This window comes from Coregonus lavaretus (assembly GCF_964263955.1).
Source record: "Coregonus lavaretus genome assembly, contig: HAP1_SCAFFOLD_512, whole genome shotgun sequence".
NCBI classification, from domain to species: Eukaryota; Metazoa; Chordata; class Actinopteri; order Salmoniformes; family Salmonidae; genus Coregonus; species Coregonus lavaretus.
In genome coordinates this window covers 230,001-355,253 of record NW_028163869.1, presented here as the reverse complement: position 1 = coordinate 355,253, position 125,253 = coordinate 230,001, and the positions used below count along the sequence as shown (strand labels likewise).

General features: G+C 46.5%; 1 protein-coding gene across 1 annotated transcript; it reads left to right on the top strand.

Moving 5' to 3' along the window:
• Positions 1-13,011: 13,011 nt before the first annotated feature.
• LOC311117692 (atrial natriuretic peptide receptor 3-like) lies at positions 13,012-57,363 on the top strand. The gene is made up of 7 exons (XM_084192621.1): positions 13,012-13,130; positions 16,894-17,069; positions 41,051-41,186; positions 43,437-43,531; positions 48,750-48,870; positions 49,554-49,638; positions 56,805-57,363. The coding sequence occupies exons 1-7, from the start codon at positions 13,016-13,018 to the stop codon at positions 56,914-56,916; spliced, it is 840 nt and encodes a 279-aa protein (XP_084048747.1). The 5' UTR covers positions 13,012-13,015; the 3' UTR covers positions 56,917-57,363.
• Positions 57,364-125,253: the final 67,890 nt, after the last annotated feature.

Here is a 125,253-nt window from a genome sequence, read left to right as displayed (position 1 = left end):
CCTCTCTCCTCCTCTCCACTCCACTTTCTCCTCCTCTCCTCCGCTCCTCCTCTCCACTCCAATCTCTCCTCCTCTCATCCTCTCCTCCGCTCCTCCTCTCCACTCCACTCTCTCCTCCTCTCCTCCTCTCCTCCGCTCCTCCTCTCCACTCCACTCTCTCCTCCTCTCCTCCGCTCCTCATCTCCTCTCCACTCTCTCCTCCTCTCCACTCTCTCCTCCTCTCCACTCCACTCTCTCCTCCTCTCCTCCTCTCCTCCGCTCCGCTCCTCCTCTCCACTCCAATCTCTCCTCCTCTCATCCTCTCCTCCGCTCCTCCTCTCCACTCCACTCTCTCCTCCTCTCCTCCTCTCCTCCGCTCCTCCTCTCCACTCCACTCTCTCCTCCTCTCCTCCGCTCCTCATCTCCTCTCCACTCTCTCCTCCTCTCCACTCTCTCCTCCTCTCCACTCCACTCTCTCCTCCTCTCCTCCTCTCCTCTCCTCCGCTCCTCCTCTCCACTCCACTCTCTCCTCCTCTCCTCCGCTCCTCATCTCCTCTCCACTCTCTCCTCCTCTCCACTCTCTCCTCCTCTCCACTCCACTCTCTCCTCCTCTCCTCCCCTCCTCCGCTCCGCTCCTCCTCTCCACTCCACTCTCTCCTCCTCTCCTCCTCTTCACTCTCTCCTCCTCTCCACTCCACTCTCTCCTCCTCTCCTCCGCTCCTCCTCTCCACTCCACTCTCTCCTCCTCTCCTCCTCTCCTCCTCTCCTCCTCTCCTCCGCTCCTCATCTCCACTCCACTCTCTCCTCCTCTCCACTCTCTCCTCCTCTCCACTCCACTCTCTCCTCCGCTCCTCCTCTCCACTCCACTCTCTCCTCCTCTCCTCCTCTCCACTCTCTCCTCCTCTCCACTCCACTCTCTCCTCCTCTCCTCCACTCAACTCTCTCCTCCACTCCACTCTCTCCTCCTCTCCACTCCACTCTCTCCTCCTCTCCACTCCACTCCACTCTCTCCTCCTCTCCTCCTCTCCACTCTCTCCTCCTCTCCTCCTCTCCACTCCACTCTCTCCTCCTCTCCACTCCACTCTCTCCTCCTCTCCTCCTCTCCACTCCTCTCCACTCTCTCCTCCTCTCCTCCTCTCCACTCCACTCTCTCCTCCTCTCCTCCGCTCCTCCTCTCCACTCCACTCTCTCCTCCTCTCCTCCTCCACTCCACTCTCTCCTCCTCTCCACTCCACTCTCTCCTCCTCTCCACTCCACTCCACTCTCTCCTCCTCTCCACTCTCTCCTCCTCTCCACTCCACTCTCTCCTCCTCTCCTCCGCTCCTCCTCTCCACTCCACTCCTCTCCTCTCCTCCTCTCCTCCACTCCACTCTCTCCTCCTCTCCTCCTCCACTCCACTCTCTCCTCCTCTCCACTCTCTCCTCCTCTCCTCCACTCCACTCTCTCCTCCTCTCCTCCTCCACTCCACTCTCTCCTCCTCTCCACTCTCTCCTCCTCTCCTCCTCTCCACTCTCTCCTTCTCTCCTCCACTCCACTCTCTCCTCCTCTCCTCCTCTCCTCCGCTCCTCCTGTACTCCTCCTCTAGTTCTATCGCTCTGCCCCACAGCAGCAGAATATCCGAATAAAGATCCTGACCATGAGCATCTCAGCATCTCAGTAGTAACAGTCAGACAGACAGGCAGACAGGCAGGCAGGCAGGCAGGCAGGCAGGCAGTCAGGCAGGCAGTCAGGCAGACAGACAGACAGGCAGGCAGGCAGGCAGTCAGGCAGGCAGACAGACAGGCAGGCAGTCAGTCAGTCAGTCAGGCAGGCAGCGTTATAAGTTAGCACAACGTCGTTCTCCTATTTGCATAATGAACTCACACTACACCATGTTTATAATGAGCACATTAAACACCCTGTGAGCCACGATAAGTAGCCCCCTTCTCTGCATTCCTAAGCTCATTTGTAACTAGCGTCAGTGCGCTCTACCTAGAGGGGGGAGAACAGACAGACACAGAGAGACACACACACACACACACATACACAGAGACACATACACACACACACACACACACACACACATACACAGAGACACATACACAGAGACACACACACACAGGGAGACAGATACCGGGAGACAGACACCGGGAGACAGACACCGGGAGACAGATACCGGGTGACAGACACCGGGAGACAGACACCGGGAGACAGACACCGGGAGACAGACACCGGGAGACAGACACCGGGAGACAGACACAGGGAGACAGAGACAGGGCTGTACGTGTTGTCTCTGTCCCAGCATGGTGAATTAAATGGGGGCAGTAGTGCTGACAGTAGCAGGACTGAGGAAGTGTGTCCCCCTCTCTGAGGAGCAAGAGGATATTTCAGGAACCGCGTGGCGCTGGTCGCTACAGTGACAGAAGAGCTGTGGGGGATTTTTCAGAAGACTCTGTGTGCATCCCAAATGGCACCCTATTCCCTACATAGTGCACTACTTTAGACCAGAACCTTATGGGTAGTACACTATATAGGGAGTCCTATGGACCCTGGTCTAATGTAGTACACTATATAGGGAGTCCTATGGACCCTGGTCTAAAGTAGTGAACTAAATAGGGAATAGGGTGCCATTCTCTGGTCTAAAGTAGTGAACTAAACAGGGAATAGGGTGCCATTCTCTGGTCTAAAGTAGTGAACTAAATAGGGAATAGGGTGCCATTCTCTGGTCTAAAGTAGTGAACTAAATAGAGAATAGGGTGCCATTCTCTGGTCTAAAGTAGTGAACTAAATAGGGAATAGGGTGCCATTCTCTGGTCTAAAGTAGTGAACTAAATAGGGAATAGGGTGCCATTCTCTGGTCTAAAGTAGTGCACTATATAGGGAATAGGGTGCCATTCTCTGGTCTAAAGTAGTGAACTAAATAGGGAATAGGGTGCCATTCTCTGGTCTAAAGTAGTGAACTAAATAGGGAATAGGGTGCCATTCTCTGGTCTAAAGTAGTGCACTATATAGGGAATAGGGTGCCATTCTCTGGTCTAAAGTAGTGAACTAAATAGGGAATAGGGTGCCATTCTCTGGTCTAAAGTAGTGAACTATATAGGGAATAGGGTGCCATTCTCTGGTCTAAAGTAGTGCACTATATAGGGAATAGGGTGCCATTCTCTGGTCTAAAGTAGTGCACTATATAGGGAATAGGGTGCCATTTGGGATGCAGACTCTGAATCTGCCCTATTAACCACGGCTGGTCGACACTGGGACACTCTGAGTTATTTCCAAACCTTCTCCTCATTGTTTGTTTGTGAGTCTGTTAGGGGTTTTATTTTTAAACTCCATAGCAACCAGACACGTTTTGTGTTGATATTTGGGTAAGGACTGGGGCCGAGCGCTTGCTGACTGTCCTCTACTGTACGCTAGTTATGTACTGTAACTATTGGACAGGTTTTCTGATATTTGTGGAGCTGGGAATACCTTCTGTACTGTAGACTGCTCTGTGCTGTTGCCTAACATGGCTTATGTTTCAACAAGGTACCACGACGTTTCAAATCACTTCAGAGTCCGACGTTTTCACAGTGGAGATTAAATGTACTTAACTTCAGACATTGTTACCTCAACTCTGTCAAACTATAGCAGGGGCGATAAACCGAAAACGATCGACACTGACCAACCGTGCTGACCACTTATCACCGGCGTTTTGTTTATCGTTCATTATGATAAGTAGCCTATACTAGAGAAATGTGAAGTTTGAAATGTAATAAGTTTGCTAATATGGGTCATTTTATGGGACAATTGATGTCTCCAACCATCAAACTAGTAGTAGTAGTTTAAAGGGAAATAAAAAAAAGTATTATTCTATTTATCGTTATCACATCAATTCAGTCAATTTATCATATGGATTTCTGCCCATTTTCCTCTACGCCAAACACAAACAGATCTGGGACCAGGCTAAGGAAAGGTATCCCCTGGCTGTGCTGTGCAGTGTTGCCATTAACAGATCTGGGCCCAGGCTAAGGAAAGGTATCCCCTGGCTGTGCTGTGCAGTGTTGCCATTAACAGATCTGGGACCAGGCTAAGGAAAGGTATCCCCTGGCTGTGCTGTGCAGTGTTGCCATTAACAGATCTGGGCCCAGGCTAAGGAAAGGTATCCCCTGGCTGTGCTGTGCAGTGTTGCCATTAACAGATCTGGGACCAGGCTAAGGAAAGGTATCCCCTGGCTGTGCTGTGCAGTGTTGCCATTAACAGATCTGGGCCCAGGCTAAGGAAAGGTATCCCCTGGCTGTGCTGTGCAGTGTTGCCATTAACAGATCTGGGACCAGGCTAAGGAAAGGTATCCCCTGGCTGTGCTGTGCAGTGTTGCCATTAACAGATCTGGGACCAGGCTAAGGAAAGGTATCCCCTGGCTGTGCTGTGCAGTGTTGCCATTAACAGATCTGGGACCAGGCTAAGGAAAGGTATCCCCTGGCTGTGCTGTGCAGTGTTGCCATTAACAGATCTGGGCCCAGGCTAAGGAAAGGTATCCCCTGGCTGTGCTGTGCAGTGTTGCCATTAACAGATCTGGGCCCAGGCTAAGGAAAGGTATCCCCTGGCTGTGCTGTGCAGTGTTGCCATTAACAGATCTGGGCCCAGGCTAAGGAAAGATATCCCCTGGCTGTGCTGTGCAGTGTTGCCATTAACAGATCTGGGCCCAGGCTAAGGAAAGGTATCCCCTGGCTGTGCTGTGCAGTGTTGCCATTAACAGATCTGGGCCCAGGCTAAGGAAAGGTATCCCCTGGCTGTGCTGTGCAGTGTTGCCATTAACAGATCTGGGCCCAGGCTAAGGAAAGGTATCCCCTGGCTGTGCTGTGCAGTGTTGCCATTAACAGATCTGGGCCCAGGCTAAGGAAAGGTATCCCCTGGCTGTGCTGTGCAGTGTTGCCATTAACAGATCTGGGACCAGGCTAAGGAAAGGTATCCCCTGGCTGTGCTGTGCAGTGTTGCCATTAACAGATCTGGGACCAGGCTAAGGAAAGGTATCCCCTGGCTGTGCTGTGCAGTGTTGCCATTAACAGATCTGGGCCCAGGCTAAGGAAAGGTATCCCCTGGCTGTGCTGTGCAGTGTTGCCATTAACAGATCTGGGCCCAGGCTAAGGAAAGGTATCCCCTGGCTGTGCTGTGCAGTGTTGCCATTAACAGATCTGGGACCAGGCTAAGGAAAGGTATCCCCTGGCTGTGCTGTGCAGTGTTGCCATTAACAGATCTGGGCCCAGGCTAAGGAAAGGTATCCCCTGGCTGTGCTGTGCAGTGTTGCCATTAACAGATCTGGGCCCAGGCTAAGGAAAGGTATCCCCTGGCTGTGCAGTGTTGCCATTAACAGATCTGGGACCAGGCTAAGGAAAGGTATCCCCTGGCTGTGCTGTGCAGTGTTGCCATTAACAGATCTGGGACCAGGCTAAGGAAAGGTATCCCCTGGCTGTGCTGTGCAGTGTTGCCATTAACAGCTGGTGACACCTTAATTGAGGAGGACGGGCTCAAAGTAATGGCTGGAATGGAACCAATGGAACAGTATCAAACACATCGTTTCCATATGTTTGATACCATTCCAGGCAGTCCATTCCAGGCACTCCATTCCAGGCACTCCATTCCAGGCAGTCCATTCCAGGCAGTCCATTCCAGGCACTCCATTCCAGTCACTCCATTCCAGGCAGTCCATTCCAGGCACTCCATTCCAGGCACTCCATTCCAGTCACTCCATTCCAGGCAGTCCATTCCAGGCAGTCCATTCCAGGCAGTCCATTCCAGGCAGTCCATTCCAGGCACTCCATTCCAGGCACTCCATTCCAGGCACTCCATTCCAGTCACTCCATTCCAGGCACTCCATTCCAGGCACTCCATTCCAGTCACTCCATTCCAGGCAGTCCATTCCAGGCACTCCATTCCAGGCACTCCATTCCAGTCACTCCATTCCAGGCAGTCCATTCCAGGCAGTCCATTCCAGGCAGTCCATTCCAGGCAGTCCATTCCAGGCAGTCCATTCCAGGCACTCCATTCCAGGCAGTCCATTCCAGGCAGTCCATTCCAGGCACTCCATTCCAGGCACTCCATTCCAGGCAGTCCATTCCAGGCAGTCCATTCCAGGCACTCAATTCCAGGCAGTCCATTCCAGGTAGTCCATTCCAGGCAGTCCATTCCAGGCAGTCCATTCCAGGAAGTCCATTCCAGGCAGTCCATTCCAGGCAGTCCATTCCAGGCAGTCCATTCCAGGCAGTCCATTCCAGGCACTCCATTCCAGGTAGTCCATTCCAGGCACTCCATTCCAGGCAGTCCATTCCAGGCAGTCCATTCCAGGCAGTCCATTCCAGGCACTCCATTCCAGCTATTATTATGAGCCATCCTCCCCTCACCAGCCTCCTGTGACACATAGTACATACATGGAAATAAGTTAGAATTAGGTCCCTAAATTGCATAGTGCAAAAACATGACGTGGTCCTCTGTAGCTCAGCTGGTAGAGCATGGCGCTTGTAACGCCAGGGTAGTGGGTTCGATCCCCGGGACCACCCATATGTAAACATGTATGCGCACATGACTGTAAGTCGCTTTGGATAAAAGCGTCTGCTAAATGGCATATTATTATTATTATTATTATTATTATTATTATTAATTACAATACCTGGCATCATTCTTTTACTTTCAGTGGCAATCTTTTACAATGTTCCACCTGTTGAAATAAGGATGCATAATCAGAAAATAACCCCATACCTACTGCAAAATATAATGGTGGATCTTTGATATAATGGGGTCAAAGGCATCATGAACTTTACCCAGTACCAGGACATTTTAGCCAAAAACCTGGTTGCCTCTACTAGAGGCTGAAACTTGGCCGTAAAAGGGATATTCCACAGCAAGACCATAACCCCAAGCACACATCAAAATCCACAAAATCAACATTTTGCAATGGCCATCTCAGTCTCCTGACTTAAATCCCATTGAAAACCTGTGGTTTGAATTGAAGAGGGCAGTCCATAAGCGCAGAGGAAGGATATCAAGGATCTGGAAGGATTCTGTATGTAAGAATGGTCTCAGATCCCTCCCAACGAGTTCTATAATCTCATACAACATTTTAGGAAAGGGCTCAGGACTCTATTTAATGTGTTATCGGTGAAGCGTTACAGATTGGGCGATAAAAATGTAAAGGTAATTTCCGTTTGAGCCGACACATGCAGCATATACCGTGAATGCAGACTCTGCTAACACGGGAATCATTGCCTTTAAATTTTAATCATGCTGTAATGCTGAACTGCCGCGATACGGATTGAATAGAGTCCTCGGTGAATAGAGTCCTCGGTGAATAGAGTCCTCGGTGAATTTCTGTCTGTGTGTGTGTGTGTGTGTGTGTGTGTGTGTATAACCAAGGTGGTACAGGAGAAATCATAGTATTGAAGCTTATTACTCTGATATCAAAAGTAGTGGTTTTATTTCCCTCTACTTCTATAGTACCAACAACACGTGGTATTTCTATAGTACCAACAACTACAAACACGTGGTACTTCTATAGTACCAACAACTACAAACACATGGTACTTCTATAGTACCAACAACTGCAAACACGAGGTACTTCTATAGTACCAACAACTACAAATACGTGGTACTTCTATAGAACCAACAACACATGGTACTTCTATAGTACCAACAACTACAAACACGTGGTACTTCTATAGTACCAACAACTACAAACACGTGGTACTTCTATAGTACCAACAACTACAAACACATGGTACTTCTATAGTACCAACAACTGCAAACACGTGGTACTTCTATAGTACCAACAACTACAAATACGTGGTACTTCTATAGAACCAACAACACATGGTACTTCTATAGTACCAACAACTGCAAACACGTGGTACTTCTATAGTACCAACAACTACAAATACGTGGTACTTCTATAGAACCAACAACACATGGTACTTCTATAGTACCAACAACTACAAACACGTGGTACTTCTATAGAACCAACAACACATGGTACTTCTATAGAACCAACAACACGTGGTACTTCTATAGTACCAAGAACCAACAACACATGGTACTTCTATAGTACCAACAACTACAAACACGTGGTACGTCTATAGTACTAACAACTACAAACACGTGGTACTTCTATAGAACCAACAACTACAAACACGTGGTACTTCTATAGTACCAACAACTACAAACACATGGTACTTCTATAGTACCAACAACTACAAACACGTGGTACTTCTATAGAAGCAACAACTACAAACACGTGGTACTTCTATAGAACCAACAACTACAAACACGTGGTACTTCTATAGTACCAACAACTACAAACACGTGGTACTTCTATAGTACCAACAACTACAAACACGTGGTACTTCTATAGTACCAACAACTACAAACACGTGGTACTTCTATAGTACCAACAACTACAAACACGTGGTACTTCTATAGTACCAACAACTACAAACACGTGGTACTTCTATAGTACCAACAACTACAAACACGTGGTACTTCTATAGAACCAACAACACATGGTACTTCTATAGTACCAAGAACCAACAACACATGGTACATCTATAGTACCAACAACTACAAACACATGGTACTTCTATAGAACCAACAACTACAAACACGTGGTACTTCTATAGAACCAACAACTACAAACACGTGGTACTTCTATAGTACCAACAACTACAAACGCGTGGTACTTCTATAGTACCAACAACTACAAACACGTAGTACTTCTAGAGTACCAACAACTGCAAACACGTGGTACTTCTAGAGTACCAACAACTTCAAAGACGTGGTACTTCTATAGTACCAACAACTTCAAACACGTGGTACTTCTATAGTACCAACAACTACAAACACGTGGTACTTCTAAAGTACCAACAACTACAAACACGTGGTACTTCTATAGTACCAACAACTACAAACACGTGGTACTTCTATAGTACCAACAACTACAAACACGTGGTACTTCTATAGTACCAACAACTACAAACACGTGGTACTTCTATAGTACCAACAACTACAAACACGTGGTACTTCTATAGTACCAACAACTACAAACACATGGTACTTCTATAGTACCAACAACTACAAACACATGGTACTTCTATAGTACCAACAACTGCAAACACGTGGTACTTCTGTAGAACCAACAACTACAAACACGTGGTACTTCTATAGTACCAACAACTACAAACACGTGGTACTTCTATAGTACCAACAACTACAAACACGTGGTACTTCTATAGTACCAACAACTACAAACACGTGGTACTTCTATAGTACCAACAACTACAAACACGTGGTACTTCTATAGTACCAACAACTACAAACACGTGGTACTTCTATAGTACCAACAACTACAAACACATGGTACTTCTATAGTACCAACAACTACAAACACGTGGTACTTCTATAGTACCAACAACTACAAACACGTGGTACTTCTATAGAACCAACAACACATGGTACTTCTATAGTACCAACAACTACAAACACGTGGTACTTCTATAGAACCAACAACACATGGTACTTCTATAGTACCAACAACTACAAACACGTGGTACTTCTATAGAACCAACAACACATGGTACTTCTATAGTAACAACAACTACAAACACGTGGTACTTCTATAGAACCAACAACACATGGTACTTCTATAGTACCAAGAACCAACAACACATGGTACTTCTATAGTACCAACAACTACAAACACATGGTACTTCTATAGAACCAACAACTACAAACACGTGGTACTTCTATAGAACCAACAACTACAAACACATGGTACTTCTATAGTACCAACAACTACAAACACGTGGTACTTCTATAGTACCAACAACTACAAACACGTGGTACTTCTATAGTACCAACAACTACAAACACGTGGTACTTCTATAGTACCAACAACTACAAACACATGGTACTTCTATAGTACCAACAACTACAAACACATGGTACTTCTATAGTACCAACAACTGCAAACACGTGGTACTTCTGTAGAACCAACAACTACAAACACGTGGTACTTCTATAGTACCAACAACTACAAACACGTGGTACTTCTATAGTACCAACAACTACAAACACGTGGTACTTCTATAGTACCAACAACTACAAACACGTGGTACTTCTATAGAACCAACAACACATGGTACTTCTATAGTACCAACAACTACAAACACGTGGTACTTCTATAGAACCAACAACACATGGTACTTCTATAGTACCAACAACTACAAACACGTGGTACTTCTATAGAACCAACAACACATGGTACTTCTATAGTAACAACAACTACAAACACGTGGTACTTCTATAGAACCAACAACACATGGTACTTCTATAGTACCAAGAACCAACAACACATGGTACTTCTATAGTACCAACAACTACAAACACATGGTACTTCTATAGAACCAACAACTACAAACACGTGGTACTTCTATAGAACCAACAACTACAAACACATGGTACTTCTATAGTACCAACAACTACAAACACATGGTACTTCTATAGTACCAACAACTACAAACACGTGGTACTTCTATAGAACCAACAACTACAAACACGTGGTACTTCTATAGTACCTACAACTACAAACACGTGGTACTTCTATAGTACCAACAACTACAAACACGTGGTACTTCTATAGTACTAACATCTACAAACACGTGGTACTTCTATAGAACCAACAACTACAAACACGTGGTACTTCTATAGTACCAACAACTACAAACACGTGGTACTTCTATAGTACCAACAACTACAAACACGTGGTACTTCTATAGAACCAACAACTACAAACACGTGGTACTTCTATAGTACCAACAACTACAAACACGTGGTACTTCTATAGTACCAACAACTACAAACACGTAGTACTTCTAGAGTACCAACAACTACAAACACGTGGTACTTCTATAGTACCAACAACTACAAACACGTGGTACTTCTATAGTACCAACAACTACAAACACGTGGTACTTCTATAGTACCAACAACTACAAACACGTGGTACTTCTATAGTACCAACAACTACACATGTGGTACTTTTATAGTACCAGAAACTACAAACACGTGGTACTTCTATAGTACCAACAACTACAAACACGTGGTACTTCTATAGTACCAACAACTACAAACACGTGGTACTTCTATAGTACCAACAACTACAAACACGTGGTACTTCTATAGTACCAACAACTACAAACACGTGGTACTTCTATAGTACCAACAACTACAAACACGTGGTACTTTTATAGTACCAGAAACTACAAACACGTGGTACTTCTATAGTACCAACAACTACAAACACGTGGTACTTCTATAGTACCAACAACTACAAACACATGGTACTTCTATAGTACCAACAACTACAAACACGTGGTACTTCTATAGTACCAACAGCTACAAACACGTGGTACTTCTATAGTACCAACAACTACAAACACGTGGTACTTCTATAGAACCAACAACTACAAACACGTGGTACTTCTATAGTACCAACAACTACAAACACGTGGTACTTCTATAGTACCAACAACTACAAACACGTGGTACTTCTATAGTACCAACAACAAACACGTGGTACTTCTATAGTACCAACAACAACAAACACATGGTACTTCTATAGTACCAACAACTACAAACACGTGGTACTTCTATAGTACCAACAACTACAAACACGTGGTACTTCTATAGTACCCACAGCTACAAACACGTGGTACTTCTATAGTACCAACAACTACAAACACGTGGTACTTCTATAGTACCAACAACTACAAACACGTGGTACTTCTATAGTACCCACAACTATAAACACGTGGTACTTCTATAGTACCAACAACTACAAACACGTGGTACTTCTATAGTACCAACAACTACAAACACGTGGTACTTCTATAGTACCAACAACTACAAACACGTGGTACTTCTATAGTACCAACAACTACAAACACGTGGTACTTCTATAGTACCCACAACTACAAACACGTGGTACTTCTATAGTACCAACAACTACAAACACGTGGTACTTCTATAGAACCAACAACTACAAACACGTGGTACTTCTATAGTACCAACAACTACAAACACGTGGTACTTCTATAGAACCAACAACTACAAACACGTGGTACTTCATAGAACCAACAACTGTGATGTGTGCGTTTCATCATGCCTTCTAAAAGTTTAAAGCGTATTGCTGCTTTATTTCCCTCCTAACTGGAGACATGATCAGTTAAACATGTTCCAGACATTTATTCTCCAAAGAGGCTGGAATACATCAAGAGGAAAAGGTCCGCGTCCCACATGGCCCCCCTACTCCCTATATAGTGCACTACTTTAGGCCAGAGAATGGCACCCTATTCCCTATAAAGTGCACTACTTTAGACCAGAGAATGGCACCCTATTCCCTATATAGTGCACTACTTTAGACCAGAGAATGGCACCCTATTCCCTATATAGTGCACTACTTTAGACCAGAGAATGGCACCCTATTCCCTATATAGTGCACTACTTTAGACCAGAGAATGGCACCCTATTCCCTATATAGCGCACTACTTTAGACCAGAGAATGGCACCCTATTCCCTATATAGTGCACTACTTTAGACCAGAGAATGGCACACTATTCCCTATATAGTGCACTACTTTAGACCAGAGAATGGCACACTATTCCCTATATAGTGCACTACTTTAGACCAGAGTGCCATTTAGTACGTGCCCTAAGACTGCGTCAGACCAGACATGCAGGGCAGCAGGGTTCTACTCATCACGCCAGGATATTGTTTTTTGTGATTTGTGCTAAGATGCTTTGTTTTTTAAGAAACGACAATAGAGGATTTCAGTTCAGTGTCTAAGTGACGGGGTGTTGCACTGTGGGTATTAAACCTGTAGGGAGAATATATGCATCCTTTCCATTACAATTGTCCTGTGAACATTTTGTTTTCTGAAACAGCCTCCTACCGTAAATACTGTATGTACTTCTAGTCTGGTTGAAGCTGGGTTGAGGTGTAACTGTTTCCTCCATGTTGTTTCCTTGCAGTTGTTATCATGTGTGCGGGAGCGGACGTTGTCCGAGACATCATGCTAGCTGTTCACAGAAGGAGGCTCACCAATGGCAGCTATATCTTCTTCAACATCGAACTCTTCAACTCCACGTCCTACGGTAAAAATACACATCAGCACAACGTTCCCAGCCTTACATATATACTCTGTTGTTCCCAGCCCTACATATATACTCTGTTGTTCCCAACACTACATATATACTCTGTTGTTCCCAGCCCTACATATATACTCTGTTGTTCCCAGCCGTACATATATACTCTGTTGTTCCCAGCCCTACATATATACTCTGTTGTTCCCAGCCCTACATATATACTCTGTTGTTCCCAGCCGTACATATATACTCTGTTGTTCCCAGCCCTACATGTATACTCTGTTGTTCCCAGCCCTACATATATACTCTGTTGTTCCCAGCCGTACATATATACTCTGTTGTTCCCAGCCCTACATATATACTCTGTTGTTCCCAGCCGTACATATATACTCTGTTGTTCCCAGCCCTACATATATACTCTGTTGTTCCCAGCCCTACATATATACTCTGTTGTTCCCAGCCGTACATATATACTCTGTTGTTCCCAGCCCTACATATATACTCTGTTGTTCCCAGCCCTACATATATACTCTGTTGTTCCCAGCCCTACATATATACTCTGTTGTTCCCAGCCCTACATACAGTGCCTTGGGAAAGTATTCAGACCCCTTGACTTTTTCAATATTTTATTGAAATAGTTTATTCTAAAATGGATTACATTAAAAAAAATCCTCAGCAATCTACACACAATACCCCATAATGACAAAGCAAAAACAGGTTTGTAGACAGTTTTGCTAATTTATTACAAATAAAAAACAGAAATACCTTAATTGCATAAGTATTCAGCCCCTTTGCTATGAGACTCGAAATTGAGCTCAGGTGCATCCTGTTTCCATTGATCATCCTTGAGATGTTTCTACAACTTGATTAGAGTCAACCTGTGGTAAATTCAATTGATTGGACATGATTTGGAAAGGCACACACCTGTCTATATAAGGTCCCACAGTTGACAGTGCATGTCAGAGCAAAAACCAAGTTATGAGGTCAAAGGAATTGTCCGTAGAGCTCCGAGACAGGATTGTGTCGAGGCACAGATCTGGGGAAGGGTACCAAAACATTTCTGCAGCATTGATGGTCCCCAAGAACACAGTGGCCTCCATCATTCTTAAATGGAAGAAGTTTAGAACCACCAAGACTCTTCCTAGAGCTGGCCGGCCGGCCAAACAGAGCAATCAGGTGAGAAGGGCCTTGGTCAGGGAGGTGACCAAGAACCTGATGGTCACTCTGACAGAGCTCTAGAGTTCCTCTGTGGAGATGGGAGAACCTTCCAGAAGGACAACCATCTCTGCAGCACTCCACCAATCAGGCCTTTATGGTAGAGTGGCCAGACGGAAGCCACTCCTCAGTAAAAGGCACATGACAGCCCGCTTGGAGTTTGCCAAAAGGCACTTAAAGACTCTCAGACCATGAAAAATAAGATTCCCTGTTCTGATGAAACCAAGATTGAACTCTTTGACCTGAATGCCAAGCGTCACGTCTGGCGGAAACCTGGCACCATCCCTACGGTGAAGCATGGGGATGGCAGCATCATGCTGTGGGGATGTTTTTCAGCGGCAGGGACTGGGAGACTAGTCAGGATCGAGGGAAAGATGAACGGAGCAAAGTACAGAGAGAGCCTTGATGAAAACCTGCTCCAGAGCGCTCAGGACCTCAGACTGGGGCGAAGGTTCACCTTCCAACAGGACATACTGTAGGATAGGTCTTGTTAAATCAGACCCATACTACAGTCCTGCATCCTGAAGCATCTATCAACGTCTTGTTAAATCAGACCCATACTACAGTCCTGCATCCTGAAGCATCTTTTTTTAAATGCTTGGCTGTAGTAAAGGCATGCACACTGTAGGCTCTATGTTTGGCTGACATTAAGGTGTCAAAAGCTAGTTTGCAATTTCGTCAAGTAAAAACTGGAACTTTCCAGCCCAGGTCTTATATCAGCTCCGCTGCGAGCTGGGCAGGGTGGAAATATTTTAGTTGTGTCCTTTTAAAAACATGATCCAAAATGATAATTTCAGGCAGCGCTGATAGGGGTATTTAAGACCAACCTGGTTTTAGCGGTAACGCAGTTGGTTATGGCATGAATTTTGACAGCGGAAACACGGCCTATCCGTCCATGACGCACACTACCCATATGCACCTGGAACAAGAGTAGCCGAATGTGCTTTTAGTGCCTGTATACTTTGTATTTAGAAAAATTATGTTTTTTTTCCCCATTTCGTTTTATTTGATTAAGAACCAAGCATAGCCTCCCTTCCTCTCAATTAAGGCTTTTTTTTTTTTTGTCTGCCCATTGCAATCGCGAAGTAGTCAAGACTGTGGATAAAGGGTTTGGCTCCTGAGACCGCTTGGATATAAATCTTAAATCACCAAAGCTTTCTTAAAATATGAAGTTTGAGAGGAGTAAAACAGTGAGCTGACGTTCCCTTTTTATCTATTTATTGTAGACAGGCCCACGTTGTTTTAGCCATGCAGGTCCCGTTTTGGATGTGAGTAAAACCCTCCGTAGTCTTCATTGTTTAATAGTATACGGTTTAGGGTTTCTCCCACGGGGTTTAGGGTTTCTCCCACGGGGTTTAGGGTTTCTCCCACGGGGTTTAGGGTTTCTCCCACGGGGTTTAGGGTTTCTCCCACGGGGTTTAGGGTTTCTCCCACGGGGTTTAGGGTTTCTCCCACTGGGTTTAGGGTTTCTCCCACGGGGTTTAGGGTTTCTCCCACGGGGTTTAGGGTTTCTCCCACTGGGTTTAGGGTTTTTCCCATGGGGTTTAGGGTTTCTCCCACGGGGTTTAGGGTTTCTCCCACGGGGTTTAGGGTTTCTCCCACGGGGTTTAGGGTTTCTCCCACGGGGTTTAGGGTTTCTCCCACGGGGACCTGTAAGTGTGACATAGCCTATTTAAAACAAGTTGTTTTGAATTTGATTAGAACTATTAGTTATCTTTTTAAGCCTTATCAATAATGAATTTAATCTTGGTTATTGACAATGTTTGGCATGTCAATGTTCAGCCATATTGCAATTTACAGTAGCCCTAGCCCCTATACCAGTGCTATTGACGCCATGCAATTACTTAGAACATTGTGGACTGCAAATGGGTTCAAGTTAACATATTTAGCAAACACGGGATAGGTCTACATTTTGTTATTTCGTTTCTGTAAGCCATTTAACAAACTAACATTGGAATTGGAGTTGATTCCAAGGCGATAAATAAAAGACCGCAAATACACAACTTGAAACAACCGCATATTTCGCCATGGAGCACCTTCTGATTGGACAGTGTGGGGCTAAGCCTCGACACACCCACAACTTGTTTATTCATCAAAACCCAGCCCTTTCGCACCAGCGCCAGCAAGTGCGCCGATAATTGTGATTAGTGAAAATAGAAAAAATAAATCTGACACACCCCTGAACCTATAGCTTAGATTTACCCTTGCATGGTTTGTTAAAATAGAACCTCATGTTTTAATGCTTGGCTGGAGTAAAGGCCTGCACACCATGTTTTAATGCTTGGCTGGAGGAAAGGCCTGCACACCATGTTTTAATGCTTGGCTGGAGGAAAGGCCTGCACACCATGTTTTAATGCTTGGCTGGAGTAAAGGCCTGCACACCATGTTTTAATGCTTGGCTGGAGTAAAGGCCTGCACACCATGTTTTAATGCTTGGCTGGAGTAAAGACCTGCACATCTCCATGCCCAGGGCTGCACTACATTCTGACAGACAGAAACATTTCAACATGTCAACAATTTCACCTCTTTTTTCATCTCTCCTCGTTTGGTTTCCCAGGCAACGGCTCGTGGAAGCGAGGGGATAAGTACGACAGTGAGGCACGACAGGCATACTCTGCCCTCAACACGGTCACGCTGCTCCGGACGGTCAAACCAGAGTTTGAGAACTTCTCTCTGGAGGTAAAGAGATCCATCCAGAAGGCTGGCCTACCGGACTGTGACAACTGTGACAATGTACGTAAGTCTGGCACCCTACACCCTAAACCCTTAGTTAACCATACATCTGGCACCCTAAACCCTACACCCTAAACCCCTAAACTGTTAGTGTACGTACAGTAGGTCTGTTACCCTAGACCGTAGTCCCTTAGGCCCTATGTCCTAGAGACCCTTAGTTAACCGCTGCAAAGAAAAAGCCATATCTCAGACTGGCCAATAAAAAGAAAAGATTAAGGTGGGCAGTCTGAGATATGGCTTTTTCTTTGCAACTCTGCCTAGAAGGTCAGCATCCCAGAGTCGCCGCTTCGCTGTTGACGTTGAGACTGGTGTTTTGCGGGTACTATTTAATGAAGCTGCCAGTTGAGGACCTGTGAGGCATCTGTTTCTCAAACTAGACACTCAAATGTATTTGTCCTCTTGCTCAGTTGTGCACCGGGGCCTCCCACTCCTCTTTCTATTCTGGTTAGAGCCAGTTTGCGCTGTTCTGTGAAGGGAGTAGTACACAGCGTTGTACGAGATCTTCAGTTTCTTGGCAATTTCTCGCATAGAATAGCCTTCATTTCTCAGAACAAGAATAGACTGATGAGTTTCAGAAGAAAGTTATTTGTTTCTGGCCATTTTGAGCCTGTAATCGAACCCAGAATTGCTGATGCTCCAGATACTCAATTAGTCTCAAGAAGGCCAGTTTTATTGGTTCTTTAATCAGCACAACAGTTTTCAGCTGTGCTAACATAATTGCAAAAGGGGTTTCTAATGTTCAATTAGCCTTTTAAAATGATAAACTTGGATTAGCAAACACAACGTGCCATTGGAACACAGGACTGATGGTTGCTGATAATGGGCCTCTGTACGCCTATGTAGATATTCCATTAAAAATCAGCCGTTTCCAGCTACAATAGCCATTTACAACATTAACAATGTCTACACTGTATTTCTGATCAATTTTATGTTATTTGAATGGACAAAAAAATTAAAATTGCTTTTCTTTTGAAAACAAGGACATTTCTAAGTGACCCCAAACTTTTGAACGGTAGTGTACGTACATCTACATTTTAAATTTTAGTCATTTAGCAGACGCTCTTATGCAGAGCGACTTACAGTTAGTGAGTGCATACATTTTCATACTGCCCCTCCGTGGGAAACGAACCCACAACCCTGGCATTGCAAACGCCATGCTCTACCAACTGAACATCTGGCACCCTAAACCCTTAATTAACTGTGAAGACCTGTGACAATATATGTGATATTATATGTTCATCTGGCACCCTAAACTCTAGACCCTTAGAAAACTGTGAAGAACTGTGACAATGTACATACATCTGGAAAACGATATGCATTAGCCAGGGTTGGGGTCAATTCGAATTGAAGGCAGTAAATTCAGGAAGTTATTTCAATAAAACATGTAAAAATGGATATATAAAAAAAGAAATCAGTATCTTCTACTTTTCTGTTTGTTGAGAAGTAATTTTTTCCATTATTGAATTAGATTTTCAGTTTACTTCCTGAATTGACCGCCTTCGATTGTAATTGTTCCCAACCCTGGTCTTAGTCACTGACGGCAGGCAGTTATGTATAGCCACGGGTCTTGATCAACCAAATTGATTGATGGTTAAGCGTTTATGGGGTGAGAGACATGGCAAGTGGCAACTTCATCCCAGTGTTGTGAAAAAGCATATTACATTTACATTACATTTACGTCATTTAGCAGACGCTCTTATCCAGAGCGATATTTTGATTCCTATGCAGTTGGCTGACTCTATTGATGTTTGTTGCTGTTGAGAACAGTCCTAATGTGCAATGAGAGTTTAGAGTTTCATCTTGCCTCTAGAAATCTTGTTACCTCCTTCTCTGGAAAAGGACGTTCGGTCTGCAAATTTCACTTTCCTCATACACACATTTTTTTTATTTCCATTTTAGGTGTATATTTAAGTATGAAGTATGGGGCTGTGCTATGCTAGGCCCAGTGGCTGGGAAGCCTCTCCACTTAGCCTGTAAACACACAGTCAAGGTAAACAATTACATAAGACTGGGACATACACTCTTAGAAAAAAGGATTCCAAAAGGGTTATTCGGCTGTCCCAGGAAGAAGATAGGGGGGAGAGGGGTGGAGAGGAGAGGGGGTAGAGGGGAGAGGAGAGGGGGTAGATGGGAGAGGATAGGGGGTAGATGGGAGAGGATAGGGGGTAGAGGGGAGAGGATAGGGGGTAGAGGGGAGAGGATAGGGGGTAGAGGGGAGAGGATAGGGGTAGGGGGGAGAGGATAGGGGGGAGAGGGGAGAGGATAGGGGGTAGAGGGGAGAGGATAGGGGTAGATGGGAGAGGATAGGGGGTAGAGGGGAGAGGATAGGGGTAGATGGGAGAGGATAGGGGGGAGAGGGGAGAGGAGAGGGGGTAGAGGGGAGAGGAGAGGGGTAGAGGGGAGAGGATAGGGGGTAGAGGGGAGAGGATAGGGGGTAGAGGGGAGAGGATAGGGGGTAGAGGGGAGAGGATAGGGGGTAGAGGGGAGAGGGGAGAGGATAGGGGGTAGAGGGGAGAGGATAGGGGGTAGGGGGTAGAGGGGAGAGGATAGGGGGTAGAGGGGAGAGGATAGGGGTTAGAGGGGAGAGGAGAGGGGAGAGGATAGGGGGTAGAGGGGAGCAGTAGAGGGGAGAGGATAGGGGGGAGAGGGGAGAGGATAGGGGGTAGAGGGGAGAGGAGAGGGGAGAGGATAGGGGGGAGAGGGGAGAGGATAGGGGGAGAGGGGAGAGGAGAGGGGAGAGGATAGGGTGGAGAGGGGAGCAGTAGAGGGGAGAGGATAGGGGGGAGAGGGGAGAGGATAGGGGGTAGAGGGGAGAGGATAGGGGGTAGAGGGGAGAGGATAGGGGGTAGAGGGGAGAGGATAGGGGGTAGAGGGGAGAGGATAGGGGGTAGAGGGGAGAGGATAGGGGTAGAGGGGAGAGGATAGGGGGTAGAGGGGAGAGGGGAGAGGATAGGGGGTAGAGGGGAGAGGATAGGGGGTAGGGGGTAGAGGGGAGAGGATAGGGGGTAGAGGGGAGAGGATAGGGGGTAGAGAGGAGAGGATAGGGGGTAGAGGGGAGAGGATAGGGGGTAGAGGGGAGAGGATAGGGGGTAGAGGGGAGAGGAGAGGGGGTAGGGGGTAGAGGGGAGAGGATAGGGGGGAGAGGATAGGGGGTAGAGGGGAGAGGATAGGGGGGAGAGGGGAGAGGATAGGGGGAAGAGGAGAGGGGAGAGGATAGGGTGGAGAGGGGAGCAGTAGAGGGGAGAGGATAGGGGGGAGAGGGGAGAGGATAGGGGGTAGAGGGGAGAGGATAGGGGGTAGAGGGGAGAGGATAGGGGGTAGAGGGGAGAGGATAGGGGGTAGGGGGTAGAGGGGAGAGGATAGGGGGTAGATGGGAGAGGATAGGGGGTAGAGGGGAGAGGGGAGAGGATAGGGGGTAGATGGGAGAGGTTAGGGGGTAGAGGGGAGAGGATAGGGGGTAGATGGGAGAGGATAGGGGGTAGAGGGGAGAGGATAGGGGGTAGAGGGGAGAGGATAGGGGGTAGAGGGGAGAGGATGGGGGGGAGAGGATAGGGGATAGAGGGGGAGGATAGGGGGGAGAGGATAGGGGGTAGAGGGGAGAGGATAGGGGTAGAGGGGAGAGAAGAGGGGAGAGGATAGGGGGTAGAGGGGAGAGGTTAGGGGGAGATGGGAGAGGATACGGGGAGACGGGAGAGGATAGGGGGAGACGGGAGAGGATAGGGGGTAGAGGGGAGAGGTTAGGGGGAGACGGGAGAGGATAGGGGGAGACGGGAGAGGATAGGGGGAGACGGGAGAGGATAGGGGGAGACGGGAGAGGATAGGGGGAGACGGGAGAGGATAGGGGGAGACGGGAGAGGATAGGGTTAGATGATAGTGGGTAGAGGGGAGAGGATGGTTGGTTGGACCAGTTGTTAGCTAGTTAGCTGGTGGCCCACGCTGAGGTAATGTGAAGTTCTTTCACTTTGGCGGAGAGTATCAGGGGGATATCTGGGAGTGAGAAAGGAGGTGTTATTCAGCACCACAAATTCCCAGGCTGCTCGTCACATATGTAAATTAGACACGGCAGCCTCAACCAACCTCAACCAGACTCAACCATCACAAGAGACTTCATTGTCAACAAGCCGTTGAGGGAGCGAGGGAGGGAGGGAGGGAGAGAGGGAGGGAGGGAGAGAGGGAGGGAGGGAGGGAGAGATCCCCAATATTTCTATCCAATGACAACCAGTAGGTGGGTGTGTTGCGTTAGAGCGCTGTTATTACATTCACTAACATGACATACAGTACGTTATAAAAAGGAGCAGGACTGAATCATTTGATTTGTGTCAAGAATCAAAACAAGAACAGGCCTGAATGTCCAGAACAGACTGATGCTTTCCCGACACATTCAGCCTTAACCAACGGCTCCAAACACATTCTGCCCTAACCAACACATTCAGCCCTAACCAACGGCTACAAACACATTCAGCCCTAACCAACACATTCAGCCCTAACCAACGGCTCCAAACACATTCAGCCTTAACCAACGGCTCCAAACACATTCAGCCCTAACCAACACATTCATCCCTAACCAATGGCTCCAGACACATTCAGCCCTAACCAACGGCTCCAGACACATTCAGCCCTAACCAACGGCTCCAGACACATTCAGCCGTAACCAACACATTCAGCCCTAACCAACGGCTCCAAACACATTCAGCCCTAACCAACGGCTCCAAACACATTCAGCCCTAACCAACGGCTCCAAACACATTCAGCCCTAACTAATGGCTACAGACACATTCAGCCCTAACCAATGGCTCCAGACACATTCAGCCCTATCCAACACATTCAGCCCTAACCAACACATTCAGCCCTAACCAACGGCTCCAAACACATTCAGCCCTAACTAATGGCTACAGACACATTCAGCCCTAACCAATGGCTCCAGACACATTCAGCCCTATCCAACACATTCAGCCCTAACCAACACATTCAGCCCTAACCAACGGCTCCAGACACATTCAGCCCTATCCAACGGCTCCAAACACATTCAGCCCTAACCAACACATTCAGCCCTAACCAACACATTCAGCCCTAACCAACGTCTCCAAACACATTCAGCCCTAACTAATGGCTACAGACACATTCAGCCCTAACCAATGGCTCCAGACACATTCAGCCCTATCCAACACATTCAGCCCTAACCAACACATTCAGCCCTAACCAACGGCTCCAGACACATTCAGCCCTATCCAACGGCTCCAAACACATTCAGCCCTAACCAACACATTCAGCCCTAACCAACACATTCAGCCCTAACCAACGTCTCCAAACACATTCAGCCCTAACCAACGTCTCCAAACACATTCAGCCCTAACCAACACATTCAGCCCTAACCAACACATTCAGCCCTAACCAACGTCTCCAAACACATTCAGCCCTAACCAACGGCTCCAGACACATTCAGCCCTAACCAACGTCTCCAAACACATTCAGCCCTAACCAACACATTCAGCCCTAACCAACGGCTCCAAACACATTCAGCCCTAACCAACACATTCAGCCCTAACCAACGGCTCCAAACACATTCAGCCCTAACCGACGGCTCCAAACACATTCAGCCCTAACCAACAAGCTCTGAATGTTACTTCACTGTGTTGTGTTGAGTTGTTCTGAGAAGTAAAATATTACAAGAGCACGTTCTCACTGACCACTGTGTCGTGTGAGAAGCACTCAAAGCAAATCCAGTTTTATTGCCTGAATCCATCAACTAATATATTAGAAAGATCACCCCGTCTGCTGTGTAGTGTTGCAACGTTACCAGTCATTTACTAACGTTACCGGATTCTTCAGTAATGTTGGTAATTAACAGAAAATCTATGGCAATCTATCTTAACTTTGGTAATTTATACTTGAACTTTAGAAAAAGTATTCATGTATATTTTGGATTTTTTATATCTGTGTCCATATTGTCCATGAGTTTCTAGTTGATAGACCATTCTGTTCAAGAGAAAATAGCCTAATTAATGAAAAAAGCATCTAATGAACAATGACATCAATAACCTCTACAACTCTTCCAACTATTGCCTTTTTTAACAACTGCCACCAGTTTACATCTACATTTTTTACATTTAGCAGACGCTCTTATCCAGAGTGAGTGAATACATTATTATTTATTTTTTCATACTGGAATCGAACCCACATCCCTGCCGGCCATTCCCTCCCCTACCCTGGGCCAATTGTGCGCCGCCCCATGGGTCTCCCGGTCGCGGCCGGCTACGACAGAGCCTGGACTCTAACCAGGATCTCTAGTGGCACAGCTAGCACTGCCATGCAGTGCCTTAGACCACTGCGCCACTCGGGAGTTTGACGCCAAAACATTGACAACAAATACATATTGACATAAGTAAAATTAATACAAGTGTGTAAAAAACAAAAGATGTAAAGGCTACAGTGGGGAAAAATTATTTGATCCCATTTTTTACATTTACATTTTAGTCATTTAGCAGACGCTCTTATCCAGAGCGACTTACAGTTAGTGAGTGCATACATTATTATTATTTTTTGTAAAAAAAAATCATACTGGCCCCCCGTGGGAATCGAACCCACAACCCTGGCGTTGCAAACGCCATGCTGTACCAACTGAGCTACATCCCTGCCGGCCATTCCCTCCTCTACCCTGGACGACGCTGGGCCAATCGTGCGCCGCCCCATGGGTCTCCCGGTCGCGGCCGGCTACGACAGAGCCTGGATTCGAACCAGGAGCTCTAGTGGCACAGCTAGCACTGCGATGCAGTGCCTTAGACCACTGCGCCACTGCTGATTTTGTACATTTGCCCACTGACAAAGAAATGATCAGTCTATGATTTTAATGGTAGGTTTATTTGAACAGTGAGAGACAGAATAACAACAAAAAAATCCAGAAAAACGCATGTAAAAAATGTTATAAATTGATTTGCATTTTAATGAGGGAAATAAGTATTTGACCCCTCTGCCAAACATGACTTAGTACTTGGTGGCAAAACCGTTGTTGGCAATCACAGAGGTCAGACGTTTCTTGTAGTTGGCCACCAGGTTTGCACACATCTCAGGAGGGATTTTGTCCCACTCTTCTTTGCAGATCTTTTCCAAGTCATTAAGGTTTCTAGGCTGACGTTTGGCAACTCGAACCTTCAGCTCCCTCCACAGATTTTCTATGGGATTAAGGTCTGGAGGAGGCCCTGTATATGTGCTTTCTTGAGCAGGGGGACCTTGCGGGTGCTGCAGGATTTCAGTCCTTCACGGCGTAGTGTGTTACCAATTGTTTTCTTGGTGACTATGGTCCCAGCTGCCTTGAGATCATTGACAAGATCCTCCCGTGTAGTTCTGGGCTGATTCCTCACCGTTCTCATAATCATTGCAACTCCACGAGGTGAGATCTTGCATGGAGCCCCAGGCCGAGGGAGATTGACAGTTCTTTTGTGTTTCTTATCGCACCAACTGCTGTCACCTTCTCACCAAGCTGCTTAGCGATGGTCTTGTAGCCCATTTCAGCATTGTGTAGGTCTACAATCTTGTCCCTGACATCCTTGGAGAGCTCTTTGGTCTTGGCCATGGTGAAGAGTTTGGAATCTGATTGATTGATTGCTTCTGTGGACAGGTGTCTTTTATACAGGTAACAAACTGAGATTAGGAGCACTCCCTTTAAGAGTGTGCTCCTAATCTCAGCTCGTTACCTGTATAAAAGACACCTGGGAGCCAGAAATCTTTCTGATTGAGAGGGGGTCAAATACGTATTTCCCTCATTAAAATGCAAATCAATTTATAATTTTTGACATGTGTTTTTCTGGATTTTTTTGTTGTTACTCTGTCTCTCACTGTTCAAATAAACCTACCTTTAAAATTATAGACTGACCATTTCTTTGTCAAATCAAATCAAATCAAATCAAATCAAATGTTATTGGTCACATGCGCCGAATACAACAGGTGCAGACATTACAGTGAAATGCTTACTTACAGCCCTTAACCAACAGTGCATTTATTTTAAACAAAAAAAGTAAGAATAAAACAACAACAAAAAAAGTGTTGAGAAAAAAAGAGCAGAAGTAAAATAAAGTGACAGTAGGGAGGCTATATATACAGTAAAATAAAGTGACAGTAGGGAGGCTATATATACAGGGGGGTACCGTTGCAGAGTCAATGTGCGGGGGCACCGGCTAGTTGAGGTAGTTGAGGTAATATGTACATGTGGGTAGAGTTAAAGTGACTATGCATAAATACTTAACAGAGTAGCAGCAGTGTAAAAGGATGGGGTGGGGGGGCAGTGCAAATAGTCCGGGTAGCCATGATTAGCTGTTCAGGAGTCTTATGGCTTGGGGGTAGAAGCTGTTGAGAAGTCTTTTGGACCTAGACTTGGCACTCCGGTACCGCTTGCCGTGCGGTAGCAGAGAGAACAGTCTATGACTAGGGTGGCTGGAGTCTTTGACAATTTTGAGGGCCTTCCTCTGACACCGCCTGGTATAGAGGTCCTGGATGGCAGGGAGCTTTGCCCCAGTGATGTACTGGGCCGTACGCACTACCCTCTGTAGTGCCTTGCGGTCAGAGGCCAAGCAGTTGCCATACCAGGCGGTGATGCAACCAGTCAGGATGCTCTCGATGGTGCAGCTGTAGAATATTTTGAGGATCTGAGGACCCATGCCAAATCTTTTTAGTCTCCTGAGGGGGAATAGGCTTTGTCGTGCCCTCTTCACGACTGTCTTGGTGTGTTTGGACCATGATAGTTCGTTGGTGATGTGGACACCAAGGAACTTGAAGCTCTCAACCTGTTCCACTACAGCCCCGTCGATGAGAATGGGGGCGTGCTCAGTCCTCTTTTTTTTCCTGTAGTCCACAATCATCTCCTTTGTCTTGGTCACGTTGAGGGAGAGGTTGTTGTCCTGGCACCACACGGCCAGATCTCAGTGGGCAAACGTACAAAATCAGCAGGGGATCAAATACTTTTTTCCCTCACTGTATGTCATGCTGAAACCCTAATGTTTTACAGCTTTGTCACTCTATTTTTTATTTTAAAATCCTCTTATTTATAATGAACAAAAATATAAATGCAACATGCAACAATTTCAACGATTTTACTCAGTTACAGTTCATATATGGAAATCAGTCAATTTCAATAAATTCATTAGGCCCTAATCTATGGAGTTCACGAATGGGAATACAGATATGCATCTGTTGGTCACAGATACCTTAAAAAATAAAAGGTAGGGGCGTGGATCAGAGAACCAGTCAGTATCTGGTGTGACCACCATTTGCCTCATGCAGACCGACACATGTTCTTCACATAGAGTTGATCAGGCTGTTGATTGTGGCCTGTGGAATGTTGTCCCAGTCCTCTGTGCAAAGTTGCTGGATATTGGCGGGAACTGGAACACGCTGTCGTACATGTCGATCCAGAGCATCCCAAACATGCTCAATGGGTGACATGTCTGGTGAGTATGCAGGCCATGGAAGAACTGGGACATTTTCAGCTTCCAGGAATTGTGTACAGATCCTTGCGACATGGGGTCGTGCATTATGCTGAAACATGAGGTAATGGTGGCAGATGAATGGCACAACCATGGGCCTCAAGGTCTTACATTTACATTTACATTTACGTCATTTAGCAGACGCTATTATCCAGAGCGACTTACAAATAGGTGCATTCACCTTATAGCCAGTGGGATAACCACTTTACAATGTTTTTTTTTTTTTTTTTTTTAATTTTTTTTTGGGTGGGGGGGGGGGTTGGTGTAAGGGGGGGGGGGGGGGTACAAGGATTACTTTATCCTATCCCAGGTATTCCTTAAAGAGGTGGGGTTTCAAATGTCTCCGGAAGGTGGTGAGTGACTCCGCTGTCCTTGCGTTGTGAGGGAGCTTGTTCCACCATTGGGGTGCCAGAGCAGCGAACAGTTTTGACTGGGCTGAGCGGGAACTATGCTTCCGCAGAGGTAGGTGAGCCAGCAGGCCAGAGGTGAATGAATGCAGTGCCCTCGTTTGGGTGTAGGGACTGATCAGAGCCTGAAGGTACGGAGGTGCCCTTCCCCTCACAGCTCCGTAGGCAAGCACCATGGTCTTGTAGCAGATGCGAGCTTCAACTGGAAGCCAGTGGAGTGTGCGGAGGAGCGGGGTGACGTGAGAGAACTTGGGAAGGTTGAACACCAGACGGGCTGCGGCATTCTGGATGAGTTGTAGGGGTTTAATGGCACAGGCAGGGAGCCCAGCCAACAGCGAGTTGCAGTAATCCAGACAGGAGATGACAAGTGCCTGGATTAGGACCTGTGCCGCTTCCTGTGTAAGGCAGGGTCGTACTCTCCGAATGTTGTAGAGCATGAACCTACAGGATCGGGTCACCGCCTTGATGTTAGCGGAGAACGACAGGGTGTTGTCCAGGGTCACGCCAAGGCTCTTCGCACTCTAGGAGGAGGACACAACGGAGTTGTCAACCGTGATGGCGAGATCATGGAACAGACAGTCCTTCCCCAGGAGGAAGAGCAGCTCCGTCTTGCCAAGGTTCAGCTTGAGGTGGTGATCCGTCATCCATACTGATATGTCTGCCAGACATGCAGAGATGCGATTCGCCACCTGGTTATCAGAAGGGGGAAAGGAGAAGATTAGTTGTGTGTCGTCAGCGTAGCAATGATAGGAGAGGCCATGTGAGGATATGACAGAGCCAAGTGACTTGGTGTATAGCGAGAATAGGAGAGGGCCTAGAACTGAGCCCTGGGGGACACCAGTGGTGAGAGCACGTGGTGCGGAGACAGCTTCTCGCCACGCCACTTGGTAGGAGCGACCGGTCAGGTAGGACGCAATCCAAGAGTGAGCCACGCCGGAGATGCCCAGCTCGGAGAGGGTGGAGAGGAGGATCTGATGGTTCACAGTATCAAAGGCAGCAGACAGGTCTAGAAGGACAAGAGCAGAGGAGAGAGAGTTAGCTTTAGCAGTGCGGAGAGCCTCCGTGACACAGAGAAGAGCAGTCTCAGTTGAATGACCAGTCTTGTCACGGTATCTCTGTGCATTCAAATTGCCATCGATAAAATGTAATTGTGTTCGTGGTTCGTAGTTTATGCCTGCCCATACCATAACCCCACCGCCACCATGGGGCACTCTGTTCACAACATTGACATCAGCAAAACGCTCGCCCACACGACACCATGCACGTGGTCTAAGGTTGTGAGGCCAGTTATACGTACTGCCAAATTCTCTAAAACAATGTTTTATGGTAGATAAATGAATCATACTGTTCTCTGGCAACAGCTCTGGTGGACATTCCTTGCGTTCAGCATGCCAATTGCATGCTCCCTCAAAACATGAGACATCTGTGGCATTGTGTTGTGTGACAAAACTGCACATTTTAGAGTGGCCTTTTATTGTCCCCAGCACAAGGTGCACCTATGTAATGATTATGCTTTTTAATCAGCTTCTTGATATGCCACACCTGTCAGGTGGATGGATGATCTTGGCAAAGGAGAAATGCTCACTAACAGGGATGTAAACAAATGTGTGCACAACATTTTAGAGAAATAAGATTTTTGTGCGTATGGAACATTTCTGGGATTTTTCTTTTCAGCTCATGGAACATGGGACCAACACTTTTTACATGTTGCATTTATGTTTTTGTTTATTATTTCATATATTGTTCATGTGATAAGGCCAGAGAGAGGGCCAGAGATAATTACACACCTGTGATCATCTGAAGTACTCAAAAGGGCCACTAAATGTCTTGTGCTAGATTACATCAAATACTTGCAAGATACCAAAATTCTGGTTGGTTACTGGTAAACTTAGAAAGTAAGTCTCTCTGGATAAGAGCGTCTGCTAAATGACTCACTACTGTAAGTCTCTCTGGATAAGAGCGTCTGCTAAATGACTCACTACTGTAAGTCTCTCTGGATAAGAGCGTCTGCTAAATGACTCACTAACTGTAAGTCTCTCTGGATAAGAGCGTCTGCTAAATGACTCACTAACTGTAAGTCTCTCTGGATAAGAGCGTCTGCTAAATGACTCACTAACTGTAAGTCTCTCTGGATAAGAGCGTCTGCTAAATGACTCACTAATGTAAGTCTCTCTGGATAAGAGCGTCTGCTAAATGACTCACTAATGTAAGTCTCTCTGGATAAGAGCGTCTGCTAAATGACTCACTACAGGAAGTCTCTCTGGATAAGAGCGTCTGCTAAATGACCACTACTATAAGTGTGACATAAAACAGTGTATTGAAAAGTAATGTGTGATGTTGGCCTACAGTATAAACGAAAGAGAATGTAAATATGGTATATTCTCCTTCCATATCTCATTCTGAGACAGTGCTACTGTCAGAGGATTCATCTGTAAATTAATTGGGGACAATATTTGTTAGTTTTTTTCCCCAGTTATGGTCTTCATACAGGCTGTTATGGTCTTCATACAGGCTGTTATGGTCTTCATACAGGCTGTTATGGTCTTCGTACAGGCTGTTATGGTCTTCATACAGGCTGTTATGGTCTTCATACAGGCTGTTATGGTCTTCATACAGGCTGTTATGGTCTTCATACAGGCTGTTATGGTCTTCATACAGGCTGTTATGGTCTTCATACAGGCTGTTATGGTCTTCATACAAGCTGTTATGGTCTTCATACAGGCTGTTATGGTCTTCATACAGGCTGTTATGGTCTTCATACAGGCTGTTATGGTCTTCATACAGGCTGTTATGGTCTTCATACAGGCTGTTATGGTCTTCATACAGGCTGTTATGGTCTTCATACAGGCTGTTATGGTCTTCATACAGGCTGTTATGGTCTTCATACAGGCTGTTATGGTCTTCGTACAGGCTGTTATGGTCTTCATACAAGCTGTTATGGTCTTTATACAGGCTGTTATGGTCTTCTGCGGTTGCAGCAGTGTGTGTACACATGCCTTATTGTGTGTGTGTGTGTGTCCGTGTATGTGTTCTTGCTTGTGAGTGTGTGTGTGTGTGGGTCTTTCTAACGTCTACCGTGTGTGTGTGTGTGTGTGTGTGTGTGTGTGTGTGGGTCTCTCTAACGTCTACCGTGTGTCACGGAGAGGCAGGGAGTCAGGTCTGTGCTTGAAGCAGCCCCTCCAGAGGTAATTAGATTATTAACATAAACTTTTTCATTCCTGACAGCCAGATTGTCAGAGCAGATTTTAATCGTACCGCCAAGCCGTCGAATTGCGCAAAAGGACTGAGGAAGCGAATAGCGCCCGTCCATTCCGACAAAAGGACTGAGGAAGCGAATAGCGCCCGTCCATTCCGACAAAAGGACTGAGGAAGCGAATAGCGCCCGTCCATTCCGACAAAAGGACTGAGGAAGCGAATAGCGCCCGTCCATTCCGACAAAAGGACTGAGGAAGCGAATAGCGCCCGTCCATTCCGACAAAAGGACTGAGGAAGCGAATAGCGCCCGTCCATTCCGACAAAAGGACTGAGGAAGCGAATAGCGCCCGTCCATTCCGTCAAAAGGACTGAGGAAGCGAATAGCGCCCGTCCATTCCGACAAAAGGACTGAGGAAGCGAATAGCGCCCGTCCATTCCGTCAAAAGGACTGAGGAAGCGAATAGCGCCCGTCCATTCCGACCAAGCCCTCCCTTCAGATGATTTCACAGCACTATAGCTGGCTTGCATGTTTCAGAGAGCTACAGCACCAACTGGCAACCAGTCAAAAAAACCTTTTATGAAAAGGTCATCTGCTTTGAATGTTATTTCTGATTAATATTTAACCTTTGTTTAGTGGCATTAAGAAGCAAGACATTGCCAAGCAATAGGAGACCATACATAATACATGAGTGAATGGTCTTGTCTTGTCTTGTCTTGAGGCCCAACAAAGTGGAACCAGCTCTTTGAAGAAACCCCCTGTAGAGGCCACATCACATCCCAGTAAACTTCACCAGTCAGCAGATCAATGTAGACTCTCCTTTTGTCTCTGCATGCATAGAGACTGGCTTCCGTGGCTGTTCTGCTGGGGGGTAATAACCATGTAATATCCGTGACAGGCCACACAACAGAGTCTCTTTAACAGACAGGCCACACAACAGAGTCTCTTTAACAGACAGGCTACACAACAGAGTCTCTTTAACAGACAGGCTACACAACAGAGTCTCTTTAACAGACAGGCCACACAACAGAGTCTCTTTAACAGACAGGCTACACAACAGAGTCTCTTTAACAGACAGGCTACACAACAGAGTCTCTTTAACAGACAGGCTACACAACAGAGTCTCTTTAACAGACAGGCTACACAACAGAGTCTCTTTAACAGACAGGCTACACAACAGAGTCTCTTTAACAGACAGGCTACACAACAGAGTCTCTTTAACAGACAGGCTACACAACAGAGTCTCTTTAACAGACAGGCTACACAACAGAGTCTCTTTAACAGACAGGCTACACAACAGAGTCTCTTTAACAGACAGGCTACACAACAGAGTCTCTTTAACAGACAGGCTACACAACAGAGTCTCTTTAACAGACAGGCTACACAACAGAGTCTCTTTAACAGACAGGCTACACAACAGAGTCTCTTTAACAGACAGGCTACACAACAGAGTCTCTTTAACAGACAGGCCACACAACAGAGTCTCTTTAACAGACAGGCTACACAACAGAGTCTCTTTAACAGACAGGCTACACAACAGAGTCTCTTTAACAGACAGGCTACACAACAGAGTCTCTTTAACAGACAGGCTACACAACAGAGTCTCTTTAACAGACAGGCTACACAACAGAGTCTCTTTAACAGACAGGCTACACAACAGAGTCTCTTTAACAGACAGGCCACACAACAGAGTCTCTTTAACAGACAGGCTACACAACAGAGTCTCTTTAACAGACAGGCCACACAACAGAGTCTCTTTAACAGACAGGCTACACAACAGAGTATCTTTAACAGACAGGCCACACAACAGAGTCTCTTTAACAGACAGGCTACACAACAGAGTCTCTTTAACAGACAGGCTACACTACAGAGTCTCTTTAACAGACATGCTACACTACAGAGTATCTTTAACAGACAGGCCACACAACAGAGTCTCTTTAACAGACAGGCTACACTACAGAGTCTCTTTAACAGACAGGCTACACAACAGAGTCTCTTTAACAGACAGGCTACACTACAGAGTCTCTTTAACAGACAGGCTACACAACAGAGTCTCTTTAACAGACAGGCTACACAACAGAGTCTCTTTAACAGACAGGCTACACAACAGAGTCTCTTTAACAGACAGGCTACACAACAGAGTCTCTTTAACAGACAGGCTACACAACAGAGTCTCTTTAACAGACAGGCTACACAACAGAGTCTCTTTAACAGACAGGCTACACTACAGAGTCTCTTTAACAGACATGCTACACTACAGAGTATCTTTAACAGACAGGCTACACAACAGAGTCTCTTTAACAGACAGGCTACACAACAGAGTCTATTTAACAGACAGGCTACACAACAGAGTATCTTTAACAGACAGGCTACACAACAGAGTCTCTTTAACAGACAGGCTACACAACAGAGTCTCTTTAACAGACAGGCTACACAACAGAGTCTCTTTAACAGACAGGCTACACAACAGAGTCTCTTTAACAGACAGGCTACACAACAGAGTCTCTTTAACAGACAGGCTACACAACAGAGTCTCTTTAACAGACAGGCTACACAACAGAGTCTCTTTAACAGACAGGCCACACAACAGAGTCTCTTTAACAGACAGGCTACACAACACAACCGCTGTTTCCAGAATATGACCATCTCTGGTGGGAAGCTGATTCATCCAGTAAGTGTGTGACATAGATGTGTGTTTGTATTGTGGTCAAGAGATCTCTCCAGGCTGGAGGACAGGGGAGGCTCCTGCTCTGCCTACTGTGGGAGGGAGATCTCTCCAGGCTGGAGGACAGGGGAGGCTCCTGCTCTGCCTACTGTGGGAGGGAGATCTCTCCAGGCTGGAGGACAGGGGAGGCTCCTGCTCTGCCTACTGTGGGAGGGAGATCTCTCCAGGCTGGAGGACAGGGGGGGCTGCTGCTCGACCGATTGTGGAAGGAAGATCTCTCCAGGCTGGAGGACAGGGGGGGGGGCTGCTGCTCGGCCTACTATGGGAGGGAGATCTCTCCAGGCTGGAGGACAGGGGGGGCTGCTGCTCGGCCTACTGTGGGAGGGAGATCTCTCCAGGCTGGAGGACAGGGGGGGCTGCTGCTCGGCCTACTGTGGGAGGGAGATCTCTCCAGGCTGGAGGACAGGGGGGGCTGCTGCTCGGCCTACTGTGGGAGGGAGATCTCTCCAGGCTGGAGGACAGGGGGGGGCTGCTGCTCGGCCTACTGTGGGAGGGAGATCTCTCCAGGCTCCCTGCTCCCAGCAGATATCACCATCCACACTGTCCTGTTGGGAGAGACAACGGTTGGTAGAGGTTGCCATCAACAGACCAGACCTTCATTGCCTCAATGGCTTATAAAGCACGTTATTGTCCCATTATTCCGACCTGTTGCCATTCAACTCTAGCCTTGTCCCAGATCTGTTTGTTATGGCTTGCCAACTCCTATGGTCATTCGCAGCACAAACAGATTTTAAACTAATCAGGATCAGAATACCCTTAAGACAAGACAAGGCCCAGGTCTGAATTAGCCCCTGATTAGAAGGAGAGGAGGTTACCTTTAGGCTGTCTCTTCTGCAGGATCAGAATACCCTTAAGACAAGACAAGGCCCAGGTCTGAATTAGCCCCTGATTAGAAGGAGAGGAGGTCACCTTTAGGCTGCATGACGTCGTGGGACTTTTCACCAGTGTGCAGAAGTTAAAGGTGATGTTCACCCAAAAACACTCCTGGGCCCTTTATAACACTCATGGGCCCTTTATAACACTCCTGGGCCCTTTATAACACTCCTGGGCCCTTTATAACACTCCTGGGCCATTTATAACACTCCTGGGCCCTTTATAACACTCCTGGGCCCTTTAAAACACTCCTGGGCCCTTTATAACACTCCTGGGCCCTTTATAACACTCCTGGGCCCTTTATAACACTCCTGGGCCCTTTATAACACTTGCCTGGACGTTTGTCAATACCCCAGACAGTTGTTAGGTCCATTGCTTGAGTATTTAGAGTTCTGTATTTTATATAAAAATGCAACATGTATGAAATTACCTAAAATGCATTAAAAACGATGTGTATTTATTGTTAAATAAACAACAATTGGTGTCTCTGCATTAAATTGCCAAGTATATTTAAAAAAATTACTTGCTGGCGGAAAGGTCTTCCATATCGTCTGTAATCCAGTCATACTTTTCTTTGTGGCTGTAAGACAGGAAGCAGGACGAAGGTCACTTCCTGACGAAAAGTCGCTTTCGGTCATAGCTGTACTCCCTCTAGTCACAACCCAGAATACAATGCACTGCTTTAATTTCTTCACATTCACAAAGGTAAGTTAGCAGCTGACCATACTTGTAAATATTGCAAGAAAATGGACACATATTTAACCCCTATTTTTTTGTTGCCACAAAACTACCTCCAACTACCATTCATTTTTAAATCCGGTACCGGGTAACCTTCAGACGAGTCCTGTGAAACACGGAGAACACCATTGTGTTTGTGAGAGTCTCCTTTTTCCATAGAGTGGTCATATTAATTAGTAGGCTAAACCGTTTGGGAGCTACAGACGTTTTTTGTGAGTAGACAGTTCCTGCAACAGTACTATGAACTATGTAACAGTACTATGAACCATGTAACAGTACTATGAACCATGTAACAGTATTATGAACTATGTAACAGTACTATGAACTATGTAACAGTACTATGAACTATGTAACAGTACTGTGAACTATGTAACAGTACTATGAACTATGTAACAGTACTATGAACTATGTAACAGTACTATGAACCATGTAACAGTACTATGAACTATGTAACAGTACTATGAACCATGTAACAGTACTATGAACTATGTAACAGTACTATGAACCATGTAACAGTACTATGAACTATGTAACAGTACTATGAACCATGTAACAGTACTATGAACTATGTAACAGTACTATGAACTATGTAACAGTACTATGAACTATGTAACAGTACTATGAACCATGTAACAGTACTATGAACTATGTAACAGTACTATGAACTATGTAACAGTACTATGAACTATGTAACAGTACTATGAACCATGTAACAGTACTATGAACCATGTAACAGTACTATGAACCATGTAACAGTACTATGAACTATGTAACAGTACTATGAACTATGTAACAGTACTATGAACCATGTAACAGTACTATGAACTATGTAACAGTACTATGAACCATGTAACAGTACTATGAACTATGTAACAGTACTATGAACTATGTAACAGTACTATGAACTATGTAACAGTACTATGAACCATGTAACAGTACTATGAACTATGTAACAGTACTATGAACTATGTAACAGTGAACTATGTAACAGTACTATGAACCATGTAACAGTACTATGAACCATGTAACAGTACTATGAACCATGTAACAGTACTATGAACCATGTAACAGTACTATGAACTATGTAACAGTACTGTGAACCATGTAACAGTACTATGAACCATGTAACAGTACTATGAACCATGTAACAGTACTATGAACCATGTAACAGTACTATGAACTATGTAACAGTACTATGAACCATGTAACAGTACTATGAACCATGTAACAGTACTGTGAACCATGTAACAGTACTATGAACTATGTAACAGTACTGTGAACTATGTAACAGTACTATGAACCATGTAACAGTACTGTGAACTATGTAACAGTACTGTGAACTATGTAACAGTACTATGAACCATGTAACAGTACTATGAACCATGTAACAGTACTGTGAACTATGTAACAGTACTGTGAACTATGTAACAGTACTGTGAACTATGTAACAGTACTGTGAACTATGTAACAGTACTATGAACTATGTAACAGTACTGTGAACTATGTAACAGTACTGTGAACTATGTAACAGTGTGTATTCTACCTACAATCCGCTGTACCCTACGTACATAACTTCTGTAACATACATGGGTTTTAAAGGTGCTCATTGTTAAGTGGAAGCAGGATGTATTTTACTATAGTATAAAATATTCTATAATAATCTTAACTCTGTATGTGGGTATTTTTGGAACTGTGCAATTCCCTTCATTGAAACAATTTAATATTAGGATAATCTGTCTACGGCTTGTGTTGTCCGCGTTGAGACTCTGAGATATGGAACCACAGCCCTGGGTGCATAGTACCTATTAGCCTCGTGAGTCAGCTTATGGCAAATTGACGTGAAAAGTACAGTGGGGAGAACAAGTATTTGATACACTGCCGATTTTGCAGGTTTTCCTACTTACAAAGCATGTAGAGGTCTGTAATTTTTATCATAGGTACACTTCAACTGTGAGAGACGGAATCTAAAACAAAAATCCAGAAAATCACATTGTATGATTTTTAAGTAATTCATTTGCATTTTATTGCATGACATAAGTATTTGATACATCAGAAAAGCAGAACTTAATATTTGGTACAGAAACCTTTGTTTGCAATTACAGAGATCATACGTTTCCTGTAGGTCTTGACCAGGCTTGCACACACTGCAGCAGGGATTTTGGCCCACTCCTCCATACAGACCTTCTCCAGATCCTTCAGGTTTCGGGGCTGTCGCACCTTTTAGCTCCCTCCAAAGATGTTCTATTGGGTTCATGTCACGATCGTCGTTAAGAGAGGAGGACCAAGGCGCAGCGTGATGAACGAACATGTTTATTTATCATTAGCGATAAACACGGACAGTAAACAAAAACAACAAACGACTCGTAACGTCCTAGGTAACATAGACCAACACGGAACAAGAACCCACAAACACAAAGGGAAAAACAGACAGTTTAAATATGGCTCCCAATCAGAGACAACCAGCCACAGCTGACACTCGTTGCCTCTGATTGGGAGTCACTCAGGCCAACATAGAAATAAACCAACTAGAACTCCCAACATAGAAATTCACCACATAGAAAGAACACACCCTGGCTCAACATATAGAGTCCCAGAGCCAGGGTGTTACAGTTCAGGTCTGGAGACTGGCTAGGCCACTCCAGGACCTTGACATGCTTCTTACGGAGCCACTCCTTATCAAATCAAATCAAATCAAATGTTATTGGTCACATGCGCCGAATACAACAGGTGCAGACATTACAGTGAAATGCTTACTTACAGCCCTTAACCAACAGTGCAATGTGCGGGGGCACCGGCTAGTTGAGGTAGTTGAGGTAATATGTACATGTGGGCAGAGTTAAAGTGACTATGCATAAATAATTAACAGAGTAGCAGCAGCGTAAAAGGATGGGGTGGGGGGGCAGTGCAAATAGTCCGGGTAGCCATGATTAGCTGTTCAGGAGTCTTATGGCTTGGGGGTAGAAGCTGTTGAGAAGTCTTTTGGACCTAGACTTGGTACTCCGGTACCGCTTGCCGTGCGGTAGCAGAGAGAACAGTCTATGACTAGGGTGGCTGGAGTCTTTGACAATTTTGAGGGCTTTCCTCTGACACCGCCTGGTATAGAGGTCCTGGATGGCAGGAAGCTTGGCCCCAGTGATGTACTGGGCCGTACGCACTACCCTCTGTAGTGCCTTGCGGTCGGAGGCCAAGCAGTTGCCATACCAGGCAGTGATGCAACCAGTCAGGATGCTCTCGATGGTGCAGCTGTAGAATTTTTTGAGGATCTGAGGACCCATGCCAAATCTTTTCAGTCTCCTGAGGGAGAATAGGCTTTGTCGTGCCCTCTTCACGACTGTCTTGGTGTGTTTGGACCATGATAGTTCGTTGGTGATGTGGACACCAAGGAACTTGAAGCTCTCAACCTGTTCCACTACAGCCCGTCGATGAGAATGGGGGCGTGCTCAGTCCTCTTTTTTTTCCTGTAGTCCACAATCATCTCCTTAGTTGCCCTGGCTGTGTGTTTCGGGTCGTTGTCATGCTGGAAGACCCAGCTACGACCCATCTTCAATGCTCTTACTGAGGGAAGGAGGTTGTTGGCCAAGATCTCGCGATACATGGCCCCATCCAATACGGTGCAGTCGTCCTGTCCCTTTTGCAGAAAATCATCCCCAAAGAATGATGTTTCCACCTCCATGCTTCACGGTTGGGATGGTGTTCTTGGGGTTGTACTCATCCTTCTTCTTCCTCCAAACACGGCGAGTGGAGTTTAGACCAAAAAGCTCTATTTTTGTCTCATCAGACCACATGACCTTCTCCCATTTCTTCTCTGGATCATCCAGATGGTCATTGGCAAACTTCAGACGGGCCTGGACATGCGCTGGACATGCGCTGGCTTGAGCAGGGGGACCTTGCGTGCGCTGCAGGATTTTAATCCATGACGGCGTAGTGTGTTACTAATGGTTTTCTTTGAGACTGTGGTCCCAGCTCTCTTCAGGTCATTGACCAGGTCCTGCCGTGTAGTTCTGGGCTGATCCCTCACCTTCCTCATGATCATTGATGCCCCACGAGGTGAGATCTTGCATGGAGCCCCAGACCGAGGGTGATTGACCGTCATCTTGAACTTCTTCCATTTTCTAATAATTGCGCCAACAGTTGTTGCCTTCTCACCAAGCTACTTGCCTATTGTCCTGTAGCCCATCCCAGCCTTGTGCAGGTCTACAATTTTATCCCTGATGTCCTTACACAGCTCTCTGGTCTTGGGCATTGTGGAGAGGTTGGAGTCTGTTTGATTGAGTGTGTCTTTTATACAGGTAACGAGTTCAAACAGGTGCAGTTAATACAGGTAATGAGTGGAGAACAGGAGGGCTTCTTAAAGAAAAACTAACAGGTCTGTGAGAGCCGGAATTCTTACTGGTTGGTAGGTGATCAAATACTTATGTATTGCAATAAAATGCAAATGAATTACTTAAAAATCATACAATTTGATTTTCTGGATTTTTGTTTTAGATTCCGTCTCTCACAGTTAAAGTGTACCTATGATAAAAATTACAGACCTCTACATGCTTTGTAAGTAGGACAACCTGCAAAATCGGCAGTGTATCAAATACTTGTTCTCCCCACTGTATATATTTTTTTGCATTTTAGCTAACCCTAACTCTTCTCCTAACGTTAACCTAATTATCCTAACCTGCTACATTAATTGTCCTAACCTGCTGCGTAAATTCTGCTTACCTGCTACGAAATGTCAGTTTCGACAAAAGCTGTATCCCTTCTAGACAAAACCGCCTTGGTGCCCCCCCAAAAAAACAATTTATCTTCCCCGCCAGGAAGGGCCGCAGCTTGAGTTCCAGAAAATAAATTATATATTGTAAAATAAATAAAAAAACCTGGTTATTAGCTATATCAGCCTGTTCCCTGCCGCTGTGGGGCTGAAGGTGAATGTAAATACACTGAGTTCCCCCTGAGCGGCATTCCTCTGCAGCGCACAGATTACTTCCTGTTTAGATTGGGCACTGGATAGATAGATAGAGAAGACATGGAGTCAATCACACTGGCAACTATTAGTGTCAGTCTCACAGTATCCACAGCTCTTATGGTGTCAACCATTAGTGTTAATTATCGGCAGCACGCAGATAATTGTCTAGCAATGAAGAGCATTGAAGAGAACGATCCTACCGAGAAGCGTTCAGTTCAGTGATGGTTGATTATTCATTTTTATAGAGGAAAGTGAAGACAGTAAAAGGGTGATGTCATTTTTTCGTTCGTTGTGCCGGCCAATGGGAAAGTTTTGAAGGAACGGTCTGAAAGGCGCGTTCATCCATGTTTGGTTGATCTTGATCATTACTGAAAGGCGCGTTCATCCATGTTTGGTTGATCTTGATCATTACTGAAAGGGAAGTGAAGACACATAGCTATAGTTGATTAAAGAGAACATTGTTTTCAGAAAACCGATTACTATGTTTGGAAAATGGAGGTGAGATTAACCTTGGTTCCTCCATGAATCATCCAGCTCAGAGTAGAGCTTGTTGATGTGACCTATTAGAACGCAGCATGCAGTTCTTCTACATTTGACATTTTAGTCATTTAGCAGACGCTCTTATCCAGAGCGACTTACAGTTAGTGAGTGCATACATTATTATAAAAAAATAAAAAATAAAAAATTCATACTGGCCCCCCGTGGGAATCGAACCCACAACCCTGGCGTTGCAAACGCCATGCTCTACCAACTGAGCTACATCCCTGCCGGCCATTCCCTCCCCTACCCTGGACGACGCCGCCCCCACCCCCATGGGTCACCCGGTCGCGGCCTGGATTCGAACCAGGATCTCTAGTGGCACAGCTAGCACTGCGATGCAGGACCACGCTATGAGAAGGGTATCACACAGTGGAATGGAAAACATTTCAATATCTTTGTTGGTTTCTTGTGAAAAACAAATATGAACCAAATTGTTTGTTTAGCAAGAGACTGTATGGGAAAGTAACTCATTATTTTTCTGGTACTTAGATTGTAAATTGCCCAGTGAAAAGAAAACCCTGACAGTGATTTTCTGTGGTGTATTATGACTGATATGCTAAACAGTGGGAAGTTTGTTTCCACAAACACAAAACAAAAGTCAGGCTAAAGTAGTTTCACATAATTGTCAGTGTTACTTTGTTATTGGCGTGGAAGATCATACAACTCTGCGATACTAGATATAAATACAGAATCATCATTCTGAGATATTACATTATGCATTGGAATTCAGTGTTTCCCCTACTATCACCAGACTGGGGTCGGGCTGCCATTCTGTTACCCCCCCCCCCTCCTCCCCCCTTTCTTCATTGTTGGCAGCTGCCTTGACAACCTGAGTAAAGAGGAAAGCATCTATCTAAGAGACTTTGCATTTGGGTCCAATGTTTTCTTCTCATTAATCACTCTAAAGTATTTGAAGGCCAGAGACAAACTGCAAGACAGTAATAGTATGAAAGGACTATCTGTGTCGGTTTCTTTTTTAAGTGATGAATCTGTCATTCATTCATTACTATCTTCATTAATTATTATTATGACTATTATTATTATTATAATCTTCCTGTCTGTTGTCCCCCTCCAGATCAACATGTTTGTGGAAGGGTTCCATGATGCATTGCTGCTGTACGCTCTGGCGCTGCACGAAGCCATCAGAAACGGCCTCACCAAGAAGGACGGAGCAGAGATCACATATCGCATGTGGAACAGAACATTTGAAGGTAAAAAAAAAAAAAAAACTCTTTGCTCCTTATTACATTTGAGTCCCAAATGGCACCCTATTCCAAATGGCACCCTATTCCAAATGGCACCCTATTCCAAATGGCACCCTATTCCAAATGGCACCCTATTCCAAATGGCACCCTATTCCCTACACAGTGATTCTGTCTGAGTGTAATATGGAGTGAGCAGCTAGTATCCCCAGCCCTGTTAACCAGAAAGTCATATCCCCAGCCCTGTGAACCAGAAAGTCATATCCCCAGACCTGTTAACCAGAAAGTCATATCCCCAGCCCTGTGAACCAGAAAGTCATATCCCCAGCCCTGTGAACCAGAAAGTCATATCCCCAGCCCTGTTAACCAGAAAGTCATATCCCCAGCCCTGTGAACCAGAAAGTCATATCCCCAGCCCTGTTAACCAGAAAGTCATATCCCCAGCCCTGTTAACTAGAAAGTCATATCCCCAGACCTGTTAACTAGAAAGTCATATCCCCAGCCCTGTTAACCAGAAAGTCATATCCCCAGCCCTGTTAACCAGAAAGTCATATCCCCAGACCTGTCATATCCCCAGCCCTGTTAACTAGAAAGTCATATCCCCAGCCCTGTGAACCAGAAAGTCATATCCCCAGCCCTGTTAACCAGAAAGTCATATCCCCAGACCTGTTAACCAGAAAGTCATATCCCCAGCCCTGTTAACCAGAAAGTCATATCCCCAGCCCTGTTAACTAGAAAGTCATATCCCCAGACCTGTGAACCAGAAAGTCATATCCCCAGCCCTGTGAACCAGAAAGTCATATCCCCAGCCCTGTGAACCAGAAAGTCATATCCCCAGACCTGTTAACCAGAAAGTCATATCCCCAGCCCTGTTAACCAGAAAGTCATATCCCCAGCCCTGTTAACTAGAAAGTCATATCCCCAGACCTGTTAACCAGAAAGTCATATCCCCAGCCCTGTGAACCAGAAAGTCATATCCCCAGCCCTGTGAACCAGAAAGTCATATCCCAGACCTGTTAACTAGAAAGTCATATCCCCAGCCCTGTTAACCAGAAAGTCATATCCCCAGCCCTGTTAACCAGAAAGTCATAGCCCCAGACCTGTTAACTAGAAAGTCATATCCCCAGCCCTGTTAACCAGAAAGTCATATCCCAGACCTGTTAACTAGAAAGTCATATCCCCAGCCCTGTTAACCAGAAAGTCATATCCCCAGCCCTGTTAACCAGAAAGTCATATCCCCAGCCCTGTTAACTAGAAAGTCATATCCCCAGCCCTGTTAACCAGAAAGTCATATCCCCAGCCCTGTTAACCAGAAAGTCATATCCCCAGACCTGTCATATCCCCAGCCCTGTTAACTAGAAAGTCATATCCCCAGCCCTGTGAACCAGAAAGTCATATCCCCAGACCTGTCATATCCCCAGCCCTGTTAACTAGAAAGTCATATCCCCAGCCCTGTGAACCAGAAAGTCATATCCCCAGACCTGTTAACCAGAAAGTCATATCCCCAGCCCTGTTAACCAGAAAGTCATATCCCCAGCCCTGTTAACTAGAAAGTCATATCCCCAGACCTGTTAACCAGAAAGTCATATCCCCAGCCCTGTGAACCAGAAAGTCATATCCCAAGCCCTGTGAACCAGAAAGTCATATCCCAGACCTGTTAACTAGAAAGTCATATCCCCAGCCCTGTTAACCAGAAAGTCATATCCCCAGCCCTGTTAACTAGAAAGTCATATCCCCAGACCTGTTAACCAGAAAGTCATATCCCCAGACCTGTCATATCCCCAGACCTGTCATATCCCCAGACCTGTCATATCCCCAGACTACAATTAAAGTGCTGTCTAATAGGAGGGAGATGAGTCAGAGTCAACACTGAGTACAGAACTCTTTCATCTGCAATGATTAGAGTCCAGTTACAGAGCACATGTACCCTGGCCATGCCACATTGCCAGCTCTTAAATAACAATGTTTTGTTCAATAGGAATCGTCAAGAACAGGGTCATATTTTCTTGTTAAAATAAATAATATTTTTTAAATGCCAAATATTTGGGAACACAGGCGCAGGGATGAAATTAAAATTGTTGGAGTGCCTGCCAACACAAATGGTGGGAGGAGAGATGGGATTTCCTGTTATGTCGGCCGGGGGACGGAATTCCTCTACTCTGCTCTCCGCTCTCTGTTTTCCTTGGAATGTTGGGCTCTTGTAGCTAATTATTTCTGCCATTCTTTGCATGCCGCTGGTCCTCTGGTTGCTGGGGCTAGGCATCGCAGGCCAGGTGTCTATGGACTTCAACGGGGACAGATACGGAGACTTCTCTGTGATGAGCATGACCAACACAGAGGCGGGCACCTATGAGGTAAGAACAGAACAGGGCCTCAAGCTAATCCTAACCCTCCTGCATGGCCCTTGATCAGGGCCCTTATTCGTATAGCGTCTCAGACAAGGAGTGCTGATCTAGGATCAGGTCCCGCTTATTAATAATAATCTAAAAAAGCAAACTGAACCTATAGCACTCCTTCTCTACACCTATGATATAAGAAAAGAACAGATAACTTCATCCTGTAACCTTCTGCATCTCCAGTCATCAGATGGGTTTGTTAGATGGCTTAAATCTTTCACAGTGGACCGATAAAACCATATAATGCCATTTGGCTTTGTCAAATGACCCCTTATAGATTCTCTTCATAAAGGACTGTACATTGAAAAACAATGTAACTGGGAATCAAAATGGCGTGCCCCTACTCCAATATTTAACAACAATGATTTGCAATCTGGAGGGCGGCCTTTTGCGTCCCCCAATGTTCCAAATGTGGAATCCGTACCCTTGTCAATATCATGGATGGTAATGGTTTGAAAAGAATTCCAAGATTTTACATTTACATTTAGATTTGAAAGACACATACACATGACCAGGCAACTCCTTTTTTCTATATTTACAACTTAGGTCAGCTATGCTAGCCTGTGGAGTCCCTTGGGAAACCCAACTACTGAACCATCCGATGATGGAATTTATGAAACAATTATCTGGGCTCCCAAAAGGACCGATCTCCATAGTATACAGTGAGGGGAAAAAAGTATTTGATCCCCTGCTGATTTTGTACGTTTGCCCACTGACAAAGAAATGATCAGTCTATCATTTTAATGGTAGGTTTATTTGAACAGTGAGAGACAGAATAACAACAAAAAAATCCAGAAAAACGCATGTCAAAAATGTTATAAATTGATTTGCATTTTAATGAGGGAAATAAGTATTTGACCCCCTCTCAATCAGAAAGATTTCTGGCTCCCAGGTGTCTTTTATACAGGTAACGAGCTGAGATTAGGAGCACACGCTTAAAGGGAGTGCTCCTAATCTCAGTTTGTTACCTGTATAAAAGACACCTGTCCACAGAAGCAATCAATCAATCAGATTCAAAACTCTCCACCATGGCCAAGGCCAAAGAGCTCTCCAAGGATGTCAGGGACAAGATTGTAGACCTACACAAGGCTGGAATGGGCTACAAGACCATCGCTAAGCAGCTTGGTGAGAAGGTGACAACAGTTGGTGCGATTATTCGCAAATGGAAGAAACACAAAATAACTGTCAATCTCCATCGGCCTGGGGCTCCATGCAAGATCTCACCTCGTGGAGTTGCAATGATCATGGAACGGTGAGGAATCAGCCCAGAACTACACAGGAGGATCTTGTCAATGATCTCAAGGCAGCTGGGACCATAGTCACCAAGAAAACAATTGGTAGCACACTACGCCGTGAAGGACTGAAATCCTGCAGCGCCCGCAAGGTCCCCCTGCTCAAGAAAGCACATATACATGCCCGTCTGAAGTTTGCCAATGAACATCTGAATGATTCAGAGGAGAACTGGGTGAAAGTGTTGTGGTCAGATGAGACCAACATCAAGCTCTTTGGCATCAACTCAACTCGCCGTGTTTGGAGGAGGAGGAATGCTGCCTATGACCCCAATAACACCATCCCCACCGTAAAACATGGAGGTGGAAACATTATGCTTTGGGGGTGTTTTTCTGCTAAGGGGAAAGGACAACTTCACTGCATCAAAGGGACGATGGACGGGGCCATGTACCGTCAAATCTTGGGTGAGAACCTCCTTCCCTCAGCCAGGGCATTGAAAATGGGTCGTGGATGGGTATTCCAGCATGACAATGACCCAAAACACACGGCCAAGGCAACAAAGGAGTGGCTCAAGAAGAAGCACATTAAGGTCCTGGAGTGGCCTAGCCAGTCTCCAGACCTTAATCCCATAGAAAATCTGTGGAGTTAGCTGAAGGTTCGAGTTGCCAAACGTCAGCCTCGAAACCTTAAAGACTTGGAGAAGATCTGCAAAGAGGAGTGGGACAAAATCCCTCCTGAGATGTGTGCAAACCTGGTGGCCAACTACAAGAAACGTCTGACCTCTGTGATTGCCAACAAGGGTTTTGCCACCAAGTACTAAGTCATGTTTTGCAGAGGGGTCAAATACTTATTTCCCTTATTAAAATGCAAATCAATTTATAAAATTTTTGACATGCATTTTTCTGGATTTTGTTGTTGTTATTCTGTCTCTCCCTGTACAAATAAACCTACCATTAAAATGATAGACTGATCATTTCTTTGTCAGTGGGCAAACGTACAAAATCAGCAGGGGATCAAATACTTTTTTCCCTCACTGTATAAACAACTTTTGTAAAGCTCATATTCTGAGCTAGTCATTAAAAAGTATGGTCTACAGATCTAAGTGAATCTGAACAACCCTGTAGCCCTTTCCTGCAGTCTATGCCCAAAAGCGCCCTCTTTGGCCTCATGGGTGGAATGTTATTAATGTTTTTAATAATTTCATAATTAATAAAGATACTTTTTAAATAACTTGACAGTGTTTCTATGTCCAACAGTTTTGTTATATTTCAGTCTTCTGTGATGTGTATATAAAGTGTAATATAGGGATATAAACTCAAAATTGAATACATTTCAACTCTATATCTGACATGGTACAGGTGTCTTCTTTTTTCTAAGCCCATATCCATGTGTGTGATGTATACTTTTGTTTCAAAGTAGATTTGTTTAAGACTACCAAGAAACACTGTGTGTGACCCTGATTTAGCCCACTGCAGTAAAAGGTTAATTAGAACAGAATATGGAAAAATATGACTTTGGCATCTCGTAATCCGAACCATCAATTTATACATTTGAAGTTTGTTCACAGACCGTATGGGAGGTTGGGGGAATGGGATGGGATGGGAGGTTGGGGGAATGGGATGGGACGTTGGGGGAATGGGATGGGATGGGAGGTTGGGGGAATGGGATGGGATGGGAGGTTGGGGGAATGGGATGGGATGTTGGGGGAATGGGATGGGATGGGAGGTTGGGGGAATGGGATGGGATGGGATGGGAGGTTGGGGGAATGGGATGGGATGGGATGGGAGGTTGGGGGAATGGGATGGGATGGGAGGTTGGGGGAATGGGATGGGATGGGATGGGAGGTTGGGGGAATGGGATGGGATGGGAGGTTGGGGGAATGGGATGGGACGTTGGGGGAATGGGATGGGATGGGAGGTTGGGGGAATGGGATGGGATGGGATGGGAGGTTGGGGGAATGGGATGGGATGGGATGGGAGGTTGGGGGAATGGGATGGGAGGTTGGGGGAATGGGAAGGGATGTTGAGGGAATGGGATGGGATGTTGGAGGAATGGGATGGGACGTTGGAAGAATGGGATGGGAGGTTGGGGGAATGGGATGGGAGGTTGGGGGAATGGGATGGGACTTTGGAGGACCTGAGCCCTAGGACCATGCCTCAGGACTACCTGGCCTGATGACTCCTGGCTGTCCCCAGTCCACCTGGTTGTGCTGCTGCTCCAGTTTCCACTCTTCTGCCTGCGGCTATGGAACCCTGACCTGTTCACCGGACGTGCTATCTTGTCCCAGACCTTCTGTTTTCAACTCTCTCTCTCTACCGCACCTGCAATTTCAACCTCTAAATGCCCGGCTATGAAAAGCCAAGTGACATTTACTCCTGATGTACTGACCTGTTGCAACCTCTACAACCACTGTGATTATTATTTGACCCTGCTGGTTATCTATGAACGTTTGAACATCTTGGAGAAAAAGATGGCCTTAATGGCCATGTACTGTTATAATCTCCACCCGGCACAGCCAGAAGGGGACTGGCCACCCCTCAGAGCCTGGTTCCTCTCTAGGTTTCTTCCTAAGTTTCTGGCTTTCTAGGGAGTTTTTCCCTAGCCACCATGCTTCTACATCTGCATTGCTTGCGGTTTGGGGTTTTAGGCTGGGTTTTCTGTATAGCACTTTGTGACATCTGCTGATGTAAAAAGGGCTTTATAAATGAATTTGATTGATTGATTGATTGATTGGATGGGATGTTGGAGGGATGGGAGGTTGGTGGAATGGGATGGGAGGTTGGAGGAATGGGATGGGAGGTTGAAGGAATGGGATGGGACGTTGGGGGAATGGGATGGGATGTTGGGGAAATGGGACATTGGGGGAATGGGATGGGACTTTGGGAGAATGGGATGGGAGGTTGGGGGAATGAGACGTTGGGGGAATGGGATGGGATGTTGGGGGAATGGAACGTTGGGGGAATGGGATGGGATTTTGGGAGAATGGGATGGGAGGTTGGGGGAATGGGATGGGACGTTGGAGGAATGGGATGGGAGGTTGGAGGAATGGGATGGGATGTTGGGGAAATGGGACATTGGGGGAATGGGATGGGACTTTGGGAGAATGGGATGGGAGGTTGGGGGAATGAGACGTTGGTTGGGGGAATGAGACGTTGGGGGAATGGGATGGGATGTTGGGGGAATGGAACGTTGGGGGAATGGGATGGGATTTTGGGAGAATGGGATGGGAGGTTGGGGGAATGGGATGGGACGTTGGAGGAATGGGATGGGAGGTTGGAGGAATGGGATGGGATGTTGGGGGAATGGGACATTGGGGGAATGGGATGGGAGGTTGGGGGAATGGGATGGGAGGTTGGGGGAATGGGATGGGAGGTTGGAGGAATGGGATGGGAGGTTGGAGGAATAGGATGGGAGGTTAGGGGAATGGGATGGGATGGGAGGTTGGAGGGATGGGATGGGAGGTTAGGGGAATGGGATGGGATGGGAGGTTGGAGGGATGGGAGGTTGGGGGAATGGGATGGGAGGTTGGAGGAATGGTTTGGATGCTGGAGGGATGGGATGTTGGAGGAATGGGATGGGAGGTTGGGGGAATGGGATGGGAGGTTGGGGGAATGGGATGGGATGGGAGGTTGGGGGAATGGGATGGGGGTTGGGGGAATGGGATGGGAGGTTGGGGGAATGGGATGGGGGTTGGGGGTGGAGGCTCACTTCTTTTAGTTTATTTTCCTTTGCATACTGGTTGTATTGTTACTTTTTGATTCTGTAATATGATCTTAATGATCAATACTTTATATTTATGGACCTTTTTTAAAAATGTTTTTTCTTTTTGAGTGACAGCCAACAGGAAAATGTTAACGGAGTATGAGATTGTATGAGTTTGATTGAGGTTGACTGTTCTTGTTTCAGAGGTGTGTAGCTAATTACTTTGGTGTCTGTGTGTTTTCAGACTGTGTGTAACTACTTTGGTGTGAACGAGAGTTTCCAGATGCTTCCGGTGTTCAACCCGGAACACTTCACCCTGAGAGGACGGCACAGAGTGCACCACGCAGACCTGCCAGACACATCATGTAAATGACCTCTACAGCTTCTCTCTCTGTCTACACACATCAAGCCATGAGATTGAAACACCCATTGTTTTGTCTCAGATGTTTTATGTAGAGGTTCAGTGCTTGACGTGGGACTGAAATAGGTGCCGGTACTGTTTATATTCAGGTGCAGGAGCTCTACAATACTTTAGAGCTAATAAAACAAGCCTGCATGTATTCAGCTCAAGCCTGCAGGTATTCAGCTCAAGCCTGCAGGTATTCAGCTCAAGCCTGCAGGTATTCAGCTCAAGCCTAAAGGTATTCAGCTCAAGCCTAAAGGTATTCAGCTCAAGCCTAAAGTTATTCAGCTCAAGCCTGCAGGTATTCAGCTCAAGCATGCAGGTATTCAGCTCAAGCCTGCAGGTATTCAGCTCAAGCCTGCAGGTATTCAGCTCAAGCCTAAAGGTATTCAGCTCAAGCCTGCAGGTATTCAGCTCAAGCCTAAAGGTATTCAGCTCAAGCCTAAAGTTATTCAGCTCAAGCCTGCAGGTATTCAGCTCAAGCATGCAGGTATTCAGCTCAAGCATGCAGGTATTTGTCTGATGTCGTCCCCTAAGGGCAAACCCCACCCATCTGGCCAATCAAGTTAAAGAATAGTGTAACACAGATGTGTAGCTGAGGTGCTGTTAGCCTAACTAATAGCCTCCCCCTTCCTCTCCAAGCAGGTGGACTAGGAGTATCTGCTGTTACTGGGATCATAGTGGGAGCCCTGCTGGGGACAGCACTGCTCATGGCCTTCTACTTCATCAGGTAAGACAGAACTAATCTATAGGAAAAGCATAACGACTGACAGATATATGGGGAATACAGACATGACAGCTATAGGAATACAGACATGACAGCTATAGGGGGAATACAGACATGACAGCTATAGGGGGAATACAGACATGACAGCTATAGGAATACAGACATGACAGCTATAGGGGGAATACAGACATGACAGCTATAGGGGGAATACAGACATGACAGCTATAGGGGGAATACAGACATGACAGCTATAGGGGGAATACAGACATGACAGCTATAGGAATACAGACATGACAGCTATAGGGGGAATACAGACATGACAGCTATAGGAGGAATACAGACATGACAGCTATAGGGGGAATACAGACATGACAGCTATAGGAATACAGACATGACAGCTATAGGGGGAATACAGACATGACAGCTATAGGAGGAATACAGACATGACAGCTATAGGGGGAATACAGACATGACAGCTATAGGAATACAGACATGACAGCTATAGGGGGAATACAGACATGACAGCTATAGGGGGAATACAGACATGACAGCTATAGGAGGAATACAGACATGACAGCTATAGGGGGAATACATACATGACAGCTATAGGAATACAGACATGACAGCTATAGGGGGAATACAGACATGACAGCTATAGGAGGAATACAGACATGACAGCTATAGGGGGAATACAGACATGACAGCTATAGGAGGAATACAGACATGACAGCTATAGGGGGAATACAGACATGACAGCTATAGGGGGAATACAGACATGACAGCTATAGGAGGAATACAGACATGACAGCTATAGGGGGAATACAGACATGACAGCTATAGGGGGAATACAGACATGACAGCTATAGGGGGAATACAGACATGACAGCAATAGGGGGAATACAGACATGACAGCTATAGGGGGAATACAGACATGACAGCTATAGGGGGAATACATACATGACAGCTATAGGAATACAGACATGACAGCTATAGGGGGAATACAGACATGACAGCTATAGGGGGAATACAGGCATGACAGCTATAGGGGGAATACAGGCATGACAGCTATAGGGGGAATACAGGCATGACAGCTATAGGAGGAATACAGACATGACAGCTATAGGAGGAATACAGACATGACAGCTATAGGAATACAGACATGACAGCTATAAGGGGAATACAGACATGACAGCTATAGGGGGAATACAGACATGACAGCTATAGGGGGAATACAGACATGACAGCTATAGGGGGAATACAGACATGACAGCTATAGGGGGAATACAGACATGATAGCTATAGGGGGAATACAGCCATGACAGCTATAGGAGGAATACAGACATGACAGCTATAGGGGGAATACAGACATGATAGCTATAGGGGGAATACAGCCATGACAGCTATAGGGGGAATACAGACATGACAGCTATAGGAATACACACATGACAGCTATACGAATACAGACATGACAGCTATAGGGGGAATACAGACATGACAGCTATAGGGGGAATACAGACATGACAGCTATAGGGGGAATACAGCCATGACAGCTATAGGAGGAATACAGACATGACAGCTATAGGAATACAGACATGACAGCTATAGGAATACAGACATGACAGCTATAGGAGGAATACAGACATGACAGCTATAGGGGGAATACAGACATGACAGCTATAGGGGGAATACAGACATGACAGCTATAGGAGGAATACAGACATGACAGCTATAGGGGGAATACAGACATGACAGCTATAGGAGGAATACAGCCATGACAGCTATAGGAGGAATACAGACATGACAGCTATAGGAATACAGACATGACAGCTATAGGAATACAGACATGACAGCTATAGGGGGAATACAGACATGACAGCTATAGGAATACAGACATGACAGCTATAGGAGGAATACAGACATGACAGCTATAGGAGGAATACAGACATGACAGCTATAGGGGGAATACAGACATGACAGCTATAGGGGGAATACAGACATGACAGCTATAGGGGGAATACAGACATGACAGCTATAGGGGGAATACAGACATGACAGCTATATGGGGAATACAGACATGACAGCTATAGGAATACAGACATGACAGCTATAGGAATACAGACATGACAGCTATAGGAGGAATACAGACATGACAGCTATAGGGGGAATACAGACATGACAGCTATAGGAGGAATACAGACATGACAGCTATAGGAATACAGCCATGACAGCTATAGGAGGAATACAGACATGACAGCTATAGGAATACAGACATGACAGCTATAGGAATACAGACATGACAGCTATAGGGGGAATACAGACATGACAGCTATAGGAATACAGACATGACAGCTATAGGAGGAATACAGACATGACAGCTATAGGAGGAATACAGACATGACAGCTATAGGGGGAATACAGACATGACAGCTATAGGAATACAGACATGACAGCTATAGGAATACAGACATGACAGCTATAGGGGGAATACAGACATGACAGCTATAGGAATACAGACATGACAGCTATAGGGGGAATACAGACATGACAGCTATAGGAGGAATACAGACATGACAGCTATAGGAGGAATACAGACATGACAGCTATAGGGGGAATACAGACATGACAGCTATAGGAATACAGACATGACAGCTATAGGAGGAATACAGACATGACAGCTATAGGGGGAATACAGACATGACAGCTATAGGAGGAATACAGACATGACAGCTATAGGGGGAATACAGACATGACAGCTATAGGGGGAATAGAGACATGACAGCTATAGGAGGAATACAGACATGACAGCTATAGGGGGAATACAGACATGACAGCTATAGGAGGAATACAGACATGACAGCTATAGGAATACAGACATGACAGCTATAGGGGGAATACATACATGACAGCTATAGGAATACAGACATGACAGCTATAGGAGGAATACAGACATGACAGCTGTAGGGGGAATACATACATGACAGCTATAGGAATACAGACATGACAGCTATAGGGGGAATACAGACATGACAGCTATAGGAGGAATACAGACATGACAGCTATAGGGGGAATACAGACATGACAGCTATAGGAGGAATACAGACATGACAGCTATAGGGGGAATACAGACATGACAGCTATAGGGGGAATACAGACATGACAGCTATAGGAGGAATACAGACATGACAGCTATAGGGGGAATACAGACATGACAGCTATAGGGGGAATACAGACATGACAGCTATAGGGGGAATACAGACATGACAGCAATAGGGGGAATACAGACATGACAGCTATAGGGGGAATACAGACATGACAGCTATAGGAATACAGACATGACAGCTATAGGGGGAATACAGACATGACAGCTATAGGGGGAATACAGGCATGACAGCTATAGGGGGAATACAGGCATGACAGCTATAGGGGGAATACAGGCATGACAGCTATAGGAGGAATACAGACATGACAGCTATAGGAGGAATACAGACATGACAGCTATAGGAATACAGACATGACAGCTATAAGGGGAATACAGACATGACAGCTATAGGGGGAATACAGACATGACAGCTATAGGGGGAATACAGACATGACAGCTATAGGGGGAATACAGACATGACAGCTATAGGGGGAATACAGACATGATAGCTATAGGGGGAATACAGCCATGACAGCTATAGGAGGAATACAGACATGACAGCTATAGGGGGAATACAGACATGATAGCTATAGGGGGAATACAGCCATGACAGCTATAGGGGGAATACAGACATGACAGCTATAGGAATACAGACATGACAGCTATAGGGGGAATACAGACATGACAGCTATAGGGGGAATACACACATGACAGCTATACGAATACAGACATGACAGCTATAGGGGGAATACAGACATGACAGCTATAGGGGGAATACAGACATGACAGCTATAGGGGGAATACAGCCATGACAGCTATAGGAGGAATACAGACATGACAGCTATAGGAATACAGACATGACAGCTATAGGAATACAGACATGACAGCTATAGGAGGAATACAGACATGACAGCTATAGGGGGAATACAGACATGACAGCTATAGGGGGAATACAGACATGACAGCTATAGGGGGAATACAGACATGACAGCTATAGGGGGAATACAGACATGACAGCTATATGGGGAATACAGACATGACAGCTATAGGAATACAGACATGACAGCTATAGGGGGAATACAGACATGACAGCTATAGGGGGAATACAGACATGACAGCTATAGGAATACAGACATGACAGCTATAGGGGGAATACAGACATGACAGCTATAGGGGGAATACAGACATGACAGCTATAGGGGGAATACAGACATGACAGCTATAGGGGGAATACAGACATGACAGCTATAGGGGGAATACAGACATGACAGCTATAGGGGGAATACAGACATGACAGCTATAGGAGGAATACAGACATGACAGCTATAGGGGGAATACAGACATGACAGCTATAGGAGGAATACAGACATGACAGCTATAGGGGGAATACAGACATGACAGCTATAGGAATACAGACATGACAGCTATAGGAGGAATACAGACATGACAGCTATAGGGGGAATACAGACATGACAGCTATAGGAGGAATACAGACATGACAGCTATAGGGGGAATACAGACATGACAGCTATAGGGGGAATAGAGACATGACAGCTATAGGAGGAATACAGACATGACAGCTATAGGGGGAATACAGACATGACAGCTATAGGGGGAATACAGACATGACAGCTATAGGAATACAGACATGACAGCTATAGGGGGAATACAGACATGACAGCTATAGGGGGAATAGAGACATGACAGCTATAGGAGGAATACAGACATGACAGCTATAGGGGGAATACAGACATGACAGCTATAGGAGGAATACAGACATGACAGCTATAGGAATACAGACATGACAGCTATAGGGGGAATACAGACATGACAGCTATAGGAGGAATACAGACATGACAGCTATAGGGGGAATACAGACATGACAGCTATAGGAATACAGACATGACAGCTATAGGAGGAATACAGACATGACAGCTATAGGGGGAATACAGACATGACAGCTATAGGGGGAATACAGACATGACAGCTATAGGAATACAGACATGACAGCTATAAGGGGAATACAGACATGACAGCTATAGGGGGAATACAGACATGACAGCTATAGGAGGAATACAGACATGACAGCTATAGGGGGAATACAGACATGACAGCTATAGGGGGAATACAGACATGACAGCTATAGGGGGAATACAGACATGACAGCTATAGGGGGAATACAGACATGACAGCTATAGGGGGAATACAGACATGACAGCTATAGGGGGAATACAGACATGACAACTATAGGAGGAATACAAACATGACAGCTATAGGAATACAGACATGACAGCTATAGGGGGAATACAGACATGACAGCTATAGGGGGAATACAGACATGACAGCTATAGGAGGAATACAGACATGACAGCTATAGGGGGAATACAGACATGACAGCTATAGGAGGAATACAGACATGACAGCTATAGGGGGAATACAGACATGACAGCAATAGGGGGAATACAGACATGACAGCTATAGGAATACAGACATGACAGCTATAGGGGGAATACAGACATGACAGCTATAGGAGGAATACAGACATGACAGCTATAGGGGGAATACAGACATGACAGCTATAGGGGGAATACAGACATGACAGCTATAGGGGGAATACAGACATGACAGCTATAGGGGAAATACAGACATGACAGCTATAGGAGGAATACAGACGTGACAGCTATAGGGGGAATACAGACATGACAGCTATAGGAGGAATACAGACATGACAGCTATAGGGGGAATACAGACATGACAGCTATAGGGGGAATACAGACATGACAGCTATAGGAATACAGACATGACAACTATAGGAGGAATACAAACATGACAGCTATAGGAATACAGACATGACAGCTATAGGGGGAATACAGACATGACAGCTATAGGGGGAATACAGACATGACAGCTATAGGAGGAATACAGACATGACAGCTATAGGGGGAATACAGACATGACAGCTATAGGAGGAATACAGACATGACAGCTATAGGGGGAATACAGACATGACAGCAATAGGGGGAATACAGACATGACAGCTATAGGAATACAGACATGACAGCTATAGGGGGAATACAGACATGACAGCTATAGGAGGAATACAGACATGACAGCTATAGGGGGAATACAGACATGACAGCTATAGGGGGAATACAGACATGACAGCTATAGGGGGAATACAGACATGACAGCTATAGGGGAAATACAGACATGACAGCTATAGGAGGAATACAGACGTGACAGCTATAGGGGGAATACAGACATGACAGCTATAGGAGGAATACAGACATGACAGCTATAGGGGGAATACAGACATTACAGCTATAGGGGGAATACAGACATGACAGCTATAGGAATACAGACATGACAGCTATAGGAGGAATACAGACATGACAGCTATAGGGGGAATACAGACATGACAGCTATAGGGGGAATACAGACATGACAGCTATAGGAATATAGACATGACAGCTATAGGGGGAATACAGACATGACAGCTATAGGAATACAGACATGACAGCTATAGGGGGAATACAGACATGACAGCTATAGGGGGAATACAGACATGACAGCTATAGGAATACAGACATGACAGCTATAGGGGGAATACAGACATGACAGCTATAGGAATACAGACATGACAGCTATAGGAATACAGACATGACAGCTATAGGAGGAATACAGACATGACAGCTATAGGGGGAATACAGACATGACAGCTATAGGGGGAATACAGACATGACAGCTATAGGGGGAATACAGACATGACAGCTATAGGGGGAATACAGACATGACAGCTATAGGGGGAATACAGACATGATAGCTATAGGGGGAATACAGACATGACAGCTATAGGGGGAATACAGACATGACAGCTATAGGGGGAATACAGACATGACAGCTATAGGGGGAATACAGACATGACAGCTGTAGGGTAATCATCACCGTAAACAAAATTACTTGCCTGGTCTAAATAAAAGTGTAATGAATGTGAAGATGAACTCAAAGCCTTTTGTTTTTTTCCTAACAGGAAGAACTACACTATAACCATTGAGAGGCGCACGGCGAGGGAGGAACGTGACATCGGGAAGCGTCGTCAGTTACGAGAAGATTCTATCAGATCTAACTTCTCGGCGGCGTAGAGCGTCACCACGGTTACCGTCTCCGTTCCAGCGAAGCAACTTAGCGCAGAAGGAAGCATCATGGGAAATGTGACCAAAGACTCTACACACTGTCCTCAGAGGAGTCATGCTATTTAAAGAAAGACATACTGTCATTGTTTTGTGTTTTTATTTTTGGTGTTTTAAATTTTTTTTATTTTATTTCATCAACTCAGGAAAGTTACCAGTTACTCAGCACCACTTGCATTACATCTCATCTCTGCAGAAAGATATAGGTCTGTATTCTCCCTTTACGAGGGCCAGCACAGAATGGCTTTTAGTAATTATCAAGACATTAATAGTATAACACTGTGTAGTAGTCAATGTATATAATCGGGGTTGTGAATGTATTCAGATAATGGATGCTGTAGTCATGACACTTTGGAAAAGTTTTGACCTGTTTGTCAGTAAAAAAAAGTATTTGCTCTCCATGCTGTGTTTTAGTAAAACCTGAGATAACTGGTATAGGCCAGATCAGAGATAACTGGTATAGTCCAGATCAGAGATAACTGGTATAGGCCAGATCAGAGATAACTGGTATAGGCCAGATCAGAGATAACTGGTATAGTCCAGATCAGAGAGAACTGGTATAGTCCAGATCAGAGATAACTGGTATAGGCCACATCAGAGATAACTGGTATAGGCCACATCAGAGATAACTGGTATAGGCCACATCAGAGATAACTGGTATAGGCCACATCAGAGATAACTGGTATAGTCCAGATCAGAGAGAACTGGTATAGTCCAGATCAGAGAGAACTGGTATAGTCCAGATCAGAGATAACTGGTATAGGCCACATCAGAGATAACTGGTATAGGCCACATCAGAGATAACTGGTATAGGCCACATCAGAGATAACTGGTATAGTCCAGATCAGAGATAACTGGTATAGGCCACATCAGAGATAACTGGTATAGGCCACATCAGAGATACAGTGAGGGAAAAAAGTATTTGATCCCCTGCTGATTTTGTACGTTTGCCCACTGACAAAGACATGATCAGTCTATAATTTTAATGGTAGGTTTATTTGAACAGTGAGAGACAGAATAACAACAACATTTTCCAGAAAAACGCATGTAAAAAATGTTATAAATTGATTTGCATTTTAATGAGGGAAATAAGTATTTGACCCCTCTGCAAAACATGACTTAGTACTTGGTGGCAAAACCTTTGTTGGCAATCACAGAGGTCAGAGGTTTCTTGTAGTTGGCCACCAGATTTGCACACACCTCAGGAGGGATTTTGTTCCACTCCTCTTTGCAGATCTTCTCCAAGTCATTAAGGTTTCAAGGCTGACGTTTGGCAACTCAAAACTTCAGCTCCCTACACAGATTTTCTATGGGATTAAGGTCTGGAGACTGGCTAGGCCACTCCAGGACCTTAATGTGCCTCTTCTTGAGCCACTCCTTTGTTGCCTTGGCCGTGTGTTTTGGGTTATTGTCATGCTGGAATACCCATCCACAACCGATTTTCAATGCCCTGGCTGAGGGAAGGAGGTTCTCACCCAAGATTTGACAGTACATGGCCCCGTCCATCGTCCCTTTGATGTGGTGAAGTTGTCCTGTCAGAAAAACACCCCCAAAGCATCATGTTTCCACCTCCATGTTTGACGGTGGGGATGGTGTTCTTGGGGTCATAGGCAGCATTCCTCCTCCTCCAAACACGGCGAGTTGAGTTGATGCCAAAGAGCTCGATTTTGGTCTCATCTGACCACAACACTTTCACCCAGTTCTCCTCTGAATCATTCAGATGTTCATTGGCAAACTTCAGACGGCCCTGTATATGTGCTTTCTTGAGCAGGGGGACCTTGCGGGCGCTGCAGGATTTCAGTCCTTCATGGCGTAGTGTGTTACCAATTGTTTTCTTGGTGACTATGGTCCCAGCTGCCTTGAGATCATTGACAAGATCCTCCTGTGTAGTTCTGGGCTGATTCCTCACCGTTCTCATGATCATTGCAACTCCACGAGGTGAGATCTTGCATGGAGCCCCAGGCCGAGGGAGATCGACAGTTATTTTGTGTTTCTTCCATTTGCGAATAATCGCACCAACTGTTGTCACCTTCTCACCAAGCTGCTTGGGGATGGTCTTGTAGCCCATTCCAGCCTTGTGTAGGTCTACAATCTTGTCCCTGACATCCTTGGAGAGCTCTTTGGTCTTGGCCATGGTGGAGAGTTTGGAATCTGATTGATTGATTGCTTCTGTGGACAGGTGTCTTTTATACAGGTAACAAACTGAGATTAGGAGCACTCCCTTTAAGAGTGTGCTCCTTATCTCAGCTCGTTACCTGTATAAAAGACACCTGGGAGCCAGAAATCTTTCTGATTGAGAGGGGGTCAAATACTTATTTCCCTCATTAAAATGCAAATCAATTTATAACATTTTTGACATGCGTTTTTCTGGATTTTTTTGTTGTTATTCTGTCTCTCACTGTTCAAATAAACCTACCATTAAAATTATAGACTGATAATTTATTTGTCAGTGGGCAAACGTACAAAATCAGCAGGGGATCAAATACTTTCTTCCCTCACTGTAACTGGTATAGGCCACATCAGAGATAACTGGTATAGGCCACATCAGAGATAACTGGTATAGGCCACATCAGAGATAACTGGTATAGGCCAGATCAGAGATAACTGGTATAGGCCACATCAGAGATAACTGGTATAGGCCACATCAGAGATAACTGGTATAGGCCACATCAGAGATAACTGGTATAGGCCACATCAGAGATAACTGCTATAGACCAGATCAGAGATGGATTGCACATGCATCTCATTTCAATTCACTTGTTGACCAGCGATCTCCTAAAATAGGGTCAACGAAGGCTTTGCAGCTAAAATAATGAACTTGTTTGGAATGGTCTCTAGCTGGTCCAGAGCCATGTGTATAGAGAGTTAGGACGTTGAGGTTTATGCATTATGATGCATTTACATGATAATACAATACTCTGAGTTGATATTTACATAATAATAAGGAATCCCCCTCAACCACGCCCACAAATTGGGGAAAACAAACATCATTTTCTATTGACCCCCAGTGTAAAATATCAATAACAATACATGCCGAAAAGCTGCTGTGTTGTTCAATGTAACCAGGTCAAAAATCCCGACCTATGGTCTGCAATGCTCTCACGTAGGGAAATATAGGGAAATAGAGCCTGCGAGAAGAGCCCTGTGGCTCCAGGCTATTCAACGTGGGAAATGTGGGGAAATAGAGCCTGCGAGAAGAGCCCTGTGGCTCCAGGCTATTCAACGTGGGAAATGTGGGGAAATAGAGCCTGCGAGAAGAGCCCTGTGGCTCCAGGCTATTCAACGTGGGAAATGTGGGGAAATAGAGCCTGCGAGAAGAGCCCTGTGGCTCCAGGCTATTCAACGTGGGAAATGTGGGGACCAGGGTCCAAGTAGGCTACACGTAGCTATGTGTGTGGAAAACATTTAACTTGTTTAGTATAGTCCGTTTGTAACTCCACTCACTGCTTGTAGCTGTATAGTCAGTTTGTCCTGGCTAGCTTAATGTTCCGGTCAGTAGTTAGCTAGCAGTCGCTCACTCACTCACTCGTGTGGCTGCTAGCGCTGTTATGAAAAGGGACACGAGGGAAGCCCAACAATATTGAGTTTTTCTAAGTAGTGAGAACGCTTGGGAGCAGGCGATGTTAGCTCCCCATGGGCAATATTGAGTTTTTCTAAGTAGTGAGAACGCTTGGGAGCAGGCGATGTTAGCTCCCCATGGGCAATATTGAGTTTTTCTAAGTAGTGAGAACGCTTGGGAGCAGGCGATGTTAGCTCCCCATGGGCAATATTGAGTTTTTCTAAGTAGTGAGAACGCTTGGGAGCAGGCGATGTTAGCTCCCCATTCTAAGTAGTGAGAACGCTTGGGAGCAGGCGATGTTAGCTCCCCATTCTAAGTAGTGAGAACGCTTGGGAGCAGGCGATGTTAGCTCCCCATTCTAAGTAGTGAGAACGCTTGGGAGCAGGCGATGTTAGCTCCCCATGGGCAATATTGACAAAAAGCATCCAGTCAGTTGTAGTCCCGTGGGTGAAAACAGCTCGTTGATGAGAGAGGTCAAAGGAGAATGGCAAGAATCGTGCAAGCTAACAGGCGGGTCACAAACACACAAATAACGGAGCAGTACAGTGAACGCACAATTTATCGTTCCTTGTCACCGATGGGCTATAGCGGCAGACGACCACACCGGGTTCCACTCCTATCAGCTAAAAACAAGAAGAAGTGGCTCCAGTGGGCACGCCATCACCAACACTGGACAACTGAGGAGGGGAAAAAAAATGTTTCCTGGTCTGACGAATCCCAGGTCCTGTTGCGTCATGCTGATGTCAGAGTCAGGATTTGGCGTAAGCAGCATGAGTCCATGACCCTATCCAGCCTGGTGTCAACGGTACAGGCTGGTTTACCGCCGTCCAATCTGTAGCAACTGCGTGATGACATCGCGTCAGCATGGACCAACATCCCTGTGGAACGTTTCCGACTTGTAGAATCCATGCCTGAAGAATTGAGGCTGTTCTGGATGCAAAGGGGGGTCCGACCCGGTAATGGACAATAAACCGGCCAGTGAGTGTATAAGGCGCTGGTCCACACTAAAGGGACAGATCCCAAGCTATTTCAGGAGATGTTTAGTCTTTGTACGCCTGCTAACATGTGTATATACACTGAGTGTACAAAACATTAAGAACACCTGCTCTTTCCATGACATAGACTGACCAGGTGAATCCAGGTGAAAGCTATGATCCCTTATTGATGTCACTTGTTAAATCCACTTCAAATCAGTGTAGATGAAGGGGAGGAGACCGGTTAAAGAAGGATTTTTAAGACTTGAGACAATTGAGACATGGATTGTGTATGTGTGCCATTCAGACGGTGAATGGACAAGACAAAAGTGCCTTTGAACGGGTTATGGTAGTAGGTGCCAGGCGAACCTGTTTGAGTGTGTCAAGAACTGCCACGCTGCTGGGTCTTTCATGATCAACAGTTTCCCGTGAGTATCAATATTAGGAAAGTGTTGTAAATGTTTTGTATACTCAGTGGATACAGTACAGATGGTATATACACTAGATGGTTCTGTTATGGTATAGGTGGGTATTTATATTTTTCACTCTGAATCAACCAATCAAAGTAAATTATGTAAGTAATACACTTATTATGTAACAATGAATACACTTTGCAATGTAAAATTGTTTGGTAAAAACCTATCTACTTTGCTTATTTTCTAAAGATTCCTTTCTTGAGAGAATATATGCAAAGGTTATTCTGTAACATACCCTTCCCCCAAACTGAACCAAAAATATAAACGCAACATGTAAAGTGTTGGTCCCATGTTTCATGAGCTGAAATAAAATATCCTAGACATTTTCCATACGCACAAAAAGCTTATTTCTCTGAAATGTTGTGCACACATTTGTTTATATCCCTGTTAGTGAGCATTTCTCATTTGCCAAGATAATCCATCCACCTGACAGGTGTGGCATATCAAGAAGCTGATTAAACAGCATGATCATTACACAGTTGCACCTTGTGCTGGGGACAATAAAAGGCCACTCTAAAATGTGCAGTTTTTTCACACAACACAATGCCACAGATGTCTCAAGTTTTGAGGAAGCTTGCAATTGGCATGCTGACTGCAGGAATGTCCACCAGAGCTGTTGCCAGAGAATTGAATGTTAATTTCTCTACCATAAGCCGCCTCCAACATCGTTTTAGAGAATTTGGCAGTACGTCCAACCGGCCTCACAACCGCAGACCACCTGTATTGCGTCATGTGGGCGAGCGGTTTGCTGATGTCAACGTTGTGAACAGAGTGCCCCATGGTGGCGGTGGGGTTATGGTATGGGCAGGCATAAGCTACGGACAACGAACACAATTGCATTTGATCGACGTCAATTTGAATGCCCAGAGACACCGTGACGAGATCCTGAGGCCCATTGTGAGTAATAATAGAAATACAAGATAAAAGATAGTCATATAGTTAAGAACACTTCTGATATGAATACCAGTGCAGTATTAGGGTTAGGGAAGCCTTCAGAAAGTATTCACACTCCTTGACTTATTCCACATTTTGTTGTGTTACAGCCTGAATTCAAAATGGATTAAATTGATTGTTTTTCTCACCCATCTACACAAAATAAAGATGAAGTGAAAACTTGTTTGTAGATTTTTGGGCAAATTTGTTGAAAATGAAATACAAAAAATACCTGGGGGGGCTTTCAATATTTGCACATTATTATTTTCTAAATGGATCATCGCTAGACAGCCATTTTCAAGTCTTGCCATAGATTTTCAAGCCGATTTAAGTCAAAACTGTAACTCGGCCACTCAGGAACATTCACTGTCGTCTTGGTAAGCAACTCCATTGTAGATTTGGCCTTGTGTTTTAGTTTATTGTCCTGCTGTAAGGTGAATTAGTCTCTGTGTCTGTTGGAAAGCAGACTGATCCGAGTTTTCCTCTCGGAATTTGAGAGGTGATGACACAGACAAAAATATATATCTGACAAGAGCGGAGCTTCAGGGAGTCTAGTATGACTCTGAAGGCTAGGTGTTTGAATCGAACAAGTGAAATAAGGATGTATGATTTGATGCTCTATTATAACTGATTTGAATGTAATTCCTGTATTTTTTCCAACTTGGAGATGATCTAAAATGTTTTGTTTTTCAAAGCAGACATTGACAGACATTGAAAATCACCGTCATTCCCTCCAAACATCTGATTTCGGTGGCTGTTTAGTGTTAAATGTCCTAGGGACATTTTAATTACAAAATATGTAGTGTCAGTTGGAAAAATCATAATTTGAAAAATCCCACATCAGACCAGCCAAAAAGTAATCTGGCAAGGCTGGGGTTGGGGGAACACAGAGGCCAGTCACTGCAGGCCTTGCAGAAGGTAAATACATCCACACAGGTCACTGGCAGTCTGCTGTTGAACCAGGGCCAATACTGGGTGATTCAAATGATATAATGCTGATTGGAACCTTTAAAACTACAGTAGTTAAATGAAAAGCCTTCTATTGGAGTGGAACCAATCCCACTCACTGCAACAACATCATATACAGGAGCTATGTCTTAAGGATTTTCTCCCAATTCCAAAGCAGTTGTCAAACAGCAACGTAAATGCTTACATACAACAGCTCAGTCTCTCTAAGGGTGCCCTCTTAATTAATCATTTATTGTCCTGTTTTAAACTCCATTATCAAATGCATCATAATCGAACAGTACATTTTGAAAGCGATGTTTCTTTACAATGACCAGCAAATTCATTAAGAAATGAAGGGCTAGATTATATGAAGGGCTAGATTATATGAAGGGCTAGATTATATGAAGGGCTAGATTATATGAAGGGCTAGATTATATGAAGGGCTAGATTAAATCCGTTGCCTTGAAGATCAGCGCTATAGTTGTATGTTCACGCATTCGTGGAGACTGCATTCATGGTAAATGCTACATATGTCAAATCAAATCAAATCAAATTGTATTGGCCACATGCGCCGAATACAACAGGTGCAGACATTACAGTGAAATGCTTACTTACAGCTCTTAACCAACAGTGCATTTATTTTTAACAAAAAAGTAAAAATAAAACAACAACAAAAAAAGTGTTGAGAAAAAAAGAGCAGAAGTAAAATAAAATAACAGTAGGGAGGCTATATATACAGGGGGGTACCGGTGCAGAGTCAATGTGCGGGGGCACCAGCTAGTTGAGGTAGTTGAAGTAATATGTACATGTGGGCAGAGTTAAAGTGACTATGCATAAATAATTAACAGAGTAGCAGCAGCGTAAAAGGATGGGGTGGGGGGGCAGTGCAAATAGTCAGGGTAGCCATGATTAGCTGTTCAGGAGTCTTATGGCTTGGGGGTAAAAGCTGTTGAGAAGTCTTTTGGACCTAGACTTGGTACTCCGGTACCGCTTGCCGTGCGGTAGCAGAGAGAACGGTCTATGACTAGGGTGGCTGGAGTCTTTGACAATTTTGAGGGCTTTCCTCTGACACCGCCTGGTATAGAGGTCCTGGATGGCAGGAAGCTTGGCCCCAGTGATGTACTGGGCCGTACGCACTACCCTCTGTAGTGCCTTGCGGTCGGAGGTCAAGCAGTTGCCATACCAGGCGGTGATGCAACCAGTCAGGATGCTCTCGATGGTGCAGCTGTAGAATTTTTTGAGGATCTGAGGACCCATGCCAAATCTTTTCAGTCTCCTGAGGGGGAATAGGCTTTGTCGTGCCCTCTTCACGACTGTCTTGGTGTGTTTGGACCATGATAGTTCGTTGGTGATGTGGACACCAAGGAACTTGAAGCTCTCAACCTGTTCCACTACAGCCCCGTCGATGAGAATGGGGGCGTGCTCAGTCCTCTTTTTTTTCCTGTAGTCCACAATCATCTCCTTTGTCTTGGTCACGTTGAGGGAGAGGTTGTTGTCCTGGCACCACACGGCCAGGTCTCTGACCTCCTCCCTATAGGCTGTCTCATCGTTGTCGGTGATCAGGCCTACCACTGTTGTGTCGTCGGCAAACTTAATGATGGTGTTGGAGTCGTGCCTGGCCATGCAGTCATGGGTGAACAGGGAGTACAGGAGGGGACTGAGCACGCACCCCTGAGGGGCCCCCGTGTTGAGGATCAGTGTGGCAGATGTGTTGTTACCTACCCTTACCACTTGGGGGCGGCCCGTCAGGAAGTCCAGGATCCAGTTGCAGAGGGAGGTGTTTAGTCCCAGGATCCTTAGCTTAGTGATGAGCTTTGAGGGCACTATGGTGTTGAACTCTGAGCTGTAGTCAATGAATAGCATTCTCACGTAGGTGTTCCTCTTGTCCAGGTGGGAAAGGGCAGTGTGGAGTGCAATAGAGATTGCATCATCTGTGGATCTGTTGGGGCGGTATGCAAATTGGAGTGGGTCTAGGGTTTCTGGGATAATGCTGTGAGCCATGACCAGCCTTTCAAAGCACTTCATGGCTACAGACGTCAGTGCTACGGGTCGGTAGTCATTTAGGCAGGTTATCTTAGAGTCATTGGGCACGGGGCTCAATCGAAAAATTACTATAGAGTAGATGTTCAGCGCTACAGATGGAATCTAGGCCTAAAGAGCCATAAACAATCCATGTATAGGCAGCCATTTAGGCGTACCCTGACTTCAGACACTCCGGTGAACCCCCAACATCAAACAGTTCTGGGGAAAAGTTTATATTTCACTTTGTCAGTTGTTACAAACAATACTAGTCGCCCACACACAGACACACACACACTGACAAAATTGTGATCTAAACATCTCCATCTTGGAAAATATCAAATAGCTTCCAGCTTTAATAAGTCATCAGGGGACATCCTGAAACAATGTCCGTTCCTCTCTAGTATCTCCTGTAAGGTTTGGTGGTCCTTACTTTGGTGTGTTCTCTGATCTTCTCACCGTTCATTGAGGTGAAAAGATATTGGCCCGGGGATTTCATCAGATAGCCCCTGTTTGGCACATTCTAAAGGCAGTGTTCACCCGTTAGCGGAGGTTAGCATTCACAGTAAACACTGCTGTGACGAGGTATGAAATAAAGAGGTAAAACACCGAAGTCCAGAGTTTATTCCTTTTACATAAATCGAACGCTCCCAGCGTGAAAACGAAACTATACCAAGGGAAAACCTTCCTTCTAGGCGAGTACAACATGAAGAGTAGCTCGACCGAGCTACTCGCTCTCACACTCAACAATCACTCACAAAGACAAGGGGAACAGAGGGAACACTTATACACATACTAATTAGGGGAATGAGCACCAGGTGTGCGTGATTGACAAGACATGACAAGTGGAGTGATGAGAATGCGATCGGCAGTAGCTAGTACTCCGGTGACGACGAACGCCGAAGCCTGCCCGAACCAGGAGGAGGGGCAGCCTCGGCGGAAGTCGTGACAACTGCATATGTCGGCTCTATAGGAAATTACCGTTAACTATCAAGAGGATCTAGCTTGAATCGGTTTGAATCCAGTCATTTGTCATTTTCTCACATTATATCACAAGGACAAAAGGAACCCAGTTGTGTCAGCAAATTCACTACGTTACCCACGTCTACACCAAATACATGCACAAGCTTCCATAAACAGTCCTCCAAATATGAGGGTTATTGAAAACGCGATAAACTTTCTCGTCCCCAATAAGAGGTGTCTCAATGTCTCTCAAATGTCTTCTCAGACTTGTATGATTTATCAGTTTGTATGATAATGAATTTTCTAGAAAAGCTACATGAAACTAGTGATGAGGACATGTACGGATTTAAGTAAAGTACCTGCATATAATGTGATGTTATTTATGGTTAGCTTTTTGTAGAAATGTAATATTTGAGTGTTTATTTAAACCCTCTAGTTTTGTGTAATATTCTTTTTGATGACACATTATTTAGAAATATCTGCCTTTTACAGACTATATATATATATATATATATATATATATATATATATATATATATATATATATATATCTTGATAAATATGTTGACATGGATTTTTAAGACATATATGGCAGAAATATATATATGTATATATAGACAAATAAAATGTAAAAAGTAGTTTGTCCCATTGTTGCTTATTTGAACAGGTTTGCTTGGTGTCAAAAGCATCACTATTCATGGATTGCAAGTTTCGTCACAATATTGTTTTGGACGTTCGTTTTAGGTTTGATGTTTTGGACGTTCGTTTTAGGTTTGATGGCCCACTGAACATTCTACTCAACGCATCCCCATTGGCCGCTGATGAAGAGTTGGTCTAAAGTTCATTACTGTGGCTTGAAGACACGATGACGTTTCCAAAGGAGGCAAATAATTAGTAGGAAAACCTTTTGTCATAATTTTGATGGCGCCAGATTGACTTTAAATGCAGTATAATGTTAGCTAGCTAGCTAAGATTGAGGGGAGACCACCGGATTTTTAATAGCTAACGTTAGCATTGCTAGCTATTTTTGACTAACTTTGCTAGCTATTGACAACTTTGTCATCTGTCTAAAGTCAATTTGACGACACATTTTTTCAGACTAAATAGGTGCCTACTTTATGTAATGGTATTCCCAAGCCCCTATGGTAAGTCAATTTGCAAGTACTGTACTGCAAGGAGACTAGAATGTACTGCAGGGAGACTAGACTGTACTGCAGGGAGACTAGACTGTACTGCAGGGAGACTAGACTGTACTGCAGGGAGACTAGACTGTACTGCAGGGAGACTAGACTGTACTGAAGGGAGACTAGACTGTACTGAAGGGAGACTAGACTGTACTGCAGGGAGACTAGACTGTACTGCAGGGAGACTAGACTGTACTGCAAGGAGACTAGACTGTACTGCAGGGAGACTAGACTGTACTGCAGGGAGACTAGACTGTACTGCAAGGAGACTAGACTGTACTGCAGGGAGACTAGACTGTACTGCAGGGAGACTAGAATGTACTGCAGGGAGATTAGACTGTACTGCAGGGAGACTAGACTGTACTGCAGGGAGACTAGACTGTACTGCAGGGAGATTAGACTGTACTGCAGGGAGACTAGACTGTACTGTAGGGAGACTAGACTGTACTGGAAGGAGACTAGACTGTACTGCAGGGAGACTAGACGTTACTGCAGGGAAACTAGACTGTACTGGAAGGAGACTAGAATGTACTGCAGGGAGACTAGACTGTACTGCAGGGAGACTAGAATGTACTGCAGGGAGACTAGACTGTACTGCATCGAGACTAGACTGTACTACATCGAGACTAGACTGTACTGCAGGGAGACTGTACTGGAAGGAGACTAGACTGCACTGCATGGAGACTAGACTGTACTGCAAGAAGACTAGACTGTACTGCAAGAAGACTAGACTGTACAGGAAGGAGACTAGACTGTACTGCAAGGAGACTAGACTGTACTGCAGGGAGACTAGACTGTACTGGAAGGAGACTAGACTGTACTGCAAGGAGACTAGACTGTACTGCAGGGAAACTAGACTGTACTGGAAGGAGACTAGACTGTACTGCAGGGAGACTAGACTGTACTGTAGGGAGACTGTACTGCAGGGAGACTAGACTGTACTGGAAGGAGACTAGATTGTACTGCAGGGAAACTAGACTGTACTGGAAGGAGACTAGACTGTACTGCAGGGAGACTAGACTGTACTGTAGGGAGACTGTACTGCAGGGAGACTAGACTGTACTGGAAGGAGACTAGATTGTACTGCAGGGAGACTTGACTGTACTGGAAGGAGACGAGACTGCAATGCAGGGAGACTAAACTGTACTGCAGGGAGACTAGACTATACTGCAGGGAGTCTAGACTGTACTGGAAGGAGACTAGACTGTACTGGAAGGAGACTAGACTGCACTGCAGGGAGACTAGACTGTACTGCAGGGAGACTAGACTGTACTGCAGAGAGACTGTACTGCAGGGAAACTAGACTGTACTGCAGGGAGACTAGACTGTACTGCAGGGAGACTAGACTGTACTGCAGGGAGACTAGACTGTACTGTAGGGAGACTAGACTGTACTGCAGGGAGACTAGACGTTACTGCAGGGAAACTAGACTGTACTGGAAGGAGACTAGAATGTACTGCAGGGAGACTAGACTGTACTGCAGGGAGACTAGAATGTACTGCAGGGAGACTAGACTGTACTGCATCGAGACTAGACTGTACTGCATCGAGACTGTACTGCAGGGAGACTAGACTGTACTGGAAGGAGACTAGACTGCACTGCATGGAGACTAGACTGTACTGCAAGAAGACTAGACTGTACAGGAAGGAGACTAGACTGTACTGCAAGGAGACTAGACTTTACTGCAGGTAGACTAGACTGTACTGGAAGGAGACTAGACTGCACTGCAGGGAGACTAGATTGTACTGCAGGGAGACTAGACTGTACTGAAGGGAGTCTAGACTGTACTGCAAGGAGACTAGACTGTACTGTAGGGAGACTAGACTGTACTGTAGGGAGACTAGACTGTACTGGAAGGAGACTAGACTGTACTGTAGGGAGACTAGACTGCACTGCAGGGAGACTAGACTGTACTGCAGGGAAACTAGACTGTACTGGAAGGAGACTAGATTGTACTGCAGGGAGACTAGACTGTACTGGAAGGAGACTAGACTGCAATGCAGGGAGACTAAACTGTACTGCAGGGAGACTAGACTATACTGCAGGGAGTCTAGACTGTACTGGAAGGAGACTAGACTGTACTGGAAGGAGACTAGACTGCACTGCAGGGAGACTAGACTGTACTGCAAGGAGACTAGACTGTACTGCAGAGAGACTGTACTGCAGGGAAACTAGACTGTACTGCAGGGAGACTAGACTGTACTACAGGGAGACTAGACTGTACGGGAAGGAGACTAGACTGTACTGCAGGGAGACTAGACTGTACTGCAGGGAGACTAGACTGTACTGGAAGGAGACTAGACTGCACTGCAGGGAGACTAGTCTGTACTGCAGGGAGACTAGACTGTACTGAAGGGAGTCTAGACTGTACTGCAAGGAGACTAGACTGTACTGTAGGGAGACTAGACTGTACTGTAGGGAGACTGTACTGCAGGGAAACTAGACTGTACTGTCGGGAGACTGTACTGCAAGGAGACTAGACTGTACTGTAGGGAGACTGTACTGCAGGGAAACTAGACTGTACTGTCGGGAGACTGTACTGCAGGGAGACTAGACTGTACTGGAAGGAGACTAGATTGTACTGCAGGGAGACTTGACTGTACTGGAAGGAGACTAGACTGCACTGCAGGGAGACTAGACTGTACTGCAGGGAGACTAGACTGTACTGCAGGGAGTCTAGACTGTACTGGAAGGAGACTAGACTGTACTGGAAGGAGACTAGACTGCACTGCAGGGAGACTAGACTGTACTGCAGGGAGACTAGACTGTACTGCAGGGAGACTAGACTGTACTGCAGGGAGACTAGACTGTACTGCAGGGAGACTAGACTGTACTGGAAGGAGAGTCTACTGCAGGGAGACTAGACTGTACTGCAGGGAGACTAGACTGTACTGCAGGGAGACTAGACTGTACTGAAGGGAGACTAGACTGTACTGGAAGGAGACTTGACTGTACTGCAGGGAAACTAGACTGTACTGTAGGGAGACTAGACTGTACTGCAGGGAGACTAGACTGTACTGCAGGGAGACTAGACTGTACTGGAAGGAGAGTCTACTGCAGGGAGACTAGACTGTACTGCAGGGAGACTAGACTGTACTGCAGGGAGACTAGACTGTACTGAAGGGAGACTAGACTGTACTGGAAGGAGACTTGACTGTACTGCAGGGAAACTAGACTGTACTGTAGGGAGACTAGACTGTACTGCAGGGAGACTGTACTGGAAGGAGACTAGAATGTACTGCAGGGAGACTAGACTGTACTGCAAGAAGACTAGACTGTACTGCAAGAAGACTAAACTGTACAGGAAGGAGACTAGACTGTACTGCAAGGAGACTAGACTGTACTGCAGGGAGACTAGACTGTACTGGAAGGAGACTAGACTGCACTGCAGGGAGACTAGACTGTACTGCAGGGAGACTAGACTGTACTGAAGGGAGTCTAGACTGTACTGCAAGGAGACTAGACTGTACTGTAGGGAGACTAGACTGTACTGTAGGGAGACTGTACTGCAGGGAAACTAGACTGTACTGTAGGGAGACTGTACTGCAGGGAGACTAGACTGTACTGGAAGGAGACTAGACTGCAATGCAGGGAGACTCAACTGTACTGCAGGGAGACTAGACTATACTGCAGGGAGTCTAGACTGTACTGGAAGGAGACTAGACTGTACTGGAAGGAGACTAGACTGCACTGCAGGGAGACTTGACTGTACTGGAAGGAGACTAGACTGCAATGCAGGGAGACTCAACTGTACTGCAGGGAGACTAGACTATACTGCAGGGAGTCTAGACTGTACTGGAAGGAGACTAGACTGTACTGGAAGGAGACTAGACTGCACTGCAGGGAGACTAGAATGTACTGCAAGGAGACGACTGTACTGCAGAGAGACTGTACTGCAGGGAAACTAGACTGTACTGCAGGGAGACTAGACTGTACTGCAAGGAGACTAGACTGTACTACAGGGAGACTAGACTGTACGGGAAGGAGACTAGACTGTACTGCAGGGAGACTAGACTGTACTGCAGGGAGACTAGACTGTACTGGAAGGAGACTAGACTGCACTGCAGGGAGACTAGTCTGTACTGCAGGGAGACTAGACTGTACTGAAGGGAGTCTAGACTGTACTGCAAGGAGACTAGACTGTACTGTAGGGAGACTAGACTGTACTTTAGGGAGACTGTACTGCAGGGAAACTAGACTGTACTGTCGGGAGACTGTACTGCAAGGAGACTAGACTGTACTGCAGGGAGACTAGACTGTACTGGAAGGAGACTAGATTGTACTGCAGGGAGACTTGACTGTACTGGAAGGAGACTAGACTGCACTGCAGGGAGACTAGACTGTACTGCAGGGAGACTAGACTGTACTGCAGGGAGACTAGAATGTACTGGAAGGAGACTAGACTGTACTGGAAGGAGACTAGACTGCACTGCAGGGAGACTAGACTGTACTGCAGGGAGACTAGACTGTACTGCAGAGAGACTAGACTGTACTGCAGGGAAACTAGACTGTACTGGAAGGAGACTAGACTGTACTGGAAGGAGACTAGACTGCACTGCAGGGAGACTAGACTGTACTGCAGGGAGACTAGACTGTACTGCAGAGAGACTAGACTGTACTGCAGGGAAACTAGACTGTACTGCAGGGAGACTAGACTGTACTGCAAGGAGACTAGACTGTACTGCAGGGAGACTGTACTGGAAGGAGACTAGACTGTACTGCAGGGAGACTATACTGTACGGGAAGGAGACTAGACTGTACTGCAAGGAGACTAGACTGTACTGCAGGGAGACTATACTGTACGGGAAGGAGACTAGACTGTACTGCAGGGAGACTAGACTGTACTGCAGGGAGACTAGACTGTACTGGAAGGAGAGTCTACTGCAGGGAGACTAGACTGTACTGCAGGGAGACTAGACTGTACTGGAAGGAGACTAGACTTCACTGCAGGGAGACTAGACTGTACTGCAGGGAGACTAGACTTTACTGGAAGGAAACTAGACTGTACTGCAGGGAGACTAGACTGTACTGGAAGGAGACTAGACTGTACTGCAGGGAGACTAGACTGTACTGCAGGGAGACTAGACTGTACTGGAGGGAGACTAGACTGTACTGGAAGGAGACTAGACTGTACTTCAGGGAGACTAGACTGTACTGCAGGGAGACTAGACTGTACTGCAGGGAGACTAGACTGTACTGCAGGGAGACTAGACTGTACTGGAAGGAGCCTAGACTGTACTGCAGGGAGACTAGACTGTACTGCAGGGAGACTAGACTGTACTGCAGGGAGACTAGACTGTACTGCAGGGAGACTGTACTGGAAGGAGACTAGACTGCACTGCAGGGAGACTAGACTGTAATGAAGGGAGACTAGACTGTACTGGAAGGAGACTTGACTGTACTGCAGGGAAACTAGACTGTACTGTAGGGATACTAGACTGTACTGCAGGGAGACTGTACTGGAAGGAGACTAGAATGTACTGCAGGGAGACTAGACTGTACTGCTAGGAGACTAGACTGTACTGCAGGGAGACTGTACTGGAAGGAGACTAGAATGTACTACAGGGAGACTAGACTGTACTGCAGGGAGACTAGAATGTACTGCATGGAGACTAGACTGTACTGCAGGGAGACTAGACTCTACTGCAAGGAGACTAGACTGTACTGCAGGGAGACTACACTGTACTGCAGGGAGACTAGACTGTACTGCAAGGAGACTAGACTGTACTGGAAGGAGACTAGACTGCACTGCAGGGAGACTAGACTGCACTGCAGGGAGACTAGACTGTACTGGAAGGAGACTAGACTGTACTGCAAGGAGACTAGACTGTACTGCAGGTTGACTAGACTGTACTGAAGGTAGACTAGACTGTACTGGAAGGAGACTAGACTGTACTGGAAGGAGACTAGACTGTACTGCAGGGAGACTTTACTGCAAGGAGACTAGACTGTACTGCAGGGAGACTAGACTGTACTGAAGGGAGACTACACTGTACTGGAAGGAGACTAGACTGTACTGGAAGAAGACTAGACTGTACTGCAGGGAGACTGTACTGCAAGGAGACTAGACTGTACTGTAGGGAGACTGTACTGTGGGGAGACTAGACTGTACTGCAAGGATACTAGACTGTACTGCAAGGAGACTAGACTGTACTGCAGGGAGACTACACTGTACTGCAGGGAGACTAGACTGTACTGTAGGGAGACTAGAATGTACTGCAGGGAGACTAGACTGTACTGCAGGGAGACTAGACTGTACTGGAAGGAGACTAGACTGTACTGCAGGGAGACTAGACTGTACTGCAGGGAGACTAGACTGTACTGGAAGGAGACTAGACTGCACTGGAAGGAGACTAGACTGTACTGTAGGGAGACTAGACTGTACTGCAGGGAGACTAGACTGTACTGGAAGGAGACTAGACTGCACTGGAAGGGGACTAGACTGCACTGGAAGGAGACTAGACTGTACTGCAGGGAGACTAGACTGTACTGCAGAGAGACTAGACTGTACTGCAGGGAGACTAGACTGTACTGGAAGGAGACTAGACTGCACTGGAAGGGGACTAGACTGCACTGGAAGGAGACTAGACTGTACTGCAGGGAGACTAGACTGTACTGCAGAGAGACTAGACTGTACTGCAGAGAGACTAGACTGTACTGCAGGGAGACTAGACTGTACTGTAGGGAGACTAGACTGTACTGCAGGGAGACTAGACTGTACTGGAAGGAGACTAGACTGTACTACAGGGAGACTAGACTGTACTGCAGGGAGACTAGACTGTACTGGAAGGAGACTAGACTGTACTGCAGAGAGACTAGACTGTACTGCAGGGAGACTAGACTGTACTGGAAGGAGACTAGACTGTACTACAGGGAGACTAGACTGTACTGCAGGGAGACTAGACTGTACTGGAGGGAGACTAGACTGTACTGCATGGAGACTAGACTGTACTGCAGAGAGACTAGACTGTACTGCAGGGAGACTAGACTGTACTGTAGGGAGACTAGAATGTACTGCAGGGAGACTAGACTGTACTGCAGGGAGACTAGACTGTACTGGAAGGAGACTAGACTGTACTGCAGGGAGACTACACTGTACTGCAGGGAGACTAGACTGTACTGTAGGAAGACTAGAATGTACTGCAGGGAGACTAGACTGTACTGCAGGGAGACTAGACTGTACTGGAAGGAGACTAGACTGTACTGCAGGGAGACTAGACTGTACTGCAGGGAGACTAGACTGTACTGGAAGGAGACTAGACTGCACTGGAAGGAGACTAGACTGTACTGTAGGGAGACTAGACTGTACTGCAGGGAGACTAGACTGTACTGGAAGGAGACTAGACTGCACTGGAAGGGGACTAGACTGCACTGGAAGGAGACTAGACTGTACTGCAGGGAGACTAGACTGTACTGCAGAGAGACTAGACTGTACTGCAGGGAGACTAGACTGTACTGGAAGGAGACTAGACTGCACTGGAAGGAGACTAGACTGTACTGTAGGGAGACTAGACTGTACTGCAGGGAGACTAGACTGTACTGGAAGGAGACTAGACTGCACTGGAAGGGGACTAGACTGCACTGGAAGGAGACTAGACTGTACTGCAGGGAGACTAGACTGTACTGCAGAGAGACTAGACTGTACTGCAGAGAGACTAGACTGTACTGCAGGGAGACTAGACTGTACTGTAGGGAGACTAGACTGTACTGCAGGGAGACTAGACTGTACTGGAAGGAGACTAGACTGTACTACAGGGAGACTAGACTGTACTGCAGGGAGACTAGACTGTACTGCAGAGAGACTAGACTGTACTGCAGAGAGACTAGACTGTACTGCAGGGAGACTAGACTGTACTGTAGGGAGACTAGACTGTACTGCAGGGAGACTAGACTGTACTGGAAGGAGACTAGACTGTACTACAGGGAGACTAGACTGTACTGCAGGGAGACTAGACTGTACTGGAAGGAGACTAGACTGTACTGCAGAGAGACTAGACTGTACTGCAGGGAGACTAGACTGTACTGGAAGGAGACTAGACTGTACTACAGGGAGACTAGACTGTACTGCAGGGAGACTAGACTGTACTGGAGGGAGACTAGACTGTACTGCAGGGAGACTAGACTGTACTGGAAGGAGACTAGACTGTACTGGAAGGAGACTAGACTGCACTGCAGGGAGACTAGACTGCATTGCAGGGAGACTAGACTGTACTGGAAGGAGACTAGACTGTACTGCAAGGAGACTAGACTGTACTGCAGGGAGACAGGACTGTACTGAAGGGAGACTAGACTGTACTGGAAGGAGACTAGACTGTACTGGAAGGAGACTAGACTGTACTGCAGGGAGACTAGACTGTACTGTAGGGAGACTGTACTGCAGGGAGACTAGACTGTACTGGAAGGAGACTAGATTGTACTGCAGGGAGACTTGACTGTACTGGAAGGAGACTAGACTGCAATGCAGGGAGACTAAACTGTACTGCAGGGAGACTAGACTATACTGCAGGGAGTCTAGACTGTACTGGAAGGAGACTAGACTGTACTGGAAGGAGACTAGACTGCACTGCAGGGAGACTAGACTGTACTGCAGGGAGACTAGACTGTACTGCAGAGAGACTGTACTGCAGGGAAACTAGACTGTACTGCAGGGAGACTAGACTGTACTGCAGGGAGACTAGACTGTACTGCAGGGAGACTAGACTGTACTGTAGGGAGACTAGACTGTACTGCAGGGAGACTAGACGTTACTGCAGGGAAACTAGACTGTACTGGAAGGAGACTAGAATGTACTGCAGGGAGACTAGACTGTACTGCAGGGAGACTAGAATGTACTGCAGGGAGACTAGACTGTACTGCATCGAGACTAGACTGTACTGCATCGAGACTGTACTGCAGGGAGACTAGACTGTACTGGAAGGAGACTAGACTGCACTGCATGGAGACTAGACTGTACTGCAAGAAGACTAGACTGTACAGGAAGGAGACTAGACTGTACTGCAAGGAGACTAGACTTTACTGCAGGTAGACTAGACTGTACTGGAAGGAGACTAGACTGTACTACAGGGAGACTAGACTGTACTGCAGGGAGACTAGACTGTACTGGAAGGAGACTAGACTGTACTGCAGAGAGACTAGACTGTACTGCAGGGAGACTAGACTGTACTGGAAGGAGACTAGACTGTACTACAGGGAGACTAGACTGTACTGCAGGGAGACTAGACTGTACTGGAGGGAGACTAGACTGTACTGCATGGAGACTAGACTGTACTGCAGAGAGACTAGACTGTACTGCAGGGAGACTAGACTGTACTGTAGGGAGACTAGAATGTACTGCAGGGAGACTAGACTGTACTGCAGGGAGACTAGACTGTACTGGAAGGAGACTAGACTGTACTGCAGGGAGACTACACTGTACTGCAGGGAGACTAGACTGTACTGTAGGAAGACTAGAATGTACTGCAGGGAGACTAGACTGTACTGCAGGGAGACTAGACTGTACTGGAAGGAGACTAGACTGTACTGCAGGGAGACTAGACTGTACTGCAGGGAGACTAGACTGTACTGGAAGGAGACTAGACTGCACTGGAAGGAGACTAGACTGTACTGTAGGGAGACTAGACTGTACTGCAGGGAGACTAGACTGTACTGGAAGGAGACTAGACTGCACTGGAAGGGGACTAGACTGCACTGGAAGGAGACTAGACTGTACTGCAGGGAGACTAGACTGTACTGCAGAGAGACTAGACTGTACTGCAGGGAGACTAGACTGTACTGGAAGGAGACTAGACTGCACTGGAAGGAGACTAGACTGTACTGTAGGGAGACTAGACTGTACTGCAGGGAGACTAGACTGTACTGGAAGGAGACTAGACTGCACTGGAAGGGGACTAGACTGCACTGGAAGGAGACTAGACTGTACTGCAGGGAGACTAGACTGTACTGCAGAGAGACTAGACTGTACTGCAGAGAGACTAGACTGTACTGCAGGGAGACTAGACTGTACTGTAGGGAGACTAGACTGTACTGCAGGGAGACTAGACTGTACTGGAAGGAGACTAGACTGTACTACAGGGAGACTAGACTGTACTGCAGGGAGACTAGACTGTACTGCAGAGAGACTAGACTGTACTGCAGAGAGACTAGACTGTACTGCAGGGAGACTAGACTGTACTGTAGGGAGACTAGACTGTACTGCAGGGAGACTAGACTGTACTGGAAGGAGACTAGACTGTACTACAGGGAGACTAGACTGTACTGCAGGGAGACTAGACTGTACTGGAAGGAGACTAGACTGTACTGCAGAGAGACTAGACTGTACTGCAGGGAGACTAGACTGTACTGGAAGGAGACTAGACTGTACTACAGGGAGACTAGACTGTACTGCAGGGAGACTAGACTGTACTGGAGGGAGACTAGACTGTACTGCAGGGAGACTAGACTGTACTGGAAGGAGACTAGACTGTACTGGAAGGAGACTAGACTGCACTGCAGGGAGACTAGACTGCATTGCAGGGAGACTAGACTGTACTGGAAGGAGACTAGACTGTACTGCAAGGAGACTAGACTGTACTGCAGGGAGACAGGACTGTACTGAAGGGAGACTAGACTGTACTGGAAGGAGACTAGACTGTACTGGAAGGAGACTAGACTGTACTGCAGGGAGACTAGACTGTACTGTAGGGAGACTGTACTGCAGGGAGACTAGACTGTACTGGAAGGAGACTAGATTGTACTGCAGGGAGACTTGACTGTACTGGAAGGAGACTAGACTGCAATGCAGGGAGACTAAACTGTACTGCAGGGAGACTAGACTATACTGCAGGGAGTCTAGACTGTACTGGAAGGAGACTAGACTGTACTGGAAGGAGACTAGACTGCACTGCAGGGAGACTAGACTGTACTGCAGGGAGACTAGACTGTACTGCAGAGAGACTGTACTGCAGGGAAACTAGACTGTACTGCAGGGAGACTAGACTGTACTGCAGGGAGACTAGACTGTACTGCAGGGAGACTAGACTGTACTGTAGGGAGACTAGACTGTACTGCAGGGAGACTAGACGTTACTGCAGGGAAACTAGACTGTACTGGAAGGAGACTAGAATGTACTGCAGGGAGACTAGACTGTACTGCAGGGAGACTAGAATGTACTGCAGGGAGACTAGACTGTACTGCATCGAGACTAGACTGTACTGCATCGAGACTGTACTGCAGGGAGACTAGACTGTACTGGAAGGAGACTAGACTGCACTGCATGGAGACTAGACTGTACTGCAAGAAGACTAGACTGTACAGGAAGGAGACTAGACTGTACTGCAAGGAGACTAGACTTTACTGCAGGTAGACTAGACTGTACTGGAAGGAGACTAGACTGCACTGCAGGGAGACTAGATTGTACTGCAGGGAGACTAGACTGTACTGAAGGGAGTCTAGACTGTACTGCAAGGAGACTAGACTGTACTGTAGGGAGACTAGACTGTACTGTAGGGAGACTAGACTGTACTGGAAGGAGACTAGACTGTACTGTAGGGAGACTAGACTGCACTGCAGGGAGACTAGACTGTACTGCAGGGAAACTAGACTGTACTGGAAGGAGACTAGATTGTACTGCAGGGAGACTAGACTGTACTGGAAGGAGACTAGACTGCAATGCAGGGAGACTAAACTGTACTGCAGGGAGACTAGACTATACTGCAGGGAGTCTAGACTGTACTGGAAGGAGACTAGACTGTACTGGAAGGAGACTAGACTGCACTGCAGGGAGACTAGACTGTACTGCAAGGAGACTAGACTGTACTGCAGAGAGACTGTACTGCAGGGAAACTAGACTGTACTGCAGGGAGACTAGACTGTACTACAGGGAGACTAGACTGTACGGGAAGGAGACTAGACTGTACTGCAGGGAGACTAGACTGTACTGCAGGGAGACTAGACTGTACTGGAAGGAGACTAGACTGCACTGCAGGGAGACTAGTCTGTACTGCAGGGAGACTAGACTGTACTGAAGGGAGTCTAGACTGTACTGCAAGGAGACTAGACTGTACTGTAGGGAGACTAGACTGTACTGTAGGGAGACTGTACTGCAGGGAAACTAGACTGTACTGTCGGGAGACTGTACTGCAAGGAGACTAGACTGTACTGTAGGGAGACTGTACTGCAGGGAAACTAGACTGTACTGTCGGGAGACTGTACTGCAGGGAGACTAGACTGTACTGGAAGGAGACTAGATTGTACTGCAGGGAGACTTGACTGTACTGGAAGGAGACTAGACTGCACTGCAGGGAGACTAGACTGTACTGCAGGGAGACTAGACTGTACTGCAGGGAGTCTAGACTGTACTGGAAGGAGACTAGACTGTACTGGAAGGAGACTAGACTGCACTGCAGGGAGACTAGACTGTACTGCAGGGAGACTAGACTGTACTGCAGGGAGACTAGACTGTACTGCAGGGAGACTAGACTGTACTGCAGGGAGACTAGACTGTACTGGAAGGAGAGTCTACTGCAGGGAGACTAGACTGTACTGCAGGGAGACTAGACTGTACTGCAGGGAGACTAGACTGTACTGAAGGGAGACTAGACTGTACTGGAAGGAGAATTGACTGTACTGCAGGGAAACTAGACTGTACTGTAGGGAGACTAGACTGTACTGCAGGGAGACTGTACTGGAAGGAGACTAGAATGTACTGCAGGGAGACTAGACTGTACTGCAAGAAGACTAGACTGTACTGCAAGAAGACTAAACTGTACAGGAAGGAGACTAGACTGTACTGCAAGGAGACTAGACTGTACTGCAGGGAGACTAGACTGTACTGGAAGGAGACTAGACTGCACTGCAGGGAGACTAGACTGTACTGCAGGGAGACTAGACTGTACTGAAGGGAGTCTAGACTGTACTGCAAGGAGACTAGACTGTACTGTAGGGAGACTAGACTGTACTGTAGGGAGACTGTACTGCAGGGAAACTAGACTGTACTGTAGGGAGACTGTACTGCAGGGAGACTAGACTGTACTGGAAGGAGACTAGACTGCAATGCAGGGAGACTCAACTGTACTGCAGGGAGACTAGACTATACTGCAGGGAGTCTAGACTGTACTGGAAGGAGACTAGACTGTACTGGAAGGAGACTAGACTGCACTGCAGGGAGACTTGACTGTACTGGAAGGAGACTAGACTGCAATGCAGGGAGACTCAACTGTACTGCAGGGAGACTAGACTATACTGCAGGGAGTCTAGACTGTACTGGAAGGAGACTAGACTGTACTGGAAGGAGACTAGACTGCACTGCAGGGAGACTAGAATGTACTGCAAGGAGACGACTGTACTGCAGGGAGACTGTACTGCAGGGAAACTAGACTGTACTGCAGGGAGACTAGACTGTACTGCAAGGAGACTAGACTGTACTACAGGGAGACTAGACTGTACGGGAAGGAGACTAGACTGTACTGCAGGGAGACTAGACTGTACTGCAGGGAGACTAGACTGTACTGGAAGGAGACTAGACTGCACTGCAGGGAGACTAGTCTGTACTGCAGGGAGACTAGACTGTACTGAAGGGAGTCTAGACTGTACTGCAAGGAGACTAGACTGTACTGTAGGGAGACTAGACTGTACTTTAGGGAGACTGTACTGCAGGGAAACTAGACTGTACTGTCGGGAGACTGTACTGCAAGGAGACTAGACTGTACTGCAGGGAGACTAGACTGTACTGGAAGGAGACTAGATTGTACTGCAGGGAGACTTGACTGTACTGGAAGGAGACTAGACTGCACTGCAGGGAGACTAGACTGTACTGCAGGGAGACTAGACTGTACTGCAGGGAGACTAGAATGTACTGGAAGGAGACTAGACTGTACTGGAAGGAGACTAGACTGCACTGCAGGGAGACTAGACTGTACTGCAGGGAGACTAGACTGTACTGCAGAGAGACTAGACTGTACTGCAGGGAAACTAGACTGTACTGGAAGGAGACTAGACTGTACTGGAAGGAGACTAGACTGCACTGCAGGGAGACTAGACTGTACTGCAGGGAGACTAGACTGTACTGCAGAGAGACTAGACTGTACTGCAGGGAAACTAGACTGTACTGCAGGGAGACTAGACTGTACTGCAAGGAAACTAGACTGTACTGCAGGGAGACTGTACTGGAAGGAGACTAGACTGTACTGCAGGGAGACTATACTGTACGGGAAGGAGACTAGACTGTACTGCAAGGAGACTAGACTGTACTGCAGGGAGACTATACTGTACGGGAAGGAGACTAGACTGTACTGCAGGGAGACTAGACTGTACTGCAGGGAGACTAGACTGTACTGGAAGGAGAGTCTACTGCAGGGAGACTAGACTGTACTGCAGGGAGACTAGACTGTACTGGAAGGAGACTAGACTTCACTGCAGGGAGACTAGACTGTACTGCAGGGAGACTAGACTTTACTGGAAGGAAACTAGACTGTACTGCAGGGAGACTAGACTGTACTGGAAGGAGACTAGACTGTACTGCAGGGAGACTAGACTGTACTGCAGGGAGACTAGACTGTACTGGAGGGAGACTAGACTGTACTGGAAGGAGACTAGACTGTACTGCAGGGAGACTAGACTGTACTGCAGGGAGACTAGACTGTACTGCAGGGAGACTAGACTGTACTGCAGGGAGACTAGACTGTACTGGAAGGAGCCTAGACTGTACTGCAGGGAGACTAGACTGTACTGCAGGGAGACTAGACTGTACTGCAGGGAGACTAGACTGTACTGCAGGGAGACTGTACTGGAAGGAGACTAGACTGCACTGCAGGGAGACTAGACTGTAATGAAGGGAGACTAGACTGTACTGGAAGGAGACTTGACTGTACTGCAGGGAAACTAGACTGTACTGTAGGGATACTAGACTGTACTGCAGGGAGACTGTACTGGAAGGAGACTAGAATGTACTGCAGGGAGACTAGACTGTACTGCTAGGAGACTAGACTGTACTGCAGGGAGACTGTACTGGAAGGAGACTAGAATGTACTACAGGGAGACTAGACTGTACTGCAGGGAGACTAGAATGTACTGCATGGAGACTAGACTGTACTGCAGGGAGACTAGACTCTACTGCAAGGAGACTAGACTGTACTGCAGGGAGACTACACTGTACTGCAGGGAGACTAGACTGTACTGCAAGGAGACTAGACTGTACTGGAAGGAGACTAGACTGCACTGCAGGGAGACTAGACTGCACTGCAGGGAGACTAGACTGTACTGGAAGGAGACTAGACTGTACTGCAAGGAGACTAGACTGTACTGCAGGTTGACTAGACTGTACTGAAGGTAGACTAGACTGTACTGGAAGGAGACTAGACTGTACTGGAAGGAGACTAGACTGTACTGCAGGGAGACTTTACTGCAAGGAGACTAGACTGTACTGCAGGGAGACTAGACTGTACTGAAGGGAGACTACACTGTACTGGAAGGAGACTAGACTGTACTGGAAGAAGACTAGACTGTACTGCAGGGAGACTGTACTGCAAGGAGACTAGACTGTACTGTAGGGAGACTGTACTGTGGGGAGACTAGACTGTACTGCAAGGATACTAGACTGTACTGCAAGGAGACTAGACTGTACTGCAGGGAGACTACACTGTACTGCAGGGAGACTAGACTGTACTGTAGGGAGACTAGAATGTACTGCAGGGAGACTAGACTGTACTGCAGGGAGACTAGACTGTACTGGAAGGAGACTAGACTGTACTGCAGGGAGACTAGACTGTACTGCAGGGAGACTAGACTGTACTGGAAGGAGACTAGACTGCACTGGAAGGAGACTAGACTGTACTGTAGGGAGACTAGACTGTACTGCAGGGAGACTAGACTGTACTGGAAGGAGACTAGACTGCACTGGAAGGGGACTAGACTGCACTGGAAGGAGACTAGACTGTACTGCAGGGAGACTAGACTGTACTGCAGAGAGACTAGACTGTACTGCAGGGAGACTAGACTGTACTGGAAGGAGACTAGACTGCACTGGAAGGGGACTAGACTGCACTGGAAGGAGACTAGACTGTACTGCAGGGAGACTAGACTGTACTGCAGAGAGACTAGACTGTACTGCAGAGAGACTAGACTGTACTGCAGGGAGACTAGACTGTACTGTAGGGAGACTAGACTGTACTGCAGGGAGACTAGACTGTACTGGAAGGAGACTAGACTGTACTACAGGGAGACTAGACTGTACTGCAGGGAGACTAGACTGTACTGGAAGGAGACTAGACTGTACTGCAGAGAGACTAGACTGTACTGCAGGGAGACTAGACTGTACTGGAAGGAGACTAGACTGTACTACAGGGAGACTAGACTGTACTGCAGGGAGACTAGACTGTACTGGAGGGAGACTAGACTGTACTGCATGGAGACTAGACTGTACTGCAGAGAGACTAGACTGTACTGCAGGGAGACTAGACTGTACTGTAGGGAGACTAGAATGTACTGCAGGGAGACTAGACTGTACTGCAGGGAGACTAGACTGTACTGGAAGGAGACTAGACTGTACTGCAGGGAGACTACACTGTACTGCAGGGAGACTAGACTGTACTGTAGGAAGACTAGAATGTACTGCAGGGAGACTAGACTGTACTGCAGGGAGACTAGACTGTACTGGAAGGAGACTAGACTGTACTGCAGGGAGACTAGACTGTACTGCAGGGAGACTAGACTGTACTGGAAGGAGACTAGACTGCACTGGAAGGAGACTAGACTGTACTGTAGGGAGACTAGACTGTACTGCAGGGAGACTAGACTGTACTGGAAGGAGACTAGACTGCACTGGAAGGGGACTAGACTGCACTGGAAGGAGACTAGACTGTACTGCAGGGAGACTAGACTGTACTGCAGAGAGACTAGTCTGTACTGCAGGGAGACTAGACTGTACTGGAAGGAGACTAGACTGCACTGGAAGGAGACTAGACTGTACTGTAGGGAGACTAGACTGTACTGCAGGGAGACTAGACTGTACTGGAAGGAGACTAGACTGCACTGGAAGGGGACTAGACTGCACTGGAAGGAGACTAGACTGTACTGCAGGGAGACTAGACTGTACTGCAGAGAGACTAGACTGTACTGCAGAGAGACTAGACTGTACTGCAGGGAGACTAGACTGTACTGTAGGGAGACTAGACTGTACTGCAGGGAGACTAGACTGTACTGGAAGGAGACTAGACTGTACTACAGGGAGACTAGACTGTACTGCAGGGAGACTAGACTGTACTGCAGAGAGACTAGACTGTACTGCAGAGAGACTAGACTGTACTGCAGGGAGACTAGACTGTACTGTAGGGAGACTAGACTGTACTGCAGGGAGACTAGACTGTACTGGAAGGAGACTAGACTGTACTACAGGGAGACTAGACTGTACTGCAGGGAGACTAGACTGTACTGGAAGGAGACTAGACTGTACTGCAGAGAGACTAGACTGTACTGCAGGGAGACTAGACTGTACTGGAAGGAGACTAGACTGTACTACAGGGAGACTAGACTGTACTGCAGGGAGACTAGACTGTACTGGAGGGAGACTAGACTGTACTGCAGGGAGACTAGACTGTACTGGAAGGAGACTAGACTGTACTGGAAGGAGACTAGACTGCACTGCAGGGAGACTAGACTGCATTGCAGGGAGACTAGACTGTACTGGAAGGAGACTAGACTGTACTGCAAGGAGACTAGACTGTACTGCAGGGAGACAGGACTGTACTGAAGGGAGACTAGACTGTACTGGAAGGAGACTAGACTGTACTGGAAGGAGACTAGACTGTACTGCAGGGAGACTTTACTGCAAGGAGACTAGACTGTACTGCAGGGAGACTAGACTGTACTGAAGGGAGACTACACTGTACTGGAAGGAGACTAGACTGTACTGGAAGAAGACTAGACTGTACTGCAGGGAGACTGTACTGCAAGGAGACTAGACTGTACTGTAGGGAGACTGTACTGTGGGGAGACTAGACTGTACTGCAAGGAGACTAGACTGTACTGCAAGGAGACTAGACTGTACTGCAGGGAGACTACACTGTACTGCAGGGAGACTAGACTGTACTGTAGGGAGACTAGAATGTACTGCAGGGAGACTAGACTGTACTGCAGGGAGACTAGACTGTACTGGAAGGAGACTAGACTGTACTGCAGGGAGACTAGACTGTACTGCAGGGAGACTAGACTGTACTGGAAGGAGACTAGACTGCACTGGAAGGAGACTAGACTGTACTGTAGGGAGACTAGACTGTACTGCAGGGAGACTAGACTGTACTGGAAGGAGACTAGACTGCACTGGAAGGGGACTAGACTGCACTGGAAGGAGACTAGACTGTACTGCAGGGAGACTAGACTGTACTGCAGAGAGACTAGACTGTACTGCAGGGAGACTAGACTGTACTGGAAGGAGACTAGACTGCACTGGAAGGGGACTAGACTGCACTGGAAGGAGACTAGACTGTACTGCAGGGAGACTAGACTGTACTGCAGAGAGACTAGACTGTACTGCAGAGAGACTAGACTGTACTGCAGGGAGACTAGACTGTACTGTAGGGAGACTAGACTGTACTGCAGGGAGACTAGACTGTACTGGAAGGAGACTAGACTGTACTACAGGGAGACTAGACTGTACTGCAGGGAGACTAGACTGTACTGGAAGGAGACTAGACTGTACTGCAGAGAGACTAGACTGTACTGCAGGGAGACTAGACTGTACTGGAAGGAGACTAGACTGTACTACAGGGAGACTAGACTGTACTGCAGGGAGACTAGACTGTACTGGAGGGAGACTAGACTGTACTGCAGGGAGACTAGACTGTACTGGAAGGAGACTAGACTGCACTGCAGGGAGACTAGACTGCACTGCAGGGAGACTAGACTGTACTGGAAGGAGACTAGACTGTACTGCAAGGAGACTAGACTGTACTGCAGGGAGACTAGACTGTACTGAAGGGAGACTAGACTGTACTGGAAGGAGACTAGACTGCACTGCAGGGAGACTAGACTGCACTGCAGGGAGACTAGACTGTACTGGAAGGAGACTAGACTGTACTGCAAGGAGACTAGACTGTACTGCAGGGAGACTAGACTGTACTGAAGGGAGACTAGACTGTACTGGAAGGAGACTAGACTGTACTGGAAGGAGACTAGACTGTACTGCAGGGAGACTTTACTGCAAGGAGACTAGACTGTACTGCAGGGAGACTAGACTGTACTGAAGGGAGACTACACTGTACTGGAAGGAGACTAGACTGTACTGGAAGAAGACTAGACTGTACTGCAGGGAGACTGTACTGCAAGGAGACTAGACTGTACTGTAGGGAGATTGTACTGTGGGGAGACTAGACTGTACTGCAAGGATACTAGACTGTACTGCAAGGAGACTAGACTGTACTGCAGGGAGACTACACTGTACTGCAGGGAGACTAGACTGTACTGTAGGGAGACTAGAATGTACTGCAGGGAGACTAGACTGTACTGCAGGGAGACTAGACTGTACTGGAAGGAGACTAGACTGTACTGCAGGGAGACTAGACTGTACTGCAGGGAGACTAGACTGTACTGGAAGGAGACTAGACTGCACTGGAAGGAGACTAGACTGTACTGTAGGGAGACTAGACTGTACTGCAGGGAGACTAGACTGTACTGGAAGGAGACTAGACTGCACTGGAAGGGGACTAGACTGCACTGGAAGGAGACTAGACTGTACTGCAGGGAGACTAGACTGTACTGCAGAGAGACTAGACTGTACTGCAGGGAGACTAGACTGTACTGGAAGGAGACTAGACTGCACTGGAAGGGGACTAGACTGCACTGGAAGGAGACTAGACTGTACTGCAGGGAGACTAGACTGTACTGCAGAGAGACTAGACTGTACTGCAGAGAGACTAGACTGTACTGCAGGGAGACTAGACTGTACTGTAGGGAGACTAGACTGTACTGCAGGGAGACTAGACTGTACTGGAAGGAGACTAGACTGTACTACAGGGAGACTAGACTGTACTGCAGGGAGACTAGACTGTACTGGAAGGAGACTAGACTGTACTGCAGAGAGACTAGACTGTACTGCAGGGAGACTAGACTGTACTGGAAGGAGACTAGACTGTACTACAGGGAGACTAGACTGTACTGCAGGGAGACTAGACTGTACTGGAGGGAGACTAGACTGTACTGCATGGAGACTAGACTGTACTGCAGAGAGACTAGACTGTACTGCAGGGAGACTAGACTGTACTGTAGGGAGACTAGAATGTACTGCAGGGAGACTAGACTGTACTGCAGGGAGACTAGACTGTACTGGAAGGAGACTAGACTGTACTGCAGGGAGACTACACTGTACTGCAGGGAGACTAGACTGTACTGTAGGGAGACTAGAATGTACTGCAGGGAGACTAGACTGTACTGCAGGGAGACTAGACTGTACTGAAGGGAGACTAGACTGTACTGGAAGGAGACTAGACTGTACTGGAAGGAGACTAGACTGTACTGCAGGGAGACTTTACTGCAAGGAGACTAGACTGTACTGCAGGGAGACTAGACTGTACTGAAGGGAGACTACACTGTACTGGAAGGAGACTAGACTGTACTGGAAGAAGACTAGACTGTACTGCAGGGAGACTGTACTGCAAGGAGACTAGACTGTACTGTAGGGAGACTGTACTGTGGGGAGACTAGACTGTACTGCAAGGATACTAGACTGTACTGCAAGGAGACTAGACTGTACTGCAGGGAGACTACACTGTACTGCAGGGAGACTAGACTGTACTGTAGGGAGACTAGAATGTACTGCAGGGAGACTAGACTGTACTGCAGGGAGACTAGACTGTACTGGAAGGAGACTAGACTGTACTGCAGGGAGACTAGACTGTACTGCAGGGAGACTAGACTGTACTGGAAGGAGACTAGACTGCACTGGAAGGAGACTAGACTGTACTGTAGGGAGACTAGACTGTACTGCAGGGAGACTAGACTGTACTGGAAGGAGACTAGACTGCACTGGAAGGGGACTAGACTGCACTGGAAGGAGACTAGACTGTACTGCAGGGAGACTAGACTGTACTGCAGAGAGACTAGACTGTACTGCAGGGAGACTAGACTGTACTGGAAGGAGACTAGACTGCACTGGAAGGGGACTAGACTGCACTGGAAGGAGACTAGACTGTACTGCAGGGAGACTAGACTGTACTGCAGAGAGACTAGACTGTACTGCAGAGAGACTAGACTGTACTGCAGGGAGACTAGACTGTACTGTAGGGAGACTAGACTGTACTGCAGGGAGACTAGACTGTACTGGAAGGAGACTAGACTGTACTACAGGGAGACTAGACTGTACTGCAGGGAGACTAGACTGTACTGGAAGGAGACTAGACTGTACTGCAGAGAGACTAGACTGTACTGCAGGGAGACTAGACTGTACTGGAAGGAGACTAGACTGTACTACAGGGAGACTAGACTGTACTGCAGGGAGACTAGACTGTACTGGAGGGAGACTAGACTGTACTGCATGGAGACTAGACTGTACTGCAGAGAGACTAGACTGTACTGCAGGGAGACTAGACTGTACTGTAGGGAGACTAGAATGTACTGCAGGGAGACTAGACTGTACTGCAGGGAGACTAGACTGTACTGGAAGGAGACTAGACTGTACTGCAGGGAGACTACACTGTACTGCAGGGAGACTAGACTGTACTGTAGGGAGACTAGAATGTACTGCAGGGAGACTAGACTGTACTGCAGGGAGACTAGACTGTACTGGAAGGAGACTAGACTGTACTGCAGGGAGACTAGACTGTACTGCAGGGAGACTAGACTGTACTGGAAGGAGACTAGACTGCACTGGAAGGAGACTAGACTGTACTGTAGGGAGACTAGACTGTACTGCAGGGAGACTAGACTGTACTGGAAGGAGACTAGACTGCACTGGAAGGGGACTAGACTGCACTGGAAGGAGACTAGACTGTACTGCAGGGAGACTAGACTGTACTGCAGAGAGACTGTACTGCAGGGAGACTAGACTGTACTGGAAGGAGACTAGACTGCACTGGAAGGAGACTAGACTGTACTGTAGGGAGACTAGACTGTACTGCAGGGAGACTAGACTGTACTGGAAGGAGACTAGACTGCACTGGAAGGGGACTAGACTGCACTGGAAGGAGACTAGACTGTACTGAAGGGAGACTAGACTGTACTGCAGAGAGACTAGACTGTACTGCAGAGAGACTAGACTGTACTGCAGGGAGACTAGACTGTACTGTAGGGAGACTAGACTGTACTGCAGGGAGACTAGACTGTACTGGAAGGAGACTAGACTGTACTACAGGGAGACTAGACTGTACTGCAGGGAGACTAGACTGTACTGCAGAGAGACTAGACTGTACTGCAGAGAGACTAGACTGTACTGCAGGGAGACTAGACTGTACTGCAGGGAGACTAGACTGTACTGTAGGGAGACTAGACTGTACTGCAGGGAGACTAGACTGTACTGGAAGGAGACTAGACTGTACTACAGGGAGACTAGACTGTACTGCAGGGAGACTAGACTGTACTGGAAGGAGACTAGACTGTACTGCAGAGAGACTAGACTGTACTGCAGGGAGACTAGACTGTACTGGAAGGAGACTAGACTGTACTACAGGGAGACTAGACTGTACTGCAGGGAGACTAGACTGTACTGGAGGGAGACTAGACTGTACTGCAGGGAGACTAGACTGTACTGGAAGGAGACTAGACTGTACTGGAAGGAGACTAGACTGCACTGCAGGGAGACTAGACTGCACTGCAGGGAGACTAGACTGTACTGGAAGGAGACTAGACTGTACTGCAAGGAGACTAGACTGTACTGCAGGGAGACTAGACTGTACTGAAGGGAGACTAGACTGTACTGGAAGGAGACTAGACTGTACTGGAAGGAGACTAGACTGTACTGCAGGGAGACTTTACTGCAAGGAGACTAGACTGTACTGCAGGGAGACTAGACTGTACTGGAAGGAGAGTCTACTGCAGGGAGACTAGACTGTACTGCAGGGAGACTAGACTGTACTGCAGGGAGACTAGACTGTACTGAAGGGAGACTAGACTGTACTGGAAGGAGACTTGACTGTACTGCAGGGAAACTAGACTGTACTGTAGGGAGACTAGACTGTACTGCAGGGAGACTGTACTGGAAGGAGACTAGAATGTACTGCAGGGAGACTAGACTGTACTGCAAGAAGACTAGACTGTACTGCAAGAAGACTAAACTGTACAGGAAGGAGACTAGACTGTACTGCAAGGAGACTAGACTGTACTGCAGGGAGACTAGACTGTACTGGAAGGAGACTAGACTGCACTGCAGGGAGACTAGACTGTACTGCACGGAGACTAGACTGTACTGAAGGGAGTCTAGACTGTACTGCAAGGAGACTAGACTGTACTGTAGGGAGACTAGACTGTACTGTAGGGAGACTGTACTGCAGGGAAACTAGACTGTACTGTAGGGAGACTGTACTGCAGGGAGACTAGACTGTACTGGAAGGAGACTAGACTGCAATGCAGGGAGACTCAACTGTACTGCAGGGAGACTAGACTATACTGCAGGGAGTCTAGACTGTACTGGAAGGAGACTAGACTGTACTGGAAGGAGACTAGACTGCACTGCAGGGAGACTTGACTGTACTGGAAGGAGACTAGACTGCAATGCAGGGAGACTCAACTGTACTGCAGGGAGACTAGACTATACTGCAGGGAGTCTAGACTGTACTGGAAGGAGACTAGACTGTACTGGAAGGAGACTAGACTGCACTGCAGGGAGACTAGAATGTACTGCAAGGAGACTAGACTGTACTGCAGAGAGACTGTACTGCAGGGAAACTAGACTGTACTGCAGGGAGACTAGACTGTACTGCAAGGAGACTAGACTGTACTACAGGGAGACTAGACTGTACGGGAAGGAGACTAGACTGTACTGCAGGGAGACTAGACTGTACTGCAGGGAGACTAGACTGTACTGGAAGGAGACTAGACTGCACTGCAGGGAGACTAGTCTGTACTGCAGGGAGACTAGACTGTACTGAAGGGAGTCTAGACTGTACTGCAAGGAGACTAGACTGTACTGTAGGGAGACTAGACTGTACTTTAGGGAGACTGTACTGCAGGGAAACTAGACTGTACTGTCGGGAGACTGTACTGCAAGGAGACTAGACTGTACTGCAGGGAGACTAGACTGTACTGGAAGGAGACTAGATTGTACTGCAGGGAGACTTGACTGTACTGGAAGGAGACTAGACTGCACTGCAGGGAGACTAGACTGTACTGCAGGGAGACTAGACTGTACTGCAGGGAGACTAGAATGTACTGGAAGGAGACTAGACTGTACTGGAAGGAGACTAGACTGCACTGCAGGGAGACTAGACTGTACTGCAGGGAGACTAGACTGTACTGCAGAGAGACTAGACTGTACTGCAGGGAAACTAGACTGTACTGGAAGGAGACTAGACTGTACTGGAAGGAGACTAGACTGCACTGCAGGGAGACTAGACTGTACTGCAGGGAGACTAGACTGTACTGCATTGAGACTAGACTGTACTGCAGGGAAACTAGACTGTACTGCAGGGAGACTAGACTGTACTGCAAGGAGACTAGACTGTACTGCAGGGAGACTGTACTGGAAGGAGACTAGACTGTACTGCAGGGAGACTATACTGTACGGGAAGGAGACTAGACTGTACTGCAAGGAGACTAGACTGTACTGCAGGGAGACTATACTGTACGGGAAGGAGACTAGACTGTACTGCAGGGAGACTAGACTGTACTGCAGGGAGACTAGACTGTACTGGAAGGAGAGTCTACTGCAGGGAGACTAGACTGTACTGCAGGGAGACTAGACTGTACTGGAAGGAGACTAGACTTCACTGCAGGGAGACTAGACTGTACTGCAGGGAGACTAGACTTTACTGGAAGGAAACTAGACTGTACTGCAGGGAGACTAGACTGTACTGGAAGGAGACTAGACTGTACTGCAGGGAGACTAGACTGTACTGCAGGGAGACTAGACTGTACTGGAGGGAGACTAGACTGTACTGGAAGGAGACTAGACTGTACTGCAGGGAGACTAGACTGTACTGCAGGGAGACTAGACTGTACTGCAGGGAGACTAGACTGTACTGCAGGGAGACTAGACTGTACTGGAAGGAGCCTAGACTGTACTGCAGGGAGACTAGACTGTACTGCAGGGAGACTAGACTGTACTGCAGGGAGACTAGACTGTACTGCAGGGAGACTGTACTGGAAGGAGACTAGACTGCACTGCAGGGAGACTAGACTGTACTGAAGGGAGACTAGACTGTACTGGAAGGAGACTTGACTGTACTGCAGGGAAACTAGACTGTACTGTAGGGATACTAGACTGTACTGCAGGGAGACTGTACTGGAAGGAGACTAGAATGTACTGCAGGGAGACTAGACTGTACTGCTAGGAGACTAGACTGTACTGCAGGGAGACTGTACTGGAAGGAGACTAGAATGTACTACAGGGAGACTAGACTGTACTGCAGGGAGACTAGAATGTACTGCATGGAGACTAGACTGTACTGCAGGGAGACTAGACTCTACTGCAAGGAGACTAGACTGTACTGCAGGGAGACTACACTGTACTGCAGGGAGACTAGACTGTACTGCAAGGAGACTAGACTGTACTGGAAGGAGACTAGACTGCACTGCAGGGAGACTAGACTGCACTGCAGGGAGACTAGACTGCACTGCAGGGAGACTAGACTGTACTGCAAGGAGACTAGACTGTACTGCAGGGAGACTAGACTGTACTGAAGGGAGACTAGACTGTACTGGAAGGAGACTAGACTGTACTGGAAGGAGACTAGACTGTACTGCAGGGAGACTTTACTGCAAGGAGACTAGACTGTACTGCAGGGAGACTAGACTGTACTGAAGGGAGACTACACTGTACTGGAAGGAGACTAGACTGTACTGGAAGAAGACTAGACTGTACTGCAGGGAGACTGTACTGCAAGGAGACTAGACTGTACTGTAGGGAGACTGTACTGTGGGGAGACTAGACTGTACTGCAAGGAGACTAGACTGTACTGCAAGGAGACTAGACTGTACTGCAGGGAGACTACACTGTACTGCAGGGAGACTAGACTGTACTGTAGGGAGACTAGAATGTACTGCAGGGAGACTAGACTGTACTGCAGGGAGACTAGACTGTACTGGAAGGAGACTATACTGTACTGCAGGGAGACTAGACTGTACTGCAGGGAGACTAGACTGTACTGGAAGGAGACTAGACTGCACTGGAAGGAGACTAGACTGTACTGTAGGGAGACTAGACTGTACTGCAGGGAGACTAGACTGTACTGGAAGGAGACTAGACTGCACTGGAAGGGGACTAGACTGCACTGGAAGGAGACTAGACTGTACTGCAGGGAGACTAGACTGTACTGCAGAGAGACTAGACTGTACTGCAGGGAGACTAGACTGTACTGGAAGGAGACTAGACTGCACTGGAAGGGGACTAGACTGCACTGGAAGGAGACTAGACTGTACTGCAGGGAGACTAGACTGTACTGCAGAGAGACTAGACTGTACTGCAGAGAGACTAGACTGTACTGCAGGGAGACTAGACTGTACTGTAGGGAGACTAGACTGTACTGCAGGGAGACTAGACTGTACTGGAAGGAGACTAGACTGTACTACAGGGAGACTAGACTGTACTGCAGGGAGACTAGACTGTACTGGAAGGAGACTAGACTGTACTGCAGAGAGACTAGACTGTACTGCAGGGAGACTAGACTGTACTGGAAGGAGACTAGACTGCACTGGAAGGAGACTAGACTGTACTGTAGGGTGACTAGACTGTACTGCAGGGAGACTAGACTGTACTGGAAGGAGACTAGACTGCACTGGAAGGGGACTAGACTGCACTGGAAGGAGACTAGACTGTACTGCAGGGAGACTAGACTGTACTGCAGAGAGACTAGACTGTACTGCAGGGAGACTAGACTGTACTGGAAGGAGACTAGACTGCACTGGAAGGGGACTAGACTGCACTGGAAGGAGACTAGACTGTACTGCAGGGAGACTAGTTTGTACTGCAGAGAGACTAGACTGTACTGCAGAGAGACTAGACTGTACTGCAGGGAGACTAGACTGTACTGTAGGGAGACTAGACTGTACTGCAGGGAGACTAGACTGTACTGGAAGGAGACTAGACTGTACTACAGGGAGACTAGACTGTACTGCAGGGAGACTAGACTGTACTGGAAGGAGACTAGACTGTACTGCAGAGAGACTAGACTGTACTGCAGGGAGACTAGACTGTACTGGAAGGAGACTAGACTGTACTACAGGGAGACTAGACTGTACTGCAGGGAGACTAGACTGTACTGGAGGGAGACTAGACTGTACTGCAGGGAGAATAGACTGTACTGGAAGGAGACTAGACTGTACTGGAAGGAGACTAGACTGCACTGCAGGGAGACTAGACTGCACTGCAGGGAGACTAGACTGTACTGGAAGGAGACTAGACTGTACTGCAAGGAGACTAGACTGTACTGCAGGGAGACTAGACTGTACTGAAGGGAGACTAGACTGTACTGGAAGGAGACTAGACTGTACTGGAAGGAGACTAGACTGTACTGCAGGGAGACTTTACTGCAAGGAGACTAGACTGTACTGCAGGGAGACTAGACTGTACTGAAGGGAGACTACACTGTACTGGAAGGAGACTAGACTGTACTGGAAGAAGACTAGACTGTACTGCAGGGAGACTGTACTGCAAGGAGACTAGACTGTACTGTAGGGAGACTGTACTGTGGGGAGACTAGACTGTACTGCAAGGAGACTAGACTGTACTGCAAGGAGACTAGACTGTACTGCAGGGAGACTACACTGTACTGCAGGGAGACTAGACTGTACTGTAGGGAGACTAGAATGTACTGCAGGGAGACTAGACTGTACTGCAGGGAGACTAGACTGTACTGGAAGGAGACTAGACTGTACTGCAGGGAGACTAGACTGTACTGCAGGGAGACTAGACTGTACTGGAAGGAGACTAGACTGCACTGGAAGGAGACTAGACTGTACTGTAGGGAGACTAGACTGTACTGCAGGGAGACTAGACTGTACTGGAAGGAGACTAGACTGCACTGGAAGGGGACTAGACTGCACTGGAAGGAGACTAGACTGTACTGCAGGGAGACTAGACTTAACTGCAGAGAGACTAGACTGTACTGCAGGGAGACTAGACTGTACTGGAAGGAGACTAGACTGCACTGGAAGGGGACTAGACTGCACTGGAAGGAGACTAGACTGTACTGCAGGGAGACTAGACTGTACTGCAGAGAGACTAGACTGTACTGCAGAGAGACTAGACTGTACTGCAGGGAGACTAGACTGTACTGTAGGGAGACTAGACTGTACTGCAGAGAGACTAGACTGTACTGGAAGGAGACTAGACTGTACTACAGGGAGACTAGACTGTACTGCAGGGAGACTAGACTGTACTGGAAGGAGACTAGACTGTACTGCAGAGAGACTAGACTGTACTGCAGGGAGACTAGACTGTACTGGAAGGAGACTAGACTGTACTACAGGGAGACTAGACTGTACTGCAGGGAGACTAGACTGTACTGGAGGGAGACTAGACTGTACTGCATGGAGACTAGACTGTACTGCAGAGAGACTAGACTGTACTGCAGGGAGACTAGACTGTACTGTAGGGAGACTAGAATGTACTGCAGGGAGACTAGACTGTACTGCAGGGAGACTAGACTGTACTGGAAGGAGACTAGACTGTACTGCAGGGAGACTACACTGTACTGCAGGGAGACTAGACTGTACTGTAGGGAGACTAGAATGTACTGCAGGGAGACTAGACTGTACTGCAGGGAGACTAGACTGTACTGGAAGGAGACTAGACTGTACTGCAGGGAGACTAGACTGTACTGCAGGGAGACTAGACTGTACTGGAAGGAGACTAGACTGCACTGGAAGGAGACTAGACTGTACTGTAGGGAGACTAGACTGTACTGCAGGGAGACTAGACTGTACTGGAAGGAGACTAGACTGCACTGGAAGGGGACTAGACTGCACTGGAAGGAGACTAGACTGTACTGCAGGGAGACTAGACTGTACTGCAGAGAGACTAGACTGTACTGCAGGGAGACTAAACTGTACTGGAAGGAGACTAGACTGCACTGGAAGGAGACTAGACTGTACTGTAGGGAGACTAGACTGTACTACAGGGAGACTAGACTGTACTGGAAGGAGACTAGACTGCACTGGAAGGGGACTAGACTGCACTGGAAGGAGACTAGACTGTACTGCAGGGAGACTAGACTGTACTGCAGAGAGACTAGACTGTAATGCAGAGAGACTAGACTGTACTGCAGGGAGACTAGACTGTACTGTAGGGAGACTAGACTGTACTGCAGGGAGACTAGACTGTACTGGAAGGAGACTAGACTGTACTACAGGGAGACTAGACTGTACTGCAGGGAGACTAGACTGTACTGCAGAGAGACTAGACTGTACTGCAGAGAGACTAGACTGTACTGCAGGGAGACTAGACTGTACTGTAGGGAGACTAGACTGTACTGCAGGGAGACTAGACTGTACTGGAAGGAGACTAGACTGTACTACAGGGAGACTAGACTGTACTGCAGGGAGACTAGACTGTACTGGAAGGAGACTAGACTGTACTGCAGAGAGACTAGACTGTACTGCAGGGAGACTAGACTGTACTTGAAGGAGACTAGACTGTACTACAGGGAGACTAGACTGTACTGCAGGGAGACTAGACTGTACTGGAGGGAGACTAGACTGTACTGCAGGGAGACTAGACTGTACTGGAAGGAGACTAGACTGTACTGGAAGGAGACTAGACTGCACTGCAGGGAGACTAGACTGCACTGCAGGGAGACTAGACTGTACTGGAAGGAGACTAGACTGTACTGCAAGGAGACTAGACTGTACTGCAGGGAGACTAGACTGTACTGAAGGGAGACTAGACTGTACTGGAAGGAGACTAGACTGTACTGGAAGGAGACTAGACTGTACTGCAGGGAGACTTTACTGCAAGGAGACTAGACTGTACTGCAGGGAGACTAGACTGTACTGAAGGGAGACTACACTGTACTGGAAGGAGACTAGACTGTACTGGAAGAAGACTAGACTGTACTGCAGGGAGACTGTACTGCAAGGAGACTAGACTGTACTGTAGGGAGACTGTACTGTGGGGAGACTAGACTGTACTGCAAGGAGACTAGACTGTACTGCAAGGAGACTAGACTGTACTGCAGGGAGACTACACTGTACTGCAGGGAGACTAGACTGTACTGTAGGGAGACTAGAATGTACTGCAGGGAGACTAGACTGTACTGCAGGGAGACTAGACTGTACTGGAAGGAGACTAGACTGTACTGCAGACTGTACTGTAGGGAGACTAGAATGTACTGCAGGGAGACTAGACTGTACTGCAGGGAGACTAGACTGTACTGGAAGGAGACTAGACTGTACTGCAGGGAGACTAGACTGTACTGCAGACTAGACTGTACTATAGACTGTACTGTAGGGAGACTAGAATGTACTGCAGGGAGACTAGACTGTACTGCAGGGAGACTAGACTGTACTGGAAGGAGACTAGACTGTACTGCAGGGAGACTAGACTGTACTGCAGGGAGACTAGACTGTACTGGAAGGAGACTAGACTGCACTGGAAGGAGACTAGACTGTACTGTAGGGAGACTAGACTGTACTGCAGGGAGACTAGACTGTACTGGAAGGAGACTAGACTGCACTGGAAGGGGACTAGACTGCACTGGAAGGAGACTAGACTGTACTGCAGGGAGACTAGACTGTACTGCAGAGAGACTAGACTGTACTGCAGGGAGACTAGACTGTACTGGAAGGAGACTAGACTGCACTGGAAGGAGACTAGACTGTACTGTAGGGAGACTAGACTGTACTGCAGGGAGACTAGACTGTACTGGAAGGAGACTAGACTGCACTGGAAGGGGACTAGACTGCACTGGAAGGAGACTAGACTGTACTGCATTGAGACTAGACTGTACTGCAGAGAGACTAGACTGTAATGCAGAGAGACTAGACTGTACTGCAGGGAGACTAGACTGTACTGTAGGGAGACTAGACTGTACTGCAGGGAGACTAGACTGTACTGGAAGGAGACTAGACTGTACTACAGGGAGACTAGACTGTACTGCAGGGAGACTAGACTGTACTGCAGAGAGACTAGACTGTACTGCAGAGAGACTAGACTGTACTGCAGGGAGACTAGACTGTACTGTAGGGAGACTAGACTGTACTGCAGGGAGACTAGACTGTACTGGAAGGAGACTAGACTGTACTACAGGGAGACTAGACTGTACTGCAGGGAGACTAGACTGTACTGGAAGGAGACTAGACTGTACTGCAGAGAGACTAGACTGTACTGCAGGGAGACTAGACTGTACTTGAAGGAGACTAGACTGTACTACAGGGAGACTAGACTGTACTGCAGGGAGACTAGACTGTACTGGAGGGAGACTAGACTGTACTGCAGGGAGACTAGACTGTACTGGAAGGAGACTAGACTGTACTGGAAGGAGACTAGACTGCACTGCAGGGAGACTAGACTGCACTGCAGGGAGACTAGACTGTACTGGAAGGAGACTAGACTGTACTGCAAGGAGACTAGACTGTACTGCAGGGAGACTAGACTGTACTGAAGGGAGACTAGACTGTACTGGAAGGAGACTAGACTGTACTGGAAGGAGACTAGACTGTACTGCAGGGAGACTTTACTGCAAGGAGACTAGACTGTACTGCAGGGAGACTAGACTGTACTGAAGGGAGACTACACTGTACTGGAAGGAGACTAGACTGTACTGGAAGAAGACTAGACTGTACTGCAGGGAGACTGTACTGCAAGGAGACTAGACTGTACTGTAGGGAGACTGTACTGTGGGGAGACTAGACTGTACTGCAAGGAGACTAGACTGTACTGCAAGGAGACTAGACTGTACTGCAGGGAGACTACACTGTACTGCAGGGAGACTAGACTGTACTGTAGGGAGACTAGAATGTACTGCAGGGAGACTAGACTGTACTGCAGGGAGACTAGACTGTACTGGAAGGAGACTAGACTGTACTGCAGGGAGACTAGACTGTACTGCAGGGAGACTAGACTGTACTGGAAGGAGACTAGACTGCACTGGAAGGAGACTAGACTGTACTGTAGGGAGACTAGACTGTACTGCAGGGAGACTAGACTGTACTGGAAGGAGACTAGACTGCACTGGAAGGGGACTAGACTGCACTGGAAGGAGACTAGACTGTACTGCAGGGAGACTAGACTGTACTGCAGAGAGACTAGACTGTACTGCAGGGAGACTAGACTGTACTGGAAGGAGACTAGACTGCACTGGAAGGGGACTAGACTGCACTGGAAGGAGACTAGACTGTACTGCAGGGAGACTAGACTGTACTGCAGAGAGACTAGACTGTACTGCAGAGAGACTAGACTGTACTGCAGGGAGACTAGACTGTACTGTAGGGAGACTAGACTGTACTGCAGGGAGACTAGACTGTACTGGAAGGAGACTAGACTGTACTACAGGGAGACTAGACTGTACTGCAGGGAGACTAGACTGTACTGGAAGGAGACTAGACTGTACTGCAGAGAGACTAGACTGTACTGGAAGGAGACTAGACTGTACTGGAAGGAGACTAGACTGTACTACAGGGAGACTAGACTGTACTGCAGGGAGACTAGACTGTACTGGAGGGAGACTAGACTGTACTACAGGGAGATTAGACTGTACTGGAGGGAGACTAGACTGTACTGCAGGGAGACTAGACTGTACTGTAGGGAGACTAGACTGTACTGGAGGGAGACTGTACTGGAGGGAGACTAGACTGTACTACATGGAGACTAGACTGAACTGGAGGGAGACTAGACTGTACTTCATGGAGACTAGACTGAACTGGAGGGAGACTAGACTGTACTGCAGGGAGACTAGACTGTACTGCAGGGAGACTAGACTGTACTGCAGGGAGACTAGACTGTACTACATGGAGACTAGACTGTACTACATGGAGACTAGACTGTACTACAGGGAGACTAGACTGTACTACATGGAGACTAGACTGTACTACATGGATGGGCAACTGGCGGCCCCCCTTTTGTAGGCCCGTGGATCCATTTCCATAGAATTGGAACTCCGTCAGGATCTTGACTTTCTATTCAGAGTTAGAATCGTAGAATAAACAAGGTGCAATTTCGACATTTGGTTGTACATAATCAGTTTTTCTCTTGTTATGTTACTGACAGTCACTCAATTAGCCCATGTTGGTTAACATTTTTTAGATTGGTAAGTTAGTCCAGCAGCCAGCAATCTAAACATGTAGTAATCATGGCCGAATTACCGACCAGGGGCCCCCATTGATTTTGTTAGTCACTCTCACTCAGATATCATGTTAAAAACTGCAAACATTTCCCTCCACCCCATGGCAAAATGTGTAGAATTGCTGGAAATAAGTTGTAAAACTGCAAAATCTTCTCTCCACCACATGGTAAAATGTGTAGATTTGCAGGAAATTAACTCAAACTTTTCTTCTCTGCTGTCAAAAGGGGGACTGCTAAAATGTATTGCTCACATGGTGGGGTTATAGGTGGGGTGACCCGCGAGTCACTGCGGACCCCAATATGAGTTCAGACCCGCGAGTCACGGCAGCCCCCAATATGAGTTCAGACCCGCGAGTCACGGCAGCCCCCATGATGAGTTCAGACCCGCGAGTCAAGGCAGCCCCCATGATGAGTTCAGACCCGCGAGTCACGGCAGCCCCCATGATGAGTTCAGACCCGCGAGTCACGGCAGCCCCCATGATGAGTTCAGACCCGCGAGTCACGGCAGCCCCCATGATGAGTTCAGACCCGCGAGTCACGGCAGCCCCCATGATGAGTTCAGATTTGTGACTATCTCAATACTATAGTAATGACAGGATGGTTAACATAATGTGGTCCTCTGTAGCTGAATTGGTAGAGCGCGGTGCTTGTAACGCCAGGGTAGTGGGTTCGATCCCCGGGACCACCCATACGTAAAAATGTATGCACACATGACTGTAAGTCGCTTTGGATAAAAGCGTCTGCTAAATGGTATATTATAATATTACTATAGTAATGACAGAATGGTCAACATAATATATCCTACTTCAATAGAAAATAACAAAAGTTACCGTACAGGAATGAACTACTGTAGTCATCCACAGACAGTGAATGAATGTTCCATTTGTTAACAGCATTTTAAACAAATGGCATTTTTTAAAACATCATCATGATATAAGTTACTTATCATAAAGTAATGTATGTATCTTAAACGATAACACTTATGTTGTAAATATTGTACATCATAAGGGCCAGAGAACATTGATCTATTTTGAACACGTATTGGAATGTCCACGTTGCCATGGCAGTGCTTCTAGGGTTGCCCTGATCCACCCCAGCATCCATGTAACATGAACCTTGGATTTATGTGGAATATGGAACCTCAGGACTTCAGGGCTCAATCGCAAATGAAGAAAAATAAGCAGAAAATGAACTGTGCTTTCTCTGTACGTACAGCCTTGTGTCAAATGAAATGTGCTTTCTCTGTACGTACAGCCTTGTGTCAAATGAACTGTGCTTCCTCTGTACGTACAGCCATGTGTCAATTGTCCCAAATACTTCCTTTGGCCTTAAACAGCGACATGAGTATTACATAGTTATAACATACTACACTGAACATTCTATTATCCATTCACTGCACAGAGGAGTGACACACACACACACACACACACACAATGCATTCTCCAATGGAGAATTCCCATTAAATCCCCACAGTAGCGTCTTCAGCTAACTACTGCCATCTGGGGATAGTAGGGCTGTTTGTTTCTGCATGTTTAGCGTAACTGTTAGCTTCTGTCGGCAGGTAGCTTAGTGGTTAAGAGCGTTGTGCCAGTAACCAAAAGGTCGCTGGTTCTAATCCCCGAGCCCGACTAGGTGAAAAATCTGTCGATGTGCCCTTGAGCAAGGCACTTAACCCTAATTGCTATGGGTAAGAGCGTCTGCTAAATGACTAAAATGTAATTACAACACTATACATCTGGTAACACTTTCCATTTAGTGTTCATTAAGTGTCCTACATTGTTCTTCCATGGATATTGCCATTTACATGTTGTTAATTACCGTTAAAAACAGACATGTACCCTGCAAACAAAAAAAAATTGTCTTTAGGACGTCCCCAGAACGTCAGGAGGTTGCGTCACGGTCCCCCTGGACCTCCTTAGGACGTTCCCTGTTTGCTGGGTTAGTTCCTATTGTTTAATCCAAAACATTGTTCATTAAATCATAGCTGGACTGGATGCTTACAATTTAGTGTGTTCTCTCATCTATAATCTATAATTACAGACTGTTATAATAGTATACTGTAGGCAGGGGGTATTGGAAGAGGAGGAAGCCTTAAACTTCAAGTCCCTCAGAGGTCCCTTTGTTCTAGAACACTTTTTTTAAAAAGCACATTTTTTCCAAAAACAAATTGCATCATGGCCGGGAAATGTAGAAGATTACAGTTTAATTGCCGGGCAGCTCTTTGAGTAACTAATGGATCTGTTCATTCTCCTTTTTTGGTTTAAGAGTCTGAGGGCAACAATCACATGGTAAATACATTTAAGTCATTTTAGCAGACGCTCTTATCCAGAGCGACTTACAGGAGCAATTAGGGTTAAGTGCCTTGCTCAAGGGCACATCGACAGATTTTTCACCTAGTCGGGCTCGGGGATTAGAACCAGCGACCTTTCGGTTACTGGCACAACGCTCTTAACCACTAAGCTACCTGTCACCCCCGCAATGGTCTTCACTATTATTGTAGAATAATAGTGAAGACATCAAAAACTATGAAATAACACATATGGAATCATGTAGTAACCAAAAAAAGTGTTAAACAAATCAAAATATATTTAAGTTTTTTCAAAGTAGCCACCCTTTGCCTTGATGACAGATTTGCACACTCTTGGCATTCTCTCAACCAGCTTCATGAGGTAGTCACCTGAAATGCATTTCAATTAACAGGTGTGCCTTCTTAAAAGTTAATTTGTGGAATTTCTGCACCCCTGGACCGGTCTGGACCTCAACGCGGAGCTTCCCCTCACAGTCCTCCCACGATGCACCGATCCCTGTCTGGACCCTGGTGTGGGAGACTCCGAACCTAGAGAGGGGCTGACGTCTGGACCCGGAGTGGAGCCGCTGACCGGAGCTGTACTGGATCCCGGTGGAGTGGACTGCTCTGGCTCCGGAGTGGAGCCGCTGACCGGAGCTGGCTTGGGCACCGGTGGAGCGGACTGCTCTGGCTCCGGAGTGGAACCGTTGACCGGTACTGGACCAGGCACCGGTGGAACGGGCACGGGCCGTGCCGGACTGGAAACACGCACCACAGGTCTGGTGCGAGGAGCAGGCACGGGCCGGACCGGACTGGGAACACGCACCACTGGCTTGGTGCGGGGAGCAGGTACGGGGCATACCGGGCTGGCGACATGCACCACTGGTCTGGTGCGAGGAGCAGGAACGGGCCGGGCCGGACTGGGAACACGCACCACTGGTCTGGTACGAGGAGCAGGAACGGGCCGGGCCGGACTGGGAACACGCACCACTGGTTTGGTGCGGGGAGCAGGTACGGGGCGTACCGGGCTGGCGACATGCACCACTGGTCTGGTGCGAGGAGCAGGAACGGGCCGGGCCGGACTGGGAACACGCACCACTGGCTTGGTGCAGGGAGCAGGTACGGGGCGTACCGGGCTGGCGACATGCACCACTGGTCTGGTGCGGGGAGCAGGCACGGGCCGGGCCGGACTGGGAACACGCACCACTGGCTTGGTGCGGGGAGCAGGTACGGGGCGTACCGGGCTGGCGACATGCACCACTGGCTTGGTGCGGGGAGCAGGAACGGGCCGGGCCGGACTGGGAACACGCACCACTGGCTTGGTGCGGGGAGCAGGTACGGGGCGTACCGGGCTGGCGACATGCACCACTGGTCTGGTGCGGGGAGCAGGATCGGGCCGGGCCGGACTGGGAACACGAACCACTGGCTTGGTGCGGGGAGTAGGTACGGGGCGTACCGGGCTGGCGACATGCACCACTGGCTTGGTGCGGGGAGCAGGAACGGGCCGGGCCGGACTGGGAACACGCACCACTGGCTTGGTGCGGGGAGCAGGTACGGGGCGTACCGGGCTGGCGACATGCACCACTGGCTTGGTGCGGGGAGCAGGAACGGGCCGGGCCGGACTGGGAACACGCACCACTGGCTTGGTGCGGGGAGCAGGTACGGGGCGTACCGGGCTGGCGACATGCACCACTGGTCTGGTGCGGGGAGCAGGATCGGGCCGGGCCGGACTGGGAACACGCACCACTGGCTTGGTGCGGGGAGCAGGTACGGGGCGTACCGGGCTAGCGACATGCACCACTGGCTTGGTGCGGGGAGCAGGTATGGGGCGTACCGGGCTGGCGACATGCACCACTGGTCTGGTGCGAGGAGCAGGCACGGGCCGGGCCGGACTGGGAACACGCACCACTGGTCTGGTGCGAGGAGTAGGAACGGGCCGGGCCGGAATGGGAACACGCACCACTGGCTTGGTGCGGGGAGCAAGTACGGGGCGTACCGGACTGGGAACACGCACCACTGGCTTGGTGCGGGGAGCAGGTACGGGGCGTACCGGGCTGGCGACATGCACCACTGGCTTGGTGCGGGGAGCAGGAACGGGCCGGGCCGGACTGGGAACACGCACCACTGGCTTGGTGTGGGGAGCAGGTACGGCGCGTACCGTACTGGGAACACGACTGTCTCCGTCCTTTACACTCCGCACCCCGTCCTCCTCCAGTGAGGACTACTCTTTGAGCCCCCACGAGTGCAGTGGTCGGGGCTCCTCTCTGTCGCTCCCCGACCACCCTTTTAGCCCCCCCCCAAAATGTTCTTGGGGCTGTCTCTCCTTCTCCACCCTGATCCCTTTCAGGGCCTCCATCTGCTTGGCCAGATCCTCTCTTATCTCCCTCCAAGTCCATACTCTCTGCTCCTCCTGGGCACGCTGCTTGGTCCATTGGTGGTGGGATCTTCTGTCACGGACGTTGAAGGACGGGTCAGACCAAGGCGCAGCGTGAAATGCATCCATGTTTATTAAACCGAATAAACATACAAAAACAACAAAAGGCAACGAAACGTGATGTCGGAAGGCTATACACACACAAGCCACACTAACCAAACACAAACATGATCCCACAACACAGGCAGGAAAACTGGCTGCCTAAGTATGATCCCCAATCAGAGACAACGAGCGACAGCTGCCTCTGATTGGGAATCACACCCGGCCAAACATAGAAATACAAACATAGAATCCCCACATAGAAAACACACACATATATTCACACCCTGACCAAACTAACTAGAGTCTATAGGTCAGGGCGTGACAATGCTTCACAGAGTTCAAGTAACAGACACATCTCAACATCAACTGTTCAGGCCTTCATGGTCGAATTGCTGCAAAGAAACCACTACTAAAGGACACCAATAAGAAGAAGAGACCTGCTTGGGCCAAGAAATACGAGCAATGGACATTAGACCGGTGGAAATTTGTCCTTTGGTCTGGAGTCCAAATTGGAGATTTTTGGTTCCAACCACTGTGTCTTTGTGAGACACAGTGTAGGTGAACGGATGATCTCCGCATGTGTGGTTCCCACCGTGAAGTATGGAGGAGGAGGTGTGATGGTGTGGGGGTGCTTTGCTGGTGACACTGTCTGTGATTTATTTAGAATTCAAGGCACACTTAACCAGCATGGCTACCACATCATTCTGCAGCAATACGCCATCCCATCTGGTTTGGGCTTAGTGGGACTATCAGTTGTTTTTCAACAGGACAATGGCCCAACACACCTCCAGGCTGAGTAAGGGCTATTTGACCAAGAAGGAGAGTGATGGAGTGCTGCATCAGATGACCTGGCCTCCACAATCACCCGACCTCAACCCAATTGAGATGGTTTGGGATGAGTTGGACCTCAGTGTGAAGGAAAAGCAGCCAACAAGTGCTCAGCATATGTGGGAGCTCCTTCAAGACTGTTGGAAAAGCATTACAGGTGAAGCTGGTTGAGAGAATGCCAAGAGTGTGCAAAGCTGTCATCAAGGCAAAATGGTGGCTACTTTGAAGAATCTCAAACATAAAACAAATTTTTATTTGTTTAACACTTTTTTGGTTACTACATGATTCCATATGTGTTATTTCATAGTATTGATGTCTCCACTATTATTCTACAATGTAGAAAATAGTACAAATAAAGAAAAACCCTTGAATGAGTAGGTGTGTCCAAACTTTTGACTGGTACTGCAGTTTCCAAAACCGTTATTATTCCATGATATTGGGTTTAACCAAACCTGGGTGCTTTGATTACACTGTCTACACCCCCTTCTGCCTCTGCATCAGCTATCCCCTGGTCTGCGTCCTGCAGCCTTCCACTAAAGACTATCATATTCTAGGCATATCAGCCAAATGCATCTTCTGTTGATCTCTCTCAACTGAGGAGGAAACCTCCCCAGGCGCTCGTTGGGGCCAGATCTTACCCCCCAAGAGCTTTCCTGATACCCTTTGGAAAATAAACGAAGGGCTGAAATTGCTGGGCAAGCAGGACATGTTAGTTAAACAAATGGGGGGGGGGGGGTTTACAGAGGGCTAACCCTCACGATACTGTGACTGTGAGGGGTTACAGAGGGCTAACCCTCACGATACTGTGACTGTGAGGGGTTACAGAGGGCTAACCCTCACGATACTGTGACTGTGAGGGGTTACAGAGGGCTAACCCTCACGATACTGTGACTGTGAGGGGTTACAGAGGGCTAACCCTCACGATACTGTGACTGTGAGGGGTTACAGAGGGCTAACCCTCACGATACTGTGACTGTGAGGGGTTACAGAGGGCTAACCCTCACGATACTGTGACTGTGAGGGTTCCATCGGGAGAGCTGGGCTCATAATCACATCAGCCCCATCAATCCATCCACAATGAAGCCGTTCGATCACCTTGGTGTTGCAGTGAAATGAGACTGTATGGTATTGAATGTTAAATGCTCCCATGTTTTGACTATTCAGACAGTCACTGACTGTTTAGACTACTGTATTTAGACTACTGTATTTAGACTACTGTATTTAGACTACTGTATTTAGCCAGTTGATGATTCTGTTTTACACTATTTAGTCAGGTCATTATTCAGCCACAGCCCCGTGCCGATGTATTGTATAGGAGCTGTTTTCTTTTCAGTCTGGTCATTGAAGATGGAACGTGGAGAATGTCTAGAACTGGATGTACTGTGCGGTATGTATGTCCCAGCTACATGTTAAACTACATGTTGACTGACCTTGTTCTTCTCCTGTCTGAGTTTCTATAGGAGAGGGCTGGTATTGAGGAGAGGGCAGGCTGGTATTGAGGAGAGGGCAGGCTGGTATTGAGGAGAGGGCAGGCTGGTATTGAGGAGAGGGCAGGCTGGTATTGAGGAGAGGGCAGGCTGGTATTGAGGAGAGGGCAGGCTGGTATTGAGGAGAGGGCAGGCTGGTATTGAGGAGAGGGCAGGCTGATGACAACATGCTGTAAACGATCAGAGAATCAAAGTCAAAGTCTACAGGCCTGTAGCTCAGTGGGCTTTCCTTCCAAGGCCTGTAAAAGCCCATTCAAAGTCACCCTTTTCATTTCACATCTGGCAGTGGTAACAAACCTCGGTGGAAAAATTCATTGGATTCTTTTTAATCAAAGGACTGCAAACTATGAGGTTGAACCTGTTCGCTGTGTTCAGCCTCCAAGCAGCTATGCTTCAGGGGAAAGGGAGCGGAGCACAGCTGGCCTGGCCGAGTAGTGACCTGCGCTGTTAGACTTCCTAGGCCCCAAACCGCAGAGTATGTCTTTAACATGGACATTCCTGTACCTAATAGCAGATGGTTTTGTGACCGTTCATTTTATGACTCCGGCATTTCTCTTTTAACACTCTGTTAGAGGAACTTAAGAATAGGAAATACCATGATTATCAGTTATCAATTTGACCATTGTATATACAGTTGAAGTCTGAAGTTTACATACACCTTAGCCAAATACATTTAAACTCTGTTTTTCACAATTCCTGACATCTAATCCTAGTAAAAATTCCCTGTTTTAGGTCAGTTAGGATCACCACTTTATTTTAAGAATGTGAAATGTCAGACTAATAGTGGAGAGAATGATTTATTTCAGCTTTTATTTCTTTCATCACATTCCCAGTGGGTCAGAAGTTTACATACACTTAATTAGTATTTGATAGCATTGCCTTTAAATTGTTTACCTTGGGTCAAACGTTTCGGGTAGCCTTCCACAAGCTTCCCACCATAAATTGGATGAATTTTGGCCCATTCCTCCTGACAGAGCTGGTGTAACTGAGTCAGGTTTGTAGGCCTCCTTGCTCGCACACGCTTTTTCAGTTCTGCCCACAAATGTTCTATAGGATTGAGGTCAGTGCTTTGTGATGGCCACTCCAATACCTTGACTTTGTTGTCCTTAAGCCATTTTGCCACAACTTTGGAAGTATGCTTGGGGTCATTGTCCATTTGGAAGACCCATTTGCGACCAAGCTTTAACTTCCTGACTGATGTCTTGAGATGTTGCTTCAATATATCCAAATAATTTTCCTTCCTCATGATGCCATCTATTTTGTGAAGTGCACCAGTCCCTCCTGCAGCAAAGCACCCCCACAGCATGATGCTGCCACCCCCGTGCTTCACGGTTGGGATGGTGTTCTTCGGCTTGCAAGCATCCCCTTTTTTCCTCCAAACATAACGATGGTCATTATGGCCAAACAGTTCTATTTTTGTTTAATCAGACCAGAGGAGATTTCTTCAAAAAGTACGATCTTTGTCCCCATGTGCAGTTGCAAACCGTAGTCTGGCTTTTTTATGGCGGTTTTGGAGCAGTGGCTTCTTCCTTGCTGAGCGGCCTTTCAGGTTATGTCGATATAGGACTTGTTTTACTGTGGATATAGATAATTTTGTACCTGTTTCCTCCAGCATCTTCACGAGGTCGTTTGCTGTTGTTCTGGGATTGATTTGCACTTTTCGCACCAAAGTACGTTAATCTCTAGGAGACAGAACGTGTCTCCTTCCTGGGCGGTATGACGGCTGCATGGTCCCATGGTGTTTATACTTGCGTACTATTGTTTGTACAGATGAACGTGGTACCTTCAGGCATTTGGAAATTGCTCCCAAGGAGGAACCAGACTTGTGGAGGTCTACATTTTTTTTTCTGAGGTCTTGGCTGATTTCTTTTGATTTTCTCATGATGTCAAGCAAAGAGGCACTGAGTTTGAAGGTAGGCCTTGAAATACATCCACAGGTACACCACCAATTGACTCAAATTATGTCAATTAGCCTATCAGAAGCTTCTAAAGCCATGACATCATTTTCTGGAATTTTCCAAGCTGTTTAAAGGCAGAGTCAACTTAGTGTATGTAAACTTCTGACCCACTGGAATTGTGATACAGTGAATTATAAGTGAAATAATCTGACTGTAAACAATTGTTGGAAAATTACGTGTCATGAACAAAGTAGATGTCCTAACCGACTTGCCAAAACTATAGTTTGTTAACAAGACATTTGTGGAGTGGTTGAAAAACCTAAGTGTATGTAAACTTCAACTTCGACTTCAACTGTTTTTGTCAAAGGGGTGGTTGGGTGCTTGTCATTGTTCAGTTTTTACATGTACAAACAAGACAGATACACTATATATACAGAAGTATGTGGTCACCCTTTCAAATGAGTGGATTCGGCTATTTACATTTACATTTAAGTCTTTTAGCAGACGCTCTTATCCAGAGCGACTTACAGTTAGTGAGTGCATAATTATAATTTTTTTCATACTGGCCCCCCGTGGGATTTCAGCCACACCTGTTGTTGACAGGTGTATAAAACTGAGCACACAGCCATGCAATCTCCATAGACAAACATTGGCAGTTAATGCTCCATGTGAATAAATATAACGTCACATTTGACAGCAGTGACACCTCCATGTGAGGAAATATAACGTCACATTTGACAGCAGTGACACCTCCATGTAAGGAAATATAACGTCACATTTGACAGCAGTGACACCTCCATGTAAGGAAATATAACGTCAAATTTGACAGCAGTGACACCTCAGAGGAAGCTAACATAGAAGAGTCATTTTGAAAAGCGATATAAGAGGTATGGTTGGAAATCCCATCTACTGTAATGCTAATCATTATCTTTGTGTTAAATTACCAGAAAAATCACCAAAAAATAAATAGCAGAGAAGGAATATAAAATATTGTGTAATGTAGCTTGTCTGAAGGAGATCTATCTGGATGAGGGCAGCGCTCTGGTATTCCTATAGCACTGTACATTTTTTAAAACATTTTTAGTCATTTAGCAGACGCTCTTATCCAGAGCGACTTACAGTTAGTGAGTGCATACATTTTTCATACTGGCATACATTTTACATGCATCGCTGATGAACAATGCCTGTGTCCCTGTGTTAGTGTGCCCTACTGGAAACATCTCCATTAGTCCATTAGTTCTCGATTGTGAGGGTCCATTTTATTGAGAACACCTCTACAACCTTGTAAACACTAAAAGGAAACTAAAGAACCTCAGCCCGTTCTAATTCTGCTGTGGATATTGGAAGAGTATGACTTTTTCCCTGTCACTGAGAGAAAGAGAGAGGAGGATTCTACTCATTTGTTCACTGCTGGTTGGAAAAGGGCCTGGAAACATTGTAAATGACTTTATTGCTACTGTCTGTCTGACTGGTAGACTACCCGGTGTCTGTCTAACTGGTAGACTACCCGGTGTCTGTCTGATGGTAGACTACCCGGTGTCTGTCTGACTGGTAGACTACCCGGTGTCTGTCTGACTGGTAGACTACCCGGTGTCTGTCTGACTGGTAGACTACCCGGTGTCTGTCTGACTGGTAGACTACCCGGTGTCTGTCTGACTGGTAGACTACCCGGTGTTTGTCTGACTGGTAGACTACCCGGTGTCTGTCTGACTGGTAGACTACCCGGTGTCTGTCTGACTGGTAGACTACCCGGTGTCTGTCTGACTGGTAGACTACCCGGTGTCTGTCTGACTGGTAGACTACCCGGTGTCTGTCTGACTGGTAGACTACCCGGTGTCTGTCTGACTGGTAGACTACCCGGTGTCTGTCTGACTGGTAGACTACCCGGTGTCTGTCTGACTGGTAGACTACCCGGTGTCTGTCTGACTGGTAGACTACCCGGTGTCTGTCTGACTGGTAGACTACCCGGTGTCTGTCTGACTGGTAGACTACCCGGTGTCTGTCTGAGGATGCCCTTCTATTGACACGTACTCCTCTCAGATTCTGGTCAGACAGAGATATGAATTAATAGATGACTTTGCTGTCCTTCAAATCAAAATGGATATACATCTATCTGCTGTTTCATTCCTGCCAGTTTCCAACCTTCTGCTTCTCAAACCAACCAACGCTTCTCTAACTTTGAGACAGCCACCTCTTATGCGTGCAGCAGTGGAATGATAATGGGCACCAAACGATAAGATGAAACCTGAGATAGCCATGGGTCTCTGTTCTCTGACAGGGGAAATATCCATGTTCAGTTGAAAGCTTGCAGAGCTCAGGGAATCCCATACATCTTGCATTAGTTATACATCCTTTGCCTTGGCTGGCAGCCAACAGACACATTTTTGGAATTTTTTTTAGGGCCATGTTGTGCTTCAATACAGAACTTGAATTACTGCAATTGAAGGATAACATACACTGAAGTATGTGGACACCCCTTCAAATTAGTGGATTTGGCTATTTCAGCCACACCCGTTGCTGACAGATGTATACAATCGAGCACACAGCCATGCAATCTCCATAAACAAACATTGGCAGTAGAATGGCCCGTACTGAAGAGCTCAGTGACTTTCAACGTGGCACCATCATAGGATGCCACCTTTCCAACGAGTCAGTTCGTCAAATTTCTGCCCTGCTAGAGCTGCCCCCGGTCAACTGTAAGTGCTGTTATTGTGAAGTGGAAACGTCTAGGAACAACAACGGCTCAGCCGTGAAGTGGTAGGCCACAGAAGCTCACAGGACGGGACCGCCGAGTGCTGAAAAATTGTCTGTCCTCGGTTGCAACACTCACTACCGAGTTCCAAACTGCTTCTGGAAGCAAGGTCAGCACAAGAACTGTTCATCAGGAGCTTCATGAAATGGGTTTCCATGGCCGAGCAGCTGCACACAAGCCTAAGATCACCATGTGCAATGCCAAGCGTCGGCTGGAGTGGTGTAAAGCTCGCTGCCATTGGACTCTGGAGCAGTGGAAACTCGTTCTCTGGAGTGATGAATCACGCTTCACCATCTGGCAGTCTAACGGACAAATCTGGGTTTGGCAGATGCCAAGAGAATGGTACCTACCCCAATGCATAGTGCCAACTGTAAAGTTTGGTGGAGGAGGAATAATGGTCTGGGGCTGTTTATCATGGTTCGGGCTAGGCACCTTAGTTCCAGTGAAGGGAAATGTTAACGCTACAGCATACAATTACATTCTAGATGATTCTGTGCTTCCAACTTTGTGGCAACAGTTTGGGGAAGGAGCTTTCCTGTTTCAGCATGACAATTCCCCAGTGCACAAAGCGAGGTCCATACAGAAATGGTTTGTCGAGATCTGTGCGGAAGAACTTGACTGGCCTGCACAGACCCCTGACATCAACCCCATCGAACACCTTTGGGATGAATTGGAACGACGACAGCAAGCCAGGCCTAATAGCCCAACATCAGTGCCCGACCTCACTAATGCTCTTGTGGCTGAATGGAAGCAAATCCCCGCAGCAATGTTCCAACATCTAGTGGAAAGCCTTCCCAGAAGAGTGGAGGCTGTTATAGCAGCAAAGGGGGGGACCAACTCCATTTTAATGCCCATGATTTTGGAATGAGATGTTCGACGAGCAGGTGTCCACATACTTTGGTCATGTAGTGTATTTCAAAAAATATTATATGAATATGAGAATTCCTGTCACGATCGTTGTCGAACGAGAAGGACCAAGGCGCAGCGTGATAAGCATACATGTTTATTAAACGAATAAACACACGACAAAAACAACAAACGAAACGTGAAGTCCAAGGTAGCACACAAACATACCTCAACACGGAACAAGATCCCACAACCCACTAGTGCCAATAGGCTGCCTAAGTATGGTCCCCAATCAGAGACAACGAGCAACAGCCGCCTCTAATTGGGAACCACACCGGCCAACATAGATCTACACATACAGTGGGGAAAAAAAGTATTTAGTCAGCCACCAATTGTGCAAGTTCTCCCACTTAAAAAGATGAGAGAGGCCTGTAATTTTCATCATAGGTACACGTCAACTATGACAGACAAAATGAGAGAAAAAAATCCAGAAAATCACATTGTAGGATTTTTAATGAATTTATTTGCAAATTATGGTGGAAAATAAGTATTTGGTCACCTACAAACAAGCAAGATTTCTGGCTCTCACAGACCTGTAACTTCTTCTTTAAGAGGCTCCTCTGTCCTCCACTCGTTACCTGTATTAATGGCACCTGTTTGAACATGTTATCAGTATAAAAGACACCTGTCCACAACCTCAAACAGTCACACTCCAAACTCCACTATGGCCAAGACCAAAGAGCTGTCAAAGGACACCAGAAACAAAATTGTAGACCTGCACCAGGCTGGGAAGACTGAATCTGCAATAGGTAAGCAGCTTGGTTTGAAGAAATAAACTATGGGAGCAATTATTAGGAAATGGAAGACATACAAGACCACTGATAATGTCCCTCGATCTGGGGCTCCACGCAAGATCTCACCCCGTGGGGTCGAAATGATCACAAGAATGGTGAGCAAAAATCCCAAAACCACACGGGGGGACCTAGTGAATGACCTGCAGAGAGCTGGGACCAAAGTAACAAAGCCTACCATCAGTAACACACTACGCCGCCAGGGACTCAAATCCTGCAGTGCCAGACGTGTCCCCCTGCTTAAGCCAGTACATGTCCAGGCCCGTCTGAAGTTTGCTAGAGTGCATTTGGATGATCCAGAAGAGGATTGGGAGAATGTCATATGGTCAGATGAAACCAAAATATAACTTTTTGGTAAAAACTCAACTCGTCGTGTTTGGAGGACAAAGAATGCTGAGTTGCATCCAAAGAACACCATACCTACTGTGAAGCATGGGGGTGGAAACATCATGCTTTGGGGCTGTTTTTCTGCAAAGGGACCAGGACGACTGATCCGTGTAAAGGAAAGAATGAATGGGGCCATGTATCGTGAGATTTTTAGTGAAAACCTCCTTCCATCAGCAAGGGCATTGAAGATGAAACGTGGCTGGGTCTTTCAGTATGACAATGATCCCAAACACACTGCCCGGGCAACGAAGGAGTGGCTTCGTAAGAAGCATTTCAAGGTCCTGGAGTGGCCTAGCCAGTCTCCAGATCTCAACTCCATAGAAAATATTTGGAGGGAGTTGAAAGTCCATGTTGCCCAGCGACAGCCCCAAAACATCACTGCTCTAGAGGAGATCTGCATGGAGGAATGGGCCAAACCTTGTGAAGACTTACAGAAAACGTTTGACCTGTGTCATTGCCAACAAAGGGTACATAACAAAGTATTGACAAACTTTTGTCATTGACCAAATACTTATTTTCCACCATAATTTGCAAATAAATTCATTAAAAATCCTACAATGTGATTTTCTGGATTTTTTTTTCTCATTTTGTCCGTCATAGTTGACGTGTACCTATGATGAAAATTACAGGCCTCTCTCATCTTTTTAAGTGGGAGAACTTGCACAATTGGTGGCTGACTAAATACTTTCTTTCCCCACTGTACTAGATCAAAACCTAGAAAACACACAACAAAGAATATACACACCCTGACTCAACAAATACGAGTCCCCAGAGTCAGGGCGTGACAATTCCCCAAAAGATGATAATGCATTCTTCATAAATGTACTTATCCTTTGTAAAATATTTGGCTTTGCAGGTTTGAAAAACGAAAGTCCATTGTCAGCCTCAAGATCAATAGGGAATTGTCACAGAGAGATTACACATTAAGTGTGTAAATTATACAGCCCTGAACAAACTTCCTGAGATAATGAAATCATTGATCACCAGGGGTGCGCACTTCAGCCAATTGCGTGATGAAACAAACACATTTTCTTCGGGGGTTTGCATGTTGAATTTGTCGTTTCTGTCCGTCGTTCCTCTTGAACGATGTTTCCTCCGCCGTTCCTCTTGAATGATTGAGCATTGCAAACCAAACGAGGCCCTTAGAATCTGCCCCGGCCAAACTGGTTATGAACCCCACTGGAGTTACCAGGCACTCTCCATCTCGCTATGCGATTTCAGAGTATACTGTATATGAAGAGTTATTAGGTGTTATACTAAAAAGAGAGTTATTGGGTGTTATATTCAATATTGCTGTTAAACGTTTAGTCCTTTGGAAGTAAAGTGCTGGTTGGTCTTAGATATCCATGGATTCCATTCCAATGTGTCACTACTCTGCACACTGGTGTTGATGAAACGATCTCAGTATTCTTCTTGTTGCTATAGTATATTGATTAACCCTCTACAATGAGTGATGCTGATGACTGCTGTGGTGTCATGTTACGTTGGTGCTGTGACTCGGATCAGAAACAACTGCTGAAAACCGATTGAGAGGAGAATATGAGATAGGTACAGTAGAGGTCTGAGAGAGCCTGGTGAGTCCTGTTTACTGGTAAAGGTAGTAGAGGTCTGAGAGAGCCTGGTGAGTCCTGTTGGTAAAGGTAGTAGAGGTCTGAGAGAGCCTGGTGAGTCCTGTTGGTAAAGGTAGTAGAGGTCTGAGAGAGCCTGGTGAGTCCTGTTTACTGGTAAAGGTAGTAGAGGTCTGAGAGAGCCTGGTGAGTCCTGTTGGTAAAGGTAGTAGAGGTCTGAGAGAGCCTGGTGAGTCCTGTTTACTGGTAAAGGTAGTAGAGGTCTGAGAGAGCCTGGTGAGTCCTGTTTACTGGTAAAGGTAGTAGAGGTCTGAGAGAGCCTGGTGAGTCCTGTTTACTGGTAAAGGTAGTAGAGGTCTGAGAGAGCCTGGTGAGTCCTGTTGGTGAAGGTAGTAGAGGTCTGAGAGAGCCTGGTGAGTCCTGTTGGTGAAGGTAGTAGAGGTCTGAGAGAGCCTGGTGAGTCCTGTTGGTGAAGGTAGTAGAGGTCTGAGAGAGCCTGGTGAGTCCTGTTTACTGGTAAAGGTAGTAGAGGTCTGAGAGAGCCTGGTGAGTCCTGTTTACTGGTAAAGGTAGTAGAGGTCTGAGAGAGCCTGGTGAGTCCTGTTGGTAAAGGTAGTAGAGGTCTGAGAGAGCCTGGTGAGTCCTGTTTACTGGTAAAGGTAGTAGAGGTCTGAGAGAGCCTGGTGAGTCCTGTTTACTGGTAAAGGTAGTAGAGGTCTGAGAGAGCCTGGTGAGTCCTGTTTACTGGTAAAGGTAGTAGAGGTCTGAGAGAGCCTGGTGAGTCCTGTTGGTAAAGGTAGTAGAGGTCTGAGAGAGCCTGGTGAGTCCTGTTTACTGGTAAAGGTAGTAGAGGTCTGAGAGAGCCTGGTGAGTCCTGTTTACTGGTAAAGGTAGTAGAGGTCTGAGAGAGCCTGGTGAGTCCTGTTTACTGGTAAAGGTAGTAGAGGTCTGAGAGAGCCTGGTGAGTCCTGTTGGTAAAGGTAGTAGAGGTCTGAGAGAGCCTGGTGAGTCCTGTTTACTGGTAAAGGTAGTAGAGGTCTGAGAGAGCCTGGTGAGTCCTGTTGGTGAAGGTAGTAGAGGTCTGAGAGAGCCTGGTGAGTCCTGTTGGTGAAGGTAGTAGAGGTCTGAGAGAGCCTGGTGAGTCCTGTTGGTGAAGGTAGTAGAGGTCTGAGAGAGCCTGGTGAGTCCTGTTGGTAAAGGTAGTAGAGGTCTGAGAGAGCCTGGTGAGTCCTGTTTACTGGTAAAGGTAGTAGAGGTCTGAGAGAGCCTGGTGAGTCCTGTTTACTGGTAAAGGTAGTAGAGGTCTGAGAGAGCCTGGTGAGTCCTGTTGGTAAAGGTAGTAGAGGTCTGAGAGAGCCTGGTGAGTCCTGTTGGTAAAGGTAGTAGAGGTCTGAGAGAGCCTGGTGAGTCCTGTTTACTGGTAAAGGTAGTAGAGGTCTGAGAGAGCCTGGTGAGTCCTGTTTACTGGTAAAGGTAGTAGAGGTCTGAGAGAGCCTGGTGAGTCCTGTTGGTAAAGGTAGTAGAGGTCCGAGAGAGCCTGGTGAGTCCTGTTTACTGGTAAAGGTAGTAGAGGTCTGAGAGAGCCTGGTGAGTCCTGTTGGTAAAGGTAGTAGAGGTCTGAGAGAGCCTGGTGAGTCCTGTTTACTGGTAAAGGTAGTAGAGGTCTGAGAGAGCCTGGTGAGTCCTGTTTACTGGTAAAGGTAGTAGAGGTCTGAGAGAGCCTGGTGAGTCCTGTTGGTAAAGGTAGTAGAGGTCTGAGAGAGCCTGGTGAGTCCTGTTTACTGGTAAAGGTAGTAGAGGTCTAAAAGAGCCTGGTGGCACCCGATGGTCAGCCTGGATTAGCTGTAGCCAGCTGAGGTTATTGGCCAGGGTAAGGCCGTCCCAGAGGTAACAACCCAGGTCTTTGCACAGAGCAGCCAGACACTTGAGGAATGTATCTCTGACTGACAAGCTGTTTTATTTTAGCAAGGTGAAAGTAAATGGCAGTGGTTATGCAGTGTGTTCTGAGGCCTGATTGGTGCCATCCAAGCGGGGATGTTGTTTTGAGCGATGTCTACTTTCAGTGTGTTCTGAGGCCTGATTGGTGCCATCCAAGCTGGGATGTTGTTTTGAGCGATGTCTACTTTCAGTGTGTTCTGAGGCCTGATTGGTGCCATCCAAGCTGGGATGTTGTTTTGAGCGATGTCTACATTCAGTGTGTTCTGAGGCCTGATTGGTGCCATCCAAGCTGGGATGTTGTTTTGAGCGATGTCTACTTTCAGTGTGTTCTGAGGCCTGATTGGTGCCATCCAAGCGGGGATGTTGTTTTGAGCGATGTCTACTTTCAGTGTGTTCTGAGGCCTGATTGGTGCCATCCAAGCTGGGATGTTGTTTTGAGCGATGTCTACTTTCAGTGTGTTCTGAGGCCTGATTGGTGCCATCCAAGCGTGGATGTTGTTTTGAGCGATGTCTACTTTCAGTGTGTTCTGAGGCCTGATTGGTGCCATCCAAGCGGGGATGTTGTTTTGAGCGATGTCTACTTTCAGTGTGTTCTGAGGCCTGATTGGTGCCATCCAAGCGGGGATGTTGTTTTGAGCGATGTCTACTTTCAGTGTGTTCAGAGGCCTGATTGGTATGTCATAAAAACAACGGGCAAATTAGATCAGCCCTAGTCTCAATAAAGATCGATGGCCATTTTGTCAATTTCCCTACAACGTGTCTAAGGTAGGGACACAACCTGTGTGGCCATTGGTCCATCCTCTCAATGACTTCAGAGATCCCTTGTCATTTACAGTTTTCACCCCTCTCTCCCTCTCACTCTTCTCTCCCTCTCACCCGTCTCCCCAGCTCCATGCCCCCAATGACCATTTGCAATTCATGGAATGCCTTCCTCAAGTCTAAACACGATCGCAGGCATCCTTCTTTCTGAATGCTGAGCTTCATTCTCATCCGGTTATTTCTGTACTCTTTCAGGCTACATATCCTAATCTGTGTTACTAATGATTTGGGGTAGTAGATTCTGTTGCTCAGTAAGTTCTTTCATTGAGTGTATTACCTGAGTTACGGGTAGACTGGGGTGCTGGTAGGCTTCCTACTGCACAGAAAAGGTCGTCCCACATAAATGTCTGTTTCGGGCAAAACAATCTGTGGAAGAAGTGGGTTTACACAAGGATATTTGTTTCTGGCAGAGCATAATAAACACAAGCAAATGTGACTGACCACCTCAATTCGGTCTTACGTAGTAACATTTGAAATTGTGTTTTTTACATTGGATAAAAGTAGAGACTCAGAGCTATAAAGTTGTATATCATACACTGCAGTTGAGGAACAATGGGAAAGTCATTCTGCTTTGAAAGTTGGTAAACTTGTAACATCACCTTTGAGAAAAAGGCCCTTGAATGTTTTGGTACACCTACTGGAGAGCTCTTCTTTGTCTACACCCATTCAGCATCGTTCACAACCTATTTGCCCCACCCATCTCTTTAAGGATTCCCATGTGAGGCCATGTGCTAAACAGAGGGAGTAAAGTAGAGTAGTAAACAACCAAAGATTTCAAGACTAAAAGTGGTAAAAGTAGTAGCCTACAATAAGGAAAAACTTTATCTAGTCCTTGGCCTATAGTGGCTTGCAAAAGTATTCATCCCCCTTGGCGTTCAATTTGGGGAAGTGAAATGAATAAAATTACTTGTTTCAAAAAATTCAAAAAAATAAATAACGGAAAAGTGGTGCGTGCATATGTATTCACCCCCTTTGCTATGAAGCCACTAAATAAGATCTGGTGCAACCAATTACCTTCAGAAGTCACATAATGAGTTAAATAAAGTCCACCTGTGTGCAATCTAAGTGTCACATGACCTGTCGCATGATCTCAGTATATATACACCTGTTCTGAAAGGCCCCAGAGTCTGCAACACCACTAAGCAAGGGGCACCACCAAGCAAGCGGCACCATGAAGACCAAGGAGCTCTCCAAACAGGTCAGGGACAAAGTTGTGGAGAAGTACAGATCGGGGTAGGGTTATAAAAAAATATCTGAAACTTTGAACATCCCACGGAGCACCATTAAATCCATTATTAAAACATGGAAAGAATATGGCACCACAACAAAGCTGCCAAGAGAGGGCCGCCAACCAAAAATCATGGACCAGGCAAGGAGGGCATTAATCAGAGAGGCAACAAAGAGACCAAAGATAACCCTGAAGGAGCTGCAAAGCTCCACAGCGGAGATTGGAGTATCTGTCCAAAGGACCACTTTAAGCCATACACTCCACAGAGCTGGGATTTACGGAAGAGTGGCCAGAAAAAAAGCCATTGCTTAAAGAAAAAAATAAGAAAACATGTTTGGTGTTCGCCAAAAGGCATGTGGGAGACTCCCCAAACATATGGAAGAAGGTACTCTGGTCAGATGAGAAGCTAGTTTCCCAGTCCCTACCGCTGAAAAACATCCCCACAGCATGATGCTGCCACCACCATGCTTCACCGTAGAGATGGTTAATGTTTCATGGTCTGAGAGTCCTTTAGGTGCTTTTTGGCTAACTCCAAGCGGACTGTCATGTGCCTTTTAAATAATAATAAATAATATGCCATTTAGCAGACGCTTTTATCCAAAGGGACTTACAGTCATGTGTGCATACATTTTTACGTATGGGTGGTCCCGGGGATCGAACCCACTACCCTGGCGTAACAAGCGCCGTGCTCTACCAATTGAGCTACAGAGGACCACGTGTAGCTCAGGTGCTTACTGAAGAGTAGCTTCCGTCTAGCCACTCTACCATATAGGCCTGATTGGTGGAGTGCTGCAGAGATGGTTGTCCTTCTGGTAGGTTCTCCCATCTCTACAGAGGAACTCTGGAGCTCTGTCAGAGTGACCATCAGGTTCTTGGTCACCTCCCTGACCAAGGCCCTTCTCCCCCGATTGCTCAGTTTGGCCGGGCAGCCAGCTCTAGGAAGAGTCTTTGTGATTCCAAACTTCTTCCGTTTAAGAATTATGGAGGCCACTGCATTCTTGGGGACCTTCAATTCTTCAGAAATGTTTTGGTACCCTTCCCTTGATCTCTGCCTCGACACAATCCTGTCTCGGAGCTCTACGGACAATCCCTTCGACCTCATGGCTTGGTTTTTGCTCTGACATGCACTGTCAACTGTGGGACCTTATATAGACTGGTGTGTGCCTTTCCAAATCATGTCAAATCCAATTGAATTTACCACAGGTGGACTCCAATCAAGTTGTAGAAACATCTCAAGGATGATCAATGGAAACAGGATGCACCTGAGCTCTATTTCGAGTCTCATACCAAAGGGTAATTATACTTATGTAAATAAGGTATTTCAGTTTTTTATTTGTAATAAATTTGCGTACATTTCTAAAACCTGTTTCATTATGGGGTATTTTGTGTAGATTGATGAGGACAATTTTGTATTAAATACATTTGAGAATAAGGCTGTAACTTAACAAAATGTGGAAAAGTCAAAAGTCAAGGGGTCTGAATACTTTACGAATGCACTGTAGGTACCATGCTAACTAGCTAGCCAACTCATGTGCTAACGTTTGCTGGTAAACCTTTAGGTGGCTGGTTGTAACGTTGTAGATACAATAGATCTCCGATTGTAAAACATCTTCTACTTTTAGTCATAGATATGGCTACCTGTAGTTGTTTAGCTATCTTAGCTTACCTAGCTACCTAAATTAGCAAACAGAAAAATAATTTCATTTCCCCCCACAGTAACACAGTTGTATGTTAGGCAGCAATAAACAATGTGGGTTTCAGTAGAAACCTAAAGTTAGCTAGCTAGCTAGGTAGCGTGCAGGAAAAATAACTTACTTAGCTAGCCACTGTATTTGTCATCTGCCCTCTTGGTGCTGGCATCGGCTGTAGTTGAGCTTCTAGCTAAATCCAACTCTTTATAATAATTGTTTCGAATTCTCTTCGGTATTTTCTATCTGTAAATGCTATTCTTAATGTTAATCAATCAGGATTCAGATGGCCACTATGCTTGTTGTAAATTATATTGCAAATGCCTTAGATGAGATAGAAATAATTGTGCTGCCATGTTTGTAGACTCTTCTCCATAAGGTGTTTTTTTAATCTGTTTTTTAAATCTTATTTTACTGAGTTAAATGAGTTACTTGATGTGGAATAGAGTTCCGTGTAGTCATGGCTCTATGTAGTACTGTGCACCTCCCACTGTCTGTTCTGGACTTGGGGACTGTGAAGAGACATCTGGTAGCATGTCTTGTGGGGTATGCATGGGTGTCTGAGCTGTGTGCTAGTAGTTTAAACAGACAGCTTGTTGCATTCAACATGTCAATATCTCTTACAAATACCAGTAGTGATGAAGTCAATCTCTCCTCTACATTGATCCAGGAGAGATTGACATGCATATTATTAATGTTAGCTCTCTGTGTACATTTAAGGGCCAGCCGCTAGGGACTGTAGGACCTGCCTCGTTGATAGTGATAAATGAGAATGTGTTCTCAGTCAATTTATCTGGTAAAATGTGGGTTAAATAAAATGTTAATAATAATTTACAATCCAGGGTTACTCCGATGCAGTTTAGTCTCCTCAACTTGCTCAATTTCCACATTATTCATTACAAGATTTAGTTGAGGTTTAGGGTTTAGTGAATGATTTGTCCCAAATACAATGCTTTTAATTTTATAAATATTTAGACTAACTTATTTCTTGCCACCCATTCTTAAATGGACTGCAGCTCTTTGTTAAGTGTTGTAGTGATTTCACTTGCTGTGGTAGCTGACGTGTTAGCTATAGTGTTGAGTCATCAGAACACAGTACATAGGCACACAGGCTTTACTCAGAGCCAGTGGCAGGTCATCAGTAAAAATTGAAAAAAGTAAGGGGCCTAGACAGTTGCCCTGGGGAATGCCTGACTCTACCTGGATTATGTTGGAGAGGCTTCCATTAAAGAACACCCTCTTTGTTTTGTTAGATGGGTAACTCCCGATCCACAATTTAGCAGGGGATGACACTTCAGTTTTTCCAGCAGATTATGATCAATAATGTCAAAAGCTGCACTGAAGTCTAACAAAACAGCTCCCAGAATATTTGTATTATCAATTTCTCTCAGCCAATCATCAGTAATTTGTGTAAGTGCTGTACATGTTGAATGCCCTTCCCTATAAGCATGCTGAAAATCTGTTGTTAATTTGTTTACTGTGAAATAGCATTGTATCTGGTCAAAAGTTTACTAAGGGTTGGTAGCAGGCTGATTGGTTGGCTGTTTGAGCCAGTAAAGGGTGCTTTGCTATCCTTGTTAATGGAATTACTTTTGCTTCCCCCCAGGCCTGAGGGCACACACTTTCCTGTAGGCTTAGATTGAAGAGATGGCAAATGGGAGTGGTAATATCATCCGCTATTATCCTCAGTAATTTTCCATCCAAATTGTCAGACCCAGGTGGGTGTATCTATCATAATTAATTGAATTTAGACATACAAATTACCAAACCTAGTCACAGGCTTGGATAACATTGGAAACCCCTTCGGTCTCCACAGAGTTGCCCTCACAAAAAATGAATTTGTTGCAGCAACCGTCCCGCAAGTTTGTGGCAAATTTGCTGCAAACTAAACAGTTTGCCACAAAATTTTGCCAGAAGTTTGCAAATGCTTGACACAAGTGGTGAATCTGCGGCAATCCTTTGGCAACAATAATATTATGGCAAACAGTTCGCCAGAGTTTTTTTATCTGGCAGACAATTCTCTCAAGATTACATTTTAATCAGTGGCAAACCTGTGGCAACAAGTTCCAAGACCAGTAACCGTTGATGATCAATCAGGGGGGGGTAATTAACATCTGTTGGAAAATGGAAACCAAGCTATCTAACTACCAAAGTTGTCCAGTGAGTGTCTAACCTATTCATTAAACTTCCTAATAAACTTTTACATTGTATTAGCTAAATGATGCCTTGTTAGCAATGTCATGTTTTATGGGATAGAGTGAAACACACTTTGTTGATACCAGTTTCAGTCTGTTAGCGCCACTGAATAGCGCTTAGCTAGCTAACGTTAGCTATCATATTTTTGTACAGTTAATGTGATAGGTAGCTAGCTAACTAATGATTTGCCTAAACACTTTTTATTTTTTTTAGGTGAATACGTTACTGTCTTAATATCAATATGCATGTCAATATGCTCGTGTCACGGTTCAGTAGCATGTTAGCTAGCACAACAGCTAAGGTAGCTAGCAACAATATGAGTTGATTTGACATCAAAGCCACTTTTGCAGAAGGATACCCTACCCCTATCTGTGGTTTTGGAACATGCTGGGAAGAGGATGCATCAACACCCTGGAAATATGTTTGTGGCACAATCACTCATAACACTTTTTGTGAGTGATAAATGAGTGTATTGTCTTCAAGATTAATACGGTAAGCAAATGCAAAATATTCTCAGATGTAGCCCATACATTCATTCTTTGTAACAATTAGATATTTTTTCATTGCTTTAAACTAGTAGTAGCTCATCT

Excerpts from the sequence above, each read along its gene's own strand:
- LOC311117692 (XM_084192621.1), top strand. The coding sequence starts at position 13,016 with ATGTGTGCGGGAGCGGACGTTGTCCGAGACATCATGCTAGCTGTTCAC. Across the intron at positions 48,871-49,553 it reads AGACCTGCCAGACACATCAT|GTGGACTAGGAGTATCTGCT; the intron begins GTAAATGACCTC and ends CTCTCCAAGCAG. Across the intron at positions 49,639-56,804 it reads ATGGCCTTCTACTTCATCAG|GAAGAACTACACTATAACCA; the intron begins GTAAGACAGAAC and ends TTTTCCTAACAG.